The sequence below is a fragment of the Mobula birostris genome, chromosome 10 (assembly GCF_030028105.1).
Source record: "Mobula birostris isolate sMobBir1 chromosome 10, sMobBir1.hap1, whole genome shotgun sequence".
Classification (NCBI taxonomy): Eukaryota; Metazoa; Chordata; class Chondrichthyes; order Myliobatiformes; family Myliobatidae; genus Mobula; species Mobula birostris.
Genome location: NC_092379.1, coordinates 57,681,393 through 57,823,729, shown reverse-complemented (window position 1 = coordinate 57,823,729; position 142,337 = coordinate 57,681,393). Strand labels below are relative to the sequence as shown.

The window sequence follows — 142,337 nt, the reverse complement described above, 5'->3', positions numbered from 1 at the left end:
TTTTCACGTAGCCTGTGACGGGTTAAAGAACCAGCAAAAATGGAAAACACTTTGGAGTCCAGTATTGCTATTATCTAATGGTATTTATTAGTAACTATGCAATACAGTAATATAAATGCAGATATATCAAACGGGTTAGCAATGGTTATATATAAGTAAGTGTGGAAATATATGAAAACCAAGCTTCTTCAAGTCTAGGGGTAAATAGGTAGTCTTATAATGATGAGTAAAGTTCAGTTCAGTTCATGTTATTGAGTTGAGTAGTGATGGAGAGAGAGAGAGAGGGAAAGATTTGAGTCTTCAGGTGAGCTGACGTCGTCGATCTTCCCATTGTCCTCCAGAATCCTTTAGAAGTCACCGACTGTGACCACAACAAAGGGGACCATTCCTCTGTGGTGGAATTATCAACCCAGGGGAGGGGTGGACACACAAATAACTCCCCACTGGTCTCGCCCTTTTCGCACTGCGAGAGCCACTGATCGATCTGCCTGATCGATTCTCCAAAATCCACTTTTTCTGTGGGCACAACAAAGCTCATTCAGTGTCCAAAACCATGTGTCTCCAGGCCTAACAGCTGACCTTCTAATTATCTCACCGTGCCGAGTACTGGCTGTCCATCAACCAGCTCCTCCCCTCTCGCTGTAAGAACACAGAAGCTGAAACCAGTGTCCTTGTAAAAATGTAAACATGCTGCAGAAAACCCATAACATCATCCAAAGCTGTCTTCGTCTCTCTCTGTCTCTCTCTTAAAACAAGTTGTTGGTGTTAAAAACTCTCTCTCTCTCTCTTTTCAAAAGCACAGTTCATAGGGGTAATTTAGGACACTGTCACATGTGTCACCAAGTACTCCATAACCTTATCCTTAACAATTGACTCCAATGTCTTCTCAACCACTGAGGTCAAGCTAATTGGTCAATAATTTCCTTTCTGCTGCCTTCCTCCTTTCTTAAAGAGTGGAGTAACATTTGCAATTTTCTAGGTCTCTGGCACCATGCCAGAGTCCAATGATTTTTGAAAGATCATTACTAATACCGCCACAATCTTTACTGCTACCTCTTTCAGAACCCTAGGGTGCAGTTCATCTGGTCTGGGTGACTTAGTACCCTTAGTCTTCCAGCTTTTCGAGCACCTTCTCCCTTGTAATAGTAACTGCACTCACTTCTTTTCCTAAACACCTTTAAACATATGGCACACTTCTAGTGTCTTCCACAGTGAAGACTTCATTAGCTGTCGGAGATATTCAGGGACAGCAGATAATGATGAAAATTGGAGTTGTTTCTGGACATGACTGCAAGCTGCCAAGAGTTGTGTAGAGAATGCAATTCCAGCTCAGTAATTCCAATAGCTTACCAACTAGGCTACTAGGGTCCTTCTGGTTGTTTTTTCAGTTTGGCTGCATTAAAAATGCTCTGTTGGTAAAACATGAAATCAAATCTTTAGAAAGACATGACGTAGTGTCGGAAATCACTGTGGACAGAGCTGAAGGACTGCAAGGGTAAAAAGACTGATGGAAGTTATATACAGACCCCCGAACAATACCAAAGATGTGATCTACAAATTACAATGGGAGATAGAAAATGCTTGTCAAAAGACCAAAGTTACAAAAGTCCTGGTGGATTTCAATATGCAAGTAGATTGGGAAAAATCAGGTTTGTGCAGGATTCCAAGAGGGGGAATTTCTGGAATGCTATGAGATGTCTTATTAAAACAGCTTGTGTTTTAGCCCACTAGGGGATCAGCTATTCTGGATTGGCTGTTCTGCAATGAATCAGAATTGATTAGAGAGCTTAAGGTAAAAGAACCTTTGGGGTGCAAGTGATCATAATATGATCAAAATCACACTGAAATTTAAGGAAGAGAAGGAAAATTCAGATGTATCAGTATTACAGTGGAGTCAAGGAAATTCCAGAGGCTTGAGAGAGAAGTTGTCCAGAACACTGGCAGGGCTGACGGCAGAGCAGCAATGGCTAGAATTTCTGGAAGCAATTCAGAAACCACGTGATGTTTACATCCTAAACAGGAAAAAGTATTCTAAAGGAAAAATGACACAAACGTGGTTAACAAGACAAGGCCAACATAAAAACCATAGAGCAAAAATGAGTGGGAAGTTAGAGGAATTGGGAAGCTTTTAAATACTAACGGAAACAACTAAGAAAGTCTTTCAGAAGGTAAGGATGGAATATGAAAGTGAGCTAGCCAATAAGATTAAAGAAGATAACAACAGTTTCTTCAGATGCATAAAATGTAAAGAAAGGTTAAGAGTGGACACTGGACTGCTAGAAAATGATGCTGAAGAAGTAGTAATTGGGGACAACAAAATTGTAGATGAACTAAATAAGTATTTTGCATCAGTCTTCATCGTGGAAGGCACTAGCTCTATGGTGGAATTTCCAGGTGTCAAGGGTCATGAAGTGTGTGGTTACCATTACTAGAGAGAAGATTCTTGGGAAACTGAAAGGTCTGAAGTTAGATAAGTCACCTGGACCAGATGGTGTACACAGCAAGGTAAAAAGAGGTGGCTGAAGAGATTGTGGAGGCATTAGTAATGATTTCCACAAAGGAAGATCTTGCCTGACAAATTTGTTGGAATTCTTTGAAGAAATAACAAGCAGGATAGACAAAGGAGAACCGGTTGATGTGTATTTGGGATTTCAGAAGGCCTTTGATAAGGTGCCACACATGAGGCTGCTTAACAAGCTATGAGCCCATGGTATAACGGCATGGATAAAGCAGTGGCTGGTTTTCATCATTCCATTTGGATGATAGAATTGATAGCTTTGTTGCAAAGTTTGCTAACGAAATGAAGATCGGTGGAGGGGGAGGTAGTTTTGAGGAAGTAGGGAAGTTACAGAAGGACTTTGACAGATTAGGAGAATGGGCAAGGAGGTGGCAGATGGAATACAGTGTTGGGAAGTGTATGGTCATACACTTTAGTAGAAGAAATGAAGGGATTGACTATTTTCTAAATCGAGAGAAAATATACAAAAAATGCTGAGATGCAAAGGGACTTGAGAGTCCTTGTGCAGGATTCCTCAAAGGTTAATTTGCAGGTTGAGTCTGCGGTGAGGAAGGCAAATGAAGTGTTAGCAAGAGGACTAGAATATAAAAGCAAGGATGTAATGTTGAAACTTTATAAAGCACTGGTGAGGCCTCACTTGGAGAATTGTGAGCAAATTTGGACCCTTATCTTAGAAAGGATGTGCTGAAACTGGAGAGGGTTCAAAAGAAACTCACAAAAAATGATTCCAAGATTGAATGCCTTATCATATGAAGTGAATTTGATGGCTTTGGGCCTACATTCACTAGAATTTAGATGAATGAGTGGTGACCACATTGAAACCTATTGAATGGTGAAAGGCCTTGAGAGAGTGGATATGAAGAGGATGTTTCCTATGGTGGGAGAGTCTAAGAACAGAGGACACAGTCTCAGAATAGAGGGGCGTTCTTTTAAAATGGAGATGAGGGATTCCTTCAGCCAGAGAGTGGCGAATCTGTGGAATTCTTTGCCACAGGTAGCTGCAGTGGCCAAGTCTTTATGTATACTTAAGGCAGAGGTTGATAGATTCTTGATTGGTCAGGGCATGAAGGGATATGGGCAGAAGGTAGGAAATTGGGGCTGAATTGAATCAGCTGTGATGAAGTAGTAGAGCAGACTCGATGGGCCAAATGGCCTAATTCTTGTCCTATATCTTATGGGCTTAACTGGATCAAGGAGCAGATTTAGAGGCCAAGCAAGGAGGTTTCAGTCTTTAACTGTCTAATAATGTAGTACAGCACATTTAAAGGCCTTCGCACTACACCATCTGTACTGAACAGTGCTAAATTAGACTAAATTTTTTTCCTGGCTACATATGATGCACATCCCTCCATTACCACATATTTACGTGTTGATCTAAAATCTTCTGAAATGCCACAATTGTATCAACTTTAACGAGCACCCGTGGCAGCCTGTTCCTGATACTCATCACACTCTAAAATAATCTTGCTCTACACAACTCCCTTAAACACACCCCCCTCATCCTAAATTCTCCCCCCTAATATTTGACACCTATATGATGGGAAAAGGATTCTGATGGTATGCCCTATCTAGGCCCCAGTTTTATATAGTTCTGTCATCTCGCCTCTCTGCCCCGATGCTCCAAAGACTCAAGATTTGTTGAATTCTTGTGTTACTGGATAATGAATCAAACTAGGATAAAAGCATGCATCTGCTACTGCAGGCTAGAATAGCCTTTGGGCTGTAAAGTTCAGGGTAACTGGTGATATTGACCTTTGTGGGCAAAGCTTTGTGTGCAAAGGTCACAGATCTGGATGCGTACATGGGCTCTCTCCCCAACCCCCCCGTGCCCCCCCATCTCCCTCGGCATGTATACCCTGCCTATGATGTCAGCCTTAAGTGTCACACTGAGAGTACCCATGTCAATACACTGGTAGAGTCCTCACCCAGTATCACAGCAGTAGGGCTGCATTGAACTGCTCTCAGCAAACTGAACTGGTGAATGCCAGTGAGCGAGTAACTGCACTCAATGGAGCCATTTGGAAAGGCAGAAAGGCTCTTGTATTTGTCTCAAACTAGATGGCAGTGCAATTGAAAATGGCAAGTTAGATTTCGACAACATCCATGAGTTGAGACTTACAAATCCATTGAAACATGATTGTATCTTGCTTCGAAACATAGTGCTATACAATCCAATTTCTAGGCAAGTCCCTCCTTAATCCAGCAATCTGCAGACTCTGGAAACGTTATGATCAGCAGAGAAGGTCCCAGCCCTGAAATGGCGACTGTTCATCTCTGTATAGTTGCTATCTGACTTGCTGAGCTTTCCAGCTTTTGATTTTGTTTCCCTACTGATCATTAATTTTGTAATGATTTCAGTCAGCAGATGGCGACAATGCACACATTTTCAAGACATGCAGAACCTACAAGGTGCCGGCAAGTAAACAGTGCAATTTGATCAAATTAGTCAACTGATACAAACAAATTGCACATTGTGAAACTTTTTAGGTTTCTCACTGATTGTGGGTCCAGTGCTGGTGATATGTGGACTACTACTGCTTACAGGAAGAACAGTGTTCCTCCAAATAATTCCCCTGTGCCTTTTCTGTTCTGTTACTGGTTAAAGTTCCAGGAATGCTGGAATCTCTCTATGTTCTGCCAAGTGACCATTTTAGGAATGTCTATTCAGCATAATTTAGCTGTGCATTTTACAGTGGATTCAATCTCAACATCTCGGAAATTGCTGCCTGTAGTTTTTAAATGCCAAAGCTGATTTACTGATTGTTGTTCAGGGAGAACAAGGAGGATGGGACAGTTGGTAGGTGAGGAACTGGTCTCAGAATTAGGGAGGATGTAAACTCTGCTCTGCAAACTTCAGACTATTTTTAGTTGCTGTTACTAATATGCTCACCTATCATAATTAGAGGAACACAATTATTGTAAAGTCATACTGCACAGACAGAGGTTCTCCAGCCAGTTACTGTTACCCATCTGCAATAAATGCATTTCTCAGAGCTTGCTCTGTAATCTTCCTATTTCATGAGCCTATCCTCAATTTTGGGATGATCTCTGCCTCAGGCAGTGCTTTACAGTTTTCATCCAATCTCTGAGTGTGAAAATGCATCCCAAATACCCTTTAAACTTCCTGCCCTTTAGCCAAAACTTACGTCCACCTGCCTTAGACACCTCTGCTAAGGGGGAACATTTCTCATTATCTACCCGACCAACAAACCCAGCCTATCCAGCCTCCAGGCTAAGGCACTCCATGCCAGGTGAACTGCGTCTACATGTTCCCCACTACAATAACAACCTTCCTAGGGTGTAGTGACCAGAAACATGCATTATGCTGGATTTGAGGGAAAAAATGAGCACATGAAACAACTGCATCATACCCCCTGAACTGGGAATTGCAAGTTGTTGGTAAACTTCTCAACCCTTAACCTTTCCATGATGTACAGTACCTGTTTTTGTTTGTTCATAACTGATGACAAAACAAAATGTAGCAGTTGTTACTAGCTAACGTCCTGACCCCATTTACTGCAGAACTCACTGCCACTTCTATTCCAGGAATTCCTTGAACAGGTTCAGCTCTGCTCACGTGTGATTTATACCTGTCCTGCTTTCCCTTCCCCGCCAGTCTCCAAGAAGGTGTGCACTTAACGTTGACATCACTCGTAGCCATTCCCTTTGCTGTGCTCACTGCCCTCCCCCACCTGCTCTGCGACCTCAACTGAATTCCTTTCTCTTTTCCCAATTCTGTTGAAGGGTCCCTCATCTACGGCATTCATCAGCTACCTTCCCACAGCTGCTGCCTGCACAACCTGCCAAGCTTTCAGCATTTTCTCTACTTAATTTTCATTTCTAGCTCCTGCAGTTCTTTTGATATTCAAACTCTGATTCCGTTATAAACCCTTAATGACTCTTTAAAATGTTGCTTTAAGTCTCTGCTGATCTTCGGCCTCTTTATCTGCCTTTTAATGCCCAGTTTGACACTTACTTCACTCTCTTCCACTCTCCTTTTGAATTATTTTGTTTTATTGAGGATCCTGCTGTTTCTCCACATTTGCAGATGCTCTATTGCCCTCATCTTCCATTAACAACCTTTACTTGCAACCACGAGGAAATCTGCAGATGCTGGGAAATTCAAGGAACCACACACAAAAAGTGTTGGTGAACGCAGCAGGCCAGGGTCTCGGCCTGAAACGTCGACCGTACCTCTTCCTATAGATGCTGCCTGGCCTGCTGCGTTCACCAGCAATTTTTTATGTGCGTTTCTTTACTTGCAACCAAGCTGTTTAATATACAGATAGTCAGGCGCTTAACATCTGAGAATATTCTGTGGAATGTAGCAAACTCCAGAAAAACCTAGGCTATAAAATTTGCACAAGGTAATGACCTGAAGAATTGCAGAAAGATTCAGACATGGTTACAGTACATGTCAAGTGCAATGTGAACGCACTGAAAAACCAGGGGGGAAAAGTTTGAAAAATTGTTAATGAGAAACACAAACTTTAGTGGTGATCAAGTCAAATCAAGTTGAATTTATTGTTTCGTATGGTGAGATACTGCACTCTTCAGCAAGATTATTGACTTTCCTGTGGGTAGACTACAGTTAGTACAGATTGGTAACAGTGTGACCCCTCCCTCACTGACAACCACAGTTAGTACAGATTGGTAACAGTGTGACCCCTCCCTCACTGACAATCACAGATAGTACAGATTGGTTATAGCATGACCCCTCCCTCACTGACAATCAATCACAGATATGCTTCAGGGATAAATGTGCTTGGGTCACCACTCTAATCCTTCTATAGTGTTAACTACCTGGCTGAGCAGAGCGCAGACACCATCTATAAATTTGTCAGTGACACCACTGTTGTTGGTAGAGTCTCTGATGGCATCGAGGATGTTTACAGAAGTGAGATAGACTGGCTGGTTGAGTAGTGTTTCAACAGCAACCTCACACTCAGCATCAGCAAGACCAAGGAATTGACTGGAAAATGAGAAAGTCTGCAGATGCTGGAAGTCCAAGCGGCATACACAAAATGCTGAAGGAAAGAATGTACAGTCGACATTTCAGGGCAAGACCCTTTGGCAGGACTCAGTCGAATTGTCTCAGCCCGAAATGTCAACTGTACTTTTCCCACAGGTGCTGCCTGGCCAGCTGAGTTCCTCCAGCATTTTGAGTGTGTTGATTGAAATTGCCTGTGGACTTGAGAAAGGAGAAACTTGGAGAACAAACAATGGTACTCAATTAGGATTATGAGATGGAAAAGAAGAGCAGCTTCACATTCTGGGAGTTAAACCTTGGAGAATCTACCCTGGGCCCAACACATTGAAGCAGTCATGAGGAAGTTCTGCTTCATTAGGAGATTGAAGGGATTTAGGACTCTTGCAAATTTCTATGGATGGACAATGGAGAGTATTGTGGTTGATAGAGGTTCCATTGCACAGCACTGTAAGAAATACAGAGAGTTGTACACTCAGGCCATTCCATCTCAGGCACAATGCTCCCCATCAAGAAGTGGCACCTTCAGAATGAGCAACCTCCCCATCAGGGACATGTCAATGGAGTGGTGCAGGAGTGTGAAGTTCATGTTTCAGCAATTTAGGAACAGCCTCTTCTCTAATCAGACTTGTGCACAGGTCATGAAGTCACATTATTCCATTTTTTGCAATAGGCATTTTCTTTTGTAATTTAGGATTGTGGAAGAATAAAGGATTACTTGTCTGATAGCACCAAAGTCGCTAGTACTTATCCATTGTGACCCTTAAAAGTTACTAAAATATGAAACTTCCCTATTCTGATGAAGTTAAAATTTTGCACGTAGTCAGCCATAAAAAGCAATTCAGACTAGCTGGTTGAAGGGTCAGAAAAAGGGTTCATGAACTAAGTAGGTAACTTGTATGTGTTCAATTGAAATTTGTAACTGAATGAACTTTTGTAATCCCATGTCCTAAGCTTAGATTTACAGCAAACAGTTCCATAAATCAGGATGCAGCAACGAGAGCAGACATTCATACAACTTAGTCAGTGCCTGTTCTGTCACTAGAAATACCTTGTGCTACAGATGTGCCTGTTTGCTCCTGTGTTTCTTGTGTGGTTAAGACCAAAACTATAGAAACATAGAAAATAGGTGCAGGAGTAAGTCATTCGGCCCTTCGAGCCTGCACCGCCATTCAGTATGATCATGGCTGATCATCCAACTCAGAACCCTGTACCAGCCTTCCCTCCATACCCCCGATCCCTTTAGCCACAAGGGCCAGAGTTACAAAATACTAAGATGTTAACTGTCCTGTGCTATCACCAGTGGGATCATCAGTTGATCTGCCACCTGTCTTCAGGAGTTTCGGCCCGCTTATGATCAAGACTCCCTCGAGGTGGTGGGCCAGCAGTGCTAAAGCACCACCTCCCACTGGTGAGCTTAAAAACTTGGCATCTGCCTCTATCAGAGTTGTTGGTCACTTCCATCCAACAGATAGTCTGCTCTTCAGGTGTCTATGCAACTACTGAAGGGTTTGCAAGATATGTATACACTGTCTGACTATCTGCCCCTCTGGACATACTTGGTCCACACCCACGCTGATCCTTTCTCTGCTGCCTCAGCTACAGCCCTGCCGGTTGACTTGATCTCTCTTCTAGTGAAGCCAAGGTCACGCAGCCACTTCTGGGAAGTGAACGCAATAAACCCACGGCAGCCTACTTCAGATGGATAGCATGAGACCTTCCACCCTCTGTCTCTGCACTCTGATCTTAACTCTGCATACTTGGTTAACTTGTGCTCATGGGCTTCATCGATGTTGTCTTCCCAGGGGACTGTGAGTTCACCAATAACCACTTCTCTACTGGTGTCAGACCATATGATTATATCTGGACGCAATGTGGTGAAAGCTATTTGCTCCAGGAAACTGCCTTTCCCGTCCAGGTCAGCATTGACACACCAATCATTGGCTGAAGAAAGTATGCTTGATCGTGAGCCTGTGCTGTACACCCTTGACTTGGAGCCTTCTTTCACAAATGATATGCGATGTTCTGTGCAGCATGGGGCATGAGATAAGTTGTGCTGCAGTACTCTCTGCTCAACCGCTTCTGTTACAACTTTGAGAACGTTGTTATGTCTCCAAGTGTACATGCCGCTGGAAAGATTGACTCTGCATGCACTCAAGATATGTTGAAGTGTTCCCTTCTTGCCACAAGCAGCACACCTGTCTGTCTTACCTTCATACCAGGTGCTGAGGTTGGCAGGTGTTGGGAGCAGATCGTACGCTGCTCTGCATAAAAAAGAAATGCGGAGCGGTTCCATCTGCCACGGAACATTCCAAGATAGATGTCGTTGTTCAACACTTTCCCACCAGGTCCAAGCCCCTTGTTTGGCCAGGCCAGCTGTTTTAGGTAACCTCTTCTCCTCTTCTACCTCTCGTATTTCTTGTGTCACAAGCTCACGGCGCTCCTTACCTGTAGAAGGTGACCACCACTTGTGAGTTGTCCATCCAAGTCCCTGGCGGCCTAGCTGGATAGCCCCAACCATCTCCTTGTGCTTCAATCTAGACTCTGCCTCATCAACTGCTACACAGGCTGACCACTTCCTGCCTGATCTCACATCCGGCTGGGTGTTCTTGATGACGGAGTCCTTTGAGTCTCGAAGCATCAAGAATGATCTCACCTTGGCTACCTTGATCTCCTCAACAAGGGATTGCGCTGAGATGGTAAGCTTTGTCTGGCTACTGTGGATTGCAGCATTAGTGAGGCTGCTTGGTACTCCAAGCCACTTCTTCACATACTTGTTGATCTTCCGCTCCATTGCCTCACCGTGGGACATTGCCACTCCATGGACAGTTAGTGGCCACATTATACGTGGCCACACACTTGTCAACAGATATCAGACCTACCCCTCCCGTCTTCTCCTATCATTTTGGATCTCCCCCTCCCCCTCCAACTTTCAAATCCCTTACTCACTCTTCCTTCAGTTAGTCCTGACGAAGGGCCTCAGCCTGAAATGTCGACTGCACCTCTTCCTAGAGATGCTGCCTGGCCTGCTGCGTTCACCAGCAACTTTTATGTGTGTTGCTTGAATTTCCAGCATCTGCAGAATTCCTGTCGTCAGACCTCTGCTGATCTGTTCTCCTGTCTCTTGAACCCTCTTGGTGTCTCTCAGCTCCTTTGTGTACCATCACCCGAGGCTGTTAACTGGTTGGTCCTGAATGGATGGAATCTCCTCTCCACAAAGGGTGAAATGAAACTCCCTCTTAAATATGGCCAATGAACTGGCCTCAACTGTTTCCTGTGGCAGAGAATTCCACAGATTCACCACTCTCTGTGTGAAGAAGTGTTTCCTAATCTCGGTCATAAAAGGCTTCCCCTTTATCCTCAAACTGTGACCCCTCGTTCTGGACTTCCCCAACATCGGGAACAATCTTCCTGCATCTAGCCTGTCCAATCCCTTTAGGATTTTATATGTTTCAATAAGATCCCCCCTCAATCTTCTAAATTCCAACGGGTATAAGCCTAGTCGATCCTGTCTTTCATCATATGAAAGTCCTGCCATCCCAGGAATCAATCTGGTGAACCTTCTTTGTACTCCCTCTATGGAAAGGATGTCTTTCCTCAGATTAGGGGACCAAAACTGCACACAATACTCCAGGTGTGGTTTCACCAAGGCCTTATACAACTGCAGTAGTACCTCCCTGCTACTGTACTCAAATCCTCTTGCTATGAATGCCAGCATACCATTCACCATTTTCACTGCCTGCTGTACCTGCATGCCCACTTTCAATGACTGGTGTATAATGACACCCAGGTCTCATTGCACCTCCCCTTTTCCTAATTGGCCACCATTCAGATCTGTTTTCCTGTTTTTGCCACCAAAGTGGATAACCTCACATTTATCCACATTAAATTGCATCTGCCATGAATTTGCCCACTCACCTAACTTATCCAAGTCACCCTGCATCCTCTTAGCATCCTCCTCACAGCTAACACTGCCGCCCTGCTTCGTGTCATCCGCAAACTTGGAGATGCTGCACTTAATTCCCTCATCCAAGTCATTAATATATATTGTAAACAACTGGGGTCCCAGCACTGAGCCTTGCGGTACCCCACTAGTCACTGCCTGCCATTCTGAAAAGCTCCCGTTTATTCCCACTCTTTGCTTCCTGTCTGCCAACCAATTCTCTATCCACATCAATACCTTACCCCCAATACTGTGTGCTTTAAGTTTGCACACTAATCTCCTGTGTGGGACCTTGTCAAAAGCCTTCTGAAAATCCAAATATACCACATCCACTGGTTCTCCCCTATCCACTCTACTAGTTACATCCTCAAAAAATTCTATGGGATTCGTCAGACATAATTTTCCTTTCACAAATCCATGCTGACTTTGTCCGATCATTTCACCGCTTTCCAAATGTGCTGTTATCACATCTTTGATAACTGACTTTAGCAGTTTCCCCACCACCGATGTCAGGCTAACCGCTCTATAATTCCCCGGTTTCTCTCTCCCTCCTTTTTTAAAAAGTGGAGTTACATTAGCCACCCTCCAATCCTCAGGAACTAGTCCAGAATCTAAAGAGTTTTGAAAAATTATCACTAATGCATCCACTATTTCTTGGGCTACTTCCTTAAGCACTCTGGGATGCAGACCATCTGGCCCTGGGGATTTATCTGCCTTCAATCCCTTCAATTTACCTAACACTACTTCCGTACTAACATGTATTTCCCTCAGTTCCTCCATCTCACTGGACCCTCTGTCCCCTACTATTTCCAGAAGATTATTTATGTTATCCTTAGTGAAGACAGAACCAAAGTAGTTATTCAATTGGTCTGCCATGTCTTTGCTCCCCATAATCAATTCACCTGTTGCTGTCTGTAGGGGATCTACATTTGGCTTAACCAATCTTTTTCTTTTCACATATCTATAAAAGCTTTTACAGTCAGTTTTAATGTTCCCTGCCAGTTTTCTCTCATAATCTTTTTGCCCCTTCCTAATTAAGCCCTTTGTCCTCCTCTGCTGGACTCTGAATTTCTCCCAGTCCTCAGGTGAGCCACTTTTTCTGGCTAATTTGTATGCTTCTTCTTTGGATTTGATACTATCCCTAATTTCCCTTGTCAGCCACGGGTGCACTACCTTCCTTGATTTATTCTTTTGCCAAACTGGGATGAACAATTGTTATAGTTCATCCATGCGATCTTTAAATGCTTGCCATTGCATATCCACCGTCAACCGTTTAAGTGTCATTTGCCAGTCTATCTTAGGTAATTCACGTCTCATACCTTCAAAGTTACCCCTCTTTAAGTTCAGAACCTTTGTTTCTGAATTAACTATGTCACTCTCCATCCTAATAAAGAATTCCACCATATTATGGTCACTCTTACCCAAGGGGCCTCTCACGACAAGATTGCTAATTAACTCTTCCTCATTGCTCAAAACCCAGTCTAGAATAGCCTGCTCTCTAGTTGGTTCCTCGACATGTTGGTTCAAAAAACCATCCCGCATACATTCCAAGAAATCCTCTTCCTCAGCACCTTTACCAATTTGGTTCACCCAATCTACATGTAGATTGAAGTCACCCATTATAACTGCTGTTCCTTTATTGCATACATTTCTAATTTCCTGTTTAATACCATCCCCAACCTCACTACTACTGTTAGGTGGCCTGTACACAACTCCCACCAGCGTTTTCTGCCTCTTAGTGTTATGCAGCTCTACCCATATCGATTCCACATCCTCCCGGCTAATGTCCTTCCTTTCTATTGCGTTAATCTCCTCTCTAACCAGCAATGCTACCCCACCTCCTTTTATTTCGTGTCTATTCCTCCTGAATATTGAATATCCCTGAATGTTGAGCTCCCATCCCTGGTCACCCTGGAGTCATGTCTCTGTGATCCCAACTATATCATATTCATTAATAACAATCTGCACTTTTAATTCATCCACCTTCTTATGAATGCTCCTTGCATTGACACACAAAGCCTTCGGGCTTGCCTTTACAACACTCTTAGCCCTTATACAATTATGTTGAAAAGTGGCTCTTTTTGATTTTTGCCCTGGATTTGCCGGCCTGCCACTTTTACTTTTCACCTTACTAACTTTTGCTTCTACCCTCATTTTACACCCCTCTGTCTCTCTGCGCTTGTTCCCATCCCCTGTTGTGAACTAACCTCCTCTCTCCTAGTGTCTTTAATTTGATTCCCACCCCCCAACCACTCTAGTTTAAAGTCACCTCAGTAGCCCTCGCAAATCTCCCCACCAGGATATTGGTCCCCCTCGGAATCAAGTGTAACCGGTCCTTTTTGTACAGGTCACGTCTGCACCAAAAGAGGTCCTAATGATCCAAAAACTTGAATCCCTGTCCCCTGCTCCAATCCCTCAGCCACGCATTTATCCTCCACCTCATCGCATTCCTACTCTCACTGTCGCGTGGCACAGGCAGTAATCCCGAGATCACTACCTTTGCAGTCCTTTTTCTCAACTCCCTTCCTAACTCCCTATATTCTCCTTTCAGGACCTCTTCCCTTTTCCTACCTATGTCATTGGTACCTATACGTACCACGACCTCTGGCTGTTCACCCTCCCACTTCAGAACATCTTGGACGCGATCAGAAATATCCTGGGCCCTGGCACCAGGGAGGCAAACTACCATCTGGGTCTCTGGACTGCGTCCACAGAATCGCCTATCTGACCCCCTTACTATCGAGTCCCCTATCACAATTGCCCTCCTCTTCCTTTCCCTACCCTTCTGAGCTACAGGGCTGGACTCTGTGCCGGAGGCACGGCCACTGTCACTTCCCCCGGGTAAGCTGTCCCCGCCAACAGTACTCAAACAGGAGTACCTATTGTTAAGGGGCACAGCCACCGGGGTACTCTCTGTTACCTGACTCTTCTCCTTCCCCCTCCTAACCGTGACCCACTTGTCTGCCTCCCGTGGCCCCGGTGTGACCACCTGCCTGTAACTACTCTCTATCAACCCCTCAATCTCCCTGACCAGACGAAGGTCATCGAGCTGCAGCTCCAGTTCCCTAACGCGGTCCCTTAAGAGCTGCATCTCGGCGCACCTGGTGCACGTCCGGGAGGCTTGGCGACTCCAGGGCCTCCCACATCCGGCACCGAGAACAACAAACTGCCCTCACACTCATGCTGCCCCTTTCCTCAAATAACAACAAAAAATGAATACCAAACCTTCCTCGCCTCACCCATTTCTGCCTGAGCCCGTTGAGCCGAAGGCCTGAAGCCTTCACTCTGCTCCCGGCTCACTCTGCTGCCCACAAACTGCGCTGCCCACTATATGAGGCTCTGTTCCTTTTAAATTTTTCGCGCTTCACTGCCCGACGTCACACGCCTGCGCAGTCCTGCCTTTCTGAACGCCGATGGAATAAAAACGAAAAATTCAAAAATGGCTTCCTCCGCACTCCTGCTCCGGTTCTCAGACTTCCTTCTTCGAACATCTTGTTTCTGTACGTATTATATAAAAGACAGAACATTCCACGGCTTATTTGGAATCCAGGATGTCCTGATTATGCAACGGCACCCCATAATATATCATAAAAAAATTGAGTTTGATCCTCTTCTTTCCGGAATTCCAGATAGTTAGGCCCACTAATAATATAGAACTGTGAGGGTCATTCAGCCCACAATGTTCTACCAACCCTTTGAGCAACCTTTGAGCCGCACCTTATACTTTTCTCCCAGCATCTGAAAAGTTATACCTCCCTGGTATTAGCCATTTCTACCTTGGGAAAAAGTCTCCGGTTGTATACTCGATCAAAGCCTCTTTGCAGCTTGTACATCTCTATCAGATCATCTCTTATCCTCCTCCCCTCCAAACAGAAAAGCTCTACCTCACTCAACCTATCATCATATTATACACTTTCTAATCCAGACATCCTCTTGGTAAATCTCCTGACATCCACTCAAAAACTTCCACATCCTTCCTCTAATGCGGTGACCAGAAATCAACACGATGGTCCGAGTGTGGTCTAACAGGTGTCTCATACTGAACACGATTCCGACGGTGGTCTAACCAGTGTCTTATACTGAAGACGATGCTCCGAGTGTGGTCTAACCAGTGTCTTATACTGAACACGATGCTCCGAGTGTGGTCTAACCAGTGTCTTATACTGAACACGATGCTCCGAGTGTGGTCTAACCAGTCTCTTATACTGAACACGATGCTCCGAGTGTGATTTAACCAGTGTCTTATACTGAACACGATGCTCCGAGTGTGATTTAACCAGTGTCTTATACTCAACACGATGCTCCGAGTGTGCTCTAACCAGTGTCTTATACTGAACACTATGCTCCGAGTGTGGTCTAACCAGTGTCTTATACTGAACACCATTCTCCAAGTGTGGTCTAACAGATGTCTCATACTGAACACGATGCTCCGAGTGTGGTCTAACCAGTGTCTTGTACTGAACACGATGCTCCAAATCTGGTCTAACCAGTGTCTTATACTGAACACCATTCCCCAAGTGTAGTCTAACCAGTGTCTTATACTGAACTCTATGCTGCGAGTGTGGTCTAACTAGTGTCTTATACTGAACGCGATGCTCCGAGTGTGGTCTAACCAGTGTCTTATACTGAACACGATGCTCCGAGTGTGATCTAATCAGTGTCTTATACTGAACACCATTCCCCAAGTGTGGTCGAACCATTGTCTTATACTGAACACGATGCTCCGAGTGTGGTCTAACCAGTCTCTTATACTGAACACGATACTCCGAGTGTGGTCTAACCAGTGTCTTATATTGAACACGATGCTCCGAGTGTGGTCTAACCAGTGTCTTATACTGAACACGATGCTCCGAGTGTGGTCTAACCAGCCTCTTATACTGAACACGATACTCCGAGTGTGGTCTAACCAGTGTCTTATATTGAACACGATGCTCCGAGTGTGGTCTAACCAGTGTCTTATACTGAACACGATGCTCCGAGTGTGGTCTAACCAGTGTCTTATACTGAACACGATGCTCCGAGTGTGATCTAACCAGTGTCTTATACTGAACACCATTCTCCAAGTGTGGTCGAACCATTGTCTTATACTGAACACGATGCTCCGAGTGTGGTCTAACCAGTGTCTCATACTGAACACGATGCTCCTAGTGTGGTCTAACCAGTGTCTTATACTGAACATGATGCTCCGAGTTTGGTCTAACCAGTGTCTCATACTGAACACGATGATCCGAGTGTGGTCTAACCAGTGTTTTATATTGAACACAATGCTCCGAGTGTGGTCTAACCAGTGTCCCATACTGAACACCATGCTCCAAGTTTGGTCGAACCAGTGTCTTATACTGAACACGATGCTCCGAGTGTGGTCTAACCAGTCTCTTATACTGAACACGATGCTCCGAGTGTGCTCTAACCAGTTTCTTATACTGAACACTATGCTCCGAGTGTGGTCTAACCAGTGTCTCATACTGAACACGATGCTCCGAGTGTGGTCTAACCAGTGTCTTATACCGAACTCGATGCTCCAAGTTTGGTCTAACCAGTGTCTTATATTGAACACGATGCTCAGAGTGTGGTCTAACCAGTGTCTTATAGGGAACACCATGCTCCGAGTGTGGTTTAACCAGTGTCTTATACTGAAGACTATGCTGCGAGTGTGCTCTAACCAGTGTCTTATACTGAACACCATTCTCCAAGGGTGGTCTAACCAGTGTTTCATACTCAACACGATGCTCCGAGTGTGGTTTAACCAGTGTCTTGTACTGAACACGATGCTCCAAATCTGGTCGAACCAGTGTCTTATACTGAACACCATTCCCCAAGTGTGGTCTAACCAGTGTCTTATACTGAACACGATGCTCCGAGTGTGGTCTAACCAGTGTCTTATACTGAACACGATGCTCCGAGTGTGGTCTAACCAGTGTCCTATACTGAACACGATGCTCCGAGTGTGGTCTAACCAATTTCTTATACTGAACACGATGCTCCGAGTGTGGTCTAACCAGTGTCTTATACTGAACACCATTCTCCAAGTGTGGTCTAACCAGTGTTTCATACTCAACACGATGGTCCGAGTGTGGTCTAACCAGTCTCTTATACTGAATACGATGCTCCGAGTGTGGTCTAACCAGTGTCCTATACTGAACACGATGCTCCGAGTGTGGTCTAACCAATTTCTTATACTGAACACGATGCTCCGAGTGTGCTCTAGCCAGTGTGTCATACCGAACACGATGCTCCGAGTGTGCTCTAACCAGTTTCTTATACTGAACACTATGCTCCGAGTGTGGTCTAACCAGTGTCTTATACTGAACACGATGCTCCGAGTGTGGTCTAACCAGTGTCTCATACCGAACTCGATGCTCCAAATTTGGTCTAACCAGTGTCTTATATTGAACACGATGCTCAGAGTTTGGTCGAACCAATGTCTTATACTGAACACCATGCTCCGAGTGTGCTTTAACCAGTGTCCCATACTGAACACCATGCTCCAAGTTTGGTCGAACCAGTGTCTTATACTGAACACGATGCTCCGAGTGTGGTCTAACCAGTCTCTTATACTGAACACGATACTCCGAGTGTGGTCTAACCAGTGTCTTATATTGAGCACAATGCTCCGAGTGTGGTCTAACCAGTCTCTTGTACTGAACACGATGCTCCGAGTGTGGTCTAACCAGTGTCTTATACTGAACACGATGCTCCGCGTGTGGTCTAACCAGTCTCTTATACTGAACACCATTCTCCAAGTGTGATCTAACCAGTGTCTCATACTAAACACCATGCTCCGAGTGTGGTTTAACCAGTGTCTTATTCTGTACACGAAGCTCCGAGTGTGCTCTAGCCAGTGTGTCATACCGAACACGATGCTCCGAGTGTGCTCTAACCAGTTTCTTATACTGAACACTATGCTCCGAGTGTGGTCTAACCAGCGTCTTATAGGGAACACCATGCTCCGATTGTGGTTTAACCAGTGTCTTATACTGAAGACTATGCTGCGAGTGTGCTCTAACCAGTGTCTTATACTGAACACCATTCTCCAAGGGTGGTCTAACCAGTGTTTCATACTCAACACGATGCTCCGAATGTGGTTTAACCAGTGTCTTGTACTGAACACGATGCTCCAAATCTGGTCTAACCAGTGTCTTATACTGAACACCATTCCCCAAGTGTGGTCTAACCAGTGTCTTATACTGAACTCTATGCTGCGAGTGTGGTCTAACTAGTGTCTTATACTGAACACCATTCTCCAAGTGTGGTCTAACCAGTGTTTCATGCTCAACACGATGGTCCGAGTGTGGTCTAACCAGTCTCTTATACTGAACACGATGCTCCGGGTGTGGTCTAACCAGTGTCCTATACTGAACACGATGCTCCGAGTGTGGTCTAACCAATTTCTTATACCGAACACGATGCTCCGAGTGTGCTCTAAGCAGTGTCTTATACTGAACACCATTCTCCAAGTGTGGTCTAACCAGTGTTTCATGCTCAACACGATGGTCCGAGTGTGGTCTAACCAGTCTCTTATACTGAACACGATGCTCCGAGTGTGGTCTAACCAGTGTCCTATACTGAACACGATGCTCCGAGTGTGGTCTAACCAGTGTACTATACTGAACACGATGCTCCGAGTGTGGTCTAACCAATTTCTTATACTGAACACGATGCTCCGAGTGTGCTCTAACCAGTGTCTTATACTGAACACCATGCTCCAAATCTGGGCTAACCAGTGTCTTATACTGAACACGATGCTCCGAGTGTGCTCTAACCAGTGTCTTATACTGAACACCATTCTCCAAGTGTGGTCTAACCAGTGTCTTATACTGAACACCATTCTCCAAATCTGGGCTAACCAGTGTCTTATACTGAACACTATGCTCCGAGTGTGCTCTAACCGTGTCTTATACTGAACACCATTCTCCAAGTGTGGTCGAACCATTGTCTTATACTGAACACGATGCTCCGAGTGTGGTCTAACCAGTGTCTCATACTGAACACGATGCTCCTAGTGTGGTCTAACCAGTGTCTTATACTGAACACGATGCTCCGTGTGTGGTCTAACCAGTCTCTGAAACTGAACACGATACTCCGAGTGTGGTCTAACCAGTGTCTTATATTGAACACAATGCTCCGAGTGTGGTCTAACCAGTCTCTTATACTGAACACGATGCTCCGAGTGTGGTCTAAGCAGTGTCTTATACTGAAGACTATGCTGCGAGTGTGTTCTAACCAGTGTCTTATACTGAACACCATTCTCCAAGGGTGGTCTAACCAGTGTTACATACTCAACACGATGCTCCGAGTGTGGTTTAACCAGTGTCTTGTACTGAACACGATGCTCCAAATCTGGTCTAACCAGTGTCTTATACTGAACACCATTCCCCAAGTGTGGTCTAACCAGTGTCTTATACTGAACTCTATGCTGCGAGTGTGGTCTAACTAGTGTCTTATACTGAACACCATTCTCCAAGTGTGGTCTAACCAGTGTTTCATGCTCAACACGATGCTCCGAGTGTGATCTAACCAATCTCTTATACTGAACACGATGCTCCGAGTGTGGTCTAACCAGTGTCCTCTACTGAACACGATGCTCCGAGTGTGGTCTAACCAGTGTCCTATACTGAACACGATGCTCCGAGTGTGGTCTAACCAGTCTCTTATACTGAACACGATGCTCCGAATGTGGTCTAACCAGTGTCTTATACTGAACACGATGCTCCGAGTGTGGTCTAACCAGCATCTTATACTGAACACAATACTCTGAGTGTGCTCCAGCCAGTGTCTTATGCTGAACACGATGCTCCGAGTGTGGTCTAACCAGTGTCTTATATTGAACACGATGCTCCGAGTGTGGTCTAACCCGTATCTTGCACTGTCGATGATGCTCAGCGTGTGGTCTAACCATTGTATCATACTGAACACGATGCTCCGAGTGTGCTCTAACCGGTGTCTTATACTGAACACCATTCTCCAAGTGTGATCTAACCAGTGTCTCATACTAAACACCATGCTCCGAGTGTGGTTTAACCAGTGTCTTATACTGAACACGATGCTCCGAGTGTGCTCTAGCCAGTGTGTCATACCGAACACTATGCTGCGAGTGTGCTCTAACCGTGTCTTATACTGAACACCATTCTCCAAGTGTGGTCGAACCATTGTCTTATACTGAACACGATGCTCCGAGTGTGGTCTAACCAGTGTCTTATACTGAACACGATGCTCCGAGTGTGCTCTAACCAGTGTCTTATACTGAACACCATGCTCCGAGTGTGGTCTAACCAGTCTCTTATACTGAACACGATGCTCCGAGTGTGTCCTAACCAGTGTCTCATACCGAACACGATGCTCCGAGTGTGGTCTAACCAGTGTTTCATACTCAACACGATGCTCCGAGTGTGGTCTAACCAGCATCTTATACTGAACACGATACTTTGAGTGTGCTCCAGCCAGTGTCTTATGCTGAACACGATGCTCCGAGTGTGGTCTAACCAGTGTCTTATATTGAACACGATGCTCCGAGTGTGGTCTAACCCGTATCTTGCACTGTCCATGATGCTCAGCGTGTGGTCTAACCATTGTATCATACTGAACACGATGCTCCGAGTGTGCTCTAACCGGTGTCTTATACTGAACACCATTCTCCAAGTGTGATCTAACCAGTGTCTCATACTAAACACAATGCTCCGAGTGTGGTCTAACCAGTGTCCCATACTGAACACCATGCTCCGAGTTTGGTCGAACCAGTGTCTCATATTGAACACGATGCTCCGAGTGTGGTCTAACCAGTCTCTTATACTGAACACGATACTCCGAGTGTGGTCTAACCAGTGTTTCATACTGAACACGATGCTCCGAGTGTGATCTAACCAGTGTCTTATACTGAACACCATTCTCCAAGTGTGGTCGAACCATTGTCTTATACTGAACACGATGCTCCGAGTGTGGTCTAACCATTGTCTTATACTGAACACGATACTCCGAGTGTGGTCTAACCAGTGTCTCATACTGAACATGATGCTCCGAGTGTGGTCTAACCAGTCTCTTATACTGAACACGATGCTCCGAGTGTGGTCTAACCAGTGTCTTATACTGAACACGATGCTCCGAGTTTGGTCTAACCAGTGTCTTATACTGAACACGATGCTCCGAGTGTGGTCTAACCAGTGTCTTATACTGAACACTATGCTCCGAGTGTGCTCTAACCAGTGTCTTATACTGAACACGATGCTCCGAGTGTGGTCTAACCAGTGTCTTATACTGAACACTATTCTCCGAGTGTGCTCTAACCAGTGTCTTATACTGAACACGATGCACCGAGTGTGGTCTAACCAGTGTCTTATACTGAACACGATGCTCCGAGTGTGATCTAACCAGTGTCTTATACTGAACACCATTCTCCAAGTGTGGTCGAACCATTGTCTTATACTGAACACGATGCTCCGAGTGTGGTCTAACCAGTCTCTTATACTGAACACGATGCTCCGAGTGTGGTCTAACCAGTGTCTTATACTGAACACGATGCTCCGAGTGTGGTCTAACCAGTGTCTTATACTGAACACGATGCTCCGAGTGTGGTCTAACCAGTGTCTTATACTGAACACGATGCTCCGAGTTTGGTCTAACCAGTGTCTTATACTGAACACGATGCTCCGAGTGTGGTTTAACCAGTGTTTCATACTCAACACGATGCTCCGAGTGTGGTTTAACCAGTGTCTTATACTGAACACAATGCTCCGAGTGTGGTCTAACCAGTGTCTTATACTGAACACTATGCTCCGAGTGTGGTCTAACCAGTGTCTTATACTGAACACCATTCTCCAAGTGTGGTCGAACCATTGTCTTATACTGAACACGATGCTCCGAGTGTGGTCTAACCAGTGTCTCATACTGAACACGATGCTCCTAGTGTGGTCTAACCAGTGTCTTATACTGAACACGATGCTCCGTGTGTGGTCTAACCAGTCTCTGAAACTGAACACGATACTCCGAGTGTGGTCTAACCAGTGTCTTATATTGAACACGATGCTCCGAGTGTGGTCTAACCAGTCTCTTATACTGAACACGATGCTCCGAGTGTGGTCTAAGCAGTGTCTTATATTGAACACCATGCTCCGAGTGTGGTTTAACCAGTGTCTTATACTGAAGACTATGCTGCGAGTGTGCTCTAACCAGTGTCTTATACTGAACACCATTCTCCAAGGGTGGTCTAACCAGTGTTTCATACTCAACACGATGCTCCGAGTGTGGTTTAACCAGTGTCTTGTACTGAACACGATGCTCCAAATCTGGTCTGACCAGTGTCTTATACTGAACACCATTCCCCAAGTGTGGTCTAACCAGTGTCTTATACTGAACACGATGCTCCGAGTGTGGTCTAACCAGTGTCTTATACTGAACACGATGCTCCGAGTTTGGTCTAACCAGTGTCTTATACTGAACACCATTCTCCAATTGTGGTCTAACCAGTGTCTTATACTGAAAACGATGCTCCGAGTGTGGTCTAACCAGTGTCTTATACTGAACACCATGCTCCGAGTGTGGTTTAACCAGTGTCTTATACTGAACACTATGCTGCGAGTGTGGTCTAACCAGTGTCTCATACCGAACTCGATGCTCCAAGTTTGGTCTAACCAGTGTCTTATATTGAACACGATGCTCCGAGTGTGGTCTAACCAATGTTTTATACTGAACACGATGCTTCGAGTGTGGTCTAACCATTGTCTTCTACTGTGCACAGAATTAGACCATTCAGCTTAGAACACAGATTTATTATGATTATGAGGACACGCAAGCCACATTTTTGTCATTTAGTAATGCATGCATGAAGAAATGATCAAAATGTTTTTCCAGAATGATATCATGAAAAGACATGACAGACCAACTTAAAAACTGACAAAAACCACATAATTATAACATATAGTTACAACAGTGCAAAGCTATACCGTAATTTGATAAGAACAGAGCATGGCAGAGTAAAAGTCTTAAAGTCTCTGGAAAGTCCCATCATCTCACACAGATGGTAAACCTCCAGCGCCGCCAACTTGCCGATGCAGCTTCCGGAAGCATCTGACCACAGTCCGACACCGAGTCCGTCCGAAAAACTCCGAGGCTCCGATCACCTATTTGACACCGAGCACCATCTCTTCCGAGCCTTTCAACTCCGGCCCCAGCAACAGGCGATACGCAAAGCCGAGGATTGGGGGCTTCGCCTCCGGAGATTCTTAATCACACAGTAGCAGCGGCAGCGAAGCAGGCATTTCGGAAGTTTCTCCAGATGTTCTTCTGCGCTTCATGGCTTTCCCCATCAAATCCGGATTGTGCACGGCCCCTAGTTACACATATTGATATTCATTCGTAATGGTCATGCGCGCTGCGTCGCGCCGCCATCTTCTCCTCTCTGAATTAGACTATTTTGACCAAAGTCTGCCCAACCATTCCACTGTGGCTGATTGATAATTCCTCTCATCCCATTCTCTTCCCTTCTTCCCATAACCTTTGCATCCTGACTAATCAAAAACCTGTCAACTTCCGCTTTAAATATACTTACTGACTTGTCCTCCACATTGCAGAGATCCACTACTCTTGAGCTAAAGAATTTCCTCCTCATCTGTTTTGAAGGACATCCTTCTATTCTGAAGCTGTGCCCTCTGGTCATAGACTCACCACTATAGGAAACTACCTCTCTACGTCCACCTATCAAGGCCTTTCAATATTCGATAGGATACTATTCTTACTACGTCGACTCAGGCCTAGGGGGCCGGCGTCAGTCACGATGACAGACTCTTCACTTCTCCCGCTCCCTCATCAGTGTGTTCAGTTCATCTACATTAGCTGGGTTGCTGTCTTCTAGGAGCGTGTTGACCATAGTCTTGGGAGGGCGCCCAGGGTTCATCGTCCCATGCTTGGGCTCCCATATGATGACTAGGCTGGCAGGTAGCTCGGGGTGGCGTAGACAGAGCCCCGCTAGTTGCAGTCTTCTCGCCTCGATTTTAGTGGTGAGCATCGGTAGGTTGTTATAGAGCTCGATGTCCGTCATGTGCTGTTGCCAACTCACGTCAAGAGCCATCCGGAGCATTCATGTACAGCAACTATCTAGAGACTCTCATATAGTCTTGGTGAGAGTCGATGTCTCGCAACCGTACGTGAGAATGGACTCTAGGACACACTCTAGGACAGCAATATAAAGGTTGGTATTGCTGATGGTATAGAACAGAAGTAGGCAACCTTAAGGACAAATGATTTTCTAGCATGTGTTATTTATTGAGGCAAAACATAAATGGATAATTCCCATATTTCAAGTTTTTTATTGCATTTATCTGGCCCACCGTCCACTCATTAATACGCGATCCGGCCCATAGAGGCAAAAAGGTTACCGATCCCTGGTATAGAAGATTGCTAAAGGATAAAGTGAGATACAGATCAGTTGTTAGTATAGGAGAGGAAATGGCTGGTGGAGATCAGTGAGCTGTTGCACTTTGGGAGATAAAATGCAAATGGACAATACAGAGTGGATGGAAAGGCCTTGAACAGTGCAGGTGTACAGAGGGATCTTAAAGTCCAAGTCCGTAACTCCTTGAAAGTGGACGCACAGGCTGACAAGGTGGTAAAGAAGGCACAGGACATGTTTGCCTTTATTAATTGAGGCATTGGGTTCAAGAGTCAGGAAGTTGATTTTCAGCTTTATAGAACACTCATTAGACTGCCTCTGGACACAATTTTAGTTACTGAATTATTGGAAGGATATGAGGCTTTGGAAAGCATTTAGAAGAGGCTTACATAAATGCTGCCTAGATTTAGAGGGCATGTGGTAGGTGTAGAAGGTGACAAATCTGACTTTTGGTGGCTGAGAGGAGACCTGATACCAACTTCATAAGATTATGAGAAGCATGGATAGAGTAAAAAAAGATATCTTTTTCTCCAGGATAAAAATGTCCAATATTAGAGCGCATTGATTGAAGTTGAGAAGGGGTAAATTCAAAGGAGATGTGCAGGACAGGTTTTATGTACAAAAGCTGGTGTTTGTCTGGAATGTGCTGCAGGGATGGGGGAGGCATTAACAAGATGTCTGAATGAGCACATGAATATGCAGAGAATGGAGGGATAGTGACATTGTGCAGCAGAACGGATACATCAGTGAGCTGCTTAGTAACCAGTTTAAATAGTTCGGCACAAGATCTTGGGCTGAATGGTTTCCTCCTGTGTGACACAGTTCTACGATTGAGTGTTTACTGTTAACAGTTAATTATAACAAAATTTAAAGTATTTCCTCCCCCAGAATACTTCTGCCCTATATTTACAATGCCCCAAGAAGTGCTCAACCTGGCATTAATATTGCAACATAAAACTGGTGGAACAGGATGACATTCCAGCGGTGCCTGGTTTGTATCTAATTACCCTGAATGTTAATGCAAAACATCCGTTTTAGATAAATAGAGTTAACACCACTTTCTGAAAATGGTCTTTGGTATTCTGTTTCTCTTCATATCCTCTGCCACTTTTCCAAGGGCTATGACCTAGTGCATAAATCACAAGAGGAGAACCAGCTGGTGAAGTATTAGAGGCTTCCAGTTCAGTAGTGCCCTACAACTGCCTGTTGGGACTGCAACTAAGTTAGAACCGAATAGTTTAACTTCAGGCACCAATGGAAGCTCTGTACCTACCCCTGGAGCACTATACGCAGTTAAACTATAAAAGGAAACTACAAGCTTCCATTAAGATTTCTTGCTGTACTTAATTACAGCTTTAATACAGCATGAGCAGGCTGCCATTAATTGTGACAGGTTTGACATTAAGAACATCCTGGTTGGGCCACATCTGCCTGTCCAATTATAGGAACACAAGAAATAGGAGCAGGAGTAGGCAATCTGGCCTCCTCCAGCCTTCTCCACCATTCAATAAGACCATGGCTGATCTGACCATGGACTCATCTCCACTTACTTGCCTTTTCCCCTTAACCCTTAATTCCCCTGCTATTCAACCTTGTCCATCCATAGGAAGGATGTCAAGACTTTGAAGAAGGTGCAGAAGAGGTTTGCCAAGATGCTGTATGGATTAGAGGGCATGTGCTACAAGGAGTGGTTGGAGAAATTGGCTTGTTATTGACATATATCAAGATACAGTGAAAAACTTGTTTTACACACCACCCATACAGATCAATTCATTACAACAGTGCTCTGAATGAGACCACAAGACATTGGAGCAGTAGGGTGGACGGGCGTCACTGGTCCTCATCCATCTCCTAAATCTCTCATGTCAGCCTCCCCAAGTGGCACACCCTGGTGCCCCACTTCAGCTGGTGGGCTAAACAATGTGAAGAGGTGCTGTTAATATAGCAATGCTGGGTGAAGGACCTCCTTTGATGCAGTCACCGTCCGGGGCAGATGGGTTCTCTGAACAACTACAACGGACTCATGTTCGAGACCAGGGCAAGCCACCGAGTTGGAGGACATTGGCTGTGGTCTGACTGGGAGAGGTATAGGCACCAGCAGGCCTCACAAGCCCAAAACATGTAACAGCGTCCCTACAACCCATAAAAAGTGTTTGCTTTTTATTCTTGAAATGAATGCTATCACATTTCCCTTCCTCACCACAGACAACCTGCAAATTAACTTTCAGGGAATCCTGAACAAGGACTCCCAAGTCCCTTTGCAACTCACTTTTATATTTTATCTCCATTTAGAAAATAGTCAACCCTTTTCTTTCTTCTACTGAAGTGCATGACCATACACTTCAACACTGTATTTCATCTGCCACTTCTTTACCCACTCTCCTAATCTGTCAAAGTCCTTCTGCAGCCTCTCTACTTCCTCAAACCTACCTGCCCCTCCATGTATCTTCATATCATCTGCAAACTTTGCAACAAAGACATCAACTCAATCAGTCACATCATTGACATACAATGCAAAGAGAATTGATCCCACACAGATCCCTGTAGAACACCACTAGTCAACAGCAGCCACCCAGAAAACACTCCCTTCATCCCCACCCTTTGCCTCCTGCCAATCAGCCGGCTGTTAAAATCTTTCCTGTAATGCCATGAGCTTGTAACTTGTTTAGCAGGCTCATGTGTGGCACCTTGTCAAGGGCCTCCTGCAAATACAAGTACACAACATCAACAGGTTCTCCTTTGTCTATCCTGTTTGTCATTTCTTCAAAGAACTCCAATAGATCTGTCAGGCAAAATTTTTCCTTGAGGAAACCATGTGACTATGGCCAATTTTATAATGGGCCTCCAAGTACCCCGAAACCACATCCTTAATAATCAACTCCAACAACTTCCCAACTACTAAGGTCAGTCTAACTGGCCTATAGTTTCCTTTCCTCTGACCCTCTCCCTTCTTGAAGAGTGGTGAGACATTTCCAATTTTCCAGTCTTCCAGAACTGCTCCAGGATCTAGTGATTCTTGAAAGATCATTACTAATGCCTCCACAATCTCTTCAGCCACCTTTTTCAGAACCCTGGGGTGTACACCATCTGGTCCAGATGACTAATCTACCTTTAGAAGTTCCAGTCTCCCCCAAGCACTCCCCCCTTGCAAATGGTAACTTCACACACTGCATGACCCGACACTTGGAACTTGCACCATACTGCTAGTGTCTTCCACAGTGAAGACTGATGCAAAATACTTATTCACTTAATCATTGTCTCCCATTACTACCCCTCCAGCAGTCTGATAGCCACTCTCACTTCACTTTTACTCCTTATACGAGGGGTGATTGATATGTTGGTGGCCTGAGGTAGAAGGAGATGAGTTAAACAGCTCCCTCCTAGATAAACACTGAAGTCCTCTTCACCTCTCAGTGCTAAACTGGCTCCCACAGCTCAGTTTCAGGGACTCTGCTGCAATTTATGTCCCTGTGTCCCTGGGTCATTTGTTGCTTTTTTTTCACTACCTGCATGATTTGTACTTTGGAAATGTGTTGGTCTCTGTTGTGTGTCTGTTTTTTCCCCCTGTGAATTCTATCGTGTTTCTTTGTTTTGCAAGGGCGAGCAAGAAGGTGAATCTCAAGGTTGTATATAGAATACACACAGTACTTGGATATTAAATTTCAACTTTAAAACATCTACAGTCCAGTTGGATAGCTCACTCCATATCCTATGCAATTTAACATTCCAGATGACCCTGATCACACAGGGCCTTGTCAAAGACCCTGCTGAGTTCCATTGACACAAAACGTAATATCCCACTCTTGTCAATTCTCTTCCTCGTCTATTCCACAAAACTCAATCAAATTCAAGAGACCATTTCCAACACAAATTGCCATGTTAAATATTTTGAATCTGTCCTTGCCCTTGCAAATATTGCTAGATCCTGTTCCTCTGGATTTCCCCCGGTAAATTCCCTATCACTGTCCCGTAGTTCTCTGGCTTGTTCTCTCAGCTCTACAAAGGCATGAAGTTAGCCAACCTCCAGCCTTCTGGTATCTCACCCGTGGCTAAAAAGATGAGGTAGATGTACAATTAAAAAAGTAAAGACACATGACATTCACAAAAATATAAATTATGCTCAATGTTTATAAGAATGAATATAATTAAAACAAAAGAAAGTCTATTGTAGGACAAGGTGATCAAAGCAGTACACTGTTGCTAACTTAAAAGGTTTCCAAATTACAACAGACTTCTAAAACACAAAGGATTTCCAAACCCAGGTAAAAATTCTTACAAACTAAAAAGACATACCAGCAATATGCAAATGGACGAGCATCTATCACAGAAACTGAAGGCCAAGGAACAAATTCCAGATTTTCTTGCTGTCATTCCTAACATTGCTAACTGCTTTCTAGAATTTATATAATTTTGATGCTAGTGATATTTTCAGTTCCATCCATCAGGCCAGGTGAATGAAATGCATAAGAAAGCCAAGGTTAGTAATTAATCCTTTGGGCCCTGGAAGTGAAAGGAGTTTTAAAATGGGACCCAAGGGTAAGTTCTGTACACCCGAGTGGCAATAGCCAGAACACACTGTCAGAGGAGATGGTGTAATCAGCTACAATCACTGGGTATGCAGTGATGGAATAGGGTGATTAAGAAGGCATGTGGCATGCTTGCCTTTGGAACTCAATGCCTCAACTAATAAAGTCAGGATGTTGCAGTTTTATGAAATTCTAGTTAGGCTGCATCTGGAGTATTGCTTACAGTTCCAGTCGCCCCGTTATAGGGAGGGTGTTCAGACTTTGGAAGGGGTGCTGTAATGGGAGATTGAACAAACTTGAGTTGTCTTCTTGGAAACAGCAGAGGCTGACGGGAGATCTAATAGAGGTTTATAAGATTATGGAAGGCATCGATAGAACAGACAGACAATATTTTTTCCCCAAGGTTCAGAGGGCATGCATCTAAGGTAATTTCAAAGGAGATGGAGGGGCATGTTTTTTGTACAGATATTCTGGAATGAGCTGCCTGGGGCGGTGACAGAGGCAGATACATCAGGGACTTTTAAGAGATGTTTAGATAAGCACATGGATGCGAGGAAAATGGAAGGATACGGATATTGTGTAAGCAGAAGGAATTAATTTAGTTGGCCATTTGACTATCAGTTTAATTGACCTGTTCCTGTGCTGTGCTGTACTGTTCTATGTTCGAATCACTATTTTTGAAGACATTTAGACAGGCATAACTTACGCATGCCATTGGATGCAGTGCTAATCAATGAAGCTGGGAAAAGTCTGCAAGGACAGGATGGATTGTAGAGCACCGCGGCATGAAGAGACCATCACCTCCAGGCAGATTTGACTGATTCACCTCACCTCCTACCTCAGTCTGAAATGTTTAGACCACATGATATTGGAACAGAATTAGGTCATTCAGCACACCTCTCAATCACATTCTCCTGCCTTCTCCCTGTAACCTTTGACCCACTCATTTCCACTTTAAATATACGCAATGGCCTGTCCTTCACAGCTACCTGTGGCAGTAAATTACACAGATTCAGGACCCTGATCTCAGTTCTAAAGGGATGTCCTTCGATTCTGAGGCTGTGCCCTCTGGTCCTACACTCCCTCACTATGGGAAACATCCTCTCCATGTCCACTCTATCTAGACCTTTCAATGTTCGATAGTTTTCAATAAGATACCCCCCTCATTCTTCTAAACAGTGAATGCTCCTCATTCACTTTGTGAGCCTCTTCTAAACCCTCTCCAATACCAGCACATGCTGGCCCAAAACTACTCACAATACTCTACAAGTGTATTAGATGCCTTATAAAGCCTCAGTATTATACAGTACACTTTCTCTGTATTTTAGTCCTCTCAAGATTACTGTTGTAGGAGTGTCGAGAAAAGCCGATACAAGTGTAATTACTTCTCACGTACATTTTATTCCCCCGCCAACAAATGGTGATGTCGTCTAAAACCCCCACCCCACAAACGTAATGACGTACAAAGTACCACACACGGCGAACTTCGCAAAGTCAGGGTGAACTCTGCCGGGTGAAAGTGACGAGTCCCTGTACACGCCACTCGACCCCCCCCCCCCCCACAATTCACCCTAACAGGCAAAGTCAACCGAGCAGGGGTCCGCAAAACTCAGCGAGCTTCCTCCTGCCTTCACGGGCAGGTGCTGGGGAGGAGCAGGCAATGTCAGACGGTCTGGAGGAGGGAGGTCGGCCCCTCCGCAGGGGCTGTGGCACTTTCACTGGAGAGTCCAGGTCCAAATGGGCAGGCTTGAGACGATCCACTGAAACACTGTCCGGGATGCCTCCAAAGTCCAGCGTGAAAAACTTATCCCCCGCTTCCCACACGCGGAACGGGCCGCGATAAGGCGACCCTGATGTCCACCCTGACGCACAAACACATATTTCGCCTCCCGCACACCCGGCAACAGGTGCGGCCGTGGCGGGCCACGCTGCGTCGTGGGCACCGGAGCGAACACGCTTTGGCGCTGTCTATGGAAGCCGACCGCTGCTGAGAAGCGGATAATGGGCCCGTGGACCGAGATATCGGGAGAAACCCGGAGGGTTGCCCGAAAACGAGCTCCGCAGAAGACGGCCGAAGGTGCAACATGACCCAAGGCATTCTGTCGACACACTGAGGCATGCACGGAGAACGGCTTTCATTGAACAGTGGAACCGCTCGCACAGACCATTGGCCTGAGGGTGGTGAGCCGTGGTCCGGTGCAGTTTGACCCCCAGGTCACGGGCAACCGCACACCAAAGCCCGGACGTAAACTGCGTCGCTCGGTCTGAAGAGATATCCGACGGGGTCGAACCAAGCGATCGATGAGCCAACAAATGTTCGTGCCCGCTCCGCGGCTGAAATGGACAACAGCTGCACTGCCTCTGGCCAATGTGTCGTCCTACCAACGACGGTGAGGAGGCGATTAAACCCGCGGGACGACCAAATCCACATTCACGCGGGCGAAACGCAGCTCAGGGACTGCGAAAGGAGCCCCGGCGCGCCTATACACCTTCCCGCGTCGACACGCCAAACCAAACACTAGCCCGGTCAGTTCCTGAGGCCCGTGCTGCACAAACTTTCCTGTCACCAGTTTCTGTGCTGCTCTCCGGCCGAGTGAGAAAGCCCGTGGATCACATCGAAAACGCGCTACCGCCAGCTGGCTGGCAATACCGGCCTGGGTCGCCCCGTTGACACGTCACACGGTGGTAAGACACCGCTGTCACTGAAAGCAACGCCCACCAATTTCAACCCAGCACCTGCAGGCTCGGGTCCGAAACCTGGTCTGAGCGTAGTCCGCGCCCAAGTGGACAGCACCAGTGAGGGAGCGGGGAAGGCAGTCAGTCACGAGGTTACACTTCCCTCGACGTGCTGGATGTCCGAGGTGAACTCTGAAATAAAAGAAAGATGGTACTGCTGTCGAGCAGAGCAAAATTCAGAGAGCTTAGCCATGCCGATCGTTAGGGGCTTATGATCCACAAAAACTGTAAATGGACGGGCCTCCCGGAGGAATGAAAATGCCACACTGCCCCTGAGGCAGGTAAGCTCACGGTCGAACGTGCTGTACTTGCGCTCGCAGGGGCGAAGCTGACAGCTAAAAGAGGCGAGAGGCTGCTAAACGCCGTCGACCACAATCCGACGTGTCCGTGGTTAGAGTGTCTGGGAGGGGGGCGCCAGCAGCGTTGTATTAGGCAATACCTGCAGAGTGTCCGAGGATGCCTTAGACCTTTCCACCGTCCAGTCCATGGCATGCTTGGCCGCTTTTCCCTTAGGGCCTCGTAAAGGGCGCGCATGAGCTGAGCCGTTCTGGGGACAAAACGGTGATAAAAGTTCACCATGCTGAAAAACTCCTGCAGGGTCTTAACGGTGACTGGCAGAGGGAAGCAGTTAGCGGCCTCCACTTTAGCCGGCAGGGGAACTGACCCCGCTGGATTGACGCGGTGTCCGAGGAAATTGACCACGGACAGTCCAACCTGGCACTTCCCCGGGTTGATGATAAGACTGTGCTGACTAAGACGTTCGAAAAGGGTTCTCAAGTGTAAGAGATGTTGCCGTTAGAAGAGCCGGCTACCAAAATGTCATCTAGGTAAACAAACAGGAATGGCAAATCCCTGACAACACTGTTCATGAGACGCTGAAAGGTCGGGCCGCGTTCTTCAGCCCGAATGGCATTCGAAGAAACTCAAACAAACCGAACAGTGTAATAACAGCGGGTTTAGTAATGTCACTTGGGTGGACAGGGACCTGGTGATAAACGCGAACGAGGTCCACCTTCGAGAAAATAATTTTCCCTGCCAGGTGGGCAGAGAAATTGTGGACGTGCAGGACCGGATCGTGGCACCACTGAGGCGGCGGTAATCGCCCCATGGACGCCACCTACCCCGCGGTTTTTGCACGATATGGAGAGGGGAAGCTCATGGACTGCCCAGACACTCAATGGCATCAAATTCAGCCTTGACGATGACTGGCTTCTCCAGGTCGAGGAGCCTGGTGCGGCTGTGAACGGGTGGGCCGGTGGTGAGGATGTGGTGCTCCAGCCCGTGTTTAGTGGTGGAAGAGGAGAAGTGGCCTCGGTCAGGACCGGCAACTCAGCGAGGAGGCGGAAAGGGTGGTATTCCATTTGCCACTTCTTTGCCTGTTTTTCTAATCTGTCTAGGTCCTTCTGCAGGCTAACTGTTTCCTCCAAACCACCTGCCCCTCCGTCAATGTTTATTGACTACAAACTAAACACAAAGCCATCAATTCTGTTTACCAGGGCCCTAGATTTGACAGCTTTTGAAAGCATCCTCTTTGCATTTAGCCTTTGCAAATGTTTTAAGTTTAGTAAGGATCTTTCATTTTTCAAAACTCCTACCTGATCTTTCCTCATGATTGATCAACTTCAGGGGGCACAATGATAAAGCTGATAACTTACAGCTCCAGTGATCAGTGACCCACGTTTAATTCTGACTTCCACTGCTGTCTCTGTGCAGTTTTGTCCCCTCTCCCTCTGACTGTGTGACTCCATCATTCCCTCCTACACTCCAAAGCTGAGTGTCAGTAGATTAATTGGCCACTGTAAATTCTCCTTGCGTTTAGGTGTCTGGAAAGTTCTTAGGGGAGTGGATGGGATTGCCCAGAGAATGAAACAGGATGAATATGGGACTGTTGTAAAGGGTTTGATCTAGGCAGTGGCTGAAGTGCGTATTTCTGTATTGTCACTCTATAACTCCATCTCCTTTATCTTGCCCCACCAGTCTTCATCAATCACTGTTTCGGAAGAGTTCTGTATCGGCAGGCTGGCAGCTGTCTGCCTCCTCTAGACCTGCCTTCATGACCTTGGTGCCAAGGGATCAGCACGTGCCAATCCCAGCCTGAGTTGCCAATTGCCAGTGTCCCAGGAGGGCCAGTCTTTAAGGAAAATTTAGTTAAGCAGGACAGCAAAAACTGTCTTCACTTCAGATCCCTTCTCCAATCATTATCCTATCATGTCAGTGTGGACATCTACATCTACACTATCATCCCTAACTGTCCATCTACAATACTGAGCAGGGATGGCAATAAAATGATCCAGATCACATCCTCTTCCTGGATACTTTGTCCTCTCAATGTCAACCAGTCTTCAAAAGGCAGCGTGATTTATGTATTGGCCCTTCTATATCTGATAGCTGAAACTCAGTCATCGCTGTCAGTAGTTACTCTCTGGGCAGGGCCACCAACTGTATCAGGTGCACAGGCAACATTTCACATTTCATGCCATTACAGTGAGCTGTCACAACACTCAGATGTCTCTCATTTATTTGATCAATCTACAGGAGGGTTTGGGATGGTCTCAGGACCTCGTCCCAGTGGCTTCCTGTACACTGTCAATTTCTATCGACGTGTTCCTTTTCTCTGCTTGCCCATGATCTGCACGCTCATTTCCTTCCTGCGCCTTACTCTTCCCTTTCTGCTGTGTCTTTACTTTAATTGCTGTTACCTCCGCAGGCAGCTACACCTCTTCGAACGGTTCTTGATTATGTTTGACGTTTAGGACTTCCTGATGTGATTCACGAACATTCTCCCATATCCTGTCCTTGCTTGGAGCTTCTATCTCTCCAAGGATTATTTTATTTGTTCTGTGGATCATGCTTATTGCTGTCCTAATCTTGTTCATGTTATTTCTTCCTTTCATGAGTCTGTGATAGTATCTGCCTTACTAAGTGTATCTATCCCCAGAACTGTACCCTTGTTGTTTGCAACACCCAAAAATCCACAGGAATCTGCAGTCCCTCCATCTTAACTACCTGAGGCTCAATTCTTTCTGCCATTGTTGCTTCACGCTCTGCATTGGTATTGTAAATCATATCTCCAGTTATGGGCAAGGGGCAATCAGTTATTTACACTGATGACTGTGTCACTGACATATCACATTGCGAGCCCCCCAATAAACCTCTTATGTACATCTGTGGGTGACCAGTACTTGTGATGGAGTCTGTCTGACCAGGATGCTGATCTCACCAGCTCTATTAATCTGTTTGGACAGAGAAGGCACTGCTGTTATTTCTGCCTGTGTTGATGAATAATTGTCACATTTTCCTCCCATTTTATGACACTGCCTCCAACTACATCCTGATAGGCCTTAGTTGTAACCAGTCATCTTCTTTACCCTTCTACATCTGTTGTGGCACTCCCTTGCTTAGTGTCTTTGTTGCTGGCACACAAAGCTAGTCCTTTGTGTCTCTCTGGATTGTCCTCATAGGCTCAATATTTACATTTTGCATAATCCATAGGAGATTCATCAGCTCTCTGAACCACTGACGTTACCATTACCCAGTTACTCTCACTGCCCCCCAATCACTGCCTCACTTCTCCCTGAAAGAAGCAACATTTTTCCTGGCATTACCCCTAGCTGTCAGTTCACCATCTTGCACTCCCTGCATGATACTGTCCCACATATTCCTCTGGCTTTTCAGCTAAACAAAGAGAAAACTAAAACAATTGTGTTTGGTGCTAAAAAAGTATGATTAAAAGTCAGTGCTCACTTAGAATCTCTGTTGATACAGAACACAAACCAAGCCAAAACCTTGGTGTTGTGATGGACTCCAGCTTAAATTTTAATTGCCACATTAAAACAATTACAAAGTCAGCCTACTACCATCTTAAAAATATAGCAAGAGTTAAAGGGCCTATGTCTCAGCAAGATCTAGAAACTCTTGTCCATACATTTATTTTCAGTCTGCTTGACTACTGTAATGGTGTTTTCACCGGTCTCTGTGAAAAGTCCCTCGGTCAGCTGCAGCTCGTTCAGAACGCTGCTGCCAGAGTCCTCACTAAGACCAAGAGAGTAGAACACATCACTCCAGTTCTCAGATCACCACACTGGCTTCCTGTTCGTCAGAGGATTGGGTTTAAAATATCACTACTGGTTTATAAACCACTGAATGATCTAGGGCCAAAATACATCTCCCATCTCTTGCTGCATCATGAACCTTCTCCAGCTCTCAGGTCATCTGGAACAGGTCTGTTTACCGTCCCCAGGGTCAAAGCTAAATGTGGTGAAGCAGCTTTTAGTTACTATGCTCCACACGTGGGGAATAACCTTCCAGAGGATCTGAAGTCTGCCCCAACAGTAAGCTCTTTTAAATTTTTTGTTGTATTTATTTTTGTGTGATTTTATTCTTTTATATATTGTCTGCAGTTTGATGTTTGATCTTTATATCTTGTTCTGTGTAAGGCACTTTGAACTGCCTTGTGTTTGCAAAGTGCTTTACAAATAAACTCGCTTGCTTACTAACATATCTTTTGGGTCTATCCGGTGAATTTCAATAATTTCTTCAAGCTCACGCCAGAATTCTAAATTTTCACAAGCAACTTTGAGTGAGGGCAGCTCTGACAAAATGCTCTGATTCTCCCTGGGGAGGTGAAGAGTCTGTGAATGGCGATGATCAGAATTGAAAGCTGGCTGGAGTTGTCTGACCTCACTATGTGCCATCCCATCAGATGTACTTGGGTATAATCTCTCCTTTAAATATCTCCACACTAATTCCAATATTAAGCAAAGTATAAGAGGTGGATAAAAATTAGCCACTACGTATTAAAACCGCAGGGTATGTATGCTGCAGACTTCTATTTCTGGGCTGCTGAATGTGTGATGCCTGTTGTTATCCCTTCCATTTAAAGCTCTATTACTCCAAAGTTTCAAACTTATTTGTAACACAAGTGCTACTATACAGTTCCCCAGAAGACATCCCTCGGGCATCCTGAATGGTCAGTAGTTATCTTTTAACTGATTTCCCGATTTCCCTGTCTCGCCAAACTATCAAAAATTGTCTGGTCCCTTACACAAACACAATACCTTTATGTTTACCAGTTCAGCTCTCCACCTTATTCTTTGGTACTTCATAATCACCTGATCATTGACCTGGATGGATATAATCAAAGGTTTCAAAGGTACATTTAATGTCAGAGAAACGTATACAATACACATCCTGAAATAATTTTTTCTTCACAACCGTCCAAACAACAGAGGAGAGCCCCTAAAAGATGAATGACAGTTAAACGTTAGAACCCCAAAGCCCCCCTAGCTTCCAATGTACAATCCACCTTAAGGACTGAAGACTGGGTCTTGTTTGAATTAATACCTGTACCTGCTATATTCACGTAAGTCCAAAATACTCCGTAACAGGCTGAAGAGCTTTTTCTTTGTTTTCTGACTCTCAGACTTTTTCTAAAAGGTGAAAGGCAAACAGGCAGCACGAGATACAATGCTTGAAACACATATCACCAGATACAAGGACAACTTCTTAAATACTGTTATAAGACTCTTGAATGGACCTCGTGTGATAAAAATGAACTTTTTACCTCCCAGTGTACCTTTCATAGTCCTTGTACCTTTTGTTTTACCAGCCAGCGTTGCTCAGTTGCAGGAACTGAGAAAGCCCACCAACTTGTGCAAGGAGACCCAAAGTTATACCTCTATGTAAAGTGGGCCTGAGAGAACTGCCTGCTAATTTGGGGACAGCCTCGAAGACATTTAAACTTGTTACTATGGGGTTACTATCAGCATCAATATTGCTCTACGTCCTTTGTAATAGAAGCTTAACTCCTTCTGTTCATTAAAAGATGCACAGAGTGAAAGAGTTCTTGGTTTGATTCCCATGCCACTGTGAGGGTCATGTTTTTTTACTTTTCCAGTGCGTTCAACACCATCCGCCCTGCTCTGACAGTGATGCAGGTGGATGCTTTCCTGGTGTCATGGATTCTTGATTACCTGACTGGCAGACCACAGTACGTGTGCTTGCAACACTGTGTGTCCGACAGAGTGATCAGCAACAATGGGGCTCCACAGAGGACTGTCTTGTCTCCCTTTCTCTTCACCATTTACACCTTGGACTTCCAACTACTGCACAGAGTCTTGTCATCTTCAGAAGTTTTCTGATGACTCTGCCATAGTTGGATGCATCAGCAAGGGAGATGAGGCTGAGTACAGGGCTACGGTAGGAAACGTTGCCACATGGTGTGAGCAGAATTATCTGCAGCTTAATGTGAAAAAGACTAAGGAGCTGGTGGTAGACCTGAGGAGAGCTAGGGCACCAGTGACCCCTGTTTCCATCCAGGGTGGAAGATTACAAATACCTGGGGATATGAATTGACAATAAACTGGACTGGTCAAAGAACACTGAGGCTATCTGCAAGAAGGGTCAGAGCCATCTCTATTTCCTGAGAAGCCTGAGGTCCTTTAACATCTGCTGGACGATGCTGAGGATGTTCTACGAGTCTGTGGTGGCCAGTGCGATCATGTTTGCTGTTGTGTGCTGGGGCAGCAGGCTGAGGGTAGCAGACACCAACAGAATCAACAAACTCATTCGTAAGGCCAGTGATGTTGTGGGGGTGGAACTGGACTTTCTGATGGTGGTGTCTGAAAAGAGGATGCTGTCTAAGTTGCATGCCATCTTGGACAATGTCTCCCATCCACTACATAATGGACTGGTTGGGCACAGGAGTACATTCAGCCAGAGACTCATTCCACTGAGATGAAACACTGAGCATCACAGGAAGTCATTCCTGCCTGTGGCCATCAAACTTTACAACTCCTCCCTTGGAGGGTCAGACACCCTGAGCCAATAGGCTGGTCATGGACTTATTTCCTGTCATAATTTACATATTACTATTTAATTATCTATGGTTTTATTACTATTTAATTATTTATGGTGGAACTGTAACAAAAACCAATTTTCCTTGGGATCAATAAAGTATGACTATGACTATCACTTACTCTGGGTATACCTCTGTCTACCTGCAGTACACTTTTTCCTGCAGTGGTAGCTGCAGCACTGTACTGTATATTCTGCATTCTGTTTTATTTCCTTTGTTCTACCTGGATAGAATGAGTGGTAAAAACTGGGGCAGTTGATATGACTGTAGAAAGAATAGGAGTAAGGTAGGCTTAGTGTGAACAGGTGGTTGTTGCTGGTTGGTGGGGCGAAGGGATTGTTTCTGTACGGCCCCATAGTTCACAAACTGGCTCCCCAGAAGTTGTTCCCACCCTGCAGCAGAAATCAGCCAGAAAGACATTGAACGGGGCAATTAATCCCAATTTCAGTGCAAACCCTCCCACCCAATAGCTGTAAAACTACAATTGTGAGAGTGCAAGACCAAACTCTCGCGTTGCTGGCCGGGATTTGAGCATTTATCTTTGAGAAATGTTCCTCCAGACTTGCTATTTCCTCGGTGCGGAGCGGGGCTGTGGAGTTTAGAATTGACTTCTGCCGCTCGCTCACTCTGCATTCTTGACATTCCGGCGCCGCTGGCCCTGCAGATTTAACTATGGTGATAAAAGTCTACATCGCCTCTTCCTCTGGCTCCAAAGCGGTAAGGATCACGGGACAGAAAGGGGGGCAGAAAGTTGGAGGAGTTTCATTGGTTGGTTAAAGTTGATATTAGTTTTGTGGAATAGAGGCGTTGTCCCTGTTCCGCCATGGGATTTGGAAGAGTGTGGCCCCGTACTCCGGCGCAGTCGGGTTGACGGTGTTGAGTTGATGTTACATTGGCAGGTTAGGGCACGCGAGAACACCACGACTAGCGCTGATCCGTTCCCGCCGGAGTGACCCCAGCACCTGCCCGCTCCGGGCAGAAACAGGCGCACCCCGATCCCAGGAAACATTTCCAAACACCAAGACAGGGCTGGTGGACGCGAGGGTCACGATTACTTGCACCCGCAGCTGAATCTGTCACAGACCGGGTGGTTAATACTTCAGTGTCTACACCGGATTTACAGACTCCGCTACAAACAAAACAGTTCCCATAATATTAAATTCCAAAGTTCAGCGTAGCTGCATACATTCATTCCGATGAACAACAGATCTAGTCACCTCTAATCCAACTGTGTTACCGTTCTTTCTGATCAATTTGATGTATTTTCCATGCCTTTGTTTCTCTGCTGTAGCGTGTTGTGACCACATTGAGTGATTTTTGTGTATTCTCCGATTTATCGACAGAATTGACTTGAAGATGATTGTAAACCCGGTGAGAGTCTGTAAACTAATGAGCAGATTTAAGCTTTTATGGAGATGGGTGATAGTGGGGAGTTTTGTATTTACTGATTTAATCCCGTATTTCTGCGCGAATCAACCGCTATTTGACCGCAGGTTATACTGTGGCTGACAGTGTTAATTTCCTTCGTTTCTGTCCATGGAACAGTTAATCTAAATGAACAGAATTCATTTTTGTTAGAGCATTATTATTAGTAAGAACCCTAAATTTCAGTTTAACCTAAATTATCAAAATCTTACAAAGTAAAAGGCGAAGTCTCATCTCCCATAGCAAAAAAACTTTAAAAAAGTAGTTGTACTTCATATATTGACAGAGTTGTGCCTGCGTTCCTGCCAAAGCAGTGCTGGCTTTAGAAATGCATGCTTTCGGAGATCAGGACGTGGTCAGGGAACCATTGTCATATTGCTGTTGTTCCTTGTTACATTTGAACAGGTCAGGAGTTGGATCTTTGTGCCAGATGCTGAAGATGATACCTTTGGAGTAATCCATCAATTGCACCAACACCATGGACACAACTCCCTGAACGGAGAGTCCAAGAGCACTGTAGCACAGAAACACCTAATCCCTGCTGACTTGCTGTCTGGACCCATCACTCACATCTGGATGTGACCCTCCCATCATGTGTTTACCAAACTGCTCTTAAATGTTGCCATCAAACCCACATCCACCACTTCTCTTGACAGTCAATCCACACGCATACCACTCTCTGAGTGAAGAAGTTTTCCCTTGGGTTCCCCTTAAATACTTCACCTGTCACTCTTAACCTATTACATCTAGTCTCACCCAACATCAGTGGAAAAAGCCTGCTTGCAATATCCTGTCTAAATCCCTCATAATTTTGTATACCTCAATCAAATCTCCCCTCATTCTCAAATGCTCCAAGTAATAAAGTCCTAACTATTATACTCAGACCCTCAGGTCCCAGCAACACCCTTGTAAATTCTCTCTGTACCCTTTCCAATTTACTCATATATTTCATATTTAGGCGTGTAACCAGAGCTGCACACAATACTTCAAATAAGACTTCACCGAAGTTTTGTACAACTTCAACAAAACATCTCCACTCCTGCACTCAATACTTAGATTTATAAAAGCCAATATACCAAAAGCTTTCTTTGTAACCCTACCTACCTGTGAGACCACGTTCAATGAATTACGGACCTTTATTCCGAGATCCCTTTGTTCCACAGCGCTCACCGGTGCCCTCCTGTTCACTGTGTCAGTCCTACCCTGATTTGTGCAGCATCTCACACTTGTCTGCATTGAATTCCAACTGCCAGTTTTACAGCTGATCCAGATTCAGCTGCAGGCTTTGATAGCTTTCCTCACTGTTCATTGTGCCCCTAATCTTGATGTCATTTGCAAATTCGCTGATCTAGTTTACCACATTATTATCCAAGTCATTAATATGGATGGCACACCGGCTTATTACACACCACTAGTCACAGACCTACAGTAAGAAGCAATCATCTACTACCACTCTCTGGCTTCTCCCCTGAGCCAATGCCAAATTCAGTTTACTATTTCATCCTGAATACAATGTGATTGAACCTTCTGGGCCAGGCCCCTAAGTGGGACTCTGTCAAAGTCCATGTAAACAACATCCAGGACTTTCCTGGCAACCTCCTCAAAAATCTATAAGATTGGATAGACATGACCTGCGACACACAAAGCCATGTTGACTATCCCTAATGAGGCCTTGTCTATCCAAATGCTTTCAAATTCGGTCCCTCAAAATTCCAATAACTTTTCCAGCACTGACTTCAGGCTCACTGGCCTATAGTATCCCAACATTCTTAGACTTTTACTTGAGCAACAGAACAGCATTAGCTATCTTCCAGTCCTCCAACACATTGGTTGTAATTAAGGATGTTTTTACTACTTCTTCAAGGGCCCCTGCAATTTCTGCTCAGGCATCCCACAAGTTCTGAGGGTACACCCGGGGGATTTATCTGCCCTAATTTTCCTCAAGACAACATGCACCTTTTCTGTAATCAGGATGTGACCCATGACCTCGCTATGGTTTTGCTGCAGTTCTATGGACTCTGTGTGTATTTCCCAAGTAAATGCAGAGGCAAAGATCCATTTAAGATCTCCCCCATCTCTTTCAGCTCCGTGCATAGATGACCACACTGAGCTTCAAATGTTTTGTCTTGTCAACAGCAAAAAGATAATTGCATTTTATGTAGTTGAGGGATTAATATTGGCTAGGAAGCCAGGGGAGCTGGCTTGCTTTCTGTAAATAGTGCCACTGACATGAGATGTAGCTGGATCCTGCTTTAAAATCTCATCCAAACATGGCACTTTGATGGTGTGGGTTTGCCACTTTAGAGACAATGGAAACTACTTGGTTTATCCAGCAATAGTGACACTGAAAACATCAAGGATTTGATTTTCTAGGGGAAAAAATAAAACACTGCATTTCTGCAGATTAGTTTTTTCATTTAAAAATGCATAAAAATTTGTGGCTTTTTCACTGTTCCTTGTGATGTGTTAGGTGAAATAGGATGCATTAGTAAACTAAACAAAATAATGAGCTTGACAATGAAAATAATTATGTACAGCAGTCTTCTCCATCCCTCAGAGCACAGCCCCCATGTTTTGGATAACTTCTAATAGATGCTATTTCATCATACTTGGTACTGGTGTAGAGAGGTTAAGTGCAGAGTGCCTGTGTTTACTGTTCAGTTCCCGCACCAAGATGAATGTGGTACCACTGAGTGAGCTTTCTACCGATCAAGGACACTTGATGGTGTTCCTCGAAAAACTGGTTAGAATATAGGGGAAGAGGAGCCTCAGTCACCTCAATGACCTCAGTAAGTGGAGACATTGCTGTGCTTTCTTAATCAGAGAGATGGTGTTGAGGGACCAGGTAGGAGAATCCATTAGGTGCACTCCCAGAAACACTATACACCAAACTCTTTCCATGGAGGAATTGTTTGTGCAGCGAGGAGTGGTCAGCCTGTGCCTTGCTAAAGTCCACATTCACCTCTTTGGTCTCGTACACATTGAGACAAGTTGTTGGCCTTGCACCATTCTACCAGCTGTTCTGCCTCCTTGCTGTATGCCATCTCGTCACAGAACATAGAAAATCTACAGAACAATACAGGCAATTCGGTTCAAGATGCTGTGCGAAACATGTACATATTTTAGAAATTACATAGGGTTACCTATAGCTCTCTATTTTTCTAAGCTCCAAGAGTCTCTTAAAAGACCCTATTGTATCCACCTCCACCACCATCGCTGGCAGCCCATTCCACACACTCACCACTGTCTGCATAAAAAAACTTACCCCTGATATCTCCTCTGTACCTACTTCCAAGCACCTTAAAACTGTGCCCTCTCGTGTTGGCTATTTCAGCCCTGGGAAAAAGCCTCTGACTATCCACACAATCAATGCCTCTCATCATCTTACACACCTCTAACAGGTCACCACCCTCTGTCACTCCTAGGAGAAAAGGCCGAGCTCACTCAACCTATTGTCATAGGCCTTGCTCCCCAATCCAGGCAACATCCTTGTAAATCTTCTCTTCACCCTTTCTATGGTTTCCACATCCTTTCTGTAGTGAAGCGACCAGAACTGAGCACAGTACTCCAAGTGGGGTCTGACCAGGATCCTATAAAGCTATATATATCAACCATGGGACTGAGTTTAAGAGCTGAGAGGTAATGTATATGATATGTATGTATCATCCAGAAATCTGAATCCCTGCCCCCTGCTCCAATCTCTTGGCCACGCATTTATCCTCCACCTCACTCTATTCCTATACTCACTATCACGTGGCACAGGCAGTAATCCCAAGATTACTACCTTTGAGGTCCTGCTTCTCAACTTCCTTCCTAACTCCCTGTAGTCTGTTTTCAGGACCTCTTCTCTTTTCCTACCTATGCTGTTGGTACCAATATGTATCACAACTTCTGGCTGTTCACCTTCCCATTTCAGTATATTGTGGACATGATCAGAAACATCCTGGACCCGGGCACCTGGGAGGCAAACTACCATCCGTGTTTCTTTCCTGCGTTCACAGAATCGCCTGTCTGACCTCCTATCTATAGAGTCCCCTATCACTGCTGCCATCTGCTTCCTTTCCCTACCCTTCTGAGCCACAGTGCAGGGAAATTTAGTCGCTGATAGTTGTCAAGGAATAAGCAAACAATTCAGAACAGTTTTGCTCACTGCAGTTTCAAGTTTTCTGGCCCGGAGAAGCCAGGAGTGAAAGTAAAACCATCTCACTACTTCAGCAAGTTAGGAACTACAAAGAATTTCAAGATATCAACAATCATTTTGAATGTTACAACAAAAATGAAGATTTGATAGATGCAATCATCAAAAGCACTGTTTTAATGAAGTCCACTATCTGCACTAGATCTCTGTGTGATTTTGTTATTTTCAGTCATTCAAATTAACATTGAATGAATTCTTCAGTTGATAACTATTAGGGACTAGTGTACAATTTTATAGTACTGTACTACCCTTGGTCTAATTTGTTGGATATTTCATTTAAATACATAATTTGTTACTCATTTAAACAGTTTGTCTTTTTTATACATTTTTAATTACTTCCATGAAACTTTGGCTGTTTGAGGCAGCCACTTAATTCGGCCAACGTGTACTGGTCCCAATGGGTCCCAATGAGCTGGAATCGACTGTTTTGTATTTCTTTGGACTTGTGCTGTCAGTCTCAATCAGCTGTTTGATTTATTTTGCCAAATAAGGTTGAGGCAGTGCACACTGAGGAATGAAGGGCTTGTTCTTGTTCTATGTTTAATCAACCATTTTGAAGGGAAGTGATGCAAATCAATGGCTGATATATTAGAAAACAATGGGCAGCTGAAGCTACCTTGGGAATATTAGCAAATCCTTCAAGATTCAGGATCTAGCCGATTTACTGGAATGTTTGTACTAAGAACATCATTTTCAAGTTTATTCCTGTTGCCAAATATTGGCCTAATATCTACTGGAGCCTTCTCCTTAAAATGACCTTGGCAACTGAAATTCTCACTGCAAAATCACTCTTCAGGATAGTGTTTGTAGATACCATGAGAAATGCATCATGTTGTTTCTTACTTTGTGTTTTGCAACACACTTGACTAAATATAAAACTCTCCAATTTCATGTGAATTGGATGCTTGTTTTAACGTAGAACATAGAATAGTACAGCACAGCGCAGGCCCTTCGGCCCACCATGTTGTGCCGACCCTCAAACCCTGCCTCCCATATAACCCTCCAACTTAAATTCCTCCATATACCTGTCCAGTAGTCTCTTAAACTTCACTAGTGTATCTGCCTCCAACACTGACTCAGGAAGTGCATTCCATGCACCAACCACTCTCTGAGTGAAAAACATTCCCCTAATATCCCCCTTGAACTTCCCACCCCTTACCTTAAAGCCATGTCCTCTTGTGTTGAGCAGTGGTGCCCTGGGGAAGAGGCGCTGGCTATCCACTCTATCTATTCCTCTTATTATCTTGTTTACCTCTATCATGTCTCCTCTCATCCTCCTTTCTCCAAAGAGTAAAGCCCTAGCTCCCTTAATCTCTGATCATAATCCATACTCTCTAAACCAGGCAGCATCCTGGTAAATCTCCTCTGTACCCTTTCCAATGCTTCCACATCCTTACTATAGTGAAGCGACCAGAACTGGACACAATACTCCAAGTGTGGCTTAACCAGAGTTTTATAGAGCTGCATCATTACATCGCGACTCTTAAATTCTATCCCTCGACTTATGAAAGCTAACACCCCATAAGCTTTCTTAACTACCCTATCCACCTGTGAGGCAACTTTCAGGGATCTGAGGACATGTACCCTCAGATCCCTCTGCTCCTCCACACTACCAAGTATCCTGCCATTTACTTTGTACTCTGCCTTGGAGTTTGTCCTTCTAAAGTGTACCACCTCACACTTTTCTGGGCTGAACTCCATCTGCCACTTCTCCATAGGCCAGGTTCCCCATAGGCCCTTCAAGCCACCTCTAAATCCTGTACTTTCATTAGATGGCAGGCTATCTGTATATTCGTATCTTCTAGCTTTGTAGCCCTACTCTGAGCCATCATTAGTGATTCGTTCAAAATAATACAGCGTTGACTGAGGTCTTTCAATTCATTCTTAAGGCTCACTATCATTTTATGCTGATGTCTTACAATTGTTGCAAACAGCCTGATTGTATCCCACCTGGGCAAACCCACTGATTTAAGTATAGAAACAGTGTGATGTCCCATTTCAGCTCTGGTGAAATCAAAGTGCTCTGACCAATCTACCGGCACCCTGTAATCTGTCAGTAAGTTAGCAAGATTTCCAAAGCCTGCTATCTGTCCACCCTGGGACTCTGCATCGCTCATACCGAGGGTCCACTCTTGTAAATAGCCTCTTAAAGAAATGCATTTCTGCTTAAAAAGTCAGACCCTACTTGCAGCAGCACCAAATGTAATGTTGAATTAGGTTCGTGAGTCTGGCGAGTGAGACAGGACATGCGCTGACTTTGAATAGGTATATTAATCATTTATTTACAAACAATAAAAATTTGACCAAACATTCATGTTCCCCAAGTCACTGACACAACAAAGTTGAATATTCAACAAGCGTACATACATTCACCAAATATATTTAGTTAAAAGTGTGCGCAGAGCATACCTTCCCAAGCATCGTATGTTCCCTCGCCTTAAACAAAGGAAGAAGAAAGCAAAGCCCCTTCCATGTGCTGTTTATACACGCAGGACATTTGAAACTATCCAATGGGAAAAGCATCTAAACTAACCAATCAGAATGGAAGTGACTTTCAACAATCAGAATAAGACACACCGCCCCCCCCCCCCCCATAGGACAGTGCAGTGACCAAGACCAGACAGAGGCACAGATTCTGCAAACAGAACGGTACAGTACAGCACAGCACAGCACAGGAACAGGTTCTTTAAACTAATTAAACACCTAACTTAAACTAAACTATTCCTTTCTGTCTACACAATGGCCATATCCCTCCATGACCAGCCTCATTGCCTCTGGAGATCATGCACCATCACCAACTCTATGGTTACCACTGCTTGCTTCTGCCTTCTACCCAAGATCCACAAATCTGATTGTGTTGGTAGTCTCATTGTTCATGCCTGCTCCTGCCCCACTGAACTCGTTTCTGCATATTTCAACTCTATTTTCTCCATTTGTTCAATCCCTTCCTACCTACATCTGTGATCGTTCGAATGCTCTTGATCACTTTAATTGCTTTCAGTTTCCTTTGTTTCTTCTCATGAGAAGTTAGAGACCTAGCAAGTTCCCCTCCTCCATCACCCTCCTCCATTTGGCAGAACTGGTTTTCACCAGAATTTTCTATTGTAGCTCCTCTCACTTTCTACAAACCTAATGTAGAGCCACGGGTTCCAGCTATGCCTGTCTTTTTGTCGGTTATGTGGAACAGTCCATACTCCAAGCCTACACTGGGAAATCTCATCAACACTTCCAACGCTACACTGACAACTACACTGGTGCAGCTTCCTGCAACCATGTTAAGCTTGTCAATTTCATTAACTTCACCTCTAACTTCACTCTGCCCTGAAATATTTTTCATCCATCTCTAACACCTCCCTCACATTTTTAATCTCTCTGTCTCCATCTGAGATGTACTGTCTACTGATCTTTTACAAACCTACTTACTCTCACAGTTACCTTGATTATGCCTATTTCCACTTTGTCACCTGTAAAAATGCTATTCCCTTTTCTTAGTCCCTCCATCTCTGCTGCATCTGTTCTCAAGATGTATCTTTATATGCTGGAACATCTGCGATGTCCACCATTTTCAAAGAACGGGATTTCCTTTCCACCAGCACTGATGCTGCCCTCACCTCCATCTCCTCCATTTCCCACCCATTAACTCTCAACCTATCTTTCTGCCACATAACAATGATAGTAATTACCTACCACCCCACAAACCCCAGTATCCAGCACAATATTCTCAGTAACTTCCGCCAGCTGCAAGGGATCCTACCATTAAGTGCACCTTTCTACATGACTCTGTTGTCCACTTGTCCCTCCCCATTGACCTCCTTCTTGGCAATTTTCCCTGCAAGTGTGATAAGTGCTACAATTGCCCCTATATCTGCTCCCTCGTTACCACTCAGGGCCCCAGACAGTCTTTCCAGGTGAGGTGGAACCATTTGTGAGCCTGCTGGGGTCATCTACTATATCCGGCGCTCTCGGTGCAGCCTTCTCTACATACCTCCCTCCATTAGCTGTAGTCATCTGGTCCAGGTGACTGATCTACTGTACCTTTAGACCTCTCGGCTTCACACGCACCTTCTCCTTAGTAATAGCAACTACACTCACTTCTGCTCCCAGACACACTCGAAGTTCTGGCATACTGCTAATATCTTCCACATGAAGGGATATAAAATACTCATTCAGTTCATCTGCCATTACTATCGCTCCATTTCATTTTCTAGCCGTCCGATATCCACTTCCATCTCTCTTTTTCTCTTTATATATCTGAAAAAATATTTGGTATCCTCCTTCATGTAATTTGCTAGCTTGCCTTCATATTTTATATTTTCTCTCATCATGGCTTTTTTGAGTTGCCTTCAGTTGGTTTTTAAACTTTCCCAATTGTCTAACTTCTCATGAGAATTTGCTATGTTGTATATCCTCTCTTCTGTTTTTTTTTTGCTGTCTTTGACTTCAGCTTCTCCCTTTCAACCTGCAGGGTGAATTCTGTCATTATTATGATCACCAACTCCTAAGGGTTCCGTTACACAAAATACTCTGCAGATGCTGGGGTCAAAGCAACACTCACAACATGCTGGAGGAACTCAGCAGGTCGGGCAGCATCCGTGGAAAAGATCAGTCGATGTTTCGGGCCGGAACCCTTCATCGGGACTGAAGAGGGAAGGGGCAGAGGCCCTATAAAGAAGGTGGGGGGATGGTGGGAAGGAGAATGCTGGTAGATTCCAGGTGAAAAACCAGTAAGGGGAAATATAAAGGGGTGGGGGAGGGGAAGCAGGGAGGTGATAGGCAGGAAAGGTGAAGAAGGAATAGGGGAAAACACAATGAGTAGTAGAAGGAGGTGGAACCATGAGGGAGGTGATAGGCAGCTGGGGGAGGGGGCAGAGTGAAATAGGGATAGGGGAAGGGAGGGGGAGCGAATTACCAGAAGTTGGAGAATTCTATGTTCACACCAAGGGGCTGGAGACTAGCTAGATGGTATATGAGGTGTTGTTCCTCCAATCTGAGTTTAGCCTCATCATGGCAGTAGAGGAGGCCATGTATGCACATATCTGAATGGGAATGGGAAGCAGAGTTGAAGTGGGTGGCAACCAGGAGATCCTATCTATTATGGCGGACGGAGCGGAGGTGCTCAATGAAGCGGTCCCCCAATCTGCGTTGGGTTTCACGGATGCAGAGGAGGCCACACCGGGAGCACCGGATGCAATAGATGACCCCAACAGACTCTCAAGTGAAGTGTTGCCTTACCTGGAAGGACTGTTTGGGGCCCTGAATGGTGGCAAGAGAGGAGATGTAGGGACAGGTGTAGCACTTGCGCTTACAGGGATAAGTGCCGGGTGGGAGATCCGTGGGGAGGGACGTGTGGGTCAGGGAGTCGCGGAGGGACCGATCCCTGCGGAAAGCAGAGATGGGTGGAGAGGGAAAGATGTGCTTAGTGGTGGGGTCCTGTTGAAGGTGGTGGAAGTTGCGGAGGATAATATGCTGGATCCGGAGGCTGGTGGGGTGGTAAGTGAGGACAAGGGGAACTCTGTCCCTGTTGTGGTGGCAGGAGGATGGGGTGAGAGCCGAAGTGTGGGAAATGGAGGAGATGCGGGTGAGGGCATCATTGATGACGGCAGAAGGGAAACCATGATCCTTAAAGAAAGAGGACATTTGAGATGTCCTGGAACAGAAAGCCACATCATGGGAGCAGATGTGACGGAGACGGAGGAACTGGGAATAGGAAACGACATTTTTGCATGTGGGAGGGTGTGAAGAGGTATAGTTGAGGTAGTTATGAGAGTCAGTAGGCTTGTAGAAGATGTCAGTGGACAGTCTGTCTCCAGAGATGGAGACCGATATGTGGAAACCCGACGCAGATTGGGGGACCGCTTCGTCGAGCACCTCCGCTCCGCCCGCACAACAGACAGGATCTCCCGGTTGCCACCCACTTCAACTCTGTTTCACATTCCCATTCGGATATGTCCATACATGGCCTCCTCTTCTGCCATGATGAGGCTAAACTCAGGTTGGAGGAACAACTCCTCATATACTGTCTAGGTAGTCTCCAGCCCCCTGGTATGAACGTAGAATTCTCCAACTTCCGGTAATTCCCTCCTCCTCCCTTCCCCTATCCCTATTTCACTCTGCCCCCTCCCCCAGCTGCCTATCAACTCCCCTATGGTTCCACCTCCTTCTACTACCCATTGTGTTTTCCCCTATTCCTTCTTCACCTTTCCTGCCTATCACCTCCCTGCTTCTCCTCCCCCACCCCTTTATCTTTCCTCTTACTGGTTTTTCACCTGGAACCTACCAGCCTTCTCCTTCCCACCCTCCCCCCACCTTCTTCATAGGGCCTCTGCTCCTTCCCTCTACAGTCCTGACGAAGGGTTGGGCCCGAAACGTCGACCGATCTTTTCCACGGATGCTGCCTGACCTGCTGAGTTCCTCCAGCGTGTTGTCAGGGTTCCTATACCTTAAGCTTCTTAATCAAATCTAGTTCATTACAAAATACTTATTCCAGTCGATGGGTTTTAGCCCAAAATGTCAACTGTACTTTTTTCCATAGATGCTGCCTGGCCAGCTGAGTTCCTCTAGCGGTTTTTGTATGTTGCACCAATTCCAGAATTGTCTTTCCCCTAGTGGGCTCAACCACAAGCTGCTCTAAGAAGCCATCTCATAGGCAATCTACAAATTCTTTCTCTTGGGATCCAGTACCAACCTGATTTTCCCAATCTACCTGCATATTGAAATCTTCCATGACTATGATAACATTGCCCTTATGACATACCTTTTCCATCTGTAAGGACAGATACAGTATATAGTGCAGCGTCAGTGGAAATCCAGCAAAACCAGGAACCTTTCCTATGGAGTTAACATAGGACAGCGCAGCACATTACAGGCCCTTCGGCCCACATAAACCCTGCCTCCCATATAACCTCCCACCTTAAATTCCTCCATATCCTTGTCTAGTAGTCTATTAAATTTCACTAGTGTATCTGCCTCCACCACTGACTCAGGCAGTGCATTCCACGCACCAACCACTCTCTGAGTAAAAAACCTTCCTCTAATATATCCATTGAACTTCCCACCCCTTACCTTAAAGCCATGTCCTCTTGTATTGAGCAGTGGTGCCCTGGGGAAGAGGCTCTGGCTGTCCACTCTATCTATTCCTCTTAAGATCTTGTACACCTCTAGCATGTCTCCTCTCATCCTTCTCTCCAGAGAGTAAAGCCTCAGCTCCCTTAATCTCAGATCATAATCCATACTCTCTAAACCAGGCAGCATCCTGGGTGAATCTCCTCCGTACCCTTTCCAATGCTTCCACATTCTTCTTACAGTGAGGCAACCAGAACTGGACACAGTACTCCTAGTGTGGCCTAACCAGAGTTTTATAGAGCTGCATCATTACCCCACAACTCTTAAACTCTATCCCTCGACTTATGAAAGCTAACACTCCATAAGCTTTCTTAACTACCCTATCTACCTGTGAGGCAACTTTCAGGGATCTGTGGACATGTACCCCCAGATCCCTCTGCTCCTCCATACTTCCAAGAATCCTGCCATATACTTTGTACTCTGCCTTGGAGTTTGTCCTTCCAAAGTGTACCACCTCACACTTCTCTGGGTTGAACTCCATCTGCCACTTCTCAGCCCACTTCTGCATCCTATCAATGTCTCTTTGCAATCTTTGACAATCCTCTACACTATCTACAACACCACCAACCTTTGTGCCTTCTGCAAACTTGCCAACCCACCCTTCTACCCCCACATCCAGGTCAATAATAAAAATCACGAAAAGTAGAGGTCCCAGAACAGATCCTTGTGGGACACCACTAGTCACAATCCTCCAATCAGAATGTACTCCCTCCACCGTGATCCTCTGCCTTCTGCAGGCAAGCCAATTCTGAATCTACCTGGCCAAACTTCCCTGCATCCCATGCCTTCTGACTTTCTGAATAAGCCTACTGTGTGGAACCTTGTCAAATGCCTTACTAAAATCCATATAGATCACATCCACTGCACTACCCTCATCTATGTGCCTGGTCACCTCCTCAAAGAACTCTATCAGGCTTGTCAGACACGATCTGCCCTTCACAAAGCCATGCTGGCTGTCCCTGATCAGACCATGATTCTCTAAATGCCCATAGATCCTATCTCTAAGAATCTTTTCCAACAGCTTTCCCACCACAGATGTAAGGCTCACTGGTCTATAATTAGCTGGACTATCCCTACTACCTTTTTTGAACAAAGGGAAAATATTCACCTCCCTCCAGTCCTCCAGTACCATTCCCATGGACAATGAGGACATAAAGATCCTAGCCAGAGGCTCAGCAATCTCTTCCCTCGTCTCGTGGAGCAGCCTGGGGAATATTCCGTCAGGCCCCGGGGACTTATCCGTCCTAATGTATTTTAACAACTCCAACACCTCCTCTCCCTTAATACCAACATGCTCCAGAACATTAACCTGACTCATATTGTCCTCACCATCATCAAGTTTCCTCTCATTGGTGAATACCGAAGAGAAGTATTCATTGAGGACCTCACTCACTTCCACAGCCTCCAGGCACATCTTCCCACCTTTATCTCTAATCGGTCCTACCTTCACTCCTGTCATCCTTTTGTTCTTCACATAATTGAAGAATGCCTTGAGGTTTTCCTTTACCATACTCGCCAAGGCCTTCTCATGCCCCCTTCTTGCTCTCCTCAGCTCCTTCTTAAGCTCCTTTCTTGCTACCCTATATTCCTCACGTGGCCAAGTGGTTAAGGCATTGGACTAGCGACCTGAAGGTTGTGAGTTCGAGCCCCAGCCGAGCCAATGTGTTGTGTCCTTGAGCGAGGCACTTAATCACACATTACTGTGCAACGACACTGGTGCCAAGCTGTATGGGTCCTAATGCCCTTCCCTTGGACAACATTGGTGTTGTGGAGAGGGGAGACTTGCAGCATGGGCAACTGCTGGTCTTCCATACAACCTGGCCCAGGTCTGTGCCCTGGAGAGTGAAGACTTTCCAGGCGCAGATCCATAGTCTCACAAGACTAACGGATGCCTTTATATTCCTCAATAGTCCCATCCGATCCTTTCTTCCTAAACCTCATGTATGCTGCCTTCTTCTACCTGACTAGATTCTCCATGTCACTGGTCACCCATGGTTCCTTCACCACCCTGCAGGAGATCCCTAAACATCGACCACCTGTCCATAGTACATTTTCTTGCAAAAACGTCATCCCAATTCACACCCGCAAGTTCTAGCCTTATAATTTGCTTTTCCCCAATTAAAAATTTTCCTGTCCCATCTGATTCTATCCTTTTCCATGATAATGTTAAAGGCCAGGGAGTGGTGGTCACTGTCCCCCAGATGCTCACCCACTAAGAGATCTGTGACCTGACCTGGTTCGTTAATTCCATGTTCATCTGATGGAGCCTGATTCCTCCTAACAGTGTGAATCCACACAAGTGTGAGTCTGAAATAAACGTGCTCAGATCTTGTTTGAAGACAATGGATGCTTAGTCTAAGGGGTTAATAGTGTATACTGGCTTTATGAAGGATACACCTACCAACAGAGCTCTTTCCAGCTTATGTTTTGGGGCCCACCTTGATAGGAATTGTTGTCATAACTTCGAGGTTCATGTCTGTCAAGTCTGGATAATGGGCACTGAATTCAGGTTTCCTACTGTGTGGTCATCTTTCAAAGCAGAAGAGATGACACTGGTTGCAGAGGAATCACTTGGTGTGATATCTCCAAGAACACCATACTCTTGTCAAAGCTTGGTTATGTTATTGAAGTTGGAATGAGTAAATGGTCTAAGGAGGCAAGAGATTGGGACCTGTTGACGAGAGGACTATTGGTAGGTAGTGCCAAATCGAAAACTCAATTTAAGATCTCTTGTTCTAAGTTTACTTTTGTATGAATGGGTCACTTGTATTAAAGCTGCTCTTTACAGTACAAGGGAGGTGGGAGCTAAGAGAGCTTAGGTGGGAAATCAATAATATTGAGAGCTGGCAGTCAGAAGCAATGTGCAGTGAGTCAGGGTGTTGGGAATCTCCTTGAAATAACAACAGTGAAAAAAGTGACCAATCTGTTAAGGCTGATTTATACTTGTGTGCACTAGCTTACGCCGTAGCCTGCACAAGGGGGCTACGCCGTTGTGAACATTTATACTTGTGTGTTGGTGTGTCTGCGTCGCTCTGCAATTCACTGCCAAAATGCTAGTTGGCGTTGGGGTTTCTATGCCACTGTGTTGAGTTTCTTCGCGTTGAAACCCAACACGAAGAAACTCAAACCTCAAACAATGGCGACTGAAACTGAAGGAAGGTGAAATTCCTGTGCTTGTCCGGCCACGGAGAGACATGGATGAGGAAATGCATTTCAAATATTTTTGGATGTTGGCAGGTAGATTTGACAATTTGGTTCATCATCTCCAACCATTTATTTCACATCGGTGTACGCACAGTATACTCAGAGACTGGCCATCACCATTCGAGTTTGAGCTTCAGGTGGAAGTCAACAGGCTGTAGCAGCTGGCTACAAACTGGCGTCAAGCACAGGGTCCTCCATAATATTGGAGGTCTGTAAAGCTTTATGGAAAGCATTGCAGCCAGAGTTTCTTCCCTGCCCTTCTGTCGCCCAGTGGCAAGCTATTGCAGTGTATGAGGAAATGCGATGCTACCAAGCGGACCAATCACAGTTGTTGTCGTCTGCGACACCGCGACACATAGTTACATTTTGGGAGAGGTGCGCATTAGGCTACGGCGTAGGGTTGGCGTGGAGTACAGCGTAGGGTACGCTGCTACGCCATACCTACGGTGTACATTTGACGCACAAGTATGAATCGGCTTTTAGTTTTATCACACCTTCTCTTAGATTTGTTCCAAACTTAGTAAAGCAATCAAGTAACCACATTTATGGCCATACTGTTCCTCTCTTTTCAGCATAGGATTTAAGTCTTGCTTCCAGATCATTTAGTCCAGCTTTACTGGTATGGTAATGTAGCCAGTTGTATCCCTTACCCTGTTGTTTCAAGGGTTATAAGTTTTCTTTCCAATTTTTCAGAGGCTGCTGCGTGAAATAAAAGCTTGAAGCACAAGGGAATGTAGAACACAGCTTGTTCTCTCATGTTCTGCCCTCTATGCTTGCAGAGAGCTCAGTTTGTGCAGATTCTGTGAGAATACTTTGATTCATTCCTGGAAAGAGGCCAACTCTTTGCTTCTCTTGGCCCTAATTTCCTCCTTATTAAGGGGTGGAAAATTACTTTCTGGATGTAGTTAGCCAGGACTTGACTGGCGAAATTTCAAATCCTCAGACGTTTCACAGGGGTAATGCAATATGCTGAGTTTTGTATCTGAAAGGTGTGACAAGAATACACATAGATTAAGATGTTAGCTGTCCTGTGGAATCAGCAGTTGGTCTGCCACCTGTCTTCAGGGGAGAGAGAGATAAGGAAAACAATGGAGCAGCATTTGGAGATGTTAATGAAGGAAGGAGAGCTGTCAAGAGCGGCTCCCCCTTTGAACCCTGAACTGTTTGAAGTGATGGACAGGCGATACCCCAGCAGGGGGATGAAAAGGGACAGGTTTGCTAAGGCAAGACACACACGACACCCGAGGTAACAAGACCCTAGAAGCGGTGCGTCTCTCACAAGTCGGTGGGAAGTACCGGGCCATAAACGCACAGGGTGCAAAGGCACGATCGGCGGGAACCTGGTGTGTGTCCACCCTTGCCTGGGTGCCAGGTTCACCGCAGGGAAACGATCGTATCTGGAAACAGAGGGGTCACGGTCGGTGACCTCAGATGACATCACAAAGGACTCGCCCGAAAGCTGACTGCGAAGGTCTGTGTGGAAACCTTGAATATTCATTCGTTTTTGCTCTCTCTCTCCTTCCCCCCACTGTCCATCTCTCATGGCAGCGATTACTGCAAACTGAACTGAGCTAAATTGAACTGAACTTTGCATCATTTTGAAACTGGTCATTTACCCCTAGACAATGATAGAGCTTGATTGATCCTGTTATCTTAATTCTGTGTACACGTGTGTTTATCATTGCTGAACTGTTGCATTCATTATCCTTTTAATTAGAGTACTGTGTTGCTTGTTTCTTTAATAAAACTTTCTTAGTTCTAGTAATCCAGACTCCAACTGAGTGATCCATTTCTGCTGGTTTGGCAACCCAGTTACGGGGTACGTAACAAAGGAGACATGAGTTTTTCAGTTAGCTTTACCTTTCCAGTGCTTTTATACATGATGGAGCTTCAAAACTAGCAAATAACTATGAATGACAGTTTAAATTAAACATGGAAGAATGCTGATGCCATTGTTTGATTATAACCAATGGGGAAAAAAAGCAGAACAGGTCCAAGACACTAATTGGGTCAGGTAACTCTGTTTCTCTTGTGTCTACATTTTCTACATTTCTGTCTTTATGATTTCCTGCAACAGCAGTTTTTATTTATTTTTGAAGAGTATATGCAGCTTACTATCGACTTTCGATTCCTACATATTCTATCCCTGTAGGAAAATAGTAGTTGGTAGATCAAATATCTCTATCCCGTCGTTGAATGATGGTGAGCATGCTGGTTAATTTCAGAGTTTGTGTGTGATGTTCTGGCTTTGAGATGAAGAGAAGCCATGGTGAGAGACAGCTTTGGAACAGTCAAATACAAGGCACAGTTCCTCTCAAGTAAAGTCCTGACGAAGGGTCTCTGCCTGAAACGTCGACTGCACCTCTTCCTAGAGATGCTGCCTGGCCTGCTGCGTTCACCAGCAACTTTTATGTGTGTTGCTCATTTGTTTTTATCCCTGGTGATTGGTGGAGATTTTGGGAGAGGACCTGAAGTTAAAGGCCACAAAAAATTGGTTGCATTTCTGCTCATAGAAACATAGAAAATAGGTGCAGGAGTAGGCCATTTGGCCCTTCGAGCCTGCACCGCCATTCACTATGATCATGGCTGATCTACACATTGTATGGAAACCCTGAAAGAAAAAATTGATTTTGAAGCATTGCAGGAAAATAAAGATAAATCATTGGGAAAACCTTTCAGTTTAAAGAGAGGCGTAGCAGAAACTTGAGTGTGCCTTCATCAAAAGGGAAAATATAGGATTTTGTACATCTCATTGGAAAAATAAAGTCTTACAGTGATTTATTTTTAATGAATTTACTGATTTTTCTCTTAAACAATCCATGTTACATGAAGCATGTTACATTGCACAAATGTAAATTGGGTATCAAAGTGGAAAGTACACTTCAGTCTGTTTGGTAATGCAGAGTGTGAGTTAGCAAGTTTGCAGAAACAGCATTGCAGAAAAGATTTGTCATGCTTTAGTTGAGAGACGAATGTTGTCTTGAACATCTGGGATGCTTGCCTACTCTTCAAAATATGCTACTTGTTTTATTTGCTTTCTCATACCTCATAAAAGTGTGACTTTTTTATTGGAACATTTCATCAGAAACACAACAGCTCTGTCAAAGCAGCATTCCCTTGGTGTAAGATTGTGTACGGAAACCTATGGACCTGCGTTACTTGTACTCCCCCTTTTATAATGAATTTCTCTTGCTAATTGGCTGCTCCTCAACTCAGAGAAAGTGCCATGAAACTCTGCCTTTCAAACCTCATTCACCATCCTGATTGAAAGGTAGCTCCCTTTATGCAGCTCTGACTTTGATTGTCCAAATCAGTGTCATCCTGTCACTATAATCCAATCTATAAATGTGGGCCTCCTTTTGTTTCCAAATTTACTTTCTTGCTGCATGGGGTCATATGGTTAAAATGCTTGGGTATTTCAGCGGCCTTTCCCAGTTGTGTTACTGGTAAGGATGTAATAGGAAACTTCTGTATCCTTATGAAGAGCATTGCAATTTGTTCATAGCCATAGTCATACTTTATTGATCCCGGGGAAAATTGTTTTTTGTTACAGTTGCACCATAAATAATAAATAGTAATAGAACCATAAATAGTTAAATAGTAATATGTAAATTATGAAATAAGTCGCGGACCAGCCTATTGTGTGCTAAAGAAAGAAAAGTATAATTGCAGATGTAACAACAACTATCTCGATTTCCCTCTTGCATATTCTAACCTCATACCCTCTCAAGGCACACCCTCCACTCTGCACCAGTCCCAACCTCACCATGAAACCCGCAGACAAGGGTGGTGTTGTTGGAATTGGAAGGACTGCCTCTACTTGGCTGACGGCAGACAGCAGCTCTCAGACACCTCCTCCTACTTACCCTGCTTGTGATATCTGCATGAAGCTGTTGTAAGCGATCCAATTTGTTTTGTTTTAAGGAGAAAGATGTGTCTTTTACAGCAGTCTGCACCATGCTTGGCCACATTGAAAGTGTTTGAAAATCAAAGGGGTTCAAGAATTGACAGAATTCAACCATTCAAACTGAACCCCTGCACTTGCATTGAGAGTGCAACTTGATCTGAGAAGTCAAACCTGTCATCATGTTCCTCAGTGTAGTGCAACAGTGGGACTCTTGTTTTGCTGGGATCACTCTCCTATCTCATATCTGACAGCTTAAAGACTGCGTTCAAAGCTCCCGTGATTCCAGCCCTGCAGGTGGGGAGCAAAGGCAAATTATTTTTTTATATTCCAAAATTATTTGCTTCCATTCATTATTTTTAATTACAATTGTTTTAACTAACATCATAACACTTAAAATAATTTTAATTGTAATATTTTGAAGTATTGTACTTTATTGTCACCAAACAATCGATACTAGAACATACAGTCATCATAGCGATATTTGATTCTGCGCTTCCCGCTCCCTGGATCACAAATCGATAGTAAACATTAAAAATTTAAATTATATATCATAACTAGAAGATAGAAAAATGGAAAGTAAGGTAGTGCAAAAAAAAACCCGAGATGCAGGTTCAGGTATTTGGAGGGTACGGCCCAGATCTATTAAGACCTAAAATTGTCCTGAACAGTTTTGCCATCTCTGCCAGTCAGAATGTTACAGGAGAGCTGCCTGAAAGTTCAACCCCATTCAGACCTCGCTGTCTGGCTGAGTGCAGATGAGTCAGGTACACACAAGGGATGGACAAGGAGTGATGCTGGAAGCCTGGGGTAGTGGGTCAGGTTCATTGTGATGCAAAGAAGCTCAATTTCAGAATCTTCTGATCAAGCAGGTTATAACCTTCATTAGAATAATTCAACAGTTTGGAAATCTTCCAGTCTAATTTTGGATGATGACCCTGCTTTCCCATTGCACTTTGTTTCTTGCCACATTACTATCTTTTTATATCTTGTGTGTGCTGTCTTTCATCTCCCCTTAGATGTAGGACCTCCCTCCTCTCTTCCCCTTCCCTCTTTCTCTGCATTTTAAAATATGTCTGCAGATTTTCCCAATTCTGTAGAAAGTCATGGATCTGAAATAACTCAAGTTCTTATAATTTGGATCGTTTACTCTTTTTGGTTTGTTTACTTCATAATCTGTCTGACTCCAGTTAATTTAATTGTGAATATGGATGGCAAACTTCACTATACTAGCTTGTGGTTTCCATAAGCAGCTTAAGCTAACACACAGTCCTCACAGTCCTCAGCATATGTCAGACTACACCGGACAACAAAGATTTTGTTTCCTGAATGCTTTCAGGTGAATATTATGTGTTCTGGGCTACTGATCATGAAAATCACCATGACAGGTCCCTGTAACACCAAATTTTTGAAATTGCCTATATTTGTTATTTCAGTTCATAATTCAAGTCAATTGAAATGTTGCCTACAATGTAAGCTAAAAGGTTTTCTATCTTGGCCAGTCATACCTGGGCACACTGAGGCGGGGGAATGCTGTATGGCAGGACCTGTTTTAGAAAGGTTATAAAAGCATCACACATACACTGTTGATGTCTCCATTTCAAAGTTTTAGTTAATGGCCCTGTTGGCCTAATGTTTATTGGTTTTCCTTTAATTCTGCACATTCCTTATCAAAAGTTAGTGAACAGTTCACCTGCTTCAGTGTCTCTCCCTCTGCCATCACCCCAGATCAGTGTCGTGCTCTGGTTCCTCATCTTTTTCTCTCCAGTCCTGCTGAAGGGTCTCGGCCTGAAACGTCAACTGTACTCTTCCATATATGCTGCCTGGCCTGCTGAGTTCCTCCAACGTTTTGTGTGTGTTGTAAGTGATGCTTAGTCACACCTGTCACATTGTGATCTGACCCTATTATCTTCTAAACTTTTTAACACTGTCTAGAGATTCTGGAGATGTTCCTTGTCATGCTTGTTGGTAACGCTGAGTGCCTGGACAGTCCTGCAGCACCTACTCTATAGTTTCCTGCCAGAGTGCAGGTGCAGATGCTACTCAAAGCCTATTATCATAATAAAGCCCTTTGTGAGAGTTTATGGTGAGAAACACTTTGGACTCTTAGAATCATAGAAAAGTACAGCACAGAAACAGGCCCTTTGGCCCAACTAGTCTTTTCCAAATCACTTAAACTGCCTAGTCCCATTGACCTGCACCCAGACCATAGCCCTCCATGTCTCTACTATCCATGTACTTATCCAAACTTCTCTTCAAAGTTGAAATCAAGCTCACATGCACCACTTACACTGGCAACTCCTTCCACACTCTCACGACCTTCTGAGTGAAGAAGTTTCCCCTCAAGTTCCCTTTAAACTTTTCACTTTTCACCTTTCACCCTGAACCTATGACCTCTAGTTGTAATCCCTCCCAACGTCAGTGGAAAAAGCCTGCTTGTATTTACTCCATCTATACCCCTCATAATTTTGTTACTCTATCAAACTTCCCCTCAATCTTCCATGCTCCAAGGAATAAAGTCCTAACCTATTCAATCTTTCCTTATAACCCAGGGCCTTCAGTCCCGGCAACTTCCTTGTCAATTTCCTCTGTACTCTTTCCTGTAGGTTGGTGACCAAAATTACACACAATGCTCCAAATTAGGCCGCACCGAAGTTTTATACAATTTCAACATAACATCCTTCATGATTTATGAAGGCCAATGTGCCAAAAGCTTTCTTTACATTCCTGTGACGCCAAGTTCAATGAATTATGGGTCTGTTTTCCCAATCCCTTTGTTCTACTGCACTCCTCAGTGCCCGCCTATTCATTGTATAAGACTGAAATAGAACATCTCACACTTGTCTGCATTAAATTCCATCTTCCATCTTTCAGCCCATTTTCCAGCTGGTCCAGACCCCACTGCAAGTTTCGATAGTCTTCCTCGCTGTCCACTATGCACCCAATCTTGGTGTCAGCTGCAAATTTGCTGATCCAGTTAACCACATCTTAATCCAGATCATTGACAAACAACAATGGACCAAGCACTGATCCCTGTGGCACACCACTAGTTTACAGGCCTCCAGTCAGAGAGACAATCATCTACTACTACTCTCTGACTTCTTCCTTAAAACCAATGTCTATTCTAATTTACTATCTCATCCTGAATGTCAAGCGTCTGAACCTTCTTGACCAATCTCCCATACAGAACCTTGTCTAATGCCTTGCTAAAGTCCATGTAAACAACATCCACTGCCATGCCTTCATCAATTTTCCTTGTAACATCCTAGAAAAACTCCTATAAGATTAGTTAGACACAACCAACCACATACAAAACCACGCTGGCTATCCCTAATTAGTCCATGTCTATTCAAATACTCACCTATCCAGTCCCTTATAATACTTCCCAATAATTCTCCCACTACTGATGTCAGGCTCATCGGCTTGTAATTCCCTGCTTTATTTTCAGAGCCTTTCTTAAACAATGGAACAACATTGGCTATCCTCTAATCCTCCAGCACCTCACCTATCACCAATAATACTTTAATTACCTCTGCTAGTGCCACTGTGGTTTCTGAACTTGCCTCCCACTGAGTCTGAGAGAACACCTTGTAAGGCCCTGGAGATTTATCCATCCAAGTTGCCTCAAGGGAGCAAATACCTCCTTTTTTGTAATCTGTGTAGGGTCCACGACCTCGCTGCTGTTTTGCCTCACTTCCAGAGACTCTGTGTCTATTGCCCGAGTAAGTCCAGCTGTATAAAAATCCATTCAAGTTCTTCCCCTTCTCTATTGCCCTCACGCATAGATGACCATTCTGATCTTGCTGCCTGGCCTGCTGAGTTCCTCCAGGATTTTGTGTGTGTTGCTGAGGACAAGAGCTATCTTTTTCCGTACTTACTTTGAAATGAATGGCATTATGATCACTAGATACAAAGTGTTCCCCTAAACAATTTCTGTCACCTGCACTGTCTCATTCCCTAATTGGAGATCAAGTATTGTGCACTCTCTCTCATTGAGACTTATACGCACTGATTAAGAAAACTTTTCTAAATACATTTAAAAGCTCTATTCTATCCAGCCCTTTTATAGAATGGGAGTCCAAGTCAATACGAGGAAAGTTAATATCACCTACTATAACAACCTTGTGCTTCTTGCAACAGTCTGCGATCTCTATAAATTTGTTCCTCAAAATCCAATGGACTGTTGGCTCATCTATAATATAGCCCATCATTTTGAACATAGAAGATAAAAATCTACAGCACATTACAGGCCCTTCGGCCCACAATGTTGTGTCGACCATCTAACCTACTCTAGAATCTGCCTGGAATTTCCCTACTGCATAGCCCTCTTTTTTTTTTTGAGCTCCATGTACCTATCTAAGAGTCTCTTAAAAGACCCTGTTGTATCAGCCCCAACCACTGTCACTGGCAGTGCATTCCATGTACCCACCACTCTCTGTGTGAAAAAATTGCCCCTGACATCTCCTCTGTACCTACTTCCAAGCATCTTAAAACAATGCACCCTTGTGTTAGCCATTTCAGCCCCAGGGAAAAATCCTCTGGCTATCCATGCGATCAGTGCCTCTCATCATCTTATACACCTCTCCAATCCAGACAATGTCATTGTATATCTCCTCTGCACTCTCTATAGTATCCACATCCTTCTTGTAGTGAGGTGACCAGAACTGAACACATTACTCCAAGTGGGGTCTGACCAAGGTCTTGTATAGCTGTAATATTACCTCATGGCTCTTGAACTCAGTCCCACAGTTGATGGATGCCAACACACCATATGCTTTTTAAACAACACTGCCAACCTGTGCAGCAGCTTTGAGCATCCTGTGGACTCGGACCCCAAGATCTCTCTGATCCTCCACACTGTCAAGAGTCTTACCATTAATATTAGATTCTGTCTTCAAATTTGACCTACCAAATGAACCACTTCACACTTACCTGGGTTGAACTCCATCTGCCACTTCTCAGCCTACTTTTGCATCCTATCAATGTCCCGCTGTAACCTCTGACAACTCTCCGGACTATCCAGAACACCCCCAACCTCTCTGTTATCAGCAAACTTACTAACCCACCCTTCTACTTCCTCATCCAGGCCATTTATAAAAATCACAAGTTGGGGGTGGGGGGGGGGGTGGCGTTCCCAGAACAGATCTCTGTGGGACACGACTGATCACTGACTTCCATGCAGAACACAAACCATCTACAACCGCCCTTTGCATTCTGTGGGGGCAAGCTAATTTGGGATCCACGAAGCAAGGTCTCCTTGGATCCCATGCCTGCTTACTTTCTCAATGAGCTTGGCATGGGGAACCTTATCAAATGCCTTACTGAACTCCATACACATTACATTCACTGCTCTAACTTCATAAATATCTTTTATTACATCCTCAAAGAATTCAACGACACTGGTGCCAAACTGTATGGGTCCTAATGCCCTTCCCTTGGACAACATTGGTGTCGTGGAGAGGGGAGACTTGCAGCATGGGCAACTGCTGGTCTTCCATACAACCTTGCCCAGGCCTGCGCCCTGGAGAGTGAAGACTTTCCAGGCGCAGATCCATGGTCTTGCAAGACTAACGGATGCCTTTGAAAAAAGAATTCAATCAGGCTCGTTAGGCATGACCTGTCCATGACAAATCCATGCTGACTATCCCTAGTCAGATTATGTCTCTCCAAATGCTCATAAATCCTGCCTCTCAGGATCTTCTCCAACAACTTGCCCACCACTGAAGTAAGAGTCATTGGTCTGGGTCCCTGCAACTTATTTAACTTCATGCTTTTCAAAATCTCCAGCACATCCTCTTTCTTAATGTCTGTATGCTCAAGCATTTCAGTCCGCTGTAAGTCATCCCCACAATTGCCAAGATCCTTTTCCCTGGTGAATACTGAAGGAAAGTATTCATTAAGTACCTCAGCTACCTCCTCCAACTCCATGCACACGTTTCCACTATTGCTCCTGATTGGTCCTATTCTCACATGGCTCATCCTCTTGCACTTCACTTACATGTAGAATGTCTTGGAGTTTTCCTTAATCTTACTTGCCAGAGCCTTCTGATGTCCTCTTCTAGCTCTCCTAATTTCATTCTTAAGCTCCTTCCTGGCACCCTTGTGATTTTCAAGAACTCCATCAGTACCTAGTTTCTTTTCTTTTCTTAATTTGATTTTCCCCATCCTTTGTACGTCATGGTTCTTTTACTCTACCATCCTTTCCCTGCCTTAATGGAACATACCTATGCAGAACACCATGCAAATGTTCCTTGAATATTTGTCACATTTCTGCTGTGCATTTGCCTGAGAACATCTGCTCCCAATTTAAGTTCCTAAGTTCCTGCCCAATACCATAATATTTCCCCCTACCCCAATTAAATGTTTTCCCAAATTTTCTGCTCCTATCCCTTTCCAGTGCTATGGTGAAGGAGATAGAGTGGTGATCACTACCTCCAAAATGCTCTCCCACCAAGAGATCTGACACCTGACCAGGTTCATTTCCCAAAACCACATCAAGTACAGCCTCTCCTCTAGTTGGCTTATCTACATATTGCATCACGGAACCTTCCTGAATACACCTGACAAACTCCACCCTATCTAAATTCCTTGCTGTAAGGAGATGCCAGTCAATATTAGGAAAGTTTAAAATCTCCCATCACAACAACCCTATTATTATTGCACCGTTCCAGGATCTGCCTCCCTATTTTGGTCACATTTTTTTTTTCCTCAGTTTCACTGATAAAGCTTCACTAGATGAGTTCTTCAGTCTGTCCTGACTGAGCACTGCCCTGACATTTTCCCTGACTTGTATCGCTACCGTCCCCCTTTAATCCCTCCCACTCTATCACATCTAAAACAATGGAACCCTGGAATATTGAGCTGCCAGTCCTGCACCTCCTGCAACCAAATCTCACTAATCATAATTCCAGGTGTTGATCCATGCCTTTCCTACAATACTTCTTGTGTTGAAATATGCAATACGCAGCTCAGGATATTAGTTGCACTACCCTCAACATTTTAATTCCTGACTCTATTTGGAGTCTTAACAACATCTGTCTCCACAACCTCTCCGCTATCTGTTCTAGAACTCTGGTTTAACTTTAGTTAAACTCTAGCAACTGTAGTTTAAACCCTCCACTCTGTGCAGCACGAGCAAACCTTTCTGCTGGGATATTAACCCCCCTCTAGTCTCCCCCTCAGGTGCAAACTGTCTCTCCCTCCTACTCCAACTCCTTAGCCACATGTTAAACTATAATCTTCATAGTTCTAGCCTCACTAGCACCTAGTTCAGGTAGCAATCCTGAGATCACAACCTTTAACAACATCTAACTCCCTGAACTGACTTTGCAGAACGTTGTCACTCTTCATACCCATGTTATTGGCACCTACATGCTCACCCATCCATTTCAGAATGCTGAGGACTTGACTGAGATGTCCCAGACCCTGGCACCCAGGAAGCAACATACCATCTGAGAATCTCATTCTTGTCCACAGAGTCTTCTTTTTGTTCCTCTAACTAATAACTCCCCTGTCACAACAGCTTGTCTCTTCTCCCCCGCTTGCCTTTTGAGTCACAGAGCAAGGCCCTGTACCAGAAACCTGACCACTGTGACTTTCCTCAAGCATTCTCTGTACTGACTGTTAAATCCTTTCCCCTTCCTGACTGTCACCCAGTCTCCTGTGTCCTGCACCTTCACTGTAACTACATCTCTGTATGTCCTATTTATCACTCCCTCACCTACCTCTCTATATGTCCTATCTATCACTCTCTCACTACCTCTCTATATGTCCTATCGTCCCCTCACCTACCTCTCTATATGTCCTAACTATCACTCCCTCACCTACCTCTCTATATGTCCTATCACTCCCTCACCTACCTCTCTATATGTCCTATCATCCCCTCACCTACCTCTCTATATGTCCTATCTATCACTCCCTCACCTTACCTCTCTATATGTCCTATCATCCCCTCACCTTACCTCTCTATATGTCCTATCTATCATCCCCTCACCTACCTCTCTATATGTCCTATCTATCACTCCCTCAGCTACCTCTCTATATGTCCTATCTATCACTCCCTCAGCTACCTCTGTCCTATCATCCCCTCACCTTACCTCTCTATATGTCCTATCTATCATCCCCTCACCTACCTCTCTATATGTCCTATCTATCACTCCCTCAGCTACCTCTCTATATGTCCTATCTATCACTCCCTCAGCTACCTCTGTCCTATCATTCCCTCACCTACCTCTTTATATGTCCTATCTATCATCCCCTCACCTATCTCTCTATATGTCCTATCTATCACTCCCTCACCTACCTCTGTCCTATCTATCATCTCCTCACCTACCCCTCTATATGTCCTATCTATCACCCCCTCACCTACCTCTGTCCTATCTATCACCCCCTCACCTACCTCTCTGTATGTCCTATCTATCACCCCCTCACCTACCTCTCTCTCTATGTTCTATCTATCACACCCTCAGCTACCTCTCTCTATGTTCTGTCTATCATCCCCTCACCTACCTCTCTGTATGTCCTGTCTATCATCCCCTCAGCCACCTGAATGACCCGGAGTTCATCCAGTTCCAGCTCCAGCTCCTTAATGCAGATTGTTAGAAGTGGCAGCTGGATGCACTCCTTGCAGGTGAAGTCGTCAGGGACACATCACTCAAGAGGAGCTTTCAACTCTTCTGCCTGGCAACCTGCTTTTCTAACTACAAATATAAATAAGCTGGGGTAAAAATTGACCTACAGCTTTTTCACCTGCTCTCACTCAAGCCTCTCCTTGCTGAAGCCTCGAAGAACTAAATAACCATTTGTACACTGTCTACTTCAAGAATGGCCACTCCGGCAATGGCCACCTCTATCTGTAAGTAGATCTCAGCTAAGTCCACCTTGCTGGAGAGTTTCGCTCCAGAAAGGTTTGCTAAGTTGTCCTCTGTCATGGGCAGGGGTTATTAGAATATAAGAACATTAAGGAATGTGAGCAGGAGTGGGCCATCTCCTGGTCGAGCCTGCTCCACCATTCAATAAGATCATGGCTGATCTGGCCATGGACTCGTCTCCACCCACCTGCCCTTTCCCCATAACCCTTAATTCCTCTACTATGCAAAAATCTATCCAACCTTGTCTTAAATATATTTACAGAGGTAGCCTCCACTGCTTCATTGGGCAGAGAATTCCACAGATCCACCACTCTCTGGGAAAATCAGTTCCTCCTCACCTCCATCTTAAATTTACTCTCCCAAATCTTGAGGCTATGTCGCCTAATTCTAGTTTCAACTACCAGTGGAAACAACCTTCCTGCTTCTATCTTATCTATCCCTTTCAAAATTTTATGTTTCTATAAGATCATTTCTCATTCTTATGAATTCCAGCCAGTACCATCGCAGGCGACTCAATCTCTCCTCGTAGTCTAACCCCCTCATCTCTGTAATCAACCTGGTGAACCTCCTCTGCACCGCCTCCAAAGCCAGTATATCGTTCCTCAAGTCAGGAGACCAGAACTGCACACAGTACTCCAGATGTGGCCTCACTAGTACCTGTACGGTTACAGTATAACCTCCCTGCTCTTAAATTCAATCCCTCTAGCAATGAAGGCCAACATTCCATTTGTCGTCTTGATAGCCTGTTGCACCTGCAAACCAACCTTCTGAGATTCATCCACAAGCACTCCCAAGTCCCTCTGCACAGCAGCATACTGCAACTTTTTACCATTTCAATAATAATCTGATTTTCCATTTTCCCTTCCAAGGTGGATGACCTCGCCTTTACCTATATAGTATTCCATCTGCCAGACCCTTGCCCACTCACTTAACCTGTCTATATCTCTCTGCAGACTCTCCGTATCTTTTGCACATTTTGCTTTTCCACTCAATTTAGTATCATCAGCAAAGTTAGATACACTGCATTCAGTCCCCTCTTCCAGCTCGTTAATGTATATTATGAACAATTGTGGGCCCAGCACCGATCCTTGCGGCACACCGCTCACCACTGATTGCAACCAGAGTAACACGCATGTATCCCAATTCTCTGCCCTCTATTAGTTAACCAATCCTCAATCCATGCTAATACATCACACCCAACTCTATGCATCCTTATCTTATGGATAAGTCTTTAGTGCGGCACCTTATTGAATGTCTTCTGGAAATCCAAGTAAATAATGTCCATCTGTTCCCCTCTATCTACTTTGCTCTTTATATCCTCGAAGAACTCCAGTAAGTTTGTCAAACAGGGCATGCCAGCAGGGATGATGGCAGAGCAGCAATGGCAGGTGTTTCTGGGAACATTTGGTAGGTGCAGGATAGATACGTTCCCAAGAAGAAGGTTCTAAGGGAAGGATGAGACAACTGTGGCTGACAAGGGAAGTCAAAGACAGAATAAAAGGAAGAGCGAGGGCATATAATGTAGCAAAAATTAATGGGAAGTTAGAGGATTAGGAAACTTTTAATAATCAACTATTGAAACTACAAATAATGAAAGGCACTTCCAACCAACAAAGATCTTTTGTCTTGTCAGCAAATGTCAGAAAAATGTAAAGAGCTGGTCATTGGACATCAGGAGGCTGAGAGGAGCATGCACCCCTACTGTATATGATCAATGGTGGAGATGATTGAAAGCTTCAGCCACTTAATCATGGCTCAAAGAAGATTATGGCTGGGAGCTTAGCATCCAAGGATGCACATTGTATTGAAAGGACAGGTTGAGTCGGTAGTGAAGAAGGCGAATGCAATGTTGGCATTCATTTCTAGAGGAATAGAGTATAAGAACAGGGATGTGATGTTGAGGCTCTATAAGGTGCTGGTAAGAACTCACTTGGAGTACTGTGGGCAGTTTTGGTCTCTTTGTTTAAGAAAGTATGTGCTGACGTTGGAGAGGGTACAGAGGAGATTCACTAGAATAATTCCGGGAATGAGAGGGTTAACATATGAGGAACGTTTGTCCGCTCTTGGACTGTATTTCTTGGAGTTTAGAAGAATGAGGGGAGACCTCATAGAAACATTTTGAATGTTGAAAGGCATGGACAGAGTGGATGTGGCAAAGTTGTTTCCCATGATGGGGGAGTCTAGTACGAGAGGGCATGACTTAAGGATTGAAGGGGGCCCATTCAGAACAGAAATACGAAGAAATTTTTTTAGCCAGAGGGTGGTGAATCTATGGAATTTGTTGCCACAAGCGGCAGTGGAGGCCAACTCATTGGGTATATTTAAGACAGAGATTGATCTGAGTAGCCAGGGCATCAAATGTTATGGTGAGAAGGCGGGGGAGTGGGACTAAATAGGAGAATGGATCAGCTCATGATAAAATGGCGGAGCAGACTCGATGGGCTGAATGGCCTACTGCTCCTTTGTCTTATGGTCTTATGAACAGGCAGGCAGAGAGGGTGGGGTGGCTCTGCGGGTAAAAAAATGAAATCATATCCTTAGAAAGAGGTGACACAGGATGCAAGTATATAGAATTATTGTGGGTAGAGCTAAGAAACAGCAAGAAAAAAAAAGACCTGCAAGGGTTTTATATATAGACCTCCAAAAAGTAGCAAAGATGTGCACTACAAATTACAAGGTGAGATAGAAAATGCATGTCAAAAGGGCAACACTACAATAGTCATACGGAATTTCAGTATGCAGGTAGGGAAAATCCAGTTGGTACTAAATCATAAGACAAAGAATTGCAGAATGCCTACAAGATGGCTTTTTAGAGCAGCTTGAGGTTGAGCCCTCTGAGAGATCAGTTATTCTGGATTGGGTGTTGCGCTAAGTACCAGAATTGATTAGAGAGCTTAAGGTATAGGAACCTTAGGAGACACTGATTATAAAATGTAATTTGTCCTGCAATTTGAGAGGGAGAAGCTAAAGTTAGATGTACCAGTATTACAGTGGAGAAGGGGAATTACAGAGATATGAGAGAGGAGCTGGTCAAAGGTGATTGGAAGGGGACACTAGCAGGGATGATGGCAGAACTGCAATAGCTGGAGTTTCTGGGAACAGTTTGGAAGGTGAAGAATAGATGTATCCCAAAGAAGAAGCAGGATGACGCCGCCGTGACTATCAAGGGAAGTCAAAGACAGAATAAAAGGAAGAGCGAGGGCATATAATGTAGCAAAAATTCAGGGGAAGTTAGAGGATTCAGAAGCTTTTAATAATAAACAGAAGGCAACTAAAAAGCCATAGGGAAAGAAAAAGTGAACTACGAAGGTAAGCAAGTCAATAATATAGAAGAGGAAAGCAATTTTTTTCAGGTTGAAGAGAGATGGGAGTGGATATCAGACCGTTGGAAAATGATGCTGGAGAGATAGCAATGGGGGACAAAGAAATGGCAGATAAACCTAATAAGCATTTAGCTTCAGTCTTCATTGTGGAAGACATTAATGTTTGAAGAATACATCTCACAATGTTCTGACCACATCAGTGATGTAATCTGGGGTCATTGGATATTTCGGCTGTTTCAACATCAGACACCCTCACCCAGGCAACCCAGCTGTGGGTGTTTAGGCTACAACTTGTGTTCAGGTGGCATGTGCTGCAGATCCCCATAGACTGGTTCTCTTCATCTAGTTGAGGCTTTCTCTGCTGTCTCAATGCTGTTGCCGATGGCTTTCTGCCTCCTTGTCCCAGTGATACCCAAGGGCTCTGTGACCAGCCTGTCCAGTGAAGCCCCGGCAGCCCGCTTCAACAAGCATGCACTTTGCCTTCTATCCCTGCCTACGACACCCACTGACCAGTTCCTCATGTCTGGCAAGCTTCCTCTCATGGGCCTCCTCCAGACCCTCCTGTCACAGCACTGTCAACTCCAGCAGGATGATGTGTTCTGCTGCCTCTGAGACCAGGAGGATGTCTGATCTAAATGTGGTCTTGACGATGTGCTGTGGGACTTTAGTTGTTTCTTCTGGCCAGTCATGAGCTGCCAGTCATGACTGGGTGCCAGAATCCCTGTGGGTAGTTTTACCCTTACTTATGCTTGCTCTGCAGCTCTCACAAAGGTGATGGTTGAATTGCAGGGTTGGGCTTGTTTGCTATTACTGATTCTTAAGAAGATTGCTCCCGTGAAGAGACTGGAGACATGACCAGGTATTGGTCCTTTCCAAGAGCTGTTGGACAGCAGCTCAAGATGTTCTCCAAGGTTCCTCTCCTGGAACAAGACACAGTTTGGAGCATCAACCTTCCCCCAGCTATGTAGATCGGGTGGCATACACTGCCTGGACAAGGAACTTGATTCAGTGTGGCTCTGCTCACCACAGGTCATTACATGTCACTCTCCTTTCCATGGCCCACTCCCACCTGATCTAAGCTCTCTGCTGTTTCATGCACACTACTTTGGTGGATCTCTCTTCAACCACAGCTGCTGTCACTTCCTCCTGGATGAGCTTGTGTTTCTCCCTCCCCTTGGCCGTGTCATACCTGGGGACTGGGAAGCTTCCCTGGCCAGTTCTTCCTTGAGTTTTCACTCTCTCCAGGACATTGTGGCACAGCCAAGATTCAGTTTAGCCTGCTGCACGGCCTCTTCCACTCCGCTTCCTCCCGGTCTGCACAATGATCCCTGCCTGGGCCACCTTTGGGTTGCTGGATTCCCTATATTGCATCCACTCTCTTGCTCTTGTCACCTTGAACTCTTCCTCCAAGGATTTCAAGGGCAGCCACAGTTTGGTGTACTTCCCAATGCTCTGGATTTTGTGGGGTTAAAACTCTTCCTTACCACCTGATGAGCTTCTTCAGTCCTTGCAGAACCCACCTAGGTCCAGCCACGGGCTCTGTGGTGACTGTTAGGTCATCCATGAAAGGTCTAATTGTTGGTTGCCATACATCAGAGTTGTGGCACTCTGGTTTGGCAGACTTTGCAATCATTTTCATTGCAAGGGCAAAGAGGGTCACAGAGATGATCTTGCATGTGATCTCCAGCCAGTGCCACACCGATGTTGCATGGCCTGCTGAGACTCTCATTCTGACGTGGTTGAAATAATCCAGGATGCAGTCCGCCACTTTGCCGGGAACATGATGCTTGTCCATGGTTGTCAGCACCAGCTTGTAGGCGATTGATCCGGGGGATTGATCCATAGGCATTGGCCAGGCCGAGCCAGAGTACTACCAGGTCGCCCCTGTTCTCCCATGCCTCTTGAATGAGCTGGGTTACCACTCCTGGAATCCCTCCCTTCTGCACAGATGTATTGATGTAGCCATAGTAGGAGAGGAAAGCTGCCAGCACCCTGCAACAATGCTGAGAACGACACTGAGCAAGGAGATGACTCTGAACTGATCGATTGTCCTGGAATTTTCTTCCTTTGGGATCAGGACTCCATCAGCAAATCTCCACTGCTCAGCCACCTTTCCTTTCCTCCAAATGACTCTTCGTATGCTCCAGAGCCACTGGAGCATTCGGGGCAGTGCTTATAGACTCGTACGGGACTCCACTCAGTCCAGGTACAGAGCTAGACCTTGTCTTCTTCGCCACACTTCTTTCAGGAGTGGTTCTCCACTGTGAAACTCAGTGCTGCATGAAGATGCCGCAGTGACCCAGATCTCCTCCTCTGTTGGAGTCATTGTAGGTGGTCTGGATATGCAGGTCTAGTTCCTCCTTGTAGCACACCAAGGTCTCACTTAGCTTCTACCCCAGTATTTTTTCGGTGACCCCAAATGAGTTGGTTATGGCGGCTTCTTGCCTCCTGGCTCTCTCCTTGTGTTGTCTTCTATGCCACTCAGCTCTGTACAGCATCATAAGCCTCTTTCTGAGAATACTACACAGCTCTGCCAGAGGTGGTCACTGTTTCTCACTGGCCTTTTTGTACTGGAGTTTCAGGGACTTCAATTCCTGGCTGATTTTGTAGATCTTGCCCGCACGCTGGTTCATAGTAAATTGTGTTCTGGATGGCTTCTGTTCCACTGTTCCAAACCCTTCCTCAGCAAAGTTGACTATAATTGTCGTCATTGCCTGCAGTCGTCTTTTCACATCTCCCTTTGTTGCTGCAGGCCGGTGATCATCTTATTCAAACATTCTCAGATGTTCCTGGTCTGCTGCAGCACCATGAGGTTCTGGGCACTGGGGTGACTCTGGACCTGGCTCCTCCTGCCTCTCACCAGGTGCTGTCCTTTTCTGCTGTGTTGCTGCTTCACCCACCAGACATTTCACCCAGGACTAGTCAATCTTCAAGACTCGGTTGTTCTTGCAGATCTTCCCGCAAATGCATTCCACTCATTAGTTTTCCATTCTGTGGTTCATTAACATTGGGTCAATCAAGTTGGGGTGTTCATCTTGGGCTACCCTGGGGATGATCTGTAGCCTGCTTTGGGTTTCTTCTTCACAGAAGATGCAGCTTGAGTTGCTAACCCTCCCTACCCCAGTTGCCATCTTCCGGACTGTCACTGTCTCTCCAGTCATCGCAACACTATTCATGGTCGCCAACCAGCCTGTTCCTGGCCGTCACTGGTAGCTCCAGCTAAGAATACATCTGACGATGATCTGAACACATCATCAGTGATGTAACCTGGGGTCATTAAGTGTTTTGGAAGTGCTATTACTATGGAGAAGTTGCCTGAGAAGCTGGAAGTTCTGAAAGTAGGTAAGTCACCTGGATCCGATGGACTACACCCCTGGATTCTGAAAGAGGTAGCTGAAGAGATTGGGCATTAGTAGTGGCCTTTCAAGAATCAGTAGATTGTGGAATGGTTCTCAAGGACTGGAAAATTACAAATGTCACACCACTCTTTAAGAAGGGAGAGAGGCAGAAGAAAGGAAATTATAGGCCAGTTAGCCTGACTTAAGTGGTTGGAAAGATATTGGAGGCCATTATTAAAGATGATGTTTCATGTACTTGCAGACACATGACAAAATAGGCCAAAGTCAGCATGGTTTCCTTAATCTTGTCTGACAAATCTGTTGAAATTCTTTGAAGATGGACAAAGAAGAATCAGTTGATGTTGCTTTATTGGAGTTTTTAGACAGCTTTTGACAAGGCAACGCATACGAGGCTGCTTAACAAATTAGATATAGGCATCTGTTAGTCTCGTGAGACCATGGATTTGCACCTTGGAAGGTTTCCAGGGCGCAGGCCTGGGCAAGGTTGTATAGAAGACCGGCAGTTGCCCATGCTGCAAGTCTCCCCTCTCCATGCCACCGATGTTGTCCAAGGGAAGGGCACTAGGGCCGATACAGCTTGGCACCGGTGTCGTCGCAGAGCAATGTGTGATTAAGTGTCTTGCTCAAGGAGCTTAAAAAGTTAAGAGCCGATGGTACAGGAAAGATACTAGCATGGATAGAAGATTGACTGACTGGTAGGAAGAAAAGAGTGGGAATAATGGGAACATTTTCTGGTTGGCTTCCGGTCAGTAGTGGTATTCCACAGGGGTCTGTGTTAGGACCACTTCATTTCAAGTTACATGTCAGTGATTTGGATGATAAAATTGATGGCTTTGTGGCCAAGTTTATGGGTGATGCGAAGATCGATGGATGGGCGGGTAGTGTTGAGGAAGCAGGGAGTCTTCAGAATAACTTGGAAAGATAGGGAGAATGGGTAAAGAAGTGGCAGATGGAATACAGTGTTAGGAAGTGTGTGATCATGCACTTGATAAGAGGAATAGAAGATCTTCTAAATAAGGCAGAAAATTCTAAAATCAGAGATGCAAGGGGACTTAGGTATCCTCGTGCAGGATATGCTGAAGGTTAATTTGGTGGTAAGGAAAGAAAATGCAGTGTTAACATTCATTTCCAGAGAACTAAGATATAAAGGCAAGGATGTAATGCTAAGGGTTTATAAGGCATTGGTCAGACCACACTTGGAATATTGTGAGCAGTTTTGGGCCCTTATCTAAAAGGTGTTTGCATTGGAGATGGTCCAGAGGAGGTTCACAAGGTGATTTTGGCAATGAAAGGGTTAAAGTATGAGGAGCATTTGATGGCTCTGGACATGTATTCACTGGAATTTAGAAAAATGGCAGGTGATCTCATTGAAACCTTTTGAATATTGAAAGGTCTACATAGAGTGGATGTGGGTGAGTATGTTTCCTATAGTGGGGGAGTATAGGACTAGAGGGTACAGCCTCATAATTCAAGGACATCCATTTAGAAAAGAGATGAGAATGATTTTTTTTTTTAGCCAGATAGTAGTGAATCTGTTGAATTCATAGCCACACATGGTTGCAGAGGCCAAGTCAATGGGTATATTTAAACTGGAGGCCGATAGATTCTTGATTAGTGAGCATGTCTAAGGTTATGGGGAGAAGGCAGGAGAATGGGGTTAAGAGGGATAATAAATCAGTCATGATGTAATCGTGGAGCAAACTTGATGAGCTGAGTGGCCTAGTTCTGCTCCTATGTCCTGTGGTCTTTAAAGAATGCAGTGGCTCATACTTGACACCTCGCAGAGATAATAATTTCATCCTTTCTTGAGCAACATGCGCTAAATGCTGGAGGAACACAACAGGTCAGACAGTATCTATGGAAATGAATAAGCAGTCAACGTTTTGGACCAACACTCTTCTTCAGGACTGAAAAAGAAGGGAGAAGACACCAGAATAAAAAGGTTGGGAGAGGGGAAGGAGGTGATAGAAGGTGATAGGTGAGGCCAAGTGGGTAGGAAAGTTAAAGGGCTGGAGAGGAAGGAATTTGATCAGAGAGGGGAGTGGACTCTAGGAGTAAGGGAAGGAGGAGGGGATTTGGGAGGTGTTGGGCAGGAGGGAAGCTGTAAGAGGCCAGAGGGGGGAAGTGGAAGGGAGAGGGAAACATTTTTTATATTCTGGAAGGATAAATAGATATTCATGCTATCAGGTTAGAGGCTACACAGATGGAATATAAGGTGTTGATCCTCCACCCTCAGGGTGGCCTCAACTTGGCACGAGGAGACAAAAGACTGATATGTTGGAACAGGAATGGGAATTGGAATTAAAATGTTTGGCCATCGGGAAGTTTTGCTTTTGGCAGAGGAGCAGAGATGCTCAATGAGGCAGTCCCCCAATTTACAATAGGCCTCACCAATGTAGAGGGGGCTGCATCAGGACAATCACACACAATAGATGATTCCAGCTGATTCACTGGTGAAGGCTAAAGCTTGACTCACCTGGAAGGACTGTTTAGGGGCCTGAATGGAGGTGAGGGAGGAGGTGAATGAGCAGGTGTCGCATTTTGGCTGCTTGCAGGGATGAATGCCGGGCGGGAGATTAGTGCGGAGGGATGAATGGCAAAGGGAATCTCAGAGGGAGTGATCCCTGTGGAATGTGGGGGGCTGGAGGTAAAGATATGTTTGGTGGTAAGGATCCCTTTGGAGGTGGTGGAAGTTGCGGAGGATGACGTGTTGGATGTGGAGGCTCATGGGCTGGTAGTTAAGGATAAGAGGAGCTCTATCACTGTTAAGGCAGTGGGAAGATGGGGTGAGTGCGGGTGCTCAGGAAATGCAGGTGAGGGAAGCATCAATGGTGGAGGAAGGGAAACCCCGTTCTTTGAAGAAGGAGAACATCTCTGATGTCCTAGAAGGGAAAGCTGCATCCTGGGAGAATAGATATGGTGGAGATGAAGGAACTGAGAAAAGGGAATATTCATTTTTTGCAGGAGACTGGGTGGGAGGAAGAATAATCAAAATAACTATGGGAATCAGTAGGTTTATAATGATATTGGTTGACAGTTTGCCTCCAGAGATGAAAACATGGAGATTGAGAAAGGGGATGGAGGTGTCAGAAATGGACCAAGTGGATTTAAAAGCAGGGTGGAAGTTAGAGGCAAAGTTGAAATTGACAAACTCAGCATGGGTGCATGAAATGGCACCAATGTGTCATTAATATAGTGAAGGAAGAGTTGGAGAGCATTACCAATGAAGGCTTGGAACATGGACTGTTCTACATAGCCAATGAAGAGACAGGCATGGCTTGGGCTCATGCAGATGCCCATGGCTACCCCTTGAGTGGTGATGAAGGGGAACTGGTTAGTTGTATATTGAGAAAGAAGTGGAGAGTTTTAAGGCCTTGATGGGGATAGAAGTGTACAGGGACTGGATGTCAATGGTAAAAATGAAGCAGTCAGAGCCAGGGAATTGAAAGTTAGTAAGGAGATTGAAAAGCAGAAGTGTCACAGAGGTAGGTGGGAAAAGTCTGAGCCAATGAATAGAGTGGAATTGAGGTATGAGGACATGTGTTCAATGCGACAGGAACAGACAGAGACAATGGGCTGACCTGGACAGTTAGATTTGAATGATCTGGGGTAGGACGCAGAAGTGAGCAGTGTGGAGCAAGGGAATTATGAGTTTGGTTGCTGTGGATGGGAGTTCTCCAGAGTTGATGTTGTCAGAGAAGTTTTCCGATGGTCCGGAGTGGGATCCCTTTCAAGGGGTAGATATGAAGTGGTGTCTGAGAGTTGCCACCTGGCCTCAGCTAGGGAGAGGTCAGTGTGTCTCACTACAACAGTACCTGATTTGTCTGTGGGTTTGATGATGAGGTTGGGATTGGTGCAGGGCCAAGGGGGGTAAGGTTTGAGGAGGGGAGTTGAGGGAAGAGCTGAGTAACTTGAGATGAAAAGATCCAGAACAGGTCGAGAGCCAGAGTGGGGTGTCTGAGAAGAGGAGGAGGGTTGGAGACGGGGAAAGGAATCAGCAGTGTGGGGTGTTGAATGCTTGCCAAGGAAATGGGCTCTGAGGCAGCAGCAACGGAAGAAGAACTCAGTGTTGTGGTGGGCGTGGAACTCACTGAGGTGCGGGCAAAGGGGGACAGAGGTAAGGCTCTTGCTGAGGACTGAACATTCCACCCCAGAGAGGGGAAGGTGTGAGGGGACGGTGAAGATCCTGCAAGGCCGGTATCAGAAGGGGGAGGGTTGGGGTGTTCAGGGAACATGTGGTGGGAGGGAGATTGAGGCTCTGGAAATCCATGAGGTGATTATAGAGCCAGAAAGACATGGGTTTGGAGAGTGGTGGTAGGGGAAGGGGACCCAGTGATCATGAAGAAAGTTCTGGCCTGGAGGTACTGGCAGTCAAGGTTCAGTATGAGCTGTAGCTAGAGGGTATGCAACGTACAGTCTGAATGTGTCCAGGGTTGCAGGAACCACCCATGGTGCCAATGGAATCGAGGGTCTGGATCCGCTCTTGGTTGTTGGAACTGGGGTTGGCAACAATTGTTTCACCGTTCCAGAGGCGTCCAGGACTGTCAGAGCCAGGGATGGAGTCAGCGAGATCGGTGGTCTGGGGGCATCCGATCGAATCGGAGTGTGAGGGTGTGGCAGCAGGGACCACATTCTGGTCCTGTCTTGCTTATCAATTCCTTTCAAGCTTCAGAAAATCTTTAGTTAAGTGCACTTAACCTTATCTGTTGTAGTAAACATGAGTACTGTTGGTGTCATTAAACATAGTAAAAGTGCAGCATTTTCCCCAGGAATGCCATTTTGCATTGGGCTATGTTTCAATCCAAACGTGATTCTGAACATGTATGCCAGAAGCAAATTATGATGCACATGTCAGCTTTAGACTACAATGTTACTCTGTTATCAGTAATAGTCACGTAAGTTATGTTTGCCCATTGCATTTAGGCATTGATTATTATTTCATATATCAGAGATTATCAATTTGGTTTTGGAGATATCTAACCATATAATCGATGTCTGGAAAAAGGAGTTACTCTATCTTGAAAAGTGAATGAGGTATGTTAGAGTAATGAGTGAGAGAGAGGGAGCTGTGATGTGATGGATGCCCTCATCGTGTTTAAAGCACATTTAGTCAAAATGATCACTCCATTTTTTTGTTCTCACCCTTGTTAATTCATTACAGGATCGTGCATGTATTTCTAAGAGGATATTTCAGGTTGTGTATCCCTTATCCAAAATTCCAAACCCATTTTTTTGTTGAGCGCAGACATGATGTCAGAAAAGGAAAATTCGACAAGGCCCTGGGAAGGTTCCCAGGTGATATGCGGGTCCCTGTGCATCAGAGACATTTCTGACAAGTGACCTCACACGTAATGAACAGAAATTAATGAAAAATAGGAAAACACTGCATACAGTGAAAAATGAAGATCTTGAACATGTATTGAAAGTGGATTCATCAGAGTGAAAATGTGCTACTTATCAGTATGCTGATTATGAAACAAGCAAAGATCTATTGTGAAAATTGAAGGTAATTACATAGAAACATTGAAAACCTACAGCACAATACAGGCCCTTCGGCTCACAAAGTTGTGCTGAACATGTCCCTACCTTAGAAATTACTAGTCTTCCCCATAGCCCTCTATTTTTCTAAGCTCCATGTACCTATCTAAAAGTCTCTTAAAAGACCATATCGTATCTGCCTCCACCACCATTGCCGGCAGCCCATTCCACGTACTCACCACTCTCTGCATAAAAAAAATTTAAAAAAACAACTTACCCATGACATCTCCTCTGTACCTACTCCCCAGCACCTTAAACCTATGCCGTCTTGTGGCAGCCATTTCAGCCCTGGGGAAAAGCCTCTGACAATCCACACGATCAATGCCTCTCATCGTCAGCAGGTTGGTTGCAGAAATTTAAGAAAAGGCACAAAACTAATTTTTAGAGGATTAAAAAATTTTAATGATAAAGCTTCTGCTGATCACGAAGCTTTATTAAGTTTGTGAAAATCTTCGCTGATGAAAATCTAACACCAGAACAAGTCTATGATGCTGATTATTTTTATACCTTACGTCAAACTTTAAAGAAGGTAGAATACAAATATAGAGCACTGTAGCGTTTTAAACAAAACAGAGCATTGCAGGTGGAGACTGAAATCCTGCTGTTATTTGATGTTGTTTAACAGCTGATTCAGGCATTCTCCTCTCCCCATGCTGCTCTTGTTACTTTGTATGCATGTGATGAGCAAGTGAAAGACAAAGATTGCTTACTGCTAGCATACGATTCAGAACTGGAAATGATATTGATCCCAAGTTATCTCATATATATTCCAAAATCTGAAACGCTTCCGGTCCCAAGCATTTTGGATAAGGGGTACTGAACTGTATCGGTTATATTTCCTAATGGCATGGAAGGCCATTTGACCCATCAAGTCTATGCTGGTTTACAAACAATGTCATTCCCCCACTACATTTCCCTGTAATTATTCTCCCTATACTTCCATCAGTTCGTTACAATTTTCAGTGTTCAATTAACCTTGCAAGCGGCACAGTTTGAGATGTGGAAGGAAACTGGGCTATGCACAAGATAATACACTGACTCTGTGCAGACAGCATCAGAGGTCAGGATCTAATCTGGTCACTGGGGACATGAGGCAGGTGCAGTACTCAGTTACTCGGGCATAGAACTTGTACTGCTTCTTAAAGGCAGGAGCATCAAGAGAAAAGTGCAATTAACTATTGCCAAGAGCCAAAAGATCAAACTTCTTTGTTTTTCTTGGACCTTTGGTAATTCTGCTAAATAGACAGTTGATTACACCCTCAGAAATGTTTCTTGTGACTTGGGTGTGGATTAACTGTCGATAAATTGAAGGCTGTACACTAGAAACTCCTTTTTTATCTCTTGCATGAACTAATGCGTGACTGGTTTCCCCTCCAGATCAAGAAGCAGCAGCAGGAGGTGTTGGACTACTTGCAAGCTAACAGAATAGAATTTGAAAGATGTGACATTGCGGTGAGCGATGAAAACAAAATGTTCATGCGTGAGAACGTTCCCGAGAATTGCCGTCCTGCAAGTGGAATTCCACTTCCACCTCAGATCTTCAACAACGATCATTACTGTGGGGTGAGATTAACTTGCAGCTCCTGTCCTGAATGTGTTCTTGAGGGTGGGGTGGAGGGGTTAATAGCTATCAAAGTAACTGTTGCTGACTATCAATGGACAGATTAACTGCTTTACCATCCCCATCTCTTGGTGACCTCTTGCCTTGTCATGCACGGAACCCAACCCAACCCCCAGTATGACCAACGGGCACTGCATTAGCTTCTTCTGACGATTCCAATCTGCCTGCTCCTCGCAGCCTTCCTCCGCACTGCCAACTCCTTCATGCAACACTTATTATGGTCCGACTCTCCTACCCCTTTACTTTTTCCCCTTTTGAGAGCACAGTTGAAGCATGTTGACTCCACCCAGGCCTTTAATGCACATTTACCACTTCCTTAATAATAGATTCTCATAGTAATTTCTAATGATGGTAGGCTGATTGGTTTAATTATGAAAGTAAAAGGTAACTGCTGACATTCCTGCAAATGTTAATGCTTGACTGGTACAATACTAACTTATTTTTGTCAGGCTGTTGGGGTGAGGGTAGATGGAATGTGTATGTGCCCTTGCAGTGATGGGGGTGGGGAATATGATTCAGTGGGCAGAGTTTCATTCTCAGCGAGGTGGAGTTGGTCCTTGATCATGTGCCTTAATGAATGGCGTCCTATTTATCAGAGACAGACCACAATGTGAATACTTACGCACTGTGAGCATGTGGGTTTCTTTGGATGCTCCCATTCCCTCCCACCTTCCTAAAATGTGCAGATTGATATTTTAATTGGCTTCTGTAGATTACTTTGCATGCAGGTAGATGGTAGGAACTGGGGAGGAGGAGATTGGTATGGAGCAGTACCATAGGCTCATCAACCATGTCTAAACACCTATGATGCCAATATAATCCCATCTTGACCATGCATGATTTCTATCTCTCTACTCCCTACCTGTTCATCTGTCTGTGACGGGGAACTAAGTGAGGAGAATTCAATCAATGAGCAAGCTGCACTACACTGGTTGGGCTAATGCCAGTGACCATTCATTCCCAGGTCATGGTTTAAGATCGCTGCCAAAGGGTGATTGAGAGCTTACAAACCACTTGGCTCCCACTGCCAACCAACTGGCTCACCAGACCCACAGTGCCTGAACTACCAACCGGCTCCCAGACCCATAGGGGTCTGAACCACCAACCGGACCCACAGGGGGTCTGAACCACCGACCGGCTCACCGGACCCACAGGGGTCTGAACCACCGACCGGACCCACAAGGGGTCTGAACCACCGACCGGCTCACCAGACCCACAGGGTCTGAACCACCGACTGGCTCACCAGACCCACAGGGTCTGAACCACCGACCGGCTCACCGGACGCACAGGGTCTGAACAACCGACCGGACCCACAGGGGGTCTGAACCACCGACCAGACCCACAGGGGGTCTGAACCACCGACCGGACTCACAGGGTCTGAACCACCGACCGGACCCATAGGGGTCTGAACCACCGACTGGCTCACCAGACCCACAGGGGTCTGAACCACCAACCGGACCCACAGGAGTCGGAACCACCGGCTCACCGGACCCACAGGGTTCTGAACCACCGACCGGACCCACAAGGGTTCTGAACCACCGACCGACTCACCAGACCCACAGGGTCTGAACCACCGACCGGCTCACCAGACCCACAGGGTTCTGAACCACCAACCGGACCCACAGGGGGTCTGAACCACCGACCGGACTCACAGGGTCTGAACCACCGACCGGACCCATAGGGGTCTGAACCACCGACTGGCTCACCAGACCCACAGGGGTCTGAACCACCAGCTGGACCCACAGGGGGTCTGAACCACCGACCGGACCCACAGGGTCTGAACCACCGACCGGACCCACAGGGTCTGAACTACCGACCGGACCCACAGGGTCTGAACCACCGACTGGACCCACAGGGTCTGAACCACCGACTGGCTCACCAGACGCACAGGGTCTGAACCACCGACCGGACCCACAGGGGGTCTGAACCACTGACCGGACCCGTAGGGGTCTGAACCACCGACTGGCTCACCAGACCCACAGGGGTCTGAACCACCGACTGGACCCACAGGGGGTCTGAACCACCGACCGGACCCGTAGGGGTCTGAACCACCAGCCGGACCCACAGGAGTCGGAACCACCGGCTCACCGGACCCACAGGGTCTGAACTACCGACCGGACCCACAAGGGTTCTGAACCACCGACCGGCTCACCAGACCCACAGGGTCTGAACCACCGACCAGCTCACCGGACGCACAGGGTCTGAACCACCGACCGGACCCACAGGGGGTCTGAACCACCGACCGGACCCGTAGGGGTATGAACCACCGACTGGCTCACCAGACCCACAGGGTCTGAACCACCGACCGGACCCACAGGGGGTCTGAACCACCGACCGGACCCGTAGGGGTCTGAACCACCGACTGGCTCACCAGACCCACAGGGGTATGAACTACCAACTGGCTCATCGGACCCACAGGGTCTGAACCACCGACTGGACCCACAGGGTCTGAAGGGAGACTGGTGCCATGGTGGCAGTGCGACTGGAGGAGAATGATGAAAAATCTGCCCAGTTTGGAGCGGGTACTGTGGTTCATTGTGACCTAATACTATGGATACCAGTGGGATGTGGTGCAGTTAGGGTAAAACATAATGAAGCTGGTTCCGGTGTGGGTGATGGATGTGGCTAGTTATGGATGTTTCATAAAGATGAGGAAAAACTTTTCAGTTGAAGTAGGTTCATGTATCTGAGAAAATGAAGTTAATCGGTATTAGAGGCATTAGGGGGAATGAGGAAAGTTTTTACCATAGTCAACCAAAGGGTACTGGTCTAAATTGTTTGGAAGTGAATTGGACAATTGGGTAGTAAAAAGCTTGTATGGCTGAGGGCAAAGGGTGGGTAGGTGAGGTGAATCTTTCTGAAGAGCTGGTATATATGCTATAAGCTGAATGATCGCCTTCTGTCATGTAACACTTTGACACTCTAAACCTTCTCTCTTTCCAGAACTTTGAAGCATTTTTCGACGCCAGGGAGAATAATGCCGTATATGCATTCCTGGGTCTGACAGCTCCACCTGGATCAAAGGTTGGATTGAAAACTTCCTTTATTTCTTAAGACACAATAAATTCTGTTCTTTTTTCTAATATGGAAAAAGTAACAGGGCTGTGGTCGAGCAATTATAGAAATTACCAGCAACTAACAATCTGCTTAGAAGAACTCAGTGGGAGGAAAGGAATTGTTGATGCTTTGGACTGTAACCCTGTATCAGGACAGAGATTCTGATTTGTGATATTTGTGTACAAGCACATTAACGCCCCTTCTCCAGTATCATGGCAAAATGTAATTGAGAATTAATTAAACCAGGATAGGACTTGAATAGTGAATGGTAATGCCTTGGGACTGCTGTGGAAGAGAAGTGCCTAGTTCTATGAAAGTGACGTTACAGAATAGTGAAGATGTTTGACAACTAGTCTTCACCAGTCAGGGCAGTGGGTATAGAAGCTGGAATTTTATGTTGCAGTTGTACAAGATGTTGGTGAAACCACACTTGGAGTATTGTGTAGTGTTTCGGTCACCTTGTTATAGGAAGGACACTATTAAACTGAAAAGAGTGTAAAGGAGATATGAGGATGCTGCCAGTACTCGAGTTTGAGTGATAAGGCCTAGGATTTTATTCTTTGGAGACTGAGAGGTGACCTTGTAGAGGTATATAAAATCATGATGGGAATATTAGGGTGAACCCACACTGGAAAAGGGAGGGTTTTCTCAAGCAGAGGGTGGAATGTATATGTCACATATATAAGGTGGTTGAGTCAGGTGCAATAACAATATTTAAAATTCACGCAGAGGATGATTTTAGATGTGATGCAAGCTGGCGATGATTGCTCTGACAGCTTTACTTGGCAATGATGACATTGTGCCTTCAATGTAACGATGAGGTAAAAGCACATTACAACAGGGTTAGCAGCCACATGACCAAGAGAAGCAAGTCAGAGCTTGGTTCATGACAAAGAATTTATAGAGAGATTTCCAGAATGTGCTGTTAAAGTAGTAATCAATATTGGGGCAAAGGGGCCTGGAAAAGCAGAGTTCCTGTATGATTGTAGGGCTTGAAGTAGTCAAAGGCTTAAGATGGGAAAAAGGAGTAGATTAAGTCAAACAGGGTTATATGTACAACCTGATCAGCGCTGCACATTTTAATCTGCTGCTTGAACTCTGTTCTAACTCAAGTTTGGAATCACAGCAGGATGTTCAGTTATAGGCACAGACAGCCTTTCTTTCTCAAAATTTCATTCCAGTAGTTCAGTCATCTGGTGTCAATAAGCTAACAATTTTATAAGTTTACAACACCCAGCAGCTCGACTGGGAAGTCACGTGATATAATTCCAATGAGTTGAGGGAAGAACACAGATCCAGTTAACCAGCTTGTTAAAATGGGTTTAACACTCAAATTAAATGAGTCAAATTCACCTAAGGCATGGAAAATCATTTGCTAGCATACTGCCAAACAAGAAAATCCATCCCAGTGTTTTGTTTTCATAAGGAAAGTTAAAATGTGTAGATGCCATTCTGAGGCAATGGCATGTGATTATATTGCACTCTGAGATATTGCCATGGTGACAGACAGTTAGTGACCTAGAATTTCTTTTGTGTTGCCAACTGTGCTAACTTTAATTTGAAAATGAATTTATACATTTAAGAAAAATCTCTGGATTGTAAATGAGGCTATTTTAGTAAATCTATGAAATTTCCAATTAATGCTGAATAAACCTTGACAATGAACTAATGAATATTCCATTATTTTCACATAGAAATAACACCTGCGATTGAAAGGTCAGAGCATTGGTTGCTTTGGGCTGTGGTTTAATACGCTATTGTGACAAAATCACTATTTTGTCTCTCAGACACTGTTGGTGTGGCATTTTCTCCGGTTGTACACTGAGTGCTTAGTATGCCCATCATGCAGAATTACTGGATTTCCACCAGCCAATGTGCACAGCTGTGGACTCCACGACTTGTTAATAATGTGTTCAGTAGGAATCAATTTAATGTGCCATCACCAAAGTGACCAAATTTTAAATTCATAGAACATAGAATAGTACAGCACATTACATAACCCCCCACCTTAGATTCCTCCATATACCTGTCCAGTAGTCTCTTAAACTTCACTAGTGTATCTGCCTCCACCACTGACTCAGGCAGTGCATTCCACGCACCAACCACTCTCTGAGTAAAAAACCTTCCTCTAATATCCCCCTTGAACTTCTCACCCCTTACCTTAAAGCCATGTCCTCTTGTATTGAGTAGTGGTGCCCTGGGGAAGAGGTGCTGGCTATCCACTCTATCTATTCCTCTTATTATCTTGTACACCTCTATCATGTGTCCTCTCATCCTCCTTCTCTCCAAAGAGTAAAGCCCTAGCTCCCTTAATCTCTGATCATAATGCATACTTTCTAAACCAGGCAGCATCCTGGTAAATCTCCTCTGTACCCTTTCCAATGCTTCCACATCCTTCCCATAGTGAGGCGACCAGAACTGGACACAGTACTCCAAGTGTGGCCTAACCAGAATTTTATCAAGCTGCATCATTACATCACGACTCTTAAACTCTATCCCTTGACTTATGAAAGCTAACACCCCATAAGCTTTCTTAACTACCCTATCCACCTGTGAGGCAACTTTCAGGGATCTGTGAACATGTACCCCCAGATCCCTCTGCTCCTCCACACTACCAAGAATCCTGCCATATACTTTGTACTCTGCCTTGGAGTTTGTCCTTCCAAAGTGTACCATCTCACACTTCTCCGGGTTGAACTCCATCTGCCACTTCTCAGCCCACTTTTGCATCCTATCAATGTCTCTCTGCAATCTTCGACAATCCTCTATACTATCTACAACACCACCAACCTTTATGTCATCTGCAAACTTGCCAACCCACCCTTCTAACCCCACATCCAGGTCGATAATAAAAATCACGAAAAGTAGAGGTCCCAGAACCGATCCTTGTGGGACACCACTAGTCACAATCATTCAATCTGAATGTACTCCCTCCACCACGACCCTCTGCCTTCTGCAGGCAAGCCAATTCTGAATCCACCTGGCCAAACTTCCCTGGATCCCATGCCTTCTGACTTTCTGAATAAGCCTTCCGTGTGGAACCTTGTCAAATGCCTTACTAAAATCCATATAGATCACATCCACTGCACTACCCTCATCTATGTGCCTGGTCACCTCCTCAAAGAACTCTATCAGGCTTGTTAGACACGATCTGCCCTTCACAAATCCATGCTGACTGTCGCTGATCAGACCATGATTCTCTAAATGCCTATAGATCCTATCTCTAAGAATCTTTTCCAACAGCTTTCCCACCACAGACGTAAGGCTCACTGGTCTATAATTACCCGGACTATCCCTACTACCTTTTTTGAACAAGGGGACAACATTCGCCTCCCTCCAATCCTCTGGTACCATTCCCGTGGACAACGAGGACATAAAGATCCTAGCCAGAGGCTCAGCAATCTCTTCCCTCGCCTCGTGGAGCAGCCTGGAGAATATTTCATCAGACCCCAGTGACTTATTCGTCTAATGTATTTTAACAACTCCAACACCTCCTCCCCCTTAATATCAACATGCTCCAGAACATCAACCTCACTCATATTGTCCTCACCATCATCAAGTTCCCTCTCATTGGTGAATACCGAAGGGAAGTATTCATTGAGGACCTCGCTCACTTCCACAGCCTCCAGGCATATCTTCCCACCTTTATCTCTAATCGGTCCTACCTTCACTCCTGTCATCCTTTTTTTCTTCACATAATTGAAGAATGCCTTGGGGTTTTCCTTTACCCTACTCACCAAGGCCTTCTCATGCCCCTTTCTTGCTCTTCTCAGCCCATTCTTAAGCTCCTTTCTTGCTTCCCTATATTCCTCAATAGACCCATCTGATCCTTGCTTCCTAAACCTCATGTGTGCTGCCTTCTTCCACCTGACTAGATTTTCCACCTCACTTGTCACGTATGGTTCCTTCACCCTACCATTCTTTTTCTTCCTCACTGGGACAAATTTATCCCTAACATCCTGCAAGAGATCTCTAAACATTGACCACACATCCATAGTACATTTCCCTGCAAAAACATCATCCCAATTTACACCCGCAAGTTCTAGCCTTATAGCCTCATAATTTGCCCTCCCCCGATTAAAAATTTTCCTGTCCTCTCTGATCTTCAGAGAGGGCTCTTCATCTCATGTTTTGGAATGTTGTGTACATTAATAATAGATTAGATTAGATTATGAGGACACGCAGTCCTCTTTTATTGTCATTTAGTAATGCATGCATTAAGAAATGATACAATGGTTTTCCAGAATGATATCATGAAAACACATGACAAACCGACTTAAAAACTAACAAAAACCACATAATTATAACATATAGTTACAACAGTGCAAAACAATACCGTAATTTGATAAGAACAGACCATGGCACAGTAAAAGTCTCAAAGTCTGTCAAAAGTCCCATCATCTCACACAGACGGTAAACCTCCAGCGCCGCCAACTTGCCGATGCAGCATCCTGGAAGTATCCGACCACAGTCCGACTCAGAGTCCGTCCGAAAAACTCCGAGCTTCCGACCAGCTGTCCGACACCAAGCACCGAGCACCTTTTCTGCAGAGCACTTCGACCCCGGCCCCGGCAACAGGCGATACGCAAAGCCGAGGATTTGGGGCCTTAGTCTCCAGAGATTCTCGATTGCACAGTAGCAACGGCAGCGAAGGCATTTCAGAAGTTACTCCAGGTGTTCCTCTGTACTCTCCCGGCTGTCTCCTTCAAATCTGGATTGTGCACAGCCCTCCTAGTTACACATACGATATTCATTCGGAACGGCCGCGTGCGCTGTATCGCGCCACCATCTTCTCCTCCCTCCTCAGATTTACTCTTAATTTATTGCTGAACAGCAGTACCTTCCATGTCCAATTTCCCAGTGTTTGTATTTGGATCTGCGGTTAATATCTTCACAGCATCCCGTTGAAGAACACTGAAAGTGGTATAGCTCAGAAACAGGCCCATTAACTGTGCCAATAATTATACCTGCCCTACTAATCCAACTTACCCGCATTACTTCTGTAACCTTCTGTGCCCAGGTGATTTAAGTGCTTTCAATATTGTAAGTGTATCTGCTGCCACTATTCCTCAAGCAACACATTCCAGGTTCCAACCACTATGTTGAGAGGGAGCTTTTTGTCACCAAAGTGAGTATAATTTCAATGCTTGGATTTGACTAGTGGTCCCATATTTTGTTCATGATCCTGTAAGTAGGCCCATGATGAATGTTGAATAAGGATTCAGGATGTTTCGTAAGGCATTTTGGGCATCGTTGATGAGAAATTTCTTAATTTGGTGGGTAGTGAAGCTGAAGTTCCCCATCACAGAAGGTTGTAGAGGGCAAGTTACCGAATATATTTAAAATGTCAGCATGATGGAGTAAGGGGAGAGAATGGAGATATGGTATTGAGGTAAAGGTTCAGTCACAATTGTACTGAATTGAAAAGCAGGCTTGAAGGAATATGGTCTATTCCTCTTGTTCTATAGTGTTCTATAAAGGTAGTCCATGATGTTAGCAACTGAGCATTTTATTGATTTATAATTTTCTGTGTCACATAGAATAGATGTGCTAAAGAATTTCCAATGGATTTGATGCCTAATAATGTCATTGTTCTTTTTTTAGGAAGCTGAAGCCCTTGCAAAGCAAGAAGCCTGAAGGCCAATTTCATCACACACTGATCTTATTAAGGAAAATACACTGCCCAGTATACCTTGTCACTGAGAAAAAATTAAGGGAGTCTATCTCTGGAAGTCTCTCACTTAAATACCCAGTGGGCTTTAACAGTAACCAGCGACTGGGCAACCATGGACCACTGGGTTATGCAAGACATGTTATTGAATATTTGTTATAGCTTATTTTTCTACCTGGTCATCTAATCTGATTTGTGCAGGCAATCCAACTATTACCAATAAGGTAATTTATTAGATATAATTCTCAGTTTAGTTAACTTTTAATTCTGGCAATCCCATCATATAAAGAGTATCTCGATACATGAGATAATTATAAGCCAAGACCAGTACAATAGCTATTCACACTACTTTGCTCTTGCCCATTGCCTTGATTTTCAGCTGCTGCTAATATTTATCTGCTTTCAAGGAGCTTACTGCATTCCATTTAATGCCCAGAATCCAGTTCTGACCCAAAGGAGGGGAAAACATTTACTTATCTTTTGCATGAAATGGAGAAGGTCTGTTTTTAATCATGACAAAAAGGATTGGTTAGAGAAAAGCTCTGAAAATTTGTGACATTAAGGACAGATTAGCATGGATAAAATTAATCTGTTATTCTGATCTGTGTAAAGTGTGCTACGTTGCATGCTCGTCTATTGTGAATGGTTTTTATGTTGATGTAATGCAATGTTGTTGGTGTGATTTTTGTTTCAATCTTAAAGGTGAAAGATGCAAATGGAGGTGGATGCATCTGATATTTTTCCTCTAGTTACTTTACATTTCCTTATGCACTCAAAGTGCTTTGATAGTCTGAGTAATTTTCAACATAATCAATCAAATTTGGCATTTACCCCATTTTTGATTACTTCTGCAACAGCTCTTCAGAATCAGGTTTATTATCATTGACTTGTGTGTCATGAAATTTGTTGTATTTGAGCAGTAGTTTAGTGCAAAGACATAAAAGTCTATTAGTTATATTAAAAATAAGTTGAAAAAAGGTTGTGTTCATGGACTATTCAGAAATCTATTGGCAGAGGGGAAGAAGCTGTTCCTAAAGTGATGAGTGTGGGTCTTCAGACCCTTGTACATCCTCCCTGATGGTAGTAATGAGAAGAGGCATGTCTGGATGGTGAGGACCCTTAAGGGTAGACACCACCTTCTTGATCGTTTAATGACAAAATGCATTTTGTCTTCCTAAATCACGTTGGGTACTAAGCAATTCTTCCAACACTTTCTGCATTCACTTAGCAGTTAATGGCTAACAACTAACTGACCTGGTGGTACTGAAAATAGTTTTAGAGCAGCGGCATATATGCAGGCATATGCACAAAGGAGCAGGAGTGGGTATTTGGCCCGTGCTTTACGTTCACAATTTTATGACTGGCTAATTATAACTTCAACTCTGCATTACCATTTTCCCCAGTGTTCAGCCACCTCCTTGCTTATCAGCATTTTATCTACCTCTATCTTAAAAATACTTAACAAATCTTTTCTTATCACCCTATAAAGAAGAGGTAGATACACACTCCAGACATTCTGAGAGGGGGACAAATTGCATGTTCCTTTCTTAAAGTGATAACCCTTTACTTTTAAGCAAGAGGAAGTTTCTTCTCCACATGCAGCCTGTCAAGATTCCCCAAATAGATTTGATACTACAGGTTGTGAAACAATCTCCTGAGAAGGCTTTTTTGCCTTTGTTCTTTGATCTTGATCGACACTCCCTCCTGGTAAATCAATAGGTGCTTTTCATATTCTACCTTCTGCAGTTTCGTATCGCTGTTTCTAGCAAGATGGCACGTGCTCGGATGCAGTGGCTTCTATAGGGTTAACCAAAGCTAATATTATCTTTTTAAATTTTTTTTTTACAATTGCAAGAACTTAGAGACATTAAGAACTTAAAGTACCGCAGGTCTACCCATCAGTGAGTTGCTGGTTGATAGAGAAACTGAAGGAGTTGGACTTGGTGCGGACCGTGCTGCTGCCAACAATAGGGAGGTGTCATTGCGTAAAGGAGGTGTGCAGTTTAACAGCGAGTGATCGTAATCACTTCTCTTGTGATCGCAAGACCCTGTCTGACATTGGTGGTATGGAATGCAGCAAGTCCAGTTCATTGGTTTATTGGTAAATGGTGGGAGCCAACTGTGGGGGGCGGGGGGGGGTTGCTGTGTGGCCTCAGCTGGAGCAAGGACTAGGCCACGAGCCGCAGCCTTGCCTGGTTGCAGCTGCGTGAGACTGGGGTGGGCGTCAGAGTTGGGCACTTCACTAGAGTGCTGGAGGAGGTGTCGCCATCTCCTGCTGAAGTTGCTGCTGTCCCCCCCCCAGTGTTCTCTCAGCAGTGGTCAAGTAATATTGTGTTTGACTGCAAACTGCGGGAACATTCATAGATTCAGGGACTTGGACTATTTTTTCTGTGTGACTGTATTTTACTGCTATTTGCTATCTTATGTGCTGTATGTGCCTTGTCCCGTGTATGACTGTTGGTACTGTGTTTAGCACCTTGACCCTGGGGTAACGCTGTTTCATCTGGCTGTATTCATGGATATTCATGTATGATTGAATGAAAATTAAACGAGCTTGAAGTGGGTATTTATTTCACCTCTGCTTGAATTCTGATAGCTTAAGTTGGTGTTGTACATTTAATGCAGAAGAAACTCCATACCTTTTGATAATTAAAAAGAAACATCCCATCATTTACAGCTGGCACATTATGATGCATACCATTTGCACATTAGACTTAGGGTCCTAGATACCAGGAGGAGTTAGGAATTACCCAGTGCTCAGTAAATTCTGATGTCCTCAATTTTTTAAGTTTGGATACACATTCTGAATTTTTAACATAATTCAAAAGGTGCTTGAAATCTTTGTAAATCCTTCAAAAATGATGCTAGACTAGACTCCCAATCTTCAATGTCTGTTTCTACCCAAAGTAAACATAATACTGAATAGTGTTTGTAATGCAGAACCAAGCTATTCTACCCAAGGTCTTTTGTTAATGCTCCAGGTGCAGTCTCCCCAACTACTTCATTTTACCCTATCAATTTGTTATTTATCCAGTTTTTCTCAGATTGACCTGCAATCCCAATTCCATTTTCTATTCGGGAATTTCACATTCTCAACAGTCCTGAGTAAAGGCCAATGGAGCATTTACGATGTTGTAGGTAGCAACTTTGACATGGATGCAGATGCTTAAGGGTTGAAATGTTTTTGGCTGAGGTAAATTCACTGTAAAGGTTGAATTTCAGTAGTGGCAATTTTGAGAACGATGAGAAATTGTGAGTTAACTCAGCAGGAGTGTGGAAATTCGCAGAGGCCTTTCACAGGATGGTGGTGGGGTGCCTGCAACGTTAGACGTGAGGTGCATGGTATGCCGGCTTCTGACATTTCTGTTTTTGGGCTGGATGATCTTGCATCGTACACCACTCTATAGGAAAAGAAATGTTGTAAAATCAGTTGCTATGTCTCTGATTTTTATGGCTATTGTTACTATCATGTACATGTCAGAAAATGAAAAATATATTTGATGCAGAATGATGCTTTGGCTCTGTGGCGTTGAATATTCTTGTAACAGTCTTTAATCATACTGTGCCTGAATTTGCTCCTGTTTTCTAAATGAACAGATTCATGCATGACTGGGCGAGACCTGATTGAAGTGTATGAAATTAACAGAGGCATAGTACAACACAGGAACAGGTTACAAAGTCTGACTGCACATGGTTCATAACCCTCCATTCTCTGCCTGTTCATGTTCTCTAATTCAGACAACTTTCTGCAAGACTCTCCCTCACCCCTTTAAGAGCCTCCACATCCTTTCTGTAATCAGCAACCAGAACTGCACGCAATACTCCAAATATGGTCGAGTTCTATACAGCTGTAAAATGACTTGCTGACTTTTATGTTCAATGCCCTGACTAATAAAGACAAGAATGACATGTGCCAACTTTATCACACTTATCAACACTACTTGTATTGCCACTTTCAAGGAACTATCAACTTGCAACTCCAGAAGTAAATTAAAATGGAAGTTTTGAATTCTGTTGGACTGTACTGTATCAATACTCAGCTCCCAAGTGAGGAAAGACTGAAAATCTCTGCAAACTTTTCACATCAAAGCTAGCAGACTAGTCTATATGATAAGATGGCAATGAAGAAGTGGTATAGATGGCACATTTTTTTCAACCAGTGTACCAGAAGACCATGGCAAAGATGGTCACTCAGGAACTGCTTGTGTGGCTGATTGCACAACAGAGTGCAGATAATGAATCAATCAGCGCTGACACAGATCCTTCAGCCCAACTTATTCCTGCCTTCCAAATTGTCCACGAGCTATTCTCCTATCCCTCAAGACCTTTATGTACATGTCCAAATGTGCTATAAATACTAACTGTACCAACCTCTACCACGTACCCCAGTAGCTCATTCCATATACCTACCACCAAGATGTTAGCTGGAAACTTTAGTAATAGGGAAAGATTGGATAAATTGGGCTTTCTTTCCTCAAACTGAAGAAGCCCGGTGGAGAGTGGGGTGTCATGATAGAGGTATAGGCAGTGCCTGGGTTCTGTTGCTGTGAACTGTCTGTTTTCCACAAGTCAAAAATGTCTGTTTTCTAAAGCTACCCATATCGTGGCTACACATTCACTTGCTATTTTTATTTCAGTGGATAACACCATAATACTACCCATGATTAAACAAGTGGAATATAGACTGTATCCAGTTATTAATAATACTGTGAATCATAATTGCTAGCTAGAAAAATGCTTTAAAAACGTACAGGTGAATTTGTGTAAAGTTGGATTTTTGTGAGCTCCGGGTCAGAGTCTCAGCACGTCAGGCATCAATCAGGGAGATAGAATCTTTTCCCCATTGTAGAGGGATCAAAAACCGGAGGGCAGAAGCTGGAGGAGTTTTAATGGATTTTAGGGGCAAGTTCTTCTTTAAGCAGAGAGTGACTGATATCTAGAATGTGCTACCTGAGGAACTGGTGGAGTCAGATAAACTCACTACTTTCAAGAGAAGTTTACATAGGCACTTGTATAGGTAAGGGATAGAAGGATATAGATCTTATTTGGCAATTAAGATTAGTGTAGATGGGCAAAAAGATTGGCATTGACGTAAGGGCCAAAGGCTCTGAGAAGCTACAGTAGCTCATCTGGGCCACACTGACTTTCAGCAAATGTGAGCATCTGTCAGTGCAAGAGCCAAAGTGATCTGAAACTACTTAAGTGATGTCAAAGAAAGGTAAGTGTATTGAAGACACGCAAAAAAAATACAACACACAATTCCATTAGAGGTCAGGTTAAAGGATCCACGTCATGGCTCTTAAAGTGCAATTTCAAACTCAGGGCTGAGAAGGACATTCCCATCAGTCCAACCATTTTTGACACCTCTTTCACCTCCAACTGCATTACAAAGTAAACCGAATCCTCATCAGGATATTTTGAAATTTGTTTTGCAGTAACGGTCCTGTGTAATGCATAAAATATACTATAAAATATACAGTATATAAAAAGTTAAATAGTATAAACAGAGCAAAAATTGTGAGGTAGTATTGGTGGGTTCATTGACCCACCACCCACAGGAAATCTCTTCTATTCCATGACTGAAATCTTCCCCTTGAGGCAAAACTCAAGTGATTATCAGGCAATTAAAACTAACAGGCAATCTTGCAAGTTGAAACAATTGTGTTGGCCAGAGCATCAATCACACTGCTTAGTTACTGCTTTAGTTTGTAGTAGTGAAATACAGTTCGACAGGAAAATCAACTGCTTCATATTCAGTTGCCAAACCTCCAATCTCTGCCACTCTCCTCTGTCTGCTGTTGAAGTACTAAATCACAAGCATGCAGGCCACAAACCCCACACGGCAATATAAAATATTAACAGTGTTAATTCTGTAATGATGTAAGTGATTTCCATGCGTGCCTGTTGGCAGGAAAACAGCAAGCTGTATTACCAAATCTGAACATGGAGGTCGGTGACCAGCGGTGTGCCTCAGGGATCTGTTCTGCGACCCTTTCTCTTCGTGATTTTTATAAATGGCCTGGATGAGGAAGTGGAGGGATAGGTTAGTAAATTTGCTGATGACACAAAGATTGCGGGTGCTGTAGAAATTGTAGAGGGCTGTCAGAGATTACAGTGGGACATTGATAGGATGCAAAACTGGGCTGAGAAGTGGCAGATGGAGTTCAACCCAGATAAGTGAGAGGTGGTTTATTTTGGTAGGTCAAATATAAAGGCAGAATATAGAATTAGTGGTAAGACTCTTGGCACTGTGGAGAATCAGAGAGATCTTGGGGCCTGAGTCCATAGGACACTCAAAGCTGCTACACAGGTTGACTCTGTGGTTAAGAAGGCTTACAGTGCATTGGCCTTCATCAGCCGTGGGATTTAATTTAAGAGCTGAGAGGTAATGTTATAGTTATATAGGGCCGTGGTTAGACCCCACTTGCAGTACTGTGCTCAGTTCTGGTCACCTCACTACAGGAAGGATGTGGAAACCATAGAAAGGGTGCAGAGGAGATTTACAAGGATGTTGCCTGGATAGTGGAGCATGCTTTCTGAGAATAGGTTGAGTGAACTTGGCCTTTTCTCCTTGGAGCGACGAAGGATGAGAGGTGACATTATAGAGGTGTACAAGATGACGAGTGGCATTGTTCCAGTGGATAGTCAGAGGCTTTTTCCCAGGGCTGAAATGGCTAACACCAGAGGGCACAGTTTTAAGGTACTTGGAAGTAGATACAGAGGAGATGTCAGGGGTAAGTTTTTTACACAGAGTGGTGAGTGTGTGGAATGGGCTGCCAGCGATGGTGGTGGAGGTGGATATGATAGGGTCTTTTAAGAGACTTTTGGATAGGTACATGGAGCTTAGAAAAATAGAGGGCTATGGGTATCCCTAGGTAATTTCTAAAGTAAGTACGTGTTTGGCACAGGTTTGCAGGCCAAAGGGCCTGTATTGTGCTGTAGGTTTTCTACATTGCTATGTTCTATGTTTCTAAAATGCCTGCCTTCATATATTTTTCTTTTAATACAGATTGTAATTGGATTAAGACATAATTGCTTACAGATTGATCTGGGCAATTTTTTTGTGTGCTGTGTGCTACAATTCCCATGAGAAAGGAAACACTATTAAAAATGGAGAACTTGCTGGATCTGCGGTGTTTATTTTAGGTTTCCTGTGCTGCACTGATGCATGAAGCATCTTGGGGTTATGCGCTGGTAGCCAACATAATGCGATACTCTCATAGTATTCATAACATGGGCTTCATACTGTATGAACTTCGCATTACTCGAGAACATATTATTTTAGTTGTATATTGCAAAGGCCAGGTTTAAATAAATGCCAGCTAATTATTTTTGCAGGTTCTTTGTTGTAAAAAAAACAATAATAGGAGCAGGAGTTGGCCATCTGGGCCATCAAGTGTGCTGTGCCATTCAATAAGATCATAACTGATCTGGCCATGGACTCAGCTCCACCTCCGGTTAACTCCTAGTTCCACTTACTATGCAAAACTCTATTTAACTGTGTTTTAAGTATTTTTAATGACATAGGTTCTACTGATTCCTTGGCAGAGAATTCTATGGATTTAATACTCTCTGGGAAAAGCAGTTCACCCCCTCTCAAACACAAGGAAATCTGCTGATGCTGGAATTTCAAGCAACACACATAAAAATTGCTGGTGAACGCAGCAGGCCAGGCAGCATCTATAGGAAGAGGTACAGTCGACAGTTTGGGCCGAGACCCTTCGTCAGGAGTAACTGAAAGGAGATAGTAAGAGATTTGAAAGTGGGAGAAGGAGGAGGGGGAGATCTGAAATGATAGGAGACAGGAAGGGGAGAGGTGGAGCTAAGAGCTGGTAAGTTGATTGGCAAAAGGGATATTAGAGGATCATGGGACGGGAGGCCTAGGGAGAAAGACGGTGGGGGGGGGGGGGAACCCAGAGGATGGGCAAAGTGTATAGTGAGAGGGATAGAGGGAGAAAAAGGAGGGAGAGAAAAAAATAATAAATGAATAAATAAAGGATGGGGTGTGAAGGGGAGGTGGGGCATTAATGGAAGTAATGTAAGCAGAACAAGTGCTACACATGCCCTTACACTTCCTCTCTCACCACCATTCAGGGCCCCAGACAGTCCTTCCAGATGAGGTGACACTTCACCTGTGAGTCGGCTGGGGTAATATACTGCGTTCGGTGTTCCCAATGTGGCCTTCTATATATTGGTGAGACCCGACACAGGCTGGGAGACCATTTCGCTGAACATCTACGCTCTGCCTGCCAAAGAAAGCAGAATCTCCCAGTGGCGACACATTTTAATTCCATGTCCCATTCCCATTCTGATATGTCTATCCACGGCCTCCTCTACTGTCAAGATGAAGCCACACTCAGGTTGGAGGAACAGCACTTTATATTCTGTCTGGGTAGCCTCCAACCTGATGGCTTGAACATTGACTTCTTCTAACTTCCATTAACCTCTCACTATACTCCTTGCACATCCTCTGGGCTCCCCCCGCCCCTTTCTTTCTCCCTAGACCTCCTGTCCCAAGATCCTGTCATATCCCTTTTGCCAATCAACTTTCCAGCTCCTAGCTCCATCCCTCCCCCTACTGTCTTCTATCATTTTGGATCTCCCCCTCCCCCTCTCACTTTCAAATCTCTTACTATCTCTTCTTTCAGTTAGTCCTGATGAAGGGTCTTGGCAAGAAACGTTGACTGTACCTCTTCCTATAGATGCTGCCTGGCCTGCTGCATTCACCAGCAACTTTGATGTGTGTTGCTTGTCATCCCCCTCTCCATCCTAAATCGATTTCCTGGCATATTGAGGCTATCTCCCCTTGTTCTGGTCTCACTTACCAGTGGAATGAAGTTTACTGTCTCTATCTTCTTGATACCTTTCATAATTGTATACTGTAATTATGAAGTGATGGGGGATTTCAATATGCAGGCAGATTGGGAAAATCAGGTTGATGGGTAATTTCTAGTATGCCTACAAAGATGGCTTTTTAGTGCAGCTCAGGATTGAACCCGCTCGAGGATCAGCTATACTGTGTTGAATGTTGTACAATGAATCAGAACTGATTAAAGTGAAAGAACCCCAGGGGAAAAGTGATCATAATATGATCAAATTCACCCTGAAACTTGAGGAGGAGAAGCTAAAGTCAGATGTATCAATATTACAGGGAACTACAGAGGCATGAGAGAGGTGTTGGCCAGAATTGATTGGAAAAGAACACTGGCAGGGATGATGGCAGAGCGACAATGGCTGGAACTTCTGGAAGCAATTCAGAAGGCACAGGATATACACATCCCAAAGAGGAAGAAGTATTCTAAAGGAAAGATGACACAACCATGGCTAACAAGAGAAGTCAAAACCAACATAAAGCCAAGGAGAGGGCATATAATAGAGCAAAAATTAGTGAGAAGCTAGAGGAGTGGGAAGCCTTTAGAAACCAAAAAGGTCAACTAAAGAAATCAATAAGAAGGTGAAGATGGAATATGAAAGTAAGCTGGCTAATAATATTAAAGATCATGTCAAAAGTTTCTTCAGATACATAAAATGTAATAGAGAGATGAGAGTGGATGTTGGGCTGCTGGAAAACGATGCTAGAGAGGTAGTAATGGGGGACAAGAAAATGGCAGACAAACTGAATAAGCATTTTGCATCAGTCTTCACGGTGGAAGACACTAGCAGTATGCTGGAAGTCCCAGGTGTCAGGTCATTAAGTGTATGAAGTTACCATTTCTAGAGAGAAAGCTCTTGGGAAAACTGAAAAGTCTGAAGGTAGATAAATCACCTGGACCAGATGGTGTACACCTCAGGGTAATGAAGGAGGTTGCTGAAGAAATTGAGGAGACATTAGTAACAATCTTTCAAGAATCACTAGATTCTGCAATGGAAATCTAGAAAATGGCAAATGTCACTCCACTCTTCAGGAAGGGAGAGAGGCAGAAGAAAGGAATCTATAGGTCGCTTAGTCTAATCTCAGTGGTTGGGAAGATGTTGAGAGTTAATTATTATTGATGAGGTCTCAGAGTGCTTGGAGGCACATGATAAAACAGGTTATAGTCAGCATGGTTTACAGGGGAATCTTGCCTGACGAATCTGTTGGAATTCTTTGAAGAAACGACAAGCATGATAGTCAAAGGGGAACCTGTTGATGTTGTGAATTTAGATTTTCACAAGGACTTTGACAAGGTGCCACACATGACAAGGTGCTTAACAAGCTATGAGCCCATGGTTTACAGGAAAGGTTTTAGCATGAAAAAAAGCAGTAGCTAATTGGCAGGAGGCAAAGAGTGGAAATAAAGGGAGCCTTTTTTAGTTGGCTGCCTGTGACCTGTATTGGGACCGAATATTTTTATGTAATATGTCAATGATTTGGATGATGGAATAGATGGGTTTGTTGCAGGTTGCAGACAATGTGAAGATAGGTGGTAGGGCAGGTAGTTTTGAGGTAGTAGAGAGGCTACAGAAGGACTTAGATTAGGAGAATGGGCAAAGAAGTGACAGATGGAATACAGTGCCAGGAAGTGTAAGGTCATGCACTTTGGCAGAAGAAATGAAAGAACATAGAACGGTACAGCACAGTACAGGCCCTTCAGCCCACAATGTTGACCCGACCCTCAAACCCTGCCTCCCATATAACACCCCACCTTAGATTCCTCCGTATACCTGTCCAGTAGTCTCTTAAACTTCACTAGTGTATCTGCCTCCACCACTGACTCAGGCAGTGCATTCCACGCACCAACCACTCTCTGAGTAAAAAACCTTCCTCTAATATCCCCCTTGAACTTCCCACCCCTTACCTTAAAGCCATGTCCTCTTGTATTGAGCAGTGGTGCCCTGGGGAAGAGGCGCTGGCTATCCACTTATCTATTCCTCTTAATATCTTGTATAACCCTATCATGTCTCCTCTCATTCTCCTTCTCTCCAGAGAGTAAAGCCCTAGCTCCCTTAATCTCTAATCATAATGCATACACTCTAAACCAGGCAGCATCCTGGTAAATCTCCTCTATACCTTTTCCAATCCTTCCTATAGTGAGGCAACCAGAACTGGACACAGTACTCCAAGTGTGGCCTAACCAGAGTTTTATAGAGCTGCATCATTACATCGCGACTCTTAAACTCTATCCCTTGACTTATGAAGGCTAACACCACATAAGCGTTCTTAACTACCCTATCCACCTGTGAGGCAACTTTCAGGGATCTGTGGATATCTACCCCTAGATCCCTCTGCTCCTCCACACTTCCAAGTATCCTGCAATTTACTTTGTACTCTGCTTTGGAGTTTGTCTTTCCAAAGTGTACCACCTCACACTTCTCCGGGTTGAACTCCATCTGCCACTTCTCAGCCCACTTCTGCATCTTATCAATCGCTCTCTGCAATCTTTGACAATCCTCTACACTATCCACAACACCACCAACTTTTGTGTCGTCTGCAAACTTGCCAACCCACCCTTCTACCCCCACATCCAGGTCGTTAATAAAAATCACGAAAAGTAGAGGTCCCAGAACCAATCCTTGTGGGACACCACTCGTCACAATCCTCCAACCTGAATGTACTCCCTCCACCACGACCCTCTGCCTTCTGCGGGCAAGCCAATTCTGAATCCACCTGGCCAAACTTCCCTGGATCCCATGCCTACTGACTTTCTGAATACACCTTCCAAGTGGAACCTTGTCAAATGCCTTACGAAAATCCATGTAGATCACATCCACTGCACTACCCTCATCTATATGCCTGGTCACCTCCTCAAAGAACTCTATCAGGCTTGTTAGACACGATTTGCCCTTCATTAAGCCATGCTGACTGTCCCTGATCGGACCATGATTCTCTAAATGCCCATAGATCCTATCTCTAAGAATCTTTTCCAACAGCTTTCCCACCACAGACGTAAGGCTCACTGGTCTATAATTACCCGGACTATCCCTACTACCTTTTTTGAACAAGGGGACAACATTCGCCTCCCTCCAATCCTCCGGTACTATTCCCGCGGACAACGAGGACATAAAGATCCTAGGCACAGGCTCAGCAATCTCTTCCCTCGCCTCCTGGAGCAGCTCGTCAGGCCCCAGGGACTTATCCGTCCTAATGCATTTTAACAACTCCAACACCTCCTCTCCCTTAATACCAACATGCTCCAGAACATCACCCTCACTCATATTGTCCTCACTGTCATCAAGTTCCCTCTCATTGGTGAATACCGAAGAGAAGTATTCATTGAGGACCTCGCTCACTTCCACAGCCTCCAGGCACATCCTTCCACCTTTATCTCTAATCAGTCCTATCTTCACTCCTGTCATCCTTTTATTCTTCACATAATTGAAGAATGCCTTGGGGTTTTCCTTTACCCTACTCACCAAGGCCTTCTCATGCCCCTTTCTTGCTCTTCTCAGCCCATTCTTAAGCTCCTTTCTTGCTTCCCTATATTCCTCAATAGACCCATCTGATCCTTGCTTCCTAAACCTCATGTGTGCTGCCTTCTTCCACCTGACTAGATTTTCCACCTCACTTGTCACCTATGGTTCCTTCACCCTACCATTCTTTATCTTCCTCACTGGGACAAATTTATCCCTAACATCCTGCAAGAGACCCCTAAATATTGACCACATGTCCATAGTACATTTCCCTGCAAAAACTTCATTCCAATTCACACCCGCAAGTTCTAGCCTTATAGCCTCATAATTTGCCCTTCCTCAATTAAAAAATTTCCTGTCCCCTCTGATTTTATCCTTTTCCATGATAATGCTAAAGGCCCAGGGAGTGGTGGTCACTGTCCCCCAGATGCTCACCCACTAAGTGATCTGTGACCTGACCCAATTTGTTATCTAATACTAGATCTAATATGGCATTCCCCCAGTCAGCCTGTCAACATACTTATATAAAGGGTTATTTTCTAAATGGAGAGAAATTACAAAATAAACTGAAGTGCAAAGGGACTTAGGAATCCTGGTGGAGGTTTCCCTAAAGGTTAATTTGCAGATTGAGTCTGTGGTGAGGAAGGCAAGTGCCATGTTAGCATTCACCTCAAGAGAACTGGAATATAAAAGGAAGGATGTGATGTTGAGACTGGTGAGGCCTCACTTGGAGTACTGTGAGAAGTTTTGGGTCCCTTATCTTAGAAAGAATGTGCTGAAACTGAGAGGGTTCAACAGAGGTGAATGAAAATGATTCCAGGATTGAATAGCTTGTCATATGTAGAGTGTTTGTTGGCTCTAGGCCTGTATTCACTAGAATTCAAAAGAATGAGGGGTGCCCTAATTAAAACCTTTTGAATGGTGAAAGGAGTGGATGTGGAAAGGATGTTTCCTGTGGTGGGAGAGTCTAAGACCAGAGAACACAGCCCTAGAGGGATGTCCTTTTAGAATAAAGATGCGGAGGAATTTCTTTAACCAGAGAGTGGTGAATCTGTGAGATTCTTTGCCACGGGCAGCTGTAGAGGCCAAGTGTTCATGTATATTTACGGCAGAGCTTGATATATTCCTGATTGGTCAGGGCATGAGGGGATACGGGGAGAAGGTAGGATATTGGGGCTGAGAGGAAAATTGGATCAGCTATGATGAAATGGCGGAGCAGACTCGTTGGGCCAAATGGCCTAATTCTGTTCCCATATATTGTGGTCTTAAGGTATGTTTTTATAATCTTCTAAATTCCAGCGAGTATATGTCAAGTGACATAGTCTCTCCTCATAGGCTAATGCCCTCAGTTTCCAGAATCAAACTAGTGACCCTCCTCTGCACTATCTCCAAAACCAGAACTGAATTGAGTACTCCAGGGGCCGCCTCACCCATACACTGTACAGTTGCAGCATAACTACCCTGCTCTTAAATTGTGTCCCTCTAATAAAGAAGGCCAACTTTTCATTTGCCTTCTTGATAACCATCTTCTTCTGATTCCCGCACAGTGACATTCACATTCCTCTGCACGACAGCCTTCTGTGCTCCTTCAGCATTCAGATAATAATCTGATCTTTTGTTTCTTACTCCAAAGAATTGTACTCCATCTTCAGACTCTTGCTCCCTTTCCTAACCAATCTGTATTTCTCTGTAGCGATATACAGACCATTACCATATACCTTATCTATGTCTCTCATAATTTTAAACGCTTCGATAAGGTTGCCCCTCATTCTCCTGCCTTCCAAGGAATAGAGACCTGGCTTGACCAACTTGTCCCTATCATTCAGGCTGTCTGGTCCTGCAGCATGCTCGTGTGACCCTCGGGCTCGGACAGCACATGTTCCTCTAGGGCAAAACAACTTCTGGCCCCACCAAACGGAGAAATCTCACCTGTGTGTTGCTCGGTTACAAATCCGCACTGCAAAATATCAGACAGTACACCAAATGCAATTAAGTGATTGAACTTTATAAATCTTAATCTGGATAGAGAGTTAGTAAAAAAAAATAAAAAGTAAAAGGGCCCATTTTAAGGAAAACGTCTATTGCACATCGTTGGAACTCACTGTTCATTCATTTATTCCCATTGACCTTCAAGCATAGCCGGCCCTCAGACCCTCACTCCTCAGTCCACTCCGTCCGGTGATCTTCCAACTCTCTCCATTCACGTCCTCTCTCTCTATCGTTCCCCGACGAAAGCCTGCGAAAATCTCCCTTCCAGACTCACAAGAAAGAACAACATTTCTCCCATTGGATAACATACATTCTCTCATCATAACCCAAACATTGCTGCTACAGAGAAACCATTACATTAGCAGTGAAACCTTGCATAGAAGCCATTACATTAGCCTTAGCAGTGAAACCTTACAGCGTTACACTCGTATTTTACCAATTTAACCATGACTTTTCTATACCAGGGTGACCAAAACTGTACATAGTTCCAAGGGTTGCCTCATCAATGATATACGACTGCAACATAAAATCCCAGCTCCAGTACTTGATGCCCTGATTGATGAATCCCACAGCCTGTCTGCCAGTGACAATACTTTCAATGAACTGAACATTTATACACTTTGATCCCTCTGTTCCATTATGCTCTCAAGTGCCCTACCGTTCATAGTATAAATCCTGCACTATCAACAACACTTAATTTTGTGTTATCTGCAAGCTTGCCTGGTTACATGTTTCAATAGTTTATCTATTTCACTGGCACTCAGGAGTAAATAAAAATAGGGTAATCATGCATTCTCTCTGTCACATTCCATAAATCACCATTAAAACAGCAGTTAAGCCATTTGCACTTGACATTATTTATGAATGGCTCCATTTCTCTGCTATACAGTGTCATCTTAAACCTGTGGAGACTTCTCTTCCCTGCCTCTTCCCTGCATGTCCATCCTTAGCTCCAACTGCTGGATCGGATCCTCTGGCTTCCTCCTCCTCTCTGCATGCAGAGAGATGTAGAAGTTACAGAGCAAGGCACCAGAGGTAAGGACAACAAATAGATGGTCACGGGAGGCAGAGGTGTGACTATGGGATTGCTTCAAGTCGATGGACTGGGCCGTGTTTAAGGACCCATCGGGGATCTGAATGAATATGCCACGGTTGTCAGAGACTTTATAAAGACACTCCCCACAAAATCATTCAGAGTTGAGAAGTCCTGGATGAGCAAAGAGATCCATAACCTGCTTGGGGCCAGATCAGTGACATTCAGATCTGGAGATCCAGGAAAGTATAAGAAATTCAGGCATGAGCTCCAGAAAGCCATCTCTGAAAAGCAAGGTAGCAATTCTGGACCAAACTGGAATCATAATGAAGCTCGACAACTGTGAGAGGGTTTGAATGTTATCACCACCTACAAAGCAAAACCAAGCTATTTTTAAAAAATCCATCATCAAGGATTCCTATTATGCAGGCCATGCTCTCTTCTCACCGCTGCCATCGAGAAAGGTACAGGAGACCTGGGTCCCATAACACCAAGTCCTGGAAAAGTTACGATCCTCAACCATCAAGCTTCTGAACCAGCACGGATAATGTCACTCACATCAACTCTGAACTGATTCCACAATCTGTAGACTCTTTTTCAAGGACTCTACAACTCATTTTCTCAGTATTATTTATGTATTTACTTAGTGTTTTTTGTATTTGCCCAGTTTGTCTTTTATAGATGTGTTTATTGATTCTATTGTATTGTATTTTTTTGTTCTCCTGTGAATGCTTCAGACCTTTTGAGTTGATGCTAACTCTCAGTCGCATTCTCCCACATTTTTCTCCACATTCTATTCTTTCTTGTACATCTGTAATTCCACCCCCCCCCGACAACCGGCCACTTCCCCCCGTAATTGATTCTCCTTCCACTTATTTACACTCAGAGCAATCTACAGCCAGAAATTAATCCAGCTGCATGTCTTTAGGAGCGTCAGATTCTGATTCAGACTTCATTTTCACACGTACATGGAAGCATGCAGTGAAATACGTCGTTTGCATTAATAATCAATACACTTAAGAATAGGCCGGGGGCAGCCTGCAAGTGTCACAACACATTTGGGTGCCAACATAGTATGCCCCTAGTACTCGGCAGAACAACAAGCAACAAAACAAACCCCTTTCCTTCCTTCCCACATGCATGTACAGTCGTCCAACTCCAGAACAGGTCATTGAGCCTCGGGCCTCTGGTCTCCGACCTCCAGAATCCAGGCTTCAACTTCCGGATTTCCAATCGACCTCCAAGGTTTGTTCTTTGGAATTGCCCTCCTCAGTCTAGCCAATGACCCTGAACTCTGGGCTTGCCAACTCGACGCCTCTTGTGCATCCTTGTGCCCCTTGCTCACATGGACCTTCAATCCCAGGCTCACTGCCCCGGGACTGCCCAACATCCACAGATGTCTGTTGCCACACACCCATATCACTAGCCTTTGAGTGTTGAAATGGAGTCTGGGCTCCAGTTTCCTGGATTTGATTGAAGTTAGTCTTGAACTAGTTAACATTTCTCACTAGGGGAAAGGAGTTGACAGGGTCAACCCAGCTGGCCACAGGGAGAATGAAGTCAAGATTGAACCAAATTCACTGCTACACAGTTTTGCCACTTTGTTATCTTGTTGCTAAGCTTGAGATAGGACCTTTAGTTGAACCTGCCACCTCCTTTTTGAAGGCTACCTTTGCTCTGGTTCAAAATTTGCCCTGTTATTGTCTTTTCCCCTTGTTTCACTATGCCCAAGATGTCCCTCCACACTCACGTTTTTGGCCTTTGTTCTGTTCCTTCCACCCGATCTCCACTGAACTGATTACTGTTCTGCTTCCCATCATGCCTTTCACATCAGACAATGTTGTTAAGAACATGGAACCATCGAGCTGAACAGCACAGAAACAGGCCCTTTGATCCACAATGTGAAGAATTCTGTTTCATCTGTACTTCCTCAAGTATTTCACACACCCGCCCCCCATTTCCGATCTGTCATTAATAATATTCTCCTCAAAATGACAACCACTTTACCTGTCTTCCTTTCCATTTCCAACCTCTAAACTGAAGGGGGTATCTCAAATGTTAGTCTTTTCCATTGGTTCTGCATATTATTGGAATACCTTACATTTAGAAATCACATCTAGTCTGGTGTAAAACCATGGCTATTTATACTTGCTTGGCTTTCTCAACATGTCTCTCTCTGGCATGGTGAGCCACATTCCCCTTTCATTGTTTCTTCACAGCTGCCCTGCATGATGGGAACCATTCGTAACTACTTCTTAGTCAGGGAGCCATACAGAACACAGCCCACTGACTCTGAATCAAACATTAAAAACTGATTTACATTATAATCCAATTTTGATTCTCCCCACATTTCCAACAACTTTCTCCAGATTCTACCGCTTATCTACAGATTAGGGACAAGTTACTGGTCCACTCCATGTATATCCACAAACACTGTGGGAAGCTAGAGAAGCAATCATGGGAACTCTGGCTGAGAAGTTTGAATAATTGTTAGCTGTTGGTAGATTGGCAGGTAGTGAATGTTGTGCTTTCTTTTAATAAGGGTGGAAAACAAAAAAATGGGATCTATAGACTAGTAAATCTAACATCCATGCAAGGTAAATTATTGCAGAGGACATTAAGGCATAAGTTATAAATTCATCGGGAAAGACAGGGATTGATTAGTGGTGGTCAACGTGGCCTTGAGCAGAGGAGATCATGTCTTACAAACTTCAATTGAGTGTTTTGATAAGGTGACTAAGAAATTCGATGAGGCCAGAGCGGTGGTTGTACATATGGCCATAGACCTCTGTTAAGGTTCTACATGGTGGGCTGCTCTAGAAGGTTAGATGACATGGAATCTTGGGAGAACGAGCCAAATGGATACATAATTTCCTTGATTGTAGAAAGAAGATAGTGGTGGTGGATGCTGTTTTTTTGGACTGAAAGCCAATGAGTAGTGCTATGCTTCAGGGTTCAGTACTGGATCCATTCTTATTTGACATTTAGAGTCATAGAAAAGTACAGCACAGAAACAGGCCCTTTGGCCCATCTAATCCATGCCAAACTGCCTACTCCTATCAACCTGTACTGGGACCATTGTTTATGTCAACATTTTGGATAAGGATGTACAAGGCATGGTTAATAAGTTTGCAGGTGACACTAAAGTTAGTAGTATTGTGGACAATGACCAAAGTTATCAAAGATTACTGGGGCTTTATGATCAGTTGAGTAAGTGGACTGAGGAATGGCAAATAGTTTATTTCACTTAAGTGCAAAGTGTAAATTAAGATCCAGGAAGGACTTTCACAGTGAACAGCAGGGCTCTGGTTAATGGTGTAGAGCAGAGGGACCTTGGAGTGCAAGTACATGGTTTATTGAAAGTGCAGTCACATTTAGTTAGTGTGGTGAAGAAAGCTGTTGGCATGCTGGCCTTCATCATTCAGGGCACGGAGTGTAAAAGTTGGGAAGTAATGGTGTGGTTGTACAGGATGCTGGTGAAGCTACAGTTGGAATACAATTTTCAGTTTTGGTGCTGCTGCTATAGGAAAGATGTTATTAAACCCAGTGAGTTCAGAAAATGACTTACAGGGATTTTCCAGGACTTGAGGAACTGGGTTATATGGGGAAATTGGATAGGCTAAGACTTTATTCTTTTGCGTGTAGGAGACCGAGAGGTGACCTTATTGAGATGTATGACATCAAGAGGGGCATAGATAGGATGAATGCACTCAGCCTTTTCCTCAAAAACTCAAGGGTGTAGGTTTAAGGTGACAGAGGAAAGACTGAGGAAATTCAGGGACAATTTTTTAACAGAAAGGGTGGTTTCTATGTGGAATGAGTTGCAAGAGGAAATGAATGAGGCAGATACAATAACAACTTTTAAAAGACAGTTGGATAGGTGCAAAGTTTAAAGTTCAAAGTAAATTTATTATCAAAATACATATATATCACCATATATGAGATTCAGTTTTGTAGGCATACTCAATAAATCTATAGAATAATAATCGTACCAGAATCAATGAAAGAATGCACAACTTGGGCGTTCAACCACAGAGAAGAAGACAACAAACTGTACAAGTACAAAAAGAAAGAAATAATAAAAATAAATAAATAAGCAATAAAACTTGAGAACATCAATAAGCAATAGATATCAAGAATGTGAGATGAAGAGTCCTTGAAAGCAAATCCATAGCTTGTGGGAACATTTCAATGATGGGGCAAGTAAAATTGAATGAAATTATCTCCTCTGGTTCAAGAGGCTGATGGTTGAGGGGTAGTAACTGAGGGTGGTGTGAGTCCTGAGGCATCTGTACTTTCTTCCTTTTGCAGCAATGAGAAGACAGCACATCCTGCATGGTGGGGCTCCCTGGCGATAGATGCTGCTTTCCCACGATAGTGTTTCATGTAGACGTGCTTAATAGTTTACTCATGGTGGACTGGGCCATATCCACTACTTTCTGTAGAATTTTCAACTCAATGTGTTTCCATGCAGGCTAAGATGTAGCCAGTCAATATACTCTCCACTACCTATCTATAGGAGTTTGTCGAAGTTTTAAACGTAAAATGTAATTTCAAATTTGCAAACCCCAAGGAAGTTAGAGCAACACAACATGCTGGAGGAACTCAGCAGGTCGGGCAGCATCCGTGGAAAAGATCGGTCGATGTTTCGGGCCGGAGCCCTTCGTCAGGACTGTAGGGGAAAGGGGCAGAGGCCCTATAAAGAAGGTGGGGGGAGGGTGGGAAGGAGAAGGCTGGTAGGTTCCAGTTGTGACTGGGGTGCTCAAGGTCTCTTGTAATTCTCATCTACTGTATATGTAGATAGCCACAGGGGCAAAGGTCAGCAGTGTCTGAGCAGGTGGTATGAGCTGGTACTCTCACAACACTTGAAGTGTATTTGGATGAGTGTTTGAATCACCAAGGCATAAAAGACTATCAACTAAGCCAAAGTTGAAGTGAGTTGAGTCTGTTGTGATATCCACAGGTGAAATGTCACAAAGTTACCGCTGGCTGTTTAAAGAACTGAATGGTTGAAGGAATTATTTCTTGAACCTGGTGATCAGGCTTTTGTACCTCCTGCCAAATAGTAGCAGCAAGAAGATGGTGCAGCCAGGATAATGGGGCCTTTTGATGACGGAATACACGAGCGATAATGAGGAGTGATGTGCCAGTGGTGAGTCTACTACTCTCTGCAACCTCTCATGCTCCTGCTATGCAACGGCTTACATGCTGATAGGTAGGACTTGTACTGATGTGCCCCTGATGGTCAGCATGGGCTTGATGGGCAGAAGGGCCTGCTCCTGTGCTAGATGACCCTATAATGCTACCTTATGCCTCTGAAAAGCCAGTTAGTTCAAATACTTCTGGGATATTTTTAGCGCATGCCTTTAGGTGGCAGTGTTGGACACAAAATGCTTCAGGTGAGAAAGGCAGGTTAAATGAATGAACAAGGACATGGAGGAGGAAATGTATTGTGCAAGAAATGTGAGGTTATTATTTCGGTAAAACAAACTTGAAAAGCAGGATGTGAAGGATTGAAAATCTTTGCTATTCTGAGGGATTTGGTTGTTCTTGCGTGTAAGTCATTCACAGCTAACATACAGATGATATTAGAAAGGCAAACATGATATTGATGTACGTATGAACATTCAAACACACATTGTCTCTTGAGCATGATACACTGCGTTTCAAGATCGTAGCTGATCTGACACATTCCTGGTTTCCCTTGGAAATTTTCATCTGTATGCTTATCAAAAATTTTCCTCCCTGTTTGTCACATATATTCATAACTTTGAAATGAAAGCAGAGGTACAATTAGGTATGGATGACATGCAAACTGGTGGCGGTGTTGGTAATTAGAAAGATAATGCAGGTAAAAGAATGATCTTGAATAGCTGGTAAATTGGGCCGAGCAATGCAGATGGAATTTAATCCTGATAAGTGTGATGTCTGTGAGGAGGTCAGACAAAGGTCGGACATCCACTGAATGGTAGGGTCCTAGGGAGTAAAGAGGAAAATAGGAACTTTGATGCAAAAAATCTGTAAACCTCTACAATAGGTTGATAAAGTGCTGAAGAAAGAATCTGGGATGCTGGCCTGGCCTTAATTAGTTTGGGCATACATTTCAAAAGAATTCAAGGACATTACAACTTTATAACATATATTTAGGTCATAGTTGGAATACTGTATACAGTTCTGGTCACCACAGTATTGGAAGGGGGTTATAGCTATTGACAGGGTGTAGAGGAAATTTCTGGGGGGTGAGGCATTTCAGTTATGAGGAGAGACTGGAAAGGCTGCATCATTTTTCTTTGAAGCAACCAAGAATGGGGGTGGGGTGGCTCGATTCTGATGGAGGTGTACAGACTTGTGAAGAGCATAAATATGGTAGAGGAAGAGAAATTCTCCCCCATAATGGAGAGATGTAGTACCAGAGGTCAATGGGTTTACAGGATCTGAAGAAGTTTTTCACCCAGTTGGTAGTTAAAATTTGGAATGAACTGCCAGAGAAGATGGTAGAAGCTGGTACCCTCACAACACAAGCTAGATGAGCAAAGTGTAGATGGTAATGAGTAATGTACAGGCAAATGGGATTGGTGTAATAATAAGAAAAGTGTAGATGGTAATGGGTAATGCATTAGCAAATGGGATTGATGTAATGAGCAAGGTGCAGACAGTAATGGGTGATGCGCTGGCAAATGGGGTTGGTGTAATAAGCAAAGTGTAGACGGTAATGGGTACTGCGCTGGCAAATGGGATTGGTGTAATGATGAGCAAAGTGTAGACGGTAATGGGTAACGTGCTGACAAATGGGATTGGTGTAATGTGTAAAGTGTGGTCAGTAATGAGTAATGCGCTGGCAAATGGGATTGGTGTAATGAGCGAAGTGTGGATGGTAATGGGTAATATGCTGACAAATGGGATTGGTGTAATGAGCAAAGTGTAGAAGGTAATGGGTAATGTGCAGGCAAATGGGTTTGGTGTAATAATGAGCAAAGTGTGGATGGTAATGGGAAATGCGCTGGCAAATGGGATTGGTGTAATAATGAGTAAAGTGTGGACAGTAATGGGTAATGCGCTGGCAAATGGGATTGGTGTAGTTGGGTATTTGATGGTCATCACATACACTGTGAGCTGAGGAGCCTGTTCCTCTGCTGCATGATACTCCATGAATTGTCCAGAATCAGTCTGCTGTTTTCCCATCAGGAATCATCAGCTCTACAGAAACTACCTTCACATGCATGCTTGTGCAGGGTCTACATCTGTTCGTTGTGATGTTCCATTCTCAACATAAAAAGGGTCATTATTTACTTCCTGGCCACTACAAGCCATTCTTACAGATAAGACCATAAGACACAGGAGCAGAATTAGGCCATTCAGCCCATCGAGTCTGCTCTGCTGTTCCATCATGGCTGATCCCAGGTCTTACTCAACCCCATACACCTGCCATCTCACCATATCCTATGATGCCATGACCGATCAGAAAATGATCAACTTCCGCCTTAGATATCCCCACGGTATATATCGATCACAGATGGAGGGGTGGATGGTAAGTCATGTAGGATTGGGGCTCAAGGCTGTAGTTACAGTTCCAGTGACTATGAAGTGGGTCAGTGTACCGGTGTTTTGGGTAATGGAGAGAGTTGTGTAAATTTGGTAGATTTTACCTGGTTAACAGACACAAACTGCTGGAGGAACTCAGCAGGTCAGGTAGCACCCATGGAAAGGAATAAACAGTTGACATTTTGGGTTGAGCCCCTTCATCAGCCCTGGACAGGAAGGGTGAATGAAGCCAGAATGAGAAGTGGGGGTCGGGGAAGGAGCACAAGCTGGCAAGTGACAGCTGAATTCAGGTAGGGGAGAAAGTAGGTGGGTGGGGGAGGCGGATGAAGTTCGAAGCTGGGATGTGAGGAGTGGAAAAGGCAAAGGACTGAAGAAGAATCAGGTATTTTTGTTTATATAGAGATAGCAAGGAATAAGCCCTTATAGCACTTCGAGCCTCGCCACCCAGGAGCACCTGACAACCTGGATTTAACCCTAACCAACTTACAATGAGCAAGGAACCTACCTGCTATGTCTTTGGACAGTGGGTGGAAACCAGGGTACCTGCAGAAGACCCACACATTCCATGGGGAGGATGCTGGGATTGAACTGCAAACTCCAACGCCTTGAGCTCTGCATTAACAGTAACGCTGCCACCAGGTGACACATGTCCGGGTCCTGCTGTACGCGCTGTGTCTGAGAGTGTGTGAGCGAGAGGTTTGCTTTGGTCTGTGACATTGTTTTCTTCTGTTTATATTGTTCCGTTTTAAATTTTGGATGCAGCTGCTTACATGCAAAGGATTGTTTTCCAGCCTAATCCGTGTTTCGGGGGACTTTTTTTTTGCGCCTTTGCATAAGCAGTTCACTAGTGCTAGCGGTAATGGAGGTGCTTAGCATGTTTTCGATGAAAAAACGAGCTGGTTATTAACCATGGGGCAGAGGTCAGCAGAGATTCAATGATGTTGAAAATCCAAACTATTGGCGGTTTCAGAAACAAAATTTAAGGCCAGTGGAAGCCTTAAAAGCCAGTGTTGTTGGACCTGGAACACAGTGTCTGAGTAGGTGGTATGGGCTGGTACTCTCACAACACTTGGAGTGTATTTGGATGAGTGTTTGAATCACCAAGGCATAAAAGGCTATCAACTAAGCCAAAGTTGAAGTGAGTTGAGTCTGTTGTGATATCCACAGGTGAAATGCCACAAAGATACTGCTGGTTGTCTAAGGAACTGAATGGTTGAAGGAATTATTTCTTGAACCTGGTGATCAGGCTTCTGTACCTCCTGCCAAATGGTAGCAGCAAGAAGTTGGTACAGCCAGGATAATGGAGCCTTTTGATGATAGAGTATACTAGCGATAATGAGGAGGGACGTGCCAGTGGTGAGTCTACTACTCTGCAACCTCTCATGTTCCTGCTATACAACGGCTCACATGCTGATAGGTAGGATTTGTACTGATGTGCCCTTGATGGTCAGCATGGGCTTGATGGGCAGAAGGGCCAGCTCCTGTGCTAGATGATCCTATAATGCTATCTTATGTCTCTGAAAAGCAATTTACAATAAGCTATTTCAAATACAAGAACAGTAGTTGTTCTTGTCATAAGCCTAACAAGGCAGGACCAAGAGTCGCTTTGTGGTATAGTTTACCAGTGGAGAAAGCGAATCGATCAAGGAACGCAAACCCAGAAAGTTTGAGAAGGTCTGAGCACATGTTAGGCACATCTGGTACATCGGGAGCAAAGCAGGAATAGTGGTATTATAGTAGTTTACTTTTAAGAACTTAAATATAATAATTTAATCTAAAGTATAATAATGCAGCCTCTGCAATGTCAGCCTTGTCTATGTTTGGATTCACGGAAACTTGCTCCCCTGGTGGAGTTCATATGTGGGAAATGTTAGATGATCTAACACCTTGGGAACAAGGTGAATGAACAGTGATGTTGTAGAGAATTGGCAGATGTGCTCCAGATGTCCTTCAGGGACATAGCGTGCACCCCAAGAGAGCCATGGATTGAGACCCCAGACCAGAAAGAGGGACAGGTGGGTAACTGTGGGAAGGAAGTGCCAGGTAAGAGGTGGGCACTATCTGGGGGCATCAAGCTCAGAGTTGGAAACGTCCAACACCCCGCGATGCTCAACAATGACCATGAATCCTCTGAGGTGGTAGGCAGGACAGAGGAGCCCCACTGGGCCCTCTCTAATCCCAATCCTAAACCCCATAAAAAGGAAGATGCAATATTAGGGATTCAATTATCACGGGGGCTTGAGAATCAGGTGTGTACTGACAAGGAGTCTCGTATGGTGTGTTGCCTACCAGGCGTACAAGTAGGAGCTCTCCCTGCACAAATAGATAAAATCCTGGCCCAAGCTGGGGTGGATATTGTTCACATTGTAACAAATGACATGGGTAAGGGCAAGCTGTCAGTTCAGCAAGACATATTTAAATTGCAAGGTGTGAAGCTTTGGGACAGAACTGACAAGGTGGTCTTCTCGGAGGTTCTTCCTGTGCCATGGGCGAGTCCAGGTATGATGGAGGAGAACAGAAGATTGAACGCGTGGTGCAGGTTAGAGGGGCACAGGTTAATGGGATGTTGGGGCTGATAGAACCTGTACTACCAGTATGGTTGCATTTGAACCGGAGGGGTACTGATGTAATGGGAAGGCATATGCTTCAGTGAGTTGAGGACCGTTTAGACTAGGGACTGGGGTGGGGGGGTGGGTGGCAGGGTGTAGGCAGAGAACTTAGAACAGCCAGGGTCAACTGTTTAAACACCTTAGTGGAGAATAACATATTAGTACATAAACCGATTACAGGCTTCAAAAATATAAAATTAGGTATAAAATTAGGCTGGAATAAGATGAAAAACATCATTGATAGACTAAGGATGGCCTGTATAAATGCAAGAAGTATTAAGAATAAAGTAAACAAGCTAGAATTATATGCAAGTGCATATAAGTATGACATAGTGGCACTAACTGAAACCTGGCTGACCTTAAAGGATGGTGGATGAACATCATTTTCAAGGATATACTTTACTTCGGAAAGATAGGCAAGATTGTGAAGGAGCACGCATCACCATCAATATCTAGACAATGCACAGAGGCAATTAGGAAGGCGAATTAAATGTTGGGCTATATAATGCACTCAGTAGAGTTCAAGTCAAGAGATGTTCTCCTTAAGCTGTATGGTGCACTTGTGAGGCCACAGCTTGAGTACTGTGGACCGTTTTGGTCTCCATATTTTGTCAGGGATGTGAAGGCACTGTAAAGAGTTCAGAGAAGGTCAACAAGACGCATTCCAGGTCTGCAGGGTATGAGCTATGAAGAAAGATTGAAAGAATTAAATCTTTTTAGCCTAAGTTGATGTAGAATGAGAGCAGACATGATAAAGTGTTCAAAATCATTAAGGGTATAATTAAAGTGGATGCCAGCTGCTACTTCAAAATTAATCCATCATCAAGGTCACAGGGCCATAAATGGAGACTGGTTAAAGGAAAATTTCAAACTAACATCAGTAAACATTTCTTTACACTGCAAGTTGTGGACACATGGAACAAACTACCTAGTTGTGTAGTTGAGAGTAGTAGCTTGGAGACTTTAAAATCTAAACTCAATAGTTATTTCAGCACACCATGTGAACGGGAATTTGGCAGCTTTGTTGGGCTGAATGGCCCATTCTTGTCAAAAGCTCTCTAAAGTTCTAATAGTCATCTTGGAAGGGAATGACGAGGGGCACCAGAGGGAGGTGATGGGCAGGTGAGGAGAAGAGAAGGGGAGAGAGGGGAGCCAGCATGGGGAATGGAAACAGAGAGAAAGGGAGAGGGAGAAATTAGCAGAAGTTAGAGAAATCAATCTTCATGCCGTCAGGTTGGAGGCTACCCAGACGGAATACGTGGTGTTCCTCCAACCTGAGAGTAGCCTCATCGTGGTAGTAGAGGATTTGGAATGGGAATGCGGAGTGAAATTAAAACAGTTGGCCACTGGGAGTTAAGGTGCTTGACAAAGCAGTCCCACAATCCATGTCGGGTCTCACCGATGTAAAGGAGGCTGTTTAGGAAGCACTGGATATAGATCTGGTTGCTGGAAAGATCGGTCAGTCATTGTGGTGTCAGTAAATGAAAGTGTTCAGTAAGGAGTGTTGCAGCAGAGGGAAAGGATCTGTCAGTTAAGGGTTGTTCAGAGTGTTGGGTGGGTGGAAAGTTGCTTGGCAAGAAATTCAGGAGTTGTAATGTGAAAAGATTGGATAGGTCAAAGTAGGGTTAAGCAGATCATGGCCATGGGATGGGAGCTGGTAGAGGATTACATGTGGTATGATGTAGTCAGATGACAGTGGTCATAGATTTACGAGGGGCCATAATTTACTTTATCTGGGATCACTTACTGCCAGTCAAATTCCCCTTGAGAAAGTGGTGGACAGCTATCTTCTCGAACCTGATGAAGGTACTCTCACAGTGTGGACAAGTCAATGTGCTGGCATTGGAGAGGGTCCAGAGGAGGATCACGAGAATGATCTCAGGAATGAAAGGGACAACATATGAGGAGCATTTGATGGCTCTGGGCCTGTACTTGTTGAAGTTTAGAAGAATGAGGAGGGATTTCAGTGCAACCTATGAATATTGAAAGGTGTGAATACAGTGGAGAGGAGAGGATGCCTCCCATAGTAGGGAGTCTAGGACCAGAGGGCACAGCCATTTAGAACCATGATGAGGAAAAACTGCTTTAGCCATAGGGTGGTGAATCTGGAATTCATTTCCATAGACAGATGTGTGGGCCGAGTCATTGGGTATATTCAAGGTGGAAGTTGATAAGTTCTCGATTAATCGGGGCATCAAAGGTTACGGAGGTAAGGCAGGAGAATGGGGTTGAGAGGGAAAATAAATCAGCCATGATGGAATGGTGGAGCAGATGGGCCAAATGGCCTCATTCTATTCCCATGTCTCATAGTCGAGTTTGAGATGGTGCTGGTCAAGCACAGTGACCACTAACTGGTGGCAAACAAAACGGACAAAACTATAGATTCCTGTATTAATCACACCTTTCCTTGGAGGGAACCATGGCAATCAATAGCCTGCAACTTCCCCTTTGGATCTGAGCCTTTGGACTGTTAGTAGAGCCTGGCATTTTTGTTGTGTGCACTGAAGTCTCAAAGGTGGCGTATGTGGAGTGGGTGGGGCCGGATACTGAGAGCAGGGAATGAGGCAATGACTGGCCAGTGCCGGAGCAGACTTGGGCGCCATTCGATGTGACAGAACCAAAGCGAGTCAGAGTCAAAGCAGCAGGCTTTGAGCCGGGCCTTGGTTTGAGAGTGAGGAAAAAGCCAAGGTTTGACTGATTTAAGCTCTGGACCAATTGAGGCAGCGGGGCCTGGGCTTCGAGTGTATGCAGGTGCAGGGCCTGGGGTCCGAGAGCGAGGAATGACCCAGGCTTTAGCTGATTGAAGTGCCGGGCCAGATTGAAAAGGTTAGGGTGTTGGACCAGGCCAGTGTTCAGCTTGCTGCACTGCCAGACTTACTGGTCTTGGTGCTGAACTGAGGCTGGGGCCAGCAACTACTGAATTCCGGAATCGGCTGCAGTAATGACTGGCTTCATGGTTGTGGACTCACTTTTGTGAACTTCAGTTCTCAATGCTAACTGCACACTCATATTGTTTGCGCAATATGTTTTTCTACAGCACATTCAGTGTTTGACAGTCTTTTTTTTAAAAGGGTTCTTTTGGGTTTCTTTGTTTTGTGGCTGCCTGTAAGGAGATGGACATTAAGTTGCAGACAGTAGACATACATTGATAATATACGCACTTTGAATATTATAATGTGTGATTAAAGAGGAATATGCTGCCACTGATGTGGCTTTGCAGCTGTTCCTGGTGCAAGACTCTGCACGTTTGGGAGCGGAGTTTTCAGCAGCTAATGTGAGTAAATAGTACCATTAGTGTAACAGATTCTGTAGAAGAGTGATGAGGGCAATCACAGATTGTGGTGATGGGAACAATCAAGTTTATGGGAATGGATGGGGAATCGTTCACCAGATTGATTCCTGGGATGGCAGGACTTTCATATGAAGAAAGACTGGATGAACTAGGCTTGTACTCGTTGGAATTTAGAAGATTGAGGGGGGATCTGATTGAAACGTATAAGATCCTAAAGGGATTGGACAGGCTAGATGCAGGAAGATTGTTCCCGATGTTGGGGAATTCCAGAATGAGGGGCCACAGTTTGAGGATAGAGGGGAAGCCTTTTAGGACCGAGATTAGGAAAAACTTCACACAGAGAGTGGTGAATCTGTGGAATTCTCTGCCACAGGAAACAGTTGAGGCCAGTTCATTGGCTATATTTAAGAGGGAGTTAGATATGGCCCTTGTGGCTACGGGGATCAGGGGGTATGGAGGGAAGGCTGGTACAGGGTTCTGAGTTGGATGATCAGCCATGATCATAATAAATGGTGGTGCAGGCTCGAAGGGCCGAATGGCCTACTCCTGCATCTATTTTCTATGTTTCTATGTTTCTATGAATCGCTGTTTATGGGGATTGGGGTATCTGTTTATGGGGATGGATTGGGATCACTGTTTATGGAGATGGATTGGGAATCACTGTTTATGAGGATGGATTGAGAATCACTGTTTATAGGGACGGACTGGGAATCACTGTTTATGGGGATGGATTGGGAATCAGTGCTTGTAGGGATGGATGGGGAATTACTTTTTATGAGGATGTATTGGGAATTACTGTTCATGGGAGTTGGGAATCATTGTTAATGGGGATGGATTGGGAATTAGTGTTTATGGGATGGATTGGGAATCACTGTTTATGGGGACAGATTGGGAATCCCTGTTTAATGGGACAGATTGGGAATTACTGTTTATGGAGATGGATTGGGAATCAATGTTTATGGGGATGAATTGGGAATCAATGTTTATGGGGATGGACGGGGAATAACTATTTTTAGGACGGATTGAGAATCACTGTTCATGTGGATGGACTGGGAGTCACTTTTTATGGGAATAGAGGGGGAATCACTGTTTATGGGATGGATTGGGAATCACTATATGGGGATGGATGGGGAATCACTGTATATGGGGATGGATTGGGAATCAGTGCTTATGGGGATGGAAGAGAATCACTGTTTTTTAGGCTGGATTGGGAATCACTGTTTATGGGGATGGAATCGGAATCACTTTTTATGGGGATGGACAGGGAATTACTATTTATGTTTATGGACTGGGAGTCACTTTACTGGGATGGTCTGGGAATCACTGTTTATTGAGGGATTGGGAATCACTGTTTCTGGAGATGGATTGGGATGTACTGTTTATGAGGATGGACAGGGAGTCACTGTTTATGGGGATGGACGGGGAATCACTGTTTATGGAGATGGATTGGGAATCACTGTTTATGGGGATGGATGGGGAATTACTTTTTATGGAGATGGATTGGGAATTATTGTTCATGGGAGTTGGGAATCACTGTTTATGGGGACGGACTGGGAATCAGTGCTTGTAGGGATGGATGAGGAATTACTTTTTATGGAGATGGATTGGGAATTATTGTTCATGGGAGTTGGGAATCACTGTTTATTGGGACGGACTGGGAATCAGTGCTTGTAGGGATGGATGGGGAATTACTTTTTATGGAGATGGATTGGGAATTATTGTTTATGGGATGGATTGGGAATCACGGTTTATGGGACAGACTGGGAATCACTGTTTAAGGGGACAGACTGGGAATCACTGTTTATGGAGATGAACAGGGAATCACTGTTTATGGAGATGGATTGGGAATCAATGTTTATGGGGATGGACGGGGAATAACTATTTTTTAGGACGGATTGAGAATCACTGTTCATGTGGATGGACTGAAAGTCACTTTTTATGGGGATAGACGGGGAATCACTGTTTATGGGATGGATTGGGAATCACTATTTCTGGGATGTACAGGGAATCCCTGATTATGAGGAAGGATTGGGAATCACTATATGGGAATGGATTGGGAATCAGTGCTTATGGGGATGGAATCGGAATCACTTTTTATGGGGATGGACGGGGAATTACTATTTATGTTTATGGACTGGGAGTCACTTTACTGGGATGGTCTGGGAATCACTGTTTATTGAGATGGATTGAAAATCACTGTTTCTGGGGATGGATTGGGAATCAGTGTTTATGAGGATGGATTGGGAATCACTGTTATTGGAGATGGATCGGGAATAATTGTTTTTGGGGATAGATTGGGAATCGCTATTTTTGGGGAAGAACGGGGAGTCACTGTTTATGGGAATGGATTGGGAATCACTGTATATGGGAATGGATTGGGAATTAGTGTTTATCGGATGGATTGGGAATCAGTGCTTATGGGGATGGATGGGGAAACACTGTTTATGGGGATGGGTTGTCAATCACTGTTTCTGGGGATGGATTGGGAATCAGTGTTTATGGGGATGGACGGGGAATCACTGTATATGGGGACGAATTGGGAATCACTGTATGTGGGAATGGATTGGGAATGAGTGCTTATAGTAATGGTCAGGGAATCACTGTTTTTTAGTTTTTTTTGGATTCACTGTTTATGGGGATGGATGGGTAATCACTGTTTTTGTGTATAGATTGGGAATCAATGTTTACGTGATGGATGGGGAATCACTGTTGAATTGATGGATTGGGAATCACTGTTTATAGTGATTTATGGGGAATCACTGTTTTGTGGATGGATTGAGAATCAATGTTTATGGGATGGACAGGGAGTAATTGTGGATGGGATAGATTGGGAATCACTGTTTACAGGGATGGGCAGGGAATTACTCTTGATGGGATGGACGTGCAATCACTGTTGATGGGATGGCTAGGGAATCACTGTGTATGGGTATGGATTGGGAATCAATGTTTATGGGATGGATGGGAAATCACTGTTGATAGGGATGGATGGGGAATCACTGGTTTTGGGGATGGATTGGAAATCACTGTTTATGGGAATTGATGGGGAATCACTGTTTATGGGGATGGGCAGTGAATCACTGTTTATTGGAATGGATTGGGAATCACTATTTATGGAGATGGATTGGGAGTTCTTGTTTATGGAATCACTGTTTATCGGGATGAATTGGGAATCACTGTTTATGGGAATTGATGGGGAATCACTGTTTATGGGGATGGGCAGTGAATCACTGTTTATTGGGATGAATTGGGAATCACTGTTTATGGAGGTGGATTGGGATTTACTATTTATGAAGATGGACGGGGAATCACTGTTTATGGGGATGGATTTGGAATCACCGTTTATCGGGATGGACTGGGAATCAGTGTTTATGGGGATGAATTGGGAATCACTGTTAATTGGGATTTATTGTGAATGACTGTTTATGGGGATAAATGGGGAATCGCTGTTTATGTGGATGGATTGGGAATCACTGTTGATGGGGATGTACTGGGAATCACTGTTTCTGGGGATGGATCGTGAATCACTGTTTATTGGGATGGATTGGAATTACTGTTTATGGGAACCGATGGGGAATTACTGCTTATGGGGTTAGATTGAAAATCAGTGTTTATGGAGATGGATTGGGAGTCACTGTTTCTGGGGATGGATTGGGAATCACTGTTTATTGGGATGGATTGGGAATCACTGTTTATTGGGATGGATTGGGAATCACTATTTATGGGGATGGATTGGGAATCACTGTTTACTGGGATGGATTGGGAATCACTGTTTCTGGGGATGGATTGGGAATCACTATTTATGGGGATGGATTGGGAATCACTGTTTATTGGGATGGATTGGGAATCACTATTTATGGGGATGGTTGGGGAATCACTGTTTATGGAGATGGATTGGGAATCACTGTTTATGGAGATGGATTGGGAATCAGTGTTTGTGGGGATGGATTGGGAATCACTATTTATGGAGATGGATTGGGAATCAGTGTTTGTGAGGATGGATTGGGAATCACTATTTATGGAGATGGATTGGGAATCACTGTTTCTGGGGATGGATTGGGAATCACTATTTATGGAGATGGATTGGGAATCAGTGTTTATGGGGATGGATTAGGGATCACTATTTATGGAGATGGATTGGGAATCAGTGTTTGTGAGGATGGATTGGGAATCACTATTTATGGAGTTGGTTTGGGAATCACTGTTTCTGGGGATGTGTTGGGAATCAGTGTTTATGGGAATGTGTTGGGAATCACTGTTTATGCGGATGGAGGGGGAATCACTGTTTACGGGGATGGAGGGGGAATCACTTTTTTCACGTGCGGGTCAGTTCTTCCACCACCACAGAGTTTTCATGCCCATGGACAAGTTGTAAACTATCAGAGGGATTTCATGCTCAGGGGGAGTATTTCACCACCGAGTTTTCATGCCCTGTGGAATGTGTTTCACACCACTGTGTTTTTTATTACCCAAGTGCAAGTCTTAAACAATCACAGAGTTTTCATGCCCAGTGGTGGGACATACACCATTACAAGGTTTTCCTGCCCGTGACCAGGTCTGACACCACCACAGGACTTTCATGCCCATGCACAGATCTTGCACAACCACAGAGTTTTCTAGTCTTCTGGGGTAAGTCTTCCACCACCGCCGAGTTTTCATGCCAGTGGCAGGAGTTACCCTACCACAGTTTTCTTGCCAGTGGAAAGAGATGCACCACCATAGAGTTTTTATGCCTCGGGTCAGGCTTTGCACACAACACAATGTTTTCATGCCCAGCGTCTGGTCTTGCACTATCACCAAGTTTTCAAACAGTCTTCCACGGCCACAGGATTTTCATGCCCATGAACAGGGCCAAGTCATTCACCAGCACAGAGTTATTATGCCTAGGTGTAGGTCTTGTAACACCACAGAGTTTGCATGCACAGATACAGTCTTACAAAAGTTTAATGGCCATGGAATGTTTTACACAGCCACAGAGTATTCATGCCCATGGACAGGTTTGCATCACCACAGAGTTTCCTGTCCATCCCTAGGGCAGATCTTACACCATCACAGAGTTTCCTGTCCATCCCTAGGGCAGATCCTACATCACCACAGAGTTTCCTGTCCATCCCTAGGGCAGATCCTACATCACCACAGAGTTTTCTGTCCATCCCTAGGGCAGATACTACATCACCACAGAGTTTCCTGTCCATCCCTAGGGCAGATACTACATCACCACAGAGTTTCCTGTCCATCCCTAGGGCAGATACTACATCACCACAGAGTTTCCTGTCCATCCCTAGGGCAGATACTACATCACCACAGAGTTTCCTGTCCATCCCTAGGGCAGATACTACATCACCACAGAGTTTCCTGTCCATCCCTAGGGCAGATACTACATCACCACAGAGTTTTCTTGCCCAAGGGCAGTTCTTACACCAACCCAACATTTTCATGCCCAGGGCCAGGTCTTACACCACCACAGATTTTTCATGCTTAGGGGCATGTCTTATGTAATGCCCTGGTTAAGATACTTTTTACTGCTATGCTATGGGTATTTCATTTTAGCAGTTCTGTAGGTGCAGTCTTTTCTGTTTTCAGCTTGCTTGGGTTTGATCTGAGATAAGGGGCTTTGTAGTTCAGCTTAGGAATGTGGTGTCAGCCAATCAGGATGGTGGAATTAAAAGCAGGTTCTAGAGAGGGCTGGGTGGAGACGTTTTTGTGAGGGACTCTGGTGTGGGTCGAGGTCTTTTTGGTGGGAGTTGGGAGAAGATAGTAGGGAAGATGGTTGAGAAAGCCATCCCTGTTGCAGAAGGTGCTTTGTGCAGATGAATGTCTTCAAGGAGGAAGGACGAATACTCCCATGAGGGAGCCTATTTGTTCGAGATGGATTTCGAGTGAAATCGAAAATGGTCACCGAGGGTCCAGCGCGAGTTATAGACAACTTCAATATGAGCTCCAACTTATGTGCACATAATAGGCCCTTTTGTTTGTCTGCCTATATTTCCGGGTTGGAGAAGCTGCTGCATTGTTTGTGCCACCAAGGGGGCATTTAGCCATCTGAGAGACATTGCTTGGGGATGGAGCAGGTTGTGAAGGGCGTGCTGTCACATGACATGATTGTTCTACATATTCGAATGACTCACAAGATGCACCTTCCTCCATCTTTTACCAAGTTTCTCAGAGAAGGTAGAGAAGGAAAATGCGATGGAGGAGTGGGAGGCTTCCGTTAGCAGGGCAAAGTCCTTGGTAGTAACCTCTGTTGCTAAAGCGACCCCTGATGCCACACAAGCGGGGGTTTTGCAGGATGTTGGGAAAGGTCTCGGATGATATCGGTTGGTGCTGCCACCAAGCCTGACAAGGCCAATAGGAAACCGGACCCACTGGTGAGACGTACCAAGGAGAGGGCTACTACTGAGTGGGGTCTCTTGACCAGGGAAGTGGCCAGTATTTTCTGTTACATCTGTGGAGATGATGGACATTTCAAGAGAGAGTGTAAAGGACAGGAAAATCTTTGGGAGGTAATTCAGTAGTTAATTAAACAGAGAAGAAAAGAGGTAAAACTATGGAGGGATCCAGTAATGGAATAAGCGGATGTTCTACAGAGGATACATTGCTATCGCTGTATCAAAGGAAATGTTAAAGTACAAAACACTATTCCTGAAGGTTTAGTGGGACCAAACTCTGATGTATCCATACAGATTGAAGGTGTTTATGCTAGAGTCATACTTGGCATAGGTTCTCAAGTTACTTTGCTTTATAGATCCTTTTATAACTGGTACTTGACGTACTTACCATTGACGCCACTCAGCGCCTTTGAGATTCAGCAGCTCAGTACTGATGAGCATCTGCACGAGTGTTACTCGTCATTGAAACTGGAGTTTTCGGAAGCAGACATTGGAGTAACCGAGACTATTGACACAGCATTGTTGGTCTGCTTGAATCCAGTTGAAAAGGATAGAGCTTCCATTCCTATGGGAACAAATGCTGCTGTTGTGAGAAAGCTCTTGGGAGCATGTGAGGAGAGAAATGGAGAAAACTTTTTGAAAACCTTGTCCATTCACCCTGTGTTCAGAGCTGGTTTTGAGGAGGTGCAAGTTCCTCCTAAACAGGATGATGAGCAGAAATGAGGAGTTGTGAGGTACGCCCAGTCTAAACTTATCATGTTATGTCCTGGAGGAGTAGCTAGAGTGACAGGAACCCCCAAGTTTTTTGGAATGTCTGAAGAATGGAAAAGAAGATTAACTGAGAAGATGTTGGGACACGAAGAAGTGTTTTTTACTGACGAGGCTGATGTTGGTTACTCCAGGAGTACTTACCACACTACTGGAGTGACCAAGGGCACCCCATTCTGAGGGAGGTTTCACCAGTTAGCACCAGCAGAGATGGAGGATGTTTGGTAAACTGACAGAACTTAAATTCGTTCATGGAGCATGGTGACCTGAGCCGCTGGAAAGCATGAGTGATAGACAGGGAGAGGCATCCTCTAGTAGACAGGAAGGGTCACAGGGGTGGTTGAATCTGGAGGAGCGGAAGATGGGAAAAGAAGGTCTCAAAGGGGGAGCCTGTTTGTTTAAGATGGAGTTCGAGTGACATTTGGAGGGTAGAGTGTGCTTTCACGCAGACTGAGGGTCCAGCATGTGAGTTAGAGACAATTTCAACATAAGAACATAAGACAAAGGAGCAGGAATCGGCCATTTGGCCCATCGAGTCTGCTCCGCCATTTTATCATGAGCTGATCCATTCTCCCATTTAGTCCCACTCCCCCGCCTTCTCACATAATCTTTGATGCCCTGGCTACTCAGATACCTATCAATCTCTGCCTTAAATACACCCAATGACTTGGCCTCCACTGCTGCCCGTGTCAACAAATTCCATAGATTCACCACGCTCTGACTAAAAAAATTTCTTCACATTTCTGTTCTGAATGGGCGCCCTTCAATCCTGAAGTGAGCTCCGACTTATGTGCACATTTGACTGTTTAATTATATGGGCTATTTTGGATTGTTTTCTTTTTTTTTCTTTAATAACTCTTTGGTTAAATTAACATTCATAAATATACTTTCTTTATGCAATATTCAAACTGTTATTTCTTGCCCACCAGCAATTGCAGGGGCAGTAAATCACAGAGCATTCACACAAGCCAGGGTCTGGGGGGGCAAGACATCCCAAGCCCATGGATTTGGCTGGACCAAAGTCATATACACCCTCAATGTATGGAGCCTGAGAAAGGTTGATTTCTCACTGTGGAGTCCAGTAGCTGTCAGAGAGGGGCTAACGAGCCACATTTGCAGAGATGCCCAGTAAAGAGGGGTTTCATTTACACCAAACCATCTTTTTCATGCCCTTGGACAATTCATCCACCACCAAGGGGATTTTATTAACATGAACATGTCTTCCACCAGCACAGAGAAATATTCCTGGTGAGTCTTACAACATCACAGGATTGTCTTGCCCTTTGGCAGGTCTAACAGCACAATAGAGTCTTCATGCCCAGGGACAAGTCTTACACCAGGGTTTCATGTGCATGGACTAATCTTGCAGCACCACAGAGTTTTCGTGCCTAGGGGAAAGTCTTCAACCATCACAAGGTTTTCATGTCCAGGGGCAGGTTATACATCAATCCAGAGTTTTCAGGCTCAGCATCACTTCTTCCGCCAACACCATCTCTTATGTCCAGGGACAAGTCTTACACCACCAAAGAGTTTTCAACCCCGTGGGTAAGTCTTCCATAACCACAGGTTTTCCATGCCCATGGACAGGTTTTGCACCACCAGAGATTTCTATTCATGCACAGGGGCTTGTCTTGCTCCAGTGCAGAAGGTTCATGCCCAGGAGCAAGTGCACCACCACAGGATTTTAATGCCCAGGGGCTGATCCTACACCACCACAAAGTTTTCAAGCCCAGGGTCAACTCTTGAAACACCATAGTGAAGGGCTTGCTCCATCATAGACATTTCTATTCACACCCAGGGGCAGGTCTTACACCGCCAATGACATGTTACAACACCGCACAGTTTTCTCTTCATCAACAGGGCAGGTCTTACACCACCGCAGAGTTTTGAACCCCAGGGGCAGGTTGTGCAGAAGAGTTTTCATGCCCAGGCAGTCTTATGCACCAGAGAGATTTCTTGCTGAGGGACAGGTCTTACACCACTATGGAATTTTCATGACCGAAACTGTGTTGTCGTGCCCAGCAGGTAGGTTTAACACCACTAGTGGATTTCATGCCCTGAGACAGATGTTGCACCATTGCAGAATGATCTACCCATGCCCGAGGGCAGGCCTTACACAACCACAGAGTTTTGCTGAGGGGTAGGTCGTACAACACCAGAGTTGTCATGCCCGGGATAGGTCATACACCATCACAGTGTTTTCTGCCCATGGACTGGTAATACACCACCAAAGAGTTTTCATTGCCAAGATCAAGTCTTCTACAACTACAGAGGATGATGCCCAGGGAGACTTACACCATCACAGAGTCTTCATGCCCAGTGGCAAATCTTACATTATAATAGAGTTTTCATGCCAATGGAAGGCCTTGCACCACCAAAGAGTTTTCTATTCATCCCCGGAGCGCTGTTTTGTAAGAGCAGTCTCTTCTGCTTTTAGCATGTTTGGGTTTGAGCTAAAGATAAGAGGCTATGTCGTTCAACGTAGGAATGTGGTATCAGCCAGTCAGGATGGTGGGATCAGGTTCTAGAGAATACTGGGCAGAGGGATTTTTGTGACAGACATTGGTGTGGGTTGAGGTCTTTCTAGTGGGAGCTGGGAGAAGACAGGAGGGAAGATGGCTGAGGATGCCATCCCTGTTGCACAAGGTGCTTTGTGCAGATGAATAGCTTCAAGGAGGAAGGACCAATACTCCCGTGGGAGAGCCTGTTTGTTTGAGATGGATTTCGAGCGATATTTGGAAAGTGGTGTGTGTTTTCATGTAGACTGAGTGTCCAGCACGTGAGTTAAAGACAATTTCAAGATGAGCTCCAACTTGTGTGCACATTTGGACTGATTAACAGGGAGAAAATCCAAAAATCTGAGGTGCAAAGAAACTTGGGAGTCCTTGTGCAGAACACCCTAAAGGTTAACTTGCAGGATAAGTCAGTGATGAGGAAGACAAATGCCATGTTAGCATTCATTTCAAGAGGTCTAGAATACAATAGCAGGAATGTGATGCTGAGGCTTTATAAGGCAATGGTGAGGCATCACCTTAAGTATTGTCAACAGTTTTGGGCCCCTCATCTTAGAAAAGGTGTGCCAGCATTGGATAGAGTCCAGAGGAAGTTCGCAGGGATGATTCCTGGAATGAAAGGTTTATCAGATGGAGGAATGTTTGATGGCCCTGGGTCTGTACCTGCTGGAATTCAGAAGGATGGGGGGGGGGGGGATCTCATTGAAACCTTTGGAATGTTGAAAGGCCTAGACAGAGTAGATGGGGAAAGGATGTTTCCCATGGTGAGAGAGTCCAGGACAAGAGAGCACAATCTCAGGTTAGAGGGACGCCCTTTCAAAATAGAGAAGTGGCAAAATTTCTATAGCCAGAGGGTGGTGAGTTTGTGAGATTTGTTGCCACAGGCAGCTGTGGAGGCCAGGTCACTGGCTGTATTCAAGGCAGAGATTGATAGGTCATTAAAGGCTACGGGGAACTGGAACTGAGGAGGAGAAGAAAAAAGGACTAGCCGTAATTGAATGGTGGAGCAGACTTGATGGGCCAGGTGGCCTAACTCTGCTCCTGTGTCTTATTAACTGCAATGGGCTCCCTTTAATTTTTTCCTTTTCTTTTTCCTATTAACTGTTCGATAAAGCTGACATTTAGAACCTACAAAAATCTACAGTACATTACAGGCCCTTTGGCCCACAATGTTGTGCTGACCATGCAACCTACTCTAGAAGCTCCCTAGAGTTTCCCTGGTGCATAGCCTATTTTTCTAAGCTCCATGTACCTATCTAACAGACTCTTAAAAGACCCTATTGTATCCGCCTGCACCAGCATCGCTGGTAGTGCATTCCATGTGCCCACCACACTCTCTGTGGAAAAACTTTCCCCTGACATCCCCAAGGTACCTATTTCCAAGCACCTTAAATATACTTCCTTTATAATCATATGCAGTGTGCGGTCTGTCATTTCTTGCCAATGGGTAATTGCACGGGGCCTGTAGTTACAAAGTATCCTCACGGATTGGGGTTCAGGGGGTGAAACATCCCGCCTTTCTGGGTTTGGTGGAACCCAAGTCATATTGACTCTGGACGTACAGAGTTTCAGAAAGGTGGTTTTCTCACCACTGAGTCCGGTGGCTGTTAGTGAGGGGCTAACGAGACACATCTCCAGAGACGCCCAGTTAAAAATAAAGGTTTCATATAACCGCCACACAGTCTTCATGCCCACCAGCAGATCTTACACTACCACACAGTCTTCATGCCCACCAGCAGATCTTACACTACCACACAGTCTTCATGCCCAGAGTGTCTTACACCACAACAGAGTTTTCATGTCTATGGACAGATGTTACAGCACCACTTATTTTTCATGCCAAGCAAGTCTTACACCACCACAAGGTTTTCACGCACAGGATTAGTGCTTACACCACCACAGAGTTTTCATATTTAGGGCCAGAGTTTGCACCAACACACTGTTTCATGTCCAGCAGCTGCTCAGGCACCATCACAATGTTTTCTGCCCATGGATAGGTCAGACACCATCAATGAGTTTTCACTGACAGGATCAGGTCTCACACCACCACAAAGGATCCTGCCCAGGGAGACTTCCACAACTACAGAGCCTTCAGGCTCAGTGGCAAGTCTTACATTACAACAGTTTTCCTGCCCAGGGACAGGCCTTCTGCTATGATAGATTTTAATGCCCAGTGCGAGGTCTTACATAACGACAGAAATTTCATGCACAGGGACAATTCTTACTACACCACAAAGATTTCGTAATAGAGACTAGTGTTACATAAGCACAGAGTTCTCATGCTAATAGAGGGCCTTACACCACCAAAAGAGTTTTCTATTAATGTCCTAGGGCAGGTCTTACACCAAAATGGAGTTTTCCTTCCCAAGGACTGTAATTAAGCCACCGAAGAGCTTTCATCCCCAGTAGACCTTACACCACCCCAGAGCTTTCATCCCCAGTGGACCTTACACCACCCCAGAGTTTTCATCCCCAGTGGACCTTACACCACCACAGTGTTTTCATCCCCTGTGGACCTTACACCACCACAGTGTTTTCATCCCCAGTGGGCCTCACACCACCACAGTGTTTTCATCCCCGGTGGGCCTTACACCACCACAGAGTTTTCATCCCCAGTGGGCCTCACACCACCACAGTGTTTTCATCCCCGGTGGGCCTTACCCACAGAGCTTTCATCCCCAGTGGGCCTCACACCACCCACAGAGTTTTCATCCCCAATGGGCCTCAGACCACCACAGTGTTTTCATCCCCAGTCGGCCCTACACCACCACAGAGTTTTCATCCCCAGTGGGCCTCACACAACCACAGTGTTTTCATCCACAGTGGGCCTTACCCACAGAGTTCTCATCCCCAGTGGGCCTTACCCATAGAGTTTTCATCCCCAGTGGGCCTTACCTACAGAGTTTTCATCCCCAGTAGGCCCTACACCACCACAGAGTTTTCATCCCCAGTGGGCCTCACACCACCACAGAGTTTTCATCCCCAGTGGGCCTTACACCACCACAGAGCTTTCATCCACAGTGGACCTTACCTACAGAGTTTTCATCCCCAGTGGGCCTCACACCACCACAGAATTTTCATCCCCAGTGGGCCTCACACAACCACAGTGTTTTCATCCCCGGTGGGCCTTACCCACAGAGTTCTCATCCCCAGTGGGTCTGACCCATAGAGTTTTCATCCCCAGTGGGCCTTACAGCACCACAGAGTTTTCATCCCCAGTGGGCCTTACACCACCACAGAGCTTTCATCCAGAGTGGGCCTTACCTACAGAGTTTTCATCCCCTGTGGGCCTACACCACCACAGAATTTTCATCCCCAGTGGGCCTCACACAACCACAGTGTTTTCATCCCCAGTGGGCCTTACCCATAGAGTTTTCATCCCCAGTGGGCCTTACCTACAGAGTTTTCATCCCCAGTGGGCCTCACACCACCACAGAGTTTTCATCCCCAGTGGGCCTTACCCATAGAGATTTCATCCCCAGTGGGCCTTACCTACAGAGTTTTCATCCCCAGTGGGCCTCACACCACCACAGAGTTTTCATCCCCAGTAGGCCTCACACCACCCCAGAGCTTTCATCCCCAGTGGGCCTTACACATCCACAGAGTTTTCATCCCCAGTGGGCCTTACAGCACCACAGAGTTTTCATCCCCAGTGGGCCTTACACCACCACAGAGCTTTCATCCACAGTGGACCTTACCTACAGAGTTTTCATCCCCAGTGGGCCTCACACCACCACAGAATTTTCATCCCCAGTGGGCCTCACACAACCACAGTGTTTTCATCCCCGGTGGGCCTTACCCACAGAGTTCTCATCCCCAGTGGGTCTGACCCATAGAGTTTTCATCCCCAGTGGGCCTTACAGCACCACAGAGTTTTCATCCCCAGTGGGCCTTACACCACCACAGAGCTTTCATCCAGAGTGGGCCTTACCTACAGAGTTTTCATCCCCTGTGGGCCTACACCACCACAGAATTTTCATCCCCAGTGGGCCTCACACAACCACAGTGTTTTCATCCCCAGTGGGCCTTACCCATAGAGATTTCATCCCCAGTGGGCCTTACCTACAGAGTTTTCATCCCCAGTGGGCCTCACACCACCACAGAGTTTTCATCCCCAGTAGGCCTCACACCACCCCAGAGCTTTCATCCCCAGTGGGCCTTACACATCCACAGAGTTTTCATCCCCAGTGGGCCTCACACCACCACAGTGTTTTCATCCCCAGTGGGCCTTACCCATAGAGTTTTCATCCCCAGTGGGCCTTACCTACAGAGTTTTCATCCCCAGTGTGCCTCACACCACCACAGTGTTTTCATCCCCAGTGTGCCTCACACCACCCCAGAGCTTTCATCCACAGTGGGCCTTACCTACAGAGTTTTCATCCCCAGTGGGCCTCACACCACCACAGAGTTTTCATCCCCAGTGGGCCTTACACCACCACAGTGTTTTCATCCCCAGTGGGCCTTACACCACCCCAGAGCTTTCATCCCAGTGGGCCTTACACCACCCCAGAGCTTTCATTCCCAGTGGGCATTACACCACCACAGTGTTTTCATCCCCAGTAGGCCTCACACCACCACAGTGTTTTCATCCCCAGTGGGCCTTACCCACAGAGTTTTCATCCCCAGTGGGCCCTACACCACCACAGAGTTTTCATCCCCGGTGGGCCTTACCTACAGAGTTTTCATCCCCTGTGGGCCTACACCACCACAGAATTTTCATCCCCAGTGGGCCTCACACAACCACAGTGTTTTCATCTCCAGTAGGCCTCACACCACCACAGTGTTTTCATCCCCAGTGGGCCTTACCCACAGAGTTTTCCTCCCCAGTAGGCCCTACACCACCACAGAGTTTTCATCCCCGGTGGGCCTTACCTACAGAGTTTTCATCCCATGTGGACCTTACACCTCCACAGAGTTTTCATCCCCAGTGTTCCTCACACCACCACAGAGTTTTCATCCCCAGTGGGCCTCACACCACCACAGAGTTTTCATCCCCAGTAGGCCTCACACCACCCATAGAGTTTTCATCCCCAGTGGGCCTTACCTACAGTGTTTTCATCCCCAGTGTGCCTCACACCACCACAATGTTTTCATCCCCAGTGGGCCTTACACCACCACAGAGTTTTCATCCTCAGTGGGCCTCACACCACCACAGAGTTTTCATCCCCAGTGTGCCTTACAGCACCACAGAGTTTTCATCCCCAGTGGGCCTTACACCACCACAGAGCTTTCATCCACAGTGGGCCTTACCTACAGAGTTTTCATCCCCAGTGTGCCTCACACCACCACAGAGTTTTCATCCCCAGTGGGCCTTACAGCACCACAGAGTTTTCATCCCCAGTGGGCCTTACACCACCCCAGAGCTTTCATCCCAGTGGGCCTTACACCACCCCAGAGCTTTCATTCCCAGTGGGCATTACACCACCACAGTGTTTTCATCCCCAGTAGGCCTCACACCACCACAGTGTTTTCATCCCCAGTGGGCCTTACCCACAGAGTTTTCATCCCCAGTGGGCCCTACACCACCACAGAGTTTTCATCCCCTGTGGGCCTACACCACCACAGAATTTTCATCCCCAGTGGGCCTCACACAACCACAGTGTTTTCATCCCCAGTGTGCCTCACACCACCACAGAGTTTTCATCCCCAGTGGGCCTTACCGACAAGACTCTTCATCCCCAGTGGGCCTTACAGCACCACCGAGTTTTCATCCCCAGTGGGCCTTACACCACCCCAGAGCTTTCATCCCAGTGGGCCTTACACCACCCCAGAGCTTTCATTCCCAGTGGGCATTACACCACCACAGTGTTTTCATCCCCAGTAGGCCTCACACCACCACAGAGTTTTCATCCCCAGTGGGCCCTACACCACCACAGAGTTTTCATCCCCTGTGGGCCTACACCACCACAGAATTTTCATCCCCAGTGGGCCTCACACAACCACAGTGTTTTCATCTCCAGTAGGCCTCACACCACCACAGTGTTTTCATCCCCAGTGGGCCTTACCCACAGAGTTTTCCTCCCCAGTGGGCCCTACACCACCACAGAGTTTTCATCCCCGGTGGGCCTTACCTACAGAGTTTTCATCCCCTGTGGACCTTACACCTCCACAGAGTTTTCATCCCCAGTGTTCCTCACACCACCACAGAGTTTTCATCCCCAGTGGGCCTCACACCACCACAGAGTTTTCATCCCCAGTGGGCCTTACACCACCACAGAGTTTTCATCCCCAGTGGGCCTCACACAACCACAGAGTTTTCATCCCCAGTGGGCCTTACCCACAGAGTTCTCATCCCCAGTGGGCCTTACCCATAGAGTTTTCATCCCCAGTGGGCCTTACCTACAGAGTTTTCATCCCCAGTAGGCCCTACACCACCACAGAGTTTTCATCCCCAGTGGGCCTCACACCACCACAGAGTTTTCATCCCCAGTGGGCCTTACACCACCACAGAGCTTTCATCCACAGTGGGCCTTACCTACAGAGTTTTCATCCCCTGTGGGCCTACACCACCACAGAATTTTCATCCCCAGTGGGCCTCACACAACCACAGTGTTTTCATCCCCAGTGGGCCTTACCCACAGAGTTCTCATCCCCAGTGGGTCTTACCCATAGAGTTTTCATCCCCAGTGGGCCTTACAGCACCACAGAGTTTTCATCCCCAGTGGGCCTTACACCACCACAGAGCTTTCATCCAGAGTGGGCCTTACCTACAGAGTTTTCATCCCCTGTGGGCCTACACCACCACAGAATTTTCATCCCCAGTGGGCCTCACACAACCACAGTGTTTTCATCCCCAGTGGGCCTTACCCATAGAGTTTTCATCCCCAGTGGGCCTTACCTACAGAGTTTTCATCCCCAGTGGGCCTCACACCACCACAGAGTTTTCATCCCCAGTAGGCCTCACACCACCCCAGAGCTTTCATCCCCAGTGGGCCTTACACCTCCACAGAGTTTTCATCCCCAGTGGGCCTCACACCACCACAGTATTTTCATCCCCAGTGGGCCTTACCCATAGAGTTTTCATCCCCAGTGGGCCTTACCTACAGAGTTTTCATCCCCAGTGGGCCTCACACCACCCCAGAGCTTTCATCCCCAGTGGGCCTTACACCTCCACAGAGTTTTCATCCCCAGTGGGCCTCACACCACCACAGTGTTTTCATCCCCAGTGGGCCGTACACCAGCACAGAGCTTTCATCCACAGTGGGCCTTACCTACAGAGTTTTCATCCCCTGTGGGCCTACACCACCACAGAATTTTCATCCCCAGTGGGCCTCACACAACCACAGTGTTTTCATCTCCAGTAGGCCTCACACCACCACAGTGTTTTCATCCCCACTGGGCCTTACCCACAGAGTTTTCCTCCCCAGTGGGCCCTACACCACCACAGAGTTTTTATCCCCAGTAGGCCCTACACCACCACAGAGTTTTCATCCCCGGTGGGCCTTACCTACAGAGTTTTCATCCCCAGTGGGCCGTACACCAGCACAGAGCTTTCATCCACAGTGGGCCTTACCTACAGAGTTTTCATCCCCTGTGGGCCTACACCACCACAGAATTTTCATCCCCTGTGGGCCTCACACAACCACAGTGTTTTCATCCCCAGTGGGCCTTACCCACAGAGTTTTCATCCCCTGTGGACCTTACACCTCCACAGTGTTTTCATCCCCAGTCGGCCTTACACCACCACAGAGTTTTCATCCCCGGTGGGCCTCACACCACCACAGAGTTTTCATCCTCAGTGGACCTCACACCACCACAGAGTTTTCATCCCCAGTGGGCCTCACACCACCACAGAGTTTTCATCCTCAGTGGGCCTTACCCACAGAGTTTTCCTCCCCAGTGGGCCCTACACCACCACAGAGATTTCATCCCCAGTGGGCCTTACCCACAGAGTTTTCCTCCCCAGTGGGCCCTACACCTCCACAGAGTTTTCATCCCCAGTGTTCCTCACACCACCACAGAGTTTTCATCCCCAGTGGGCCTCACACCACCACAGAGTTTTCATCCCCAGTGGGCCTCACACCACCACAGAGTTTTCATTCCCAGTGGGCCTTACACCACCGCAGAGTTTTCATCCCCAGTGGGCCTAAACCACCACAGTGTTTTCACCCCCAGTGTGCCTGAACCACCACAGAGTTTTCATCCCCAGTGGGCCTCACACCACCACAGAGTTTTCATTCCCAGTGGGCCTTACACCACCACAGTGTTTTCATCCCCAGTGGGCCTTACACCACCACAGAATTTTCATCCCCAGTGGGCTTTAAACCACCACAGAGCTTTCATCCACAGTGGGCCTTACCTACAGAGTTTTCATCCCCTGTGGGCCTCACACCACCACAGAATTTTCATCCCCAGTGGGCCTCACACAACCACAGTGTTTTCATCCCCAGTGGGCCTTACCCACAGAGTTCTCATCCCCAGTGGGCCTTACCCACAGAGTTCTCATCCCCAGTGGGCCTTACCCATAGAGTTTTCATCCCCAGTGGGCCTTACCTACAGAGTTTTCATCCCCTGTGGACCTTACACCTCCACAGAATTTTCATCCCCAGTGGGCCTCACACCACCACAGAGTTTTCATCCCCGGTGGACCTTACAGCACCACAGAGTTTTCATCCCCAGTGGGCCTCACACCACCACAGTGTTTTCATCCCCAGTATGCCTTACCCACAGAGTTTTCATCCCCGGTGGGCCTTACACCACCACAGAGTTTTCATCCCCAGTGGGCCTCACACCACCAGAGTTTTCATCCTCAGTGGACCTTACACAACCACCACAGAGTTTTCATCCCCAGTGGGCCTCCCACCACAACAGTGTTTTCATCCCCAGGTGGCCTCACACCACCACAGAGTTTTCATCCCCAGTGGGCCTCACACCACCACAGAGTTTTCATTCCCAGTGGGCCTTACACCACCACAGAGTTTTCATCCCCAGTGGGCCTTACACCACCACAGTGTTTTCATCCCCAGTGGGCCTTACACCACCACAGAATTTTCATCCCCAGTGGGCTTTAAACCACCACAGAGCTTTCATCCACAGTGGGCCTTACCTACAGAGTTTTCATCCCCTGTGGGCCTCACACCACCACAGAATTTTCATCCCCAGTGGGCCTCACACAACCACAGTGTTTTCATCCCCAGTGGGCCTTACCCACAGAGTTCTCATCCCCAGTGGGCCTTACCCATAGAGTTATCATCCCCAGTGGGCCTTACCTACAGAGTTTTCATCCCCTGTGGACCTTACACCTCCACAGAATTTTCATCCCCAGTGGGCCTCACACCACCACAGAGTTTTCATCCCCAGTATGCCTTACCCACAGAGTTTTCATCCCCGGTGGGCCTTACACCACCACAGAGTTTTCATCCCCAGTGGGCCTCACACCACCAGAGTTTTCATCCTCAGTGGACCTTACACAACCACAGAGTTTTCATCCCCAGTGGGCCTCACACCACAACAGTGTTTTCATCCCCAGTGTGCCTTACACCACCACAGAGTTTTCATCCCCAGTGGGCCTCACACCACCACAGAGTTTTCATCCCCAGTGGGCGTTACAGCACCACAGAGTTTTCATCCCCAGTGGGCCTTACAGCACCACAGAGTTTTCATCCCCGGTGGATCTTACACCACCACAGTGATTTCATCCCCAGTGGGCCTCACACCACCCACAGAGTTTTCATTCCCAATGGGCCTCAGACCACCACAGTGTTTTCATCCCCAGTGGGCCTCACACCACCACAGAGTTTTCATCCCCAGTCGGCGCTACACCACCACAGAGTTTTCATCCCCAGTGGGCCTCACACAACCACAGAGTTTTCATCCCCAGTGGGCCTTACCCACAGAGTTCTCATCCCCAGTGGGCCTTACCCATAGAGTTTTCATCCCCAGTGGGCCTTACCTACAGAGTTTTCATCCCCAGTAGGCCCTACACCACCACAGAGTTTTCATCCCCAGTGGGCCTCACACCACCACAGAGTTTTCATCCCCAGTGGGCCTTACACCACCACAGAGCTTTCATCCACAGTGGGCCTTACCTACAGAGTTTTCATCCCCTGTGGGCCTACACCACCACAGAATTTTCATCCCCAGTGGGCCTCACACAACCACAGTGTTTTCATCCCCAGTGGGCCTTACCCACAGAGTTCTCATCCCCAGTGGGTCTTACCCATAGAGTTTTCATCCCCAGTGGGCCTTACAGCACCACAGAGTTTTCATCCCAAGTGGGCCTTACACCACCACAGAGCTTTCATCCAGAGTGGGCCTTACCTACAGAGTTTTCATCCCCTGTGGGCCTACACCACCACAGAATTTTCATCCCCAGTGGGCCTCACACAACCACAGTGTTTTCATCCCCAGTGGGCCTTACCCATAGAGTTTTCATCCCCAGTGGGCCTCACACCACCACAGAGTTTTCATCCCCAGTAGGCCTCACACCACCCCAGAGCTTTCATCCCCAGTGGGCCTTACACCTCCACAGAGTTTTCATCCCCAGTGGGCCTCACACCACCACAGTATTTTCATCCCCAGTGGGCCTTACCCATAGAGTTTTCATCCCCAGTGGGCCTTACCTACAGAGTTTTCATCCCCAGTGGGCCTCACACCACCCCAGAGCTTTCATCCCCAGTGGGCCTTACACCTCCACAGAGTTTTCATCCCCAGTGGGCCTCACACCACCACAGTGTTTTCATCCCCAGTGGGCCGTACACCAGCACAGAGCTTTCATCCACAGTGGGCCTTACCTACAGAGTTTTCATCCCCTGTGGGCCTACACCACCACAGAATTTTCATCCCCTGTGGGCTTCACACAACCACAGTGTTTTCATCCCCAGTGGGCCTTACCCACAGAGTTTTCAACCCCAGTGGGCCTTAGCCATAGAGTTTTCATCCCCAGTGGGCCTTACCTACAGAGCTTTCATTCCCCAGTGGGCCTCACACCACCCCAGAGCTTTCATCCCCAGTGGGCCTCACACCACCCCAGAGCTTTCATCCCCAGTGGGCCTTACACCTCCACAGAGTTTTCATCCCCAGTGGGCCTTACACCACCCCAGAGCTTTCATCCCCAGTGGGCCTAAACCACCACAGAGTTTTCATCCCCTGTGGACCTTACACCTCCACAGAGTTTTCATCCCCAGTGGGCCTTACCCACAGAGTTTTCATCCCCAGTGGGCCTTACACCACCACAGAGTTTTCATCCCCAGTGGCCCTAAACCACCACAGAGTTTTCATCCCCGGTGGGCCTCACACCACCACAGAGTTTTCATCTCCAGTGGATCATACACCACCACAGAGTTTTCATCCCCAGTGGGCCTTACACCTCCACAGAGTATTCATCCCCAGTGGCCCTAAACCACCACAGAGCTTTCATCCCCAGTGGGCCTCACACCACCCACAGAGTTTTCATCCCCAATGGGCCTCAGACCACCACAGTGTTTTCATCCCCAGTGGGCCTTACCCACAGAGTTCTCATCCCCAGTGGGCCTTACCCATAGAGTTTTCATCCCCTGTGGGCCTTACCTACAGAGTTTTCATCCCCAGTAGGCCCTACACCACCACAGAGTTTTCATCCCCAGTGGGCCTCACACCACCACAGAGTTTTCATCCCCAGTGGGCCTCACACCACCACAGACTTTTCATCCCCAGTGGGCCTTACACCACCACAGAGCTTTCATCCACAGTGGGCCTTACCTACAGAGTTTTCATCCCCTGTGGGCCTACACCACCACAGAATTTTCATCCCCAGTGGGCCTCACACAACCACAGTGTTTTCATCCCCAGTGGGCCTTACCCACAGAGTTCTCATCCCCAGTGGGCCTTACCCATAGAGTTTTCATCCCCAGTGGGCCTTACCTACAGAGTTTTCATCCCCAGTAGGCCCTACACCACCACAGAGTTTTCATCCCCAGTGGGCCTCACACCACCACAGAGTTTTCATCCCCAGTGGGCCTTACACCACCACAGAGCTTTCATCCACAGTGGACCTTACCTACAGAGTTTTCATCCCCAGTGGGCCTCACACCACCACAGAATTTTCATCCCCAGTGGGCCTCACACAACCACAGTGTTTTCATCCCCGGTGGGCCTTACCCACAGAGTTCTCATCCCCAGTGGGTCTGACCCATAGAGTTTTCATCCCCAGTGGGCCTTACAGCACCACAGAGTTTTCATCCCCAGTGGGCCTTACACCACCACAGAGCTTTCATCCCCTGTGGGCCTTACAGCACCACAGAGTTTTCATCCCCAGTGGGCCTTACAGCACCACAGAGTTTTCATCCCCAGTGGGCCTTACACCACCACAGAGCTTTCATCCAGAGTGGGCCTTACCTACAGAGTTTTCATCCCCTGTGGGCCTACACCACCACAGAATTTTCATCCCAAGTGGGCCTCACACAACCACAGTGTTTTCATCCCCAGTGGGCCTTACCCACAGAGTTCTCATCCCCAGTGGGCCTCACACCACCACAGAGTTTTCATCCCCAGTAGGCCTCACACCACCCCAGAGCTTTCATCCCCAGTGGGCCTTACACATCCACAGAGTTTTCATCCCCAGTGGGCCTCACACCACCACAGTGTTTTCATCCCCAGTGGGCCTTACCCATAGAGTTTTCATCCCCAGTGTGCCTCACACCACCACAGTGTTTTCATCCCCAGTGTGCCTCACACCACCACAGAGTTTTCATCCCCAGTGGGCCTTACACCACCACAGAGCTTTCATCCACAGTGGGCCTTACCTACAGAGTTTTCATCCCCAGTGGGCCTCACACCACCACAGTGTTTTCATCCCCAGTGGGCCTTACACCACCCCAGAGCTTTCATCCCAGTGGGCCTTACACCACCCCAGAGCTTTCATTCCCAGTGGGCATTACACCACCACAGTGTTTTCATCCCCAGTAGGCCTCACACCACCACAGTGTTTTCATCCCCAGTGGGCCTTACCCACAGAGTTTTCATCCCCAGTGGGCCTTACCTACAGAGTTTTCATCCCCTGTGGGCCTACACCACCACAGAATTTTCATCCCCAGTGGGCCTCACACAACCACAGTGTTTTCATCTCCAGTAGGCCTCACACCACCACAGTGTTTTCATCCCCAGTGGGCCTTACCTACAGAGTTTTCCTCCCCAGTGGGCCCTACACCACCACAGAGTTTTCATCCCCGGTGGGCCTTACCTACAGAGTTTTCATCCCCTGTGGACCTTACACCTCCACAGAGTTTTCATCCCCGGTGTGCCTCACACCACCACAGAGTTTTCATCCCCAGTCGGCGCTACACCACCACAGAGTTTTCATCCCCAGTGGGCCTCACACAACCACAGAGTTTTCATCCCCAGTGGGCCTTACCCACAGAGTTCTCATCCCCAGTGGGCCTTACCCATAGAGTTTTCATCCCCAGTGGGCCTTACCTACAGAGTTTTCATCCCCAGTGGGCCCTACCTACAGAGTTTTCATCCCCAGTAGGCCTCACACCACCACAGAGTTTTCATCCCCAGTGGGCCTTACACCAGCACAGAGCTTTCATCCACAGTGGGCCTTACCTACAGAGTTTTCATCCCCTGTGGGCCTACACCACCACAGAATTTTCATCCCCAGTGGGCCTCACACAACCACAGTGTTTTCATCCCCAGTGGGCCTTACCCACAGAGTTCT

At 45.4% G+C, this 142,337-nt stretch overlaps 1 protein-coding gene across 1 annotated transcript; it reads left to right on the top strand.

Annotated features, from left to right (window-relative positions):
• Positions 1-39,501: 39,501 nt before the first annotated feature.
• Positions 39,502-93,751, top strand: LOC140204062 (adapter SH3BGRL-like). Its single transcript, XM_072270340.1, has 4 exons — positions 39,502-39,664; positions 81,268-81,453; positions 84,455-84,535; positions 90,173-93,751. Exons 1-4 carry the CDS (start codon positions 39,620-39,622, stop codon positions 90,203-90,205), a joined length of 345 nt encoding a protein of 114 aa, XP_072126441.1. The 5' UTR covers positions 39,502-39,619; the 3' UTR covers positions 90,206-93,751.
• The last annotated feature ends 48,586 nt before the right edge of the window (positions 93,752-142,337 follow it).

Excerpts from the sequence above, each read along its gene's own strand:
- LOC140204062 (XM_072270340.1), top strand. The coding sequence starts at position 39,620 with ATGGTGATAAAAGTCTACATCGCCTCTTCCTCTGGCTCCAAAGCG. Across the intron at positions 39,665-81,267 it reads CTTCCTCTGGCTCCAAAGCG|ATCAAGAAGCAGCAGCAGGA; the intron begins GTAAGGATCACG and ends TTTCCCCTCCAG. Across the intron at positions 84,536-90,172 it reads CAGCTCCACCTGGATCAAAG|GAAGCTGAAGCCCTTGCAAA; the intron begins GTTGGATTGAAA and ends TTCTTTTTTTAG.